This window comes from Eretmochelys imbricata, chromosome 7 (genome assembly GCF_965152235.1).
Source record: "Eretmochelys imbricata isolate rEreImb1 chromosome 7, rEreImb1.hap1, whole genome shotgun sequence".
NCBI classification, from domain to species: domain Eukaryota; kingdom Metazoa; phylum Chordata; order Testudines; family Cheloniidae; genus Eretmochelys; species Eretmochelys imbricata.
In genome coordinates this window covers 107534647-107678825 of record NC_135578.1, presented here as the reverse complement: position 1 = coordinate 107678825, position 144179 = coordinate 107534647, and the positions used below count along the sequence as shown (strand labels likewise).

At 39.1% G+C, this 144179-nt stretch overlaps 1 protein-coding gene across 4 annotated transcripts; it reads left to right on the top strand.

Annotated features, from left to right (window-relative positions):
• Positions 1 to 38340: 38340 nt before the first annotated feature.
• WDR11 (WD repeat domain 11) lies at positions 38341 to 115320 on the top strand. Of its 4 annotated transcripts, none has more exons than XM_077823013.1 (29): positions 38341 to 38511; positions 42774 to 42885; positions 51341 to 51494; positions 58154 to 58327; positions 59873 to 60059; positions 63853 to 64018; positions 66967 to 67081; positions 68293 to 68488; positions 69744 to 69847; positions 70977 to 71153; positions 73917 to 74001; positions 79718 to 79824; positions 86162 to 86237; positions 88265 to 88373; positions 88693 to 88817; positions 89341 to 89488; positions 94715 to 94821; positions 96075 to 96189; positions 99444 to 99615; positions 101460 to 101568; positions 104083 to 104145; positions 105431 to 105496; positions 106471 to 106642; positions 107105 to 107200; positions 108224 to 108389; positions 109347 to 109444; positions 111050 to 111195; positions 111648 to 111730; positions 112912 to 115320. In XM_077823013.1, the coding sequence occupies exons 1-29, from the start codon at positions 38426 to 38428 to the stop codon at positions 113064 to 113066; spliced, it is 3669 nt and encodes a 1222-aa protein (XP_077679139.1). In that variant the 5' UTR covers positions 38341 to 38425; the 3' UTR covers positions 113067 to 115320. The 4 variants fall into 4 exon arrangements, 2 of the variants coding, with proteins under 2 accessions (XP_077679139.1, XP_077679138.1); XM_077823012.1 differs by having other exon boundaries at positions 70974 to 71153; XR_013346725.1 differs by lacking the exons at positions 109347 to 109444; positions 112912 to 115320 and having other exon boundaries at positions 70974 to 71153.
• Positions 115321 to 144179: the final 28859 nt, after the last annotated feature.

Here is a 144179-nt window from a genome sequence, read left to right as displayed (position 1 = left end):
CTGTCTGCCTGGGCAGGAGAGGCTTACCCTGTGTGTCTCTGACCTGGCCTGCAGCAAACTTAAAACTCAGCATGTTCACACCTGCTCTTTGTCCCAAGTTGCAGTCCTGCTGTGTCCTCATGTTCTCCACTCTGGGGTGCCAATCGCTGAGGCTTCCATTGACTCTCCAGAGCCCTCCATTCATCTGTGCTAATTCCAATCAGTTCTAGATAGGCCTATATGGCATACAGCCATGCTTTGCATCTCTGCCCTCAGGGAGCAATTAACACCTTCTCACGCAGTAGGTAGCAATACAAATTGAATGGGTAAATTGAGTCTCACATGCATTAAAAATATTGCAGAAATTACCACAATGGGCAGTGGAGAGCTATTTATTTTCCATTGCAATGTTTTTGATGGAAAATAGCCTTTTCAATTAAAGGCAATTTTTTCAAAATTTTGCATTTTCATAAATACTTCAAGTTTAGGAAATCCATGTGTGGTGTGGGTATTTTGTTTAAAGACAAACTTTTAAAAAAAAATTTTAAAGCATAATAACTTGGCTTTTGGGTACTGAAACCAACAGCTTTTTGGTTTTCGTGTTTTTTGACTAAAACCTGAAATTCTGACCATTTTAATAAATATGAAATTAATTTCGTGGGAGGTCGGAAAAAATATAAATGTCCAAACGGTTTGGACAAGACCTTGAACCAAACCATTCAGTGAGCATCTGTCATTATTTGTTAATTTATATTTTATTTCTATGCTGACTGTGATCCGAAGGATTGCCCCCCACTTTTTTTCAGTCCTACAAATAACAAGCTTATGTTGCTGGTTTAATTTAAAGATTTATGTCCACTGGCATCATAGTATCTAAATGTGTCTCAAACATAAATGGATTTATCCTCACAACCCTTCTGGGAAGTATTATGCTAGTATTATACATTGGTAACTGAGACACAGACTAAATGATTTGCCAAAGGTTCACAGGAAGCCAAGAACTGACCCTATATCTTCTGTGCTCCAGGCCAGTACCTTGAGTAGAATACCAACCTTCCTCCATAAGACCAGCCTTTAAGTCTCTGTGGCCATATCTATTCCAGGGTATATTCCCAGATCCATTTTCCCAGTTAGGGGGTGGGGAGATGTACTTCTTAACTCAGTTCCTTTCATTAGTTATCAATTTTCAAGTCTTTGAGAGAACCTCAGATGCTGCTATGAAACTTCAAAAGTAGTACTGTGATTACTCCATACGTTTTCTGTACTGCTTTGAAAATGTACCCCACAATGACCAAATGTTTAAAGATACATAAAACCAGCCAACATCACTAAGTCATTAAATTACTGAGAAAAACAGGAACTGAAAGTCCCTATGGACCACACCTGAGCCTTCGGGGAATATTTGCATTAGCATGGTAGGCTACCTCTTGCAAAGACACTCGACTTCCTTTTAATTGAGTTGGAGACAGGTCATCTTTGGTGTAATCCATTCTATTTTTAATGGGTGACTGATCTTTAGAGTCTCTTCTTAAATCTACATTTTAAATCTTACCTTTAAATCTAACTACTCTTTAGTTGTAGTCTCCATCTGTGCCAATCACTGCAACTGTGGTCTTTGTTCATTACCAACAGCCATGTCAAGAGGAAATAAAAAAGGTAAATGCTTCAAATTTAATACTAATTGTTGTAGAAATGTGGAAGGTTTGACATGTATGGCAAAATTTTCGCTGCACAGCTGTGTTAGTGCACAAATGAATTAAAGCATAGCTTACAGGCTGCATCCCTCTTGCTAACAGTGATTGGCCAGATGTTCACAACTGGATTGCTCATGTTACATTAAATGCAAAGCATTGGCTTCATTTCCATGACAGCAGCAAAGCACAGGCAGGAAATATACCTGCATTTTGCTTTCGGGTGTCCCGTGCAACTGTTTGTGCTTCATGTGATAAGTCAACCGCTTTTTCTTCAAGGACATGTTGAAAGATGAAATCATGGACCCAATATATAGCTGATGTAATAGCATTGAATTCAGAGGCATTATACCAAGGATACTTGCTCCAGTTTGTTTTGAAAGAGGCAAAGTTGTCACAAAGTGACAAGTGTTTTGTACATTAGATTTTAAGATACCCTGTAGTAGAGCCAAAGTTCTCAATCTGTGGTCATGAGGACTTTCTCTCACAAATGAGCTTTGTATCCCAGTGGCTGCATGATTTTTACAATGTGGTGTGTTTATGGAAAACATTCAGGGTTTTTTTATAACTCAACATTAACTTTCACAGAAAAAATCATATAAAATCCACATAAATGACCGACATTAGCTAAGGCAAAGCTTTCCTGCGGTTTCCTCCATGGACTTTATTTCTTTTATTTGGGAGGCAGAGTGGATGGACACTAGGCTGACCTGAGTTCTATTTCCAGTTCTGCCACTGACCTGCTGTAGGGTTTCAGACAAATCTTTGTATGACTATTCTGTAAAATAATGAGACTTTCCTCCTTTGTGTTTATATAAAGAAGTTGAGATCTATGAATGAAAAGTACCAAAAACCTAGATATTTATTTCAAACTTTAGAATATAGGGTTTTTTGGTAAAGGCACATGTATTTTGCTGCTTCTCCTCCCCCACTTTGTGTGAAACATCTGGAGTGCTTAAACACAGATTTTACTCAAAGAAATTCTGCCCCATCTGCTGAAGAGTTCTGAGAACTCCTGCACAAAGCCTATAAATACTTATGGAAACTGGGCTCTCCCATTTTCCTTTTGCCATTCAGTAAGCCAGATGGCTTTTACTTGTGTAAGGTTATGGTGTTCCAGTTTGTTTCTGGAGTGTGGTGAAGTAACAAGCCTAGACCTTGGATTGCCTGTAGGATTTCTGTTTCTAACAGTTAAATGTGACAATTGTGCCAAAAAACAATGGACTGCAATAGTTCTTGCAGTCTGCTCCATACTTGCATGTGCTGATGAACAAACTACAAAAATCAAGCTAACAAAATCAGCTTACCAACAGTTACCATAGCAGACTATCTAAAGGAGCAATGGTTACCTCCTACTCTCAAAATGGGGAAATACTTCAGTATTTGGAAACCAGTGTCTGGTAAATGTGTACTCAGGTAATCACTGTAGGCTAGTCTTCGGTAACTGAAATATACCATCTGCAGCTAACCCTCTTTTTCCATTTCTGCAACAAATGTTAAGAGTGGTGGCTTGCATTTCATGACCAGCTCCTTTAAAAACCTTCAAAGAAACCCATCAGATATTTCACCCCTTCGTCTTTCCACCATCCACCTCCACAATGGTTTTTAAATCTTTACAATCATAAGCATTGTTTGTTACTAGATATTGTTATACCAAAGCTGTTAGATGGGTAGAAGAGACCTTGACTCCATGATGCAAGTACAGACCATGTTTAAAAATTATGAATGAGATTTTTTGCAACACAATCAAAGATCCAGAAACAGAGGTATTCCCTGATACAACAATGTTAATTTCAACCAGAATTCATAGCTTGTACACACAGATTCCCCAAATAGTCACTGTCTTAAACATACAGCTAATGGTAGCATAAAATCCCTCCTTTACCTGTAAAGGGTTAAGAAGCTAGGATAACCTGGTTGGCACCTGACCAAAAGGACCAATAAGGGGAGAAGATACTTTCAAATCTGTGCGGTGGAAGGTTTTTGTGTGTGTGTTCTCTGAGACAGAGACCAAGCAAGCAATCTAGCTCCTACTGAATGATACATCTAATTTACAGAAATAGTTAGTAGTAGCAAGGAAATGCATTAGAGGATCTTTTGTTTTAGCTTGTGACTTTTCCCTGTGCTAAGAGGGAGGTTTATCCCTGTTTTTGTAGCTTTAAAGTTTTGCCTAGAGGGGAATCCTCTGTTTTGAATCTTATTACCCTGTAAAATTACTTTCCATCCTGATTTACAGAGGGGTTTCTTTTTTCTTTCTTATAAAGTTCTGTTTTTTAAGAATCTGATTGGTTTTTTAGTGTCCTAAAAACCAAGGGTCTGGTCTGTGTTCACCTGGTTTACCTATTTGGTTGGTAGGCTATTCTCAAGCCTCCCCAGGAAAGGGGTTGAAGGGCTTGGGGGGGGATAGTTTAGGGAAACAGGAACTCCAAGTGGGCCTCTTCCCAAATCTCTGTCTAACTCACTTGGTGGTGGCAGCAGTACCCATCCAAGAACAAGGAAGGATTTGTACTTGGGGAAGTTTAACCTAAGCTGGTAGAAATAAGCTTAGGGAGTCTTTCAGGTGGGTCCCCACATCTGTACCCTAGAGTTAAGAGTGGGGAGGGAACTTTGACAGTCACAAGCAGTTTAAATATTAGCTGCAGCCCATGTCACTTGCAATGTGTTTGGGCCACAACTGACCCACAGGTTGAGAACCACTGATCTAGTCTGGTGTAAAAGTGACTACCAGAGAGGAGGGCAGCTATCATTCCAGAGATTTAAAAGCACAAGAACAGAGGGAAATAGAACAAACTACTGAAGAGAAGGGAAAAAGACTAGGTACATTGCTTTTCTTTCTTGTTTAATCAGCAAATCTCCTTTAGAGCCTAAAGCAATGGACTAGTGTTGCTTGTTGAGTTCACATGAAAATCAAGTTCCACAATTAAATGCAGTATGTTTTTTGTTTTGCAATCATTTTTAAAGTTAATTAAAATGTTCAAAAATGGTCTACTGCCACAACTGTTCATGCAATCCCTGTATCTGGGCTTACATGTCATACTGTGCATCTGTGTACCTAATTTGCACTCACAGGTGTAGGTTTTCCAATTGCAAATAAGTTTACAAATATAAGCAGAGTCAGGATGAGCTCTACTCTGACATCTGGTGGCAAATCATGGTGGGTTGTGGAAAAACTTCAGTGGCTGATCTCATTTGCATAGGCACACCCACCCTCCCTAGATGGTCACTTTGGCTGCTGTAGGAGCCCCAGTTTCTGTTACTGGGGCAGGAATAAACTGTTGTTATCCTGATTGTGTGAATCAAGGACAGTGGAACTGTACTTGGCCTTTTGTTATGATGGAGGGACTCACCATCAACTAAGCAGCACTTGCTAGGCAAGGGTCATGGATTCCGAAACCCAGTGAATGGAGAGGGGCTAGGGACAGGTATTAATACTTGGTGGTATGGTATTAATACTTGGTGGTACTCCTGGTGCTATTTGCACTTCCTCCTCTCTCTACTGCAGAATATCAGAGCTCATTTTGATTCCTTTAGGAGTCTAGTTATAGGCTGCTGAGCTGAATTTACTTTGGGCTAATGGTGCACCAGCACTGAGGCTCCCCTACTACAAGCTGAAATCACAAGAGCTAAACTTACTAAAAGCTGAAATCACTGAGTTTTAAGTAGTGGGGGAGCCTGAAAATATATTGTGGAGCAGTTTGCGGGATGGTGGGCAGGGCAGAGTGGCTTGTGGAGCAGAGCAGTTTGTCGGATGCCTGGAGCAGCTCATGGGGTGGCGAGCAGAGCCCCATGGAGAGGTGGGGCAATCAGCTTTGGACCATGTAAGGTGCCCCTTAACCCCCCCCCCCCATCTCCACCCAGGTTGGGAGGTAAAACTCTGCAGATAAACTTTCAAACTCTGGGGCTGCCCTGACCCGGGACAGACACTTGGGTTGTTTGACTTTTGGGACTTTGGGTGATTTTGGGTTGCTGGACTCAAGAACCAAAGGGAAAGGACACGCCCCAATTTGCTTGGGGTAGGTTTTTTGCTCATGGGTTGTTTTATGAATCCTGTTGGTGGTGGTTCCCCAACATAATGCCACATTGTTTCTTTGTTATTAAAAGGCTTTTTGCTACACTCAGACTCTGTGCTTGCGAGAGGGGAAGTACTGCCTCTTGGAGGCACCCAGCGGGGGTGGTATATATTTGTCCCAGGTCACTGGGTGGGGGCTCGAGCCGGTTTTGCATTGTGTTATTGGAATGGAACCCCTAGATACTGAACCCGGCCCTTGGTGCTGCCAACTCTGACGGGCAGAAGGGCTACACAAACAATTCTGAAAGGTTTTTTGGGATGGGGATAGGTGGAGTTGCAGGCTTTGGAGGTCATTTGACTGAAGTCGTTTAATACTGTGAATATTCAGACTTAATTTTGTAAAATTATCCATGCACTATCACAACTATCCATGCATAACGTGCATGAGAATTAGGTTCAGAGTTATTGGTTCCCTTCAAAAAATCTGACCATATACAGTGCAGAGTCTGCGTTTTAACTGAAATGCCATTTAGGATGGCCAATGGTGGACATTATCTTTGTAAATATAGGAGTAAAATGATTCATCCAATCTGCACAGAGGATCTCAGTGTTGATCTTCTCTTAAATGCATAGCTCTTAGTGGAAGTTTTTCCATGTGTCCACTGGGGCCAGAAGATCAGAATCAATATCCACCATGTGTATGAGAGGATAAGTTTGCCTAACGGCAGTACATTTAATATAATACAAGCCAATTAACTATGCATGTATCCACCCCATAAGCAAAGTTTAGCAATTTGTCTAAAATAAAATGGATATATAAATGCTTTTAATCAACCAGATTATCTTTTTAGAAAGACAGAATATCATTAACTTCCAGCAGAGTATTAACAGTTGACTCTCAGTGTAAATCTACATGGTGAGAAATAGGATAATTCATAATTAATATTCTTTCACATAATGAGCAAATACACATCAGAGACCTGTATCATTAAATTAGAATTTTTTACTTCTGCTGTTCAGTAACTTAACCTATGTTTCTGTAGGATGGAACTTGATATGATAGGAATAGACTGAGTAGCCATATTAAATATACAAGATCAGATCCCATAAGGGCTAGTTAAATCAATGTATTTAGTTTACACTCAAATTTAAGCCTGTTCCTCCTGTTTAAAGGAATGCAACACTTTTTGTAAGCCCTTTTTCGGGTCCAAGAAAGAAAACCTGACAAGAACACTGTTTTTAGATAGTCTTGTGTTCACATAACAGTGGTGACAAGAAGCCCTTCAAAACTGTCAAAGCTTACCAGAGAGGCAAAAACGTATGCGCTAGTCCTGACCAAACTAGCCAGATCCTTTTACTCCTCTACCCACCCTGGTGCTTGCCCCATAGCAGGGTTACCTGGATGGTTTCAACTTCATTTATGGCTGAGTATTGTAGAAAGCCTCAAGACAGTTAAAGTCCCTTGATATGAACTGTAGGATGAATACATGTGTTATAAAACTCTTTTACCTGTCCTAATGTAACAACTGGAGTTTTTAAAGCTCCTGTAACTAAAATCTCAGAGGAATATTAAGACAGTCATGACACAAATTGATATTACATTCAAGCAGGGATCTTTGGCAATAATAATTTAGCCAATTCACAAATAAACAAAGTCAAGAGTGCCTTGTAAATATTACTACTATGACCTAATGTGCTTTGGTTTTAATATTGTATGACATGCTAAATTTTCAATATTTTTCTTCTGATACATGCAAATCTATATTTCCAGAGTATTCAAAAACAGAATATTTTATTTAAATTGCTACAGAGAAAGTAGAGCCAGAAAGCTTTCATCATGGAAAACACAGCTACAGCTGTAAATTACATATTAAAGCCATCTCTGTTCCCCTATGCAAGTGCATCATGCTGCTTGAAGGAGAAGAAACATGTAGACACAAGGATAGTGAGGGAAAGATCTTAACTATGGTATGGATTCACTGTTGTAACTCAGTTGATCTTAGTTCCATTATGGTTGTTTAACGCAAACTGAAGCGGACTTTGGTGCATGCTTTCTCTCTAATCATAGGGTCTATAACTGTGTGAAATAGTCTACAGACAAGGGAAGCAGTTGGCTACACCCAAAAGCCTGTCAAAAATGTTCCAGCTGGAGGGGACCTTGGTGGGGGAAAAAAGGGAGGAAGCAGGCTTCCAGGAGCCACTAACCTGTTAGCCTTCAAAAAATGATGTCTTAGAAAAATTTGACACTGCTTAGATAGTGATCTCAGCACACCAGCTGCCTGTCATGCTGACCCATATTGTACCATTGTTTTCTTGTGCTTCCCCATTTCTCTGTATTCCCCTCTTGTCTTTTACTTAAATTGCAAGATTTCTGGGGCAGGGACTATTTTGTCCTGTATTTGAAAAGCACCTAGCACAATAGGGTCCTGATCCTTAACGGGGGTTACTAGGCACTATTGACATATAATCAATGATCAAGGAATGTTATACCTGAGGAAAGTGGCTCCCAAAGGCCTGGGAATTATCACCTTATTGGTAGAGCAAGAGAAGTAACTCTCCTGACTGGGGAAAGACATTCTTAGGTTGTATCTAGAATAGGCTTTTATTTATTTTGTCAAACTTACACTGTTCCGCTCCATTGCTTGAAGCAGTGACAAGACCACTAGTGTGGACAGGGCTTCAGGCTAAGAAGCTGAAGAACTTAATCCAGTGACTTCTGGGGAGTATATCTATACTGCAGCAGGGAGTGAGCCTCCCAGCCTGGATAGACAGACTTGAGCTAGCACAATAAAAACAGCAGTGTGGATGTTTGTGACTCAGGTGGCCACCAGGCTTTCAATGTCACAACCAGGGCATGGGTGGTCATGCATAATGGCTACAGTCATGAACCTGGAGTCATGAGCAAGTGGGTCTGGAGATGGAGAGGAATAAGACAGTCACAAGAGTAATCACAGCTACAGGCATAATCATTCAATAGCCAATGACCTGATTTCCTTCAGCCAATCAGGTGGTCCAGCCAACCAGGTGGCCTACTACAGCCCAACTCAGCCCATTAATCTGCCTGGAGGCTGGGCTGGCTAATCTTCAGATGAAGAAGCTTACTCCTGATATTACTTCCCCACCTGACCCACTGGGAAATATTTGCTCCTATGCTCTAGAGATTTGTGGAGTTTCACACCAAGTAAACTTTCAGTCCTCCACTCCAGTATATACACATCAAAGATCTGTGGTTGTTGGTTGCTTGTCTGGTGGGGACATTGTCCAAGCAGCCCTATTAAGGGGTTGCCTGTTTGCCCAATTTGGGGAAGGCCCTCAAAGGTGGGATAAAACAGCTCCCTTCCAACTTCTTTTTACCTGTTGGAATGTTCATGTTGTATTAACTGGACTTGAACTGAAAGACCATGAACTTCAAAAAACAGCCATAACTGACAGAACTCCATTAGAGTCGATGTTACGGCTCTCAGTGAGATGACTTTCAGAAACTGGATCACTACATGAAATAAACCATCACTTCTGCTAGTGTGGGAAACCTGAAAATGAACAAAGAGTATATGGTGTCAGATTTGCTGTCAGGAAGTTTGTCCTCAATGCATGTACCCCTCTGGTATTTATCAATGAGATCATCATGTGGCTGGATGTGAATACAAATTCAGGAACCCTGGTTCTTCTGTCCATTTACCAACCAACACTTGACTACTCCAAACAGCACCAAAAAAAAAGGGTTCTATTCTCAACTGGAACAAATCAAGAATGCCCCCATAAGGAACATTCTTGTGGTTCTTGGTGATTTCAGTGTAACTGTGGGAAAGGACTGGGAGCATTTTGAACACATCATTGGCCAACATAGCATAGGTAGCCTTTATGAAAATGGCCAGCATGTCCTTGAGCTTTGCACCTCTTGTGACCTGATAGTCTTGAATACCTATTTTGCTGGTAGCAGCAGTAGCAAGGTCACATGGGGGCTCCCCTACCCAGAACACTGGCATCAGCTTGACCTCATCCTGATCTGTCACAGAAACATTTGTGATGTACTGCATGCTTGATCAATGCATAGTTTAGATTGCAATACTGACCATGCCCTTGTCAGGGCCAAGCTCTGATTACATCTTAAAGATCCATCATGTGAAGCCAAAAGGCAACCCTCACCTCAACATCACTAACATGAAGGACTCTGACACTTGTGAAAAGTTTTAATGTGCGCTTGAGCATGTCTCTGAAAATGATCAACTTGATTCCCCTGATTCTGACACCTTATGGGAAAATTTCAAGAATAATATACTCACTACTGCCAAGGATGTCTTTGGAACAACAAAGGAAAAACAACCTGACTGGTTTGCAGCATCTGAACATCTGCTGTTCCCACTCATAGAAAAGAAAAAGCAACTTTACTACTCACCTAACTTTACTTCAACAACCAACTAAGTCCAGAACTCTTAATTTCAAAGAGGCTAAAGAAGGTCCAGAAAGCCATCACAAAATGTACCCAGAAGTATTGGCAAAACCTGTGCAAAATGATTCAGACTTGCTTTGAAAGAGGGGACCTCTGTGGTACCACAATGATGGAAACAAAGAGGCACTTGGTCCAATTTGTAGGAAGACTGAAAGCAAAAGATACTACCATCCTGACTGACAGACAAGCTGGTGGACTGAGTATTGCAAAAACCTCTATTAGATGCCATTGTTTGATATTGTCTTAGCTGCCATTTCCCAGCTTCCAACAATACAAGCGCTGGACCACAAACTCGTGAAGATGTAGAGAAAGCTATTGAAGAGATTGTGCCTGGGAAAGCAGCCAGCAAATCAGATACCCTAAAGGCATGGTGGGGGGAGAGCTGGCAAGTGACATCCACATGCTTCTCTGCACCCATTGGGAAGAAAGCCAGGATCTGATAGACTTAAACATAATTACTTTATACAAGAATAAAGGGGACAGAGCAGACTGCAACAACTACTGAGGAATATCTCTAGTCAGCAAGGTGCTTGCAAGGTTCTGCTGAAAGGACTCAGTCCTTGCTGAGAGAATTTTATCCTGAGAGCCAGTGCAGGTTCAGAGCTGCACGATCTATGATTGACATCCTTCACAATGTGCTTGTTGCAAGAAAAAAGCCATGAACAACAGGCACCTCTCTATGTAGCATTCATTAACCTACAAAAGGTTTTTGATGATTAGCAGGAATAGCATAGACAAGATCCTGTCAAAAATTGGCTGTCCACAAAAAGTGCTCTCCCTATTTAAGGAGTTCCATGAGGGAATGAAGGCAACTATCCAGTATGAAAATGAAACATCAGAGTTTAGCATCGATACTGGTATGAAGCAAGACTACATCTTAGCACCTACCGGCTTTGGCATCTTCTTAAGTATGCTTTTGGAAACAATCTGGCATACTAACTGAATCGAGGACAGATGGCAGCTTGTTCAACATCAGACAATTTCAAGCAAAAGGCATGTCACCAGCTCGCTATTCAGGATCTGATCTTTAGCACATGATGCTGCATATGTCTCTAACCTGATAAATTGCAGATCCAGGATGAATAAGTTTCCCTGATGCATTGTATTAAGTCTGACATGCTAATCAGTATCAAGAAAATAGGTGTCAGGTCACAGGGCACCAACATCCGACCTGAAATCTACTTCAATGAAGCGCTGGACAATATGGATTGCTTTTGCTATCTTGACTCAATTGTAACCAGTCCACCTAGCCTTGTTAGAGAACTTGATGTGAGAATCGCCAAAGCCTCTGTCACCTTTGATAAACTTTTTATGTCACATTTCTGGAACAAGATGCTAACCCTGAACACAGAGGTGTCCATTTTTCAGGCTTGTGTCTTAAGTACCCTCTTTTATGGCTGTGAAAGATGAGTCGTACTCCACGCAGAAGCAGAAATTGAACAACTTCCACTTTGGCTGTCTCAGAAAAATCCTTGCCACTTGGCACCAACAGCTCATTAACAACAAGATCCTTGAGAGAACCAGCCTTACAGTCTATGCAGACTATGCTGGATGCTCACAAGCTTCGCTAGCTAGGGCACATGGAGTGTATGTGTAATGCCAACAGACCCCGGTCGTCAGCAGGCAGGATTGAACTGGGGACTTCTGGAGCTTAGTGCATGAGTCTCTACCACATGAGTGAAAAGCCAATTGGCTGTTAGCTAAGTCTGTAGAGCAGGCTCATTTTATCTCTAAGTGGTCTCGGTGCCAGTAGATGGGACACAACACCACACCCAGAAGGTATGTGGGTTACATGTGCATAAAGATTGTCTGTCTGCCAAAGGCTGTGCTCTGTAACCAACTCAAGAATTGCCCACAACACAGAGGAAGGCCGAAGCTCCAACACAGCAACAAGCTCAAGCAAGGTCTCAAGAAATTGAGGGGAGGGATAGCTCAGTGGTTTGAGCACTGGCCTGCTAAACCCAGGGTTGTGAGATCAATCCTTGAGGGGGCCATTTAGGGATCCGGGGCAAAAATTGGGGATTGGTCCTGCTTCAAACAGGGGGTTGGACTAGATGACCTCCTGAGGTCCCTTCCAACCCTAACCTTCTATGATTCTATCAAATTCAGCATTCCCACTGACAACTGGGAGGACCCTGCCTGCAATTGCTCAGCCTGTAAAAGCCAGGTCAAGGTTGGTGCAGTCATTGCAAGTATGCTTCATCTGGCGAGTGGACCTGTGGCAAGGTCTGCCACTCGCACATCGGGGTCTTCTCCCACACTACTGTCAAGCACCATTGACAGGCTGACTGCTGTGTTTCCTGTCATCTGTCAAGATGCTGGATGGATGTATTAGCTAGTGATGGGCGCTGGGGATGGGGTGGGGGAGGAGCACTGCATTAGTCTGGTTCTACCTCCAAGCTGCAGGCAGGCTGAAATATCCATTGTAACAGATTGGTAGACCTTATTGCCAGAAGAAAGGAAACTTCCAGGTAAATACAGATGCTCTATGAATGGCTTTCCCAGGTTGATAAGCCTGAATAAAACATTTCAGGATGTTCTTTGGCAGACTGGAAAAGAGTTGGTAGTATAATACCACTTGGCCTCTGATTTAGCTGGTGGACTAGAAGAGCTTGAAGTGAAAACCTGTTGAGTGAGACTAGTTCTATGTGACTGTAGTAAGGGTGTACAGTAACTTGCTGTGATGCATTGTGGCTCATTGTAATGAGTGTAGATTTGATTAAAACATTGAAATTTCATTTTCCTATTTAGATTGCATTAAAGAAGCAACTGTTGCTATCAAAGGTATACTCTGAGTTGCTATTGTAATTACATCTGTACAACAGCTACAGTGTGCTCAGGTCTTGCCAAGATGCTGGATGGATGTATTAGCTAGTGATGGGCGCTGGGGATGGGGTGGGTAATTTCTATCTAAAATTAGAACAAAAATAGCCTTCTTATGCCTTCTATGGAAATATATTGAGGTTGTGGAATCACAATGGGAAAACATGAAGTTAGTCTCACAGGCTGGCTTGTAGTGTGAACGCATCATGCCATGTATAGCGCTCTAAATGCAGTCAACATGGAAAACCTCTTCCAGTCTAATCCCCTTCTGATAAATACCCATGTCTTTCCCAATCCGGTAAATCAAAGGTGAGGGGCGCTGGAAAATGTGTGTGCACAGAGTGGCATTTTCCAGAAGCCCCTGTCAAGAGTAGGTCCTCATTGCTACAGGTGTTGACCAAAAACATAAGATCTCAGAATTTAAGATGACAAGTAACAGTGAGCGAAGAGAGGAAAATAACAAAATAAAGGCTTTTTTTAATTAACATCTGCATTTTTGTTACTCAACCTGTACTATATGTATAATATACTTGTATGTCCATTCACCTAGCTGGCACTAATTTACATGCGTATTAGCAGATTTCCAGGATAAATTCAATATATTGTACTTCTGTTCTTTTCACCCAGCTCTTAACTTTTTTCCCCCTACAGAATTTTGTTTGAAAGCACTTGTTCAAGGCAGAGTGGGTCATTGTGGGGAAACTTATTAAGAGTGAAAGGCCAGCATGTTTCTTTGTGGGAGTCCTCAATTTCTGAGAACACTTTACACATTATAATTCCCAAGCCAAGGAGACAACACTTTGATGGAGGAAAGGAGATGTCTCCAACTGCTGGAACTCTTAGGGCGCACCCCTGAAGGCCAGTCTTTGATACCTGCTTTCCCTTTTCCTCTATGCTGAAAAAGGGAATGATCAAAAATGGAAACATGGTAAATAAAACTAATAGGAATACTACCACTGTGTCTAGGTACTAGTCAATTTATCACACTGACATTAGAACCACTGCGCGTAGCTGTGAGTATACTGTAACTGTTGATAGGACATCCATTGTACCTTGGGAGAGTTCTATTGCCCTTCCAAGAACTTCCTTTAAACAAGATGTGATTATTTTAGGGAAAAACTCTAAAACAGCCAATTCTCTCTCCAGTACTTTCATTGAAGAGGGAGAAAAATTGAACAGCGCTGATGACATAGAATGGAGAGATGAAATACACAACTCCAACAAGACTCCCTGAAGAAATCCATAACCAATGGTGCAGGTGCCTGAGCTCTAACTTTTTTCAGCTGCCTTCTTGATGAAGGATAATATTTTCTTTATCTATTGGTAGATACTGAATTTCAGCAAAGTTCTTGTAAAAGGGTGGCTTGAATGTAGTCTGGAGCTCCTGGGGCTAAGACAGCCCTGATTACAGCAGCATTGAATCACATAGTCCCAGGATTAAAAAGGAAGCCCAGGAGACTGCAGCTATGGCTGTAGATACAGCAGGGAGCAAGAAGGCTCCTGCAGGACCTGAAAAGCCAGCAGGAGACAGAGAGCTCTCCAGGCAAGGGGACTTGGAGAGACCCTGCCCAAACAAGGGAGAGACCGGAAAGGACCGTGGAGAAAGTCAAACACCCAGCAGAAGGTACAGGGAAGCGCAGACCCTCAGGATGGAGGAGCTGTACCCAGCTAAAACTGGGATAATGGTTGAGAACTTGTTTTATTTTCAAAGACCTGTTTTTTGACTACTGTGCAAGTGGCACTGAACCAGGGTTGGGGCCTCGAGGGTTTGGGTGTACCTAGTGGATTAAATAAATGGAACCCTTGTGGGGATTGTTTCAACTGAGTTCTTAAAGGGCCTTGAAGATTTTGGGGGAGGGTGCAAAGCTCAGCATTGCAACTTGATGAACCAGCAGGTTCTCTCCAAAGCATACTCTGAAACAGCTTTTTAAAGCCAAGCTCATTTGGCCCTGCTGACTGGAAACCAATATTGGTGACACAACTTTGAACTTCTATAATGCCTAGAAGCCAAGAATCTCTCATGCTTCACAAATGTTTAATGGATTAAACCTAATACCTCTTTGACGTGGAGAACTCTTATCCTCTTAAAGATGAAGAAACCTTATCTGCACTAGAACCATGGCCATGAAGCTTACATCACCAGGGTAAGGAGAAACAGTGGAGGATATGGGTAAGAAAAAGGAAATGTAATTTATTTACGGCAGTGGCTCAATCAGGCAGCCTCTGTAGTTGCTGAGGTCTGCAACAGATGTCCTCAGTCATTCCTGGATCCAAGTAGCAGGGGCAAAGGTTGTAAATAGAAACTGAGATAAAGGATCTAATATAATGGTGGTTCATCACTCACCCAGATGTAAGTGCAGCACACAGGTCAGGCAGCAACAAGCAGAGTGAAGAAAGAAAAGGGAGGAACTTCTGGCCAGAAGAGATGGGGAGCTTATACATACACATGTCACGGTCACCACAAAAGTATGAAAAAGTAAAGAGCAAAACTTTCTCCTAGGGCATAGCTAACTCTTTTGCTCTGTACTTTGCTCTGGGGAAGGGCTTTGTTGTAGAAGCACCAGAAATGGACCCAACCAGTGAAGTTCAGCTCCAGGCTTTCCAAAAGTTCAGTGGGATTTGGATTCTTATTTCCTGTATAGGCCCCTCTCTAACAGTGCGGCTTCCAATTACCACTTCTGTTTCTTTATCTACCTCTTCTCTTTCTCTGACAGGCAATATGAGAGAACTTGGCCTGCTCTAGTGATACCACAATGGTGAGACAAATTCACCATTATGAGGTGGAGAATAGTTACTAGGGCAACAAGATTTGCTTTAATTCTACTATAAATGGCAGCTGTCTATTACTAGATAAATTACCTCAAATTTCTAAGGCTCTCTTGACAATTGGTTGGAGTACTTTGTCAAGAAGTCCTGTAACATGGTGTTGCTAGGTGCTCAATTAAGAATACTGAAGGTCAACCACCATTCTCCAACATTTAAAGACTACTTTTTATGAGTTTTATATTGAACTGGCACCATTGTACCACTCATCTATTGGCTATAACTATGCAATGGTACATAAATAAAAATCCCTGAAATGTAAGTTAAGCAATAACACATGGTGGTGGGTCACATGGACTTGAAATTTGGGCATTGACTCTCATTCAGAAAAATGAAGAAAATCAAAATAAGTATATTTGCATTTCATTTCTACTTGAAATTTGCCTGTTTATGTATCCAATGATCAGGTCAGCTCTCTTGGCTGCATCCTTTGTTCCTAGATGTATGACTTAGCATTTGGCCATATGGAAACATCTATTGCTTGTACCTAGTTTACTGAGCAATCCAGATCACTCTGTATTTACCATCAGCCTCAATTTTTGTGTCATCTGTAAACTTGATCAGTGACTTTATATTTTCTTCCAAGTTAATGTTAAATAGTGTTGGACCAATAACTGATCTGTGGGCAATGCCACAAAAAACACAGCTGCTTGGTGAAGCTTTCCTACTTAATATTTTTGAGACAAATCTGTTAACCAACTTTTAATCCATTTGTGTGTGTAATGTTGATTTTTGTATCCTTCTAGTTCCTTAATCAAAATGTGATTCCATACTAAAGCAAATGTCTTACACAAGTCTAAGTATATTACATCAACACTATTACCTTTATGAACCGAACTTGTAATCTCATCAAACAATGTTTAACTTGATAGGATCTATTTTCCATAAATATATGTTGAGTGGCACTAATTACACTACCCTCTAATTCTTTATTCATGAAAGTCCCATATCAGCTGTTCAGTTTTGCCTGGCATCAATTTTAAGCTGACAGGCCTAGAATTATCTGGGTCAAGCTATTTATCCTCTTAAAATATTTTCACATTAGCTTTCTTCCAGTCCTCTGGAACCTCTTCAGTGTTCCAACACTTATTCAAAATCAACACTAATGGTCCTGAGAGCTCCTTGGCCATCTCATTTAAACTCCTGGGTGCAAGTTATCGAAACCTCCTGACTTAAGAATATCTAACTTCAGAAGTTACTGTTTAACGTCTTCCTAAATTACTGTTGGAATGAGGGAAAAAAAACACAAGGAGTGCTTGTGGCACCTTAGACTAACAAATTTATTTGGGCTTAAGTTTTAAGTGGGATTTAGCCCACAAAAGCTTATGCCCAGATAAACTTTAGTCTCTAAGGTGCCACAAATACTCGTCAGTGTTTTGGTGTGTGTACGTGTTGGGTTTTTTTTGCTGATACAGACTAACAGCTACCACTCTGAAACCTGTTGGAATGGAAAGTATTTTATCTCATGATGTCCTCTCCCTTTTTCCCCAAATAAAGAACAGATATATTTACTGAACACTTCTACCTCTTCTGCATTACTGACAGTTCTACCATTTCTTTCTAGTAATGGACCAATATTAGGACTCATTTTGTTCCATATATACTATTTTTTTAAATCTCCTTATTGGCCTTAATTCTGCTGTCCATAGATTTCTCCTTGTGTGCTTTTGCTATCTTTATCAATTTTTGTACAGTTGCTAGTTTTGAATTTATGTTGTAAGTATCAACTTCCCCTTTTCCCTCTTTCCTTTTGCTATGCTTGATTTATTATTTTTATAGCTGCTTTCACTTCCCCTCTCTGCAAGGCTTTTTTTTTTTTTCCAACCAGTATAGCTGTCTTTCTCAATTGTGGGATTGTTACTTTTGAGCATATGGTAAAAGGTTCTTAAGCATTTCCAAAGTGTTCACTTTTTCATGTTAAAATTCCCCCCCGCCCCCAGATGCTTTGGCTCAAAGCTCAACTTTGTGAAACTGACCCTTTTTTAAAGCCCTATATATATTACTAGTTTGGACTTGATTAAACTTTTTGTATGCATACAAAATAATAATCATGGCCACTTGTACAAAAGCAACAACAAAATTTTAGTTCTGGATACAATTTCTTTTCAGATCCAACATCAAATTCTCCCACATTAATGCTTTCTGAGTTAGAAAATTGTCATCTTTAGAAATTCCAAGGACATTTTAGTATTGCAGCATAACACCTCGATGTATTACTCAGACTGATAACGTAGCCTTTTTTCCCCTACATGTTACAGATAGGATGAGCAGCTCTTTAGGCAACTGTCTGCTTGTGTAATTTAGTGATCTGTAGCAGACACCAGCTTTTACCCCATCTTTTGTTTTATCTGTTAGAATATTAACCTAGAGGAATTCAAGATCCTATTTCAGCAGCACAGAAACAGGTTGTCATATTTGATATACAGTGCTAGTCTCCCTTCCTTTTTGCCCACCCAATCCTTAAATAGGTTGTAACCATTTTATTCAATTTTTTTTAAACATTCCAGTCACACAAACCTTTTCTCCAGGTTTCAGTAAAACCAATTTGTTTGAATTTTTGCTCATATATAGAACAGGAAAAATATTTGACATCTTGAAAGTTTTGTGAGATGTGAAAACTGTTTCTGTCCAGCTCTACTCCTAAGTAGTTTAGCCAGTCTGACCCAGAGAAGCTTCTTTCTACTGAGATGGAGCATTCCAAACTGTACCACTCCCTCTCCAGAGACAGACACAAAACCACCTACCTTACACGAGCAGTTCACATCCAGAATCTGTCCTTCCTTGTAGGACAGGAACAATATCTGAAAAGATCACTTGAACATATTTCTCAATCATCCTGCTGAGTTTCCTGAAGTTGTCTGTAAGCTGTCCCATGATGTAGTGTCATTAGTATGTACCCCACCAGTGTATCCTTGGCCAGAAGCCTGTCCAATCCTACAGTTACATCTTCTACCTTAGTTTCAGAAAGACAAAACACAGATCTTTTGTCCAGCTGTCCCTTGCAGAAAGTTCTTTCTGTTCTTAGTATAGAATCTGTAGCAGTGATTGTCCACCTTAGATTTCTGGAGATCCCTCTGTGGACACACTTGATTGTCTTGTAGGCTGGGCTGAGCAGCCATCCACAGGTATGTCCCATACAGTTCTCCATTCCATTTGAGCTGGCCTTTTAGAGATTTGTCTGCAGTTTCCATGCTGAGGACCTGGTATCTATTGGAAACTTCTAGCTTTGTGAATTATTCCTGATCCTCTACTCTGAGTCATAACCAGCCCATGCTCATCTGCTTCTCTTCATGTAGAATGCCACCTCAGCCTCTTGCTTCAGTTTGTGAACTGACAATCCTTGTCTAGTTTCCACTCACTCTGTTTCCTTTGTTACTAGTTCCTTTCTTTCTTGAATTGGGGTTGGAGATGCTTCCTAAATCTGGTTGTCCAAAAACTCTTCATCCTCTCTGTTCTGTAGTGTAAGTACTTGTCCTTCCAAATCACAAGTCTTTCTTCCAGCACAATTACTGATTTGAACTTCAGACAGAAGTCTCAGGCAGGAAAGAAAACATGGCACATGGGCTGCAGGTCATAATTGCTGTTCTATTGCTGGCCATCAGGGTATTGACTGTAGAACTGAGAACCTCAGACCCTCTCTTCTTTTACCTCCCTCTGAAACTCTCCTGGTGGTTGCTCTTGTTTGTGGTCCAAGGCCTTGGTCCTTCAGATAACAGAATCATGAGTGGCAGCTTCAGTCTGACTGTTCAGGTTGATTTCTACTAGGGGGGTCAAAAAGAGCAGCAGGATTCTACCGAGGGCACCTGAAAATCATTGAAGAACACAACAGCTGTAGCAGAGCAGTTAGTGGCATTCCACGGTGACCTTGTCATAAGATGTATATGAGGAACCTCCCAACAGCTGAGAAGGGTTATAGTGTAGCAGTAGTGCCACTTAAAACTGTGGTTTCGAGCCATCAATACCAGTCAGAGGAATTTGCCTTGGTACTTAACCCTGTTGATTTTAAATTTAGAACATTATGTCTAACTCACAGTGGAATTTGTCTCATTAATGTTTTTGTATTGCCACAGCACCCAGAAGCCCAGCAAGGAGTGGGGGTCCCATTGTCCAAACACATTCAAATATCTCTTCACCAAAGCTATTTGTGCTTAAACAAGGGCTTTCTCCCTCACAGCCCACCTTAACCTACTATTTGAAGTGGCAGAGTACTCGGAGCATTGTCCTGTGAGCTGTTTATAAACCTCATTTCCCGTTGGCTTAAGGGAAGTTCAATAATACAGATCCCCCTCATTTCAGGTCAGGAAAGGAAAAATTGTGTATTGTTATAAGATATGCAAGGATATGTCTTGCCTTATTATTCACAGGAAAGACTGTCCCTTTCTGAATTATCATCATTACTATTTTCTGCACCACCCTGGAGTATTCCCTCGAAGTCTCCTCTCCAGCTACTGGTTAAGTAGGACCCTACTTAGCTTGTAAGATCTCACAAATGGTATGCATAACATTGAAATAAACACAAAGGGACCTGATTCACCACTATCTTAATCTAGTTTTACACTTGTGTAATTCCATTGAGTCAGTTTGCCAAATCCAATAAACCATGGTAATCAAAATCTTCATTCATTTTTTCCTTAAAAATGAAGACACTAAGTGGAAACAACCCATTAACACAACACTTATGGTTAAAGTTTTGAAGGCACAAATAGTTCAGGTAGTTCAAGGTTAATGCTTTTTTTGGCTACATTCTACCTATATATTAAGGCATAAAAGTTATCACCTACAGCAACAGAAAGTACTTTACTAGGTATGTGCAGAGGAGTAGAAATATTGTTACCATGGCTTCCATAATTCTGAATTTCCTGATTTTTAGCATATATAAAAATCTTTACAATGTAGATTAAATAAAGGAAAAAACTTTTAATATACAGTATGTATGAAAGCATTTTATTTTAGTTTTTAATCTGCACTTTATCAAACTCAGTAAGTTAATATGTGCTTGCACTTTCCTTAGCTATAACCATGAAATTGAATATGGTTCTTTAAATCAGTCTTGGCTCAGATTTGTTTTACATTATTATTTCACGAAACAGCTTTTTTTTAGTGATTGCTTTTCCCTTAAACATCTATGCCAAGGAAAAACTGGCTTGTCAAAAACACTAACTAATTTAACATTTTCTTAGTATCCTACGTTACTTCACATAGATCTCAAATCCCCAATGTTAAAAAAATAGATGTTTTGAAGCAGCCTCTTTGAATCACTCAAGTAAGTACTTCTCGAGATAAATGACTCTAAAGGAAAATGCTCCAATGCTAATAAAATATCTGCTGGTAGCTTATTAGCCACAGAAATTTTTGCTTTCTGTACATGTCAAAGTAGAAAATAAATGCTTTCTTGAATTACAGCTAAAGGTCCATTTCATAGCTCTGATACACTGATAGAAGCTCACTTAGGAAAAGATCTCTTTTCCTCTTGACCCTATGGGTCATTTAACACCATGAATGTGCATTTTATGTTTTTTAAGAGACCCAGGCACAAAACTACCATGGACATCAATAGGAGTTCTGTATGCGTTACTGGTGATATTAACCAGTGGTGTGGAGGGCCAGTGCATGAGCCTCTTCCCTGCTCACCCTCCTTGATCAAGCTGTGGGGTAGGGAAGCCAGAGGCCAAATGACTTTAACAATTACTTGTATGCTGCTGAGGGAGTGATCAACCCCAAACAGGTAGTGTTTGTCTGTATAACTTGAGTGTGTTAGAATTTCCTGAAGAGTCACATGAATGAGACCACTCACAAGAGTTAGGACTACTTTGCAGGAACAGGGATGAGTCAAGATTGGGCTCAAGTGAGTTAAAGTTCCTAAAATTGCCATCAAATGACATTTCTACAGCTCTGATCCTTCAGTGAATGCTGCACAAATGCAGGGGTCCACCAATCCAGAGCTCATTTTAGGATCAGGGCCTAAGTGAAGTAGCTCGCTGTCTCAGTTGATGGGCCAACTGTAACTCTGACCCATCCTTATCTCTCTGAAAGTACCCCCTCTAGGTCTCAGGCCTCTAGCTGTCACCTGGCTCCAGGCAGTATCATGTAATTCACGCACTCTGGGTTGCAGTCCCTTGGTACTAACTGAATACCTCAGCAGGTCTGATTTAAGCTCAGACCTTGCAGTTCTGCTCCTCCAGGAGCAATGACAGTGGTTAATGCTGTAACCAATCATGCTTTGTTTTTAGGAGGCTCATTTATTATTTAGAACAAAAGCATTTCAGAGAAAGCAGATCTTTAAAAAAATCAACATATCACACTACACATGACTAGCTTATGAGGTATCTAACCAATGCTCCCTCTAATTTTTTATGTCCATGTGTGGAATCAATTTTATGTGCACCAATATGAAGGTGATGTGTGACACATCACCTTCATATTGGTACGCACAAAATTCATGTGGTAGGGGTGGGGCTGAGGGGTTTGGAGTGTGGGAGGGGCCTTGGGCCAGAGGCAGAGGGTTGAGGTGTGGGCAGATGAGGGGTCTGGCTGGGGTACAGGCTCTGGGGTGGGGTTGGGGATGAGGGATTTGGGGTGTGGGATGGGGTTCAGGGTTGGGGCAGGGGATTGGAGTGCAGGGGGGGGTCAGGCTCTGGGGTGGGGATGGAGATGAGGGGCTTGGGGTGCAGGCTGCCGTGGGAGGACTCCCCCCAGTCCTCTCTCACTGAAGCAGCTCAGGGCCAGAGGAGAGGCGCCTTTCCCCGGCTGTGGCAGCTACGGCAGGGCCTGGTGGGGCTAGGCTGGGCCAAGGGAGGGGCAAGTCCCTCCCGGCCGTGGCAAGTCCAGGGCAGGTCCGTGCTGGGGCCAGCAGGGAGGGATGCCTCTCCCCACCCCTTCAGGTCTGTGCTGGGGCAGAGGCATTTCTCCCTACCGCACTCCTGAGCTGGGCTGTTGTATGGCCACGCGCTTTAGGTGTCTAACCATCTTCCACCTGGTGGCCCTAGTAGGACCAGCTCCTGCTAGACTCTTCTGCAGATCCCCTCTCTGTCAGCTTGTCTCCCTGTCAGAGTTCACTGACAGCACAGCATCTCCTGCTTACTCACACCCTCCCTCCCACTTTGTAGGGAACAAGACACTTTTTTAACTGTTTATGTCCCTTTTGATCTCTAGCCTCTCAGCCTGGAAAAACAATTGTCACTTTAGCCTAGAGCCTGGAAGGATACCATTGTCTTTCAACTGTGTCCTTGAGTGTTTTTTATCTGGGAAGCCATTGTGTCACCTTCCCAGTGCAGACCCTATTGAATTTGAGCATTAAAGGCTTATAATAAACATTTTACTACCCTCAACATAAATTAGATCAATATAGGAAATTCTAATAACCCATTCTAGTTATACAGTAACTTTACCTCACTTCCCATGTCACATACAATGTTCACAAAATGGTTAATCTCAATATTCACATTGTTACATAATCAGAGGGCGTCTCAGTGTTGAAGGAGAGGTAGCCTCCCTTTTTTATAGGGGTGTGAAACATGGATAGTTTACTGCAGACATATTAAACAACTTGAAAAAAATCACGTGGCCAACAGCCATACATAACAATTCATGTCTGTCATACCCACACCGCCTGAAATCCATCTCACCACTGACTTATGTTTCCTTGGCCAAGTCACTTAAATTACCTGTATTCTCATCTGTAAAATGGGACTGATTATCCTGATGTCATAGGAGTAGTATTAGGACTGTCAATTTAAAAATTCCTGAATTAAAAAAAAAAACAACCTCAAAGTAATTTCAAGTACTTCCTTTGCCCTTGATTCCCCTGGGTGATTTCTATTTAAAATCATATTTCCACATATTAAAAATTGTTTTAAAGACCTACTCAAGCACCAGGGGAAACTAAGAAACCGATAATACTAGGTAAATTATGCAGTAAAAAGTTTTTTTTTCTCTAATCTTAACAGTTATCTGTAGCAATAGTAGATAAAAGAACTTCTGACAGAAGTCCATTGTGGGTTTTTTGTTTGGTTGTTTTTTTACAGTGATGGTGTCCCTCAAAGCAGTTCACTAGCTGTAGTATGCCTAGATGTAAAACACTACATACAGGTCAAGTATTACAGATGTGTGGAGGGGCAGATTCTCTTCTAAGTTATGACAGGGTGACTACACTGTACTAAATAAGGAGAAATTGTCCCCAACAGATAAGAGTAGAAATCCATCTATCTAGATAGGTATTTATATGGCCCTCATCACCATAGTATCAGAGCACTGCACAAAAGGATTAAGTATTATCCCCATTTTACAGATCGGGAACTGAGGTACAATGTCGGTGAAAGGATTTGTCCAAAGTCACATGAGAAGCTTGTGGCTACGGGAGGAACTGAATGCAGGTTCCCCATATCCCAGTCCAGTGACTTAGCCACCAGATTACTTTTCCTTCTAGAAGCAGTCTTTATAGTGGAACATTTTGAGATAATCATTTATTGGAATTAATGAAATATCATTAAAAACAATTTAAAATGAAAACCTCAGTGAGACTGGGAGAAATTTCTTGCCCATTTGATTGTTGGTCTAGTTTAGTATCTAGTGAAAAATTATAACCAGCATTTTTTCCCGGGTAGGAATTGTTTTGACTGATGGCAGAGTTACAGTAGGCACGACTAGAATACCACAGATTTTGTTTTTATACACCTCCTTTCATACTTAAGATAGTCCCAAACTGATGAGTCTGAGCAATTACTGGGAATGGTGACTGTAAAGGCCAATCTGGCAGTCATTATCTATGACATTAATCTATGATTCAAGAAAGCACTGGCTTCCTACTTTACGGGACACATAAATAAAATCTTCTCGGGTAAGAGTTCATGTCAGATATTTTATTAGCAATATAGAATCTGCACTAAGATTAATCTATCCACAACAGAAGTCATTGTGTACATTAAAAAGATCAGTGACTCTAAGCTGCAGTAAGAGAACATCATTTGGTTTTTTTTTAAACTGTGGATATTACTTAACGTTACCTTATGAACAGAAGAATTAGAGATGGACCTATACCACCTCCATAGTGCACTTTTGATATTATATACGTCAGAGCCATTGGACATGATTAGATGAATGGAGCCAATAAGTAAACAATGTGCAAATCATACAACAGAACATCACTGAATAAATGGGAAAAGTTCAGGACAAGTGCAAACCATTTTAAATCGCAACATGAAACTTTGTCATACAAAGAGAGAAACAGTCTCAGTTTATTTCCAGATTAGTCAGGGGTGACAAAAACATGATTTTCCTCTTTTAGACAATTATAAACACACTTAAAAAAACCCCAAATAAACTTGCACTGCATCTAGTGCTAGGAGTCTGGGTAACAAACAAGAAGAATTGGAATTGCTCATTTGCAATTGTTCATGCATAAATTCAATCTAGTTAGTATTACTGAAACCTCATGGGATGATTTGCATGATTGGAATGTTAAATAAGTTATAACCATTGATTTTTAGGGAGGATTGAGTGGGCAAAAAGGGAGGGAGTGGCCCTGTATGTCAAAAATTGCATTACTTGTTCCTGAGTCACTGATAATTCAGAAGAAAATGATCTTGAATGCTTATGGATCAATGTTCTAACAGATAAACCACAATATGGGCTATTAGTTGATGTCTGCTACAGATCACCAAATTACACCGGGGAACAGGATAACCACCTCCTTATGCACATATCTATAATGTGTAAGGAGAAAAAAGCTGCATGATCATGGGGGACTTCAAGTTGAATGACACATGCTGGAGGTCCCATGTTGCCGGTACAAAAACATCCTTGGAACTCCTAAGCATTACAGTTGACAACTTCCTAACTCAAAAAGTATTGCAGCCAACATGGGGGAATTTTTTCTTATAACTGGTCTTAACAGAAAAAGAGGGACTGATAACAGAACTAAAAATTAATGGTAGCTTAGGTACACATGATCATGACTTGATCACATGTATAATGTGCAAGCAGAATAAAGTCCATATCAGTAATGTATATACTTGGTGCTTTAATAGGGCCAGTTTCACGAAGCTGAAAACAATTATGGGCCAAATCAGTTGGGAGGAAGAACTTAATAGGAAATGGTGAAAGATAATTAGGAATAATTTAAGAACACCTTACTAGATTCCCCAAAGCCTACAATCCCACAACTGAGGAAGAAGGCTGTGCTGATTAAAAAAAACAACATAGTTTACAAGAGAAGTAAAGGTAGCTGTCAACATATAAAACAACAGAAGAAAGGGGAATTTGGTTGAAATTAATATAAATCAGATGGTAGGGATTACAGAAAATTGATAAGGGAAGCAAAGGGACACAAGGCAAAATCTATGGACAGCAGACTTAAGGACAAAAAAAAGGAGGTTTTTAAAATACATTAGAAACAAAAAAATCCTGACAATGATATTGGTCCACTACTAGATGGAAATGGTAGAATTATTAATAATAATGCAGAAAAGACAGAAGAATTACATAATTTTATGCTGTATTTGGGGAAAAACCAATGATATATCCATATATCATATCATGTGGGGATAACACTTTTTTCATTCTACTAGCATCTCTGAAGGATGTTAAACAGAAGCTACAAAAGTTAGACATTTCTAAATCAATAGGTCCAGATGGGGGTTCAGAGAAGAGCCATGAGAATGATTAAGAGATTAGAAAATGTGCCTTCTAGTGATAGACTCAAAGAGCTGAATCTATATAATTTAAGAAAGAGAAGGTTAAGGGGTGACTTGATTACAATCTACAAGTATCTACATGGGGAACAAATATTTAATAATGGGCTGTCATAAATATAAAGGGAAGGGAACCTACCCTTCTGTATACAGTGCTATAAAATCCCTCCTGGTCAGAGGCAAAACCCTTTCACCTGTAAAGGGTTAAGAAGCTAAGATAACCTCGCTGGCACCTGACCCAAATGACCAATGAGGAGACAAGATACTTTCAAGCTGGAGGGGGGGCAAACAAAGGGTCTGTCTGTGTGATGCTTTTGCCGGGAACAGATCAGGAATGTAGCTCAGAACTCCTGTAAAAAGTCAGTAAGTAATCTAGCTAGAAATGTGTTAATTTCTTTTGTTTAATGGCTGGTAAAATAGCTGTGCTGAATGGAATGTATATTCCTGTTTTTGTGTCTTTTTGTAACTTAAGGTTTTGCCTAGAGGGATTCTCTATGTTTTGAATCTGATTACCCTGTAAGGTATTTACCATCCTGATTTTACAGAGGTGATTCTTTACCTTTTCTTTAATTAAAATTCTTCATTTAAGAACCAGATTGTTTTTTCATTGTTCTTAAGATCCAAGAGTTTGGGTCTGTGTTCACCTGTGCAAATTGGTGACGATTTTTATCAAGCCTTCCCCAGAAAAGGGGGTGTAGGGCTTGGGGGGATATTTTGGGGGGAAGACATCTCCAAGTGGGCTCTTTCCCTGTTCTTTGTTTAACATGCTTGGTGGTGGCCACATAGGGTTCAAGGACAAGGCAAAGTTTGTACCTTGAGGAAGTTTTTAACCTAAGCTGGTAAGAATAAGATTAGGGGGTCTACAAACAGCTCAGGTGAGGTCCTCAATCCCCACTCTGGCCTCTTTATGCTAGGTAGAAGGATGGAAGTGTTATAAAAGGTACTGAAACGCCTGCTTTCAAGCTAGGGGATGATCTCCCTGGTGCAGGCTCTGGGAAAGACAGATGTCAGGCTGCCTTCCGAGAACCCATCACAAGCCCTGGCATAGAGAGGAGGGCTGGGTGTGTGTGGGAGGGTGTGTGTGTGTGCAAAATGGGTTGTTTAGGGCTGGGAGCCACTATTCAGTATGAGTAAGGATTGTAGAATTTGACCTAAAGGGATTAAGTAATTTGCCCAAAGTCACACAGGAAGTTTGTAGCAGAGCCAGTAATTGAATCCAATTATCCAGAGTCCCAGCCCCGTAACTTTATTCACAAGACCCCCCCTTCATCTCATTTTTGACTTTTCTGCCACTGTATTTGAATTGTGTTTAACAAACTAATACATCCTATTTAGTACCTACAGAGTAGATGCGGCAGTAATTTACCTCTGCAAATATATCTATATTGTTAATTATTTCATCACAGTATTAGCTGAAATAGAATATGTTGCCTGGGAAACAGGATTATTCTCTTTTCAAAAGCTTTTAATCTTTTTTATGGTTAGTTTTATCCCTCATCCGCAAGATTAAACTGACCCATTATTGCAGTCTGTCCAACATCATTATAGCATATGACTCCAAATCCTCAGTAGTAAGTTGACTTTTCCTCCACAGAAGTCTGTCCAAGCCAGATAGAACAGCAAATATGTCCATCTTTTTTTAAAGGGGTTATAGGCACAATGCACTGTTCATAACTGCAAACCTCCAGTTATTATAGACAGCACAGGTCAGACACAGCCAAGAGCAATAAAGCAGGAGAAAACTCATTCTCTGCTCTGTTACACTGTGCTGCTCTCATATTGACCAGGGCCCAGTCTTGTTCCAGTTTTCTTCAGACACACATTAATCTGATCTCTCTGCGCAGTAGAATAATTAGGCACATGCACAGTGAGGAACTGCAAGATTACAGTTTTCCTCTGAGCTTTCTCTGACAGGGTAACAAGCCTTGTGGAAAGGAGCAAGTGGTAGATGTGGTATTTCTTGACTTTAGTAAGGCTTTTGATACTGTCTTGCATGACCTTCTCATAAACAAACTAGGGAAATATAGCCTGGATGGAGCTACAAGTAGTTGGGTGCATAACTGGTTGAAAAACTGTATGCAGCGAGTAATCATCAGTGGTTCACAATCAAGCTGGATGGGCATATCGAATGGGATCCTGCAGAGACTGGTCCTGAGCCCGATTCTGTTCAATACCTTCATAAATGATTTAGATAATGGCATAGAGAGTACACTTATAAATTTTATGAATGATACCAAGCTGAGGGGTGGGGTTTTGCAAGTGCTTTGGAGGAAGGATTATAATTTAAAATGATCTGGAAAAACTGGAGAAACGGTCTGAAGTAAATAAGATGAAATTCAGTAAGGACAAATGCAAAGTACACCACTTAGGAAGGAACTACTACTGCACACATACAAAAAGGAGGAGTACTGTGGAAAGGGATATGGGGGTTATTGTGTATCACAAGCCAAATATGAGTCAACAGAGTAATAGCGCTGCAAAAAAGGTAAACATCATTCTGGGATGTATCAGCAGGAATGTTGTAAGCAAAACATGAGAAGTCATTCTTTCAGTCTACTCCACACTGATAAGGCCTCATCTGGTGTATTGTGTCCAGTTCTGGGTGCTACATTTCAGGAAAGATGTGGACAAATTGGAGAAAGTCCAGAAGAGAGCAACAAAAATGATTAAAGGTGTAGAAAACATGACATAGGAGGAAAGATTGGAAAGAAATGGGTTTGTTTAGTCTGGACAAGAGACGACTGAGAAAAAACATAATAGTTTTCAGGTACATGAAAGGTTGATACAAGGAGGAGGGTGAAAGTTTGTTCTCTTTAATCTCTGAGGATAGGACAAGAAGCAAGAGGCTTAAATTGGAGCAACGGAGGTTTAGGTTGGACATTAGGAAAAACTTCCTAGCTGTCAGGATAGTCAACCAGTGGAACAAACTGTATAAGGAGGTTGTGGAATCTCAGTCATTGGAGGTTTTTAAGAACAGGTTAGACAAACACCTGTCAGGAATGGTCTAGTTATTACTTAGTCCTGCCTTGAGTGCAGGGCACTGGACTAGATGAACTACTGAGCTCTCTTCCAGTCCTACACTTCTAGGATACCCTTCTGTGAAAAAAAGCTGCCTGAAGGCTGAGGGTAAGTAAAAAACTCTGTAACCTTGAGGGTATGCACTTTCAACCAAAGGTTACTTTTAGGAAGTAGAAGTGGCTTTACCACCCTGCCTACTTGACAGGGTGCCTGACCCCTCCATTCCTGCAGTTATTCCAAGGTCAATGGGAAAATCCTATGGAAATTGGGCTATCTGGGGAAAGCTAGGACATTTGCACTGAGGCTCATTGTTTCTGTTACTCTTCATGGCAGACATGGGACTGGGCCAATCTCCAGCATTGTGCAGACTGAATGGCAAGCAACACCATATCACAATACCCTGAATATTCTATTTCTGTATTTATTTGTAAAAGAGGGTAGAGAGTTTGTTGCAAAGAAATAGGCTCAGAAAAAGTCACAGAATAAAGGTAATGGTAGAGATAAAGATCATATAGACTGTGAACATTGTAATAATTTTCCTAAATAGAAGCCTCCATATGCAAGAAGTATAGAATGGAAATTGATAATCATCTGTGTTTTATAAAACAAATGTGATCCTGTCCTTGCTGTTACTCAAAAATCCTATATAACTACTCCCAGCAGTTTGTTAATGGAGGTTAAGTCCATTAATGGCTATTAGCCAGAATGGGTAAGGAATGGTGTCCCTAGCCTCTGTTTGTCAGAGGGTGGAGATGGATGGCAGGAGCGAGATCACTTGATCATTACCTGTTAGAGTCACTCCCTCTGCAGCACCTGACATTGCCCAGTGTTGGTAGACAGGATACTGGGCTGGATGGGCCTTTGGTCTGACCCAGTATGGCCATTCTTATGTTCTGTTTGCAAAAGGATGGGAACTATCTTGTGGTTCATCATGAAAGCGGCTATAGAGAAAACGACATTGTATTAGTCATTTTGAACTGGTTTTCATGCACTTTAAAAGGAGAGCAAGGACTTCTCATTTCCTGTTTTAATAGAATCTAACTAAGTTACTTTTATGTTTGCAGTGTTGTTGTAGATGTCTTGGTCCCAGGATATCAGAAAGACAAGTTGGGTCAGGTAATATCTTTTATTGGACACCTTCTGTTGGCGAAAGAGACCAGCTTTCGAAATACCCAGAGCTCTTCTTCAGATCTGGGAAAGGTATTGATGCTTTTCACTTCCAACTTTCTATTTGGAATTTGCTTGTAGGCCTTTGCCCTTAGTTTGAATATGACAAGGCATTAACATTTATAAATCTGGCTTTGCCTAGGCTGCAGCAAGATGAACATCTGTTCAACAAAGAAAGCTCTCAATAACAGACACTGCTATCAGTTAACAAAGCTGGATAGGTTCTTTTAAATCTGACGCAGGTGGGATTTTCAGTGCCATCCTAACCCAAGGCTAGTGAGCTATTCAGAATGTTATTTTACTGGCAGTGACTCACCATCCACAAGAACCTTCGGGTGAGCCATGATTCACACTCAGCTAGAGTGATGTTAAGGGAGAGGGTGATTATTTCTTCCACTTTTTTTTTTCATTTTCCTTCCCTTTGCCTTTCTCAGCAAGATTCTTTTAGGTGTGCAAGGCAAGGTGACAGCAGATCTCAAGAGTTTCAGTTTTAGGAAGAGAAAGAACTGATATTTCGCAGACCCAATCTTCCTTCCTTTGGTTCAATTTTAATATAAGGCTTGTGAGAGGCTACAAGCCTTCAGAATGTGCTAAGAGACCTCAACTTCCCTGGAGTTCAGGGTGAGTTCAGGGAGCTCAGCATCTCACAAAATCTGGACACGAACTACCAAGATAAACTGTTAACATGATGGTATGATAGTCTATTGTATTATGTGAGAAACAGTATGAGATTATGTATACAACTATCGTAATGCATATGTACAAGTGGGTGGAGTTATATCTGCATTTCCAACCTGATCATTTTGGCATTTCCTGACTTTTTTGAATCCCCAGTTCAGCAACATGAATAATCACATTCTTATTCAGCAAAGCCATACGCCCCAGGTTAGCAAAGCACACCTATTCAGTAAAGCATTTAAGCACATGTTTAAATTCTATTGAAGTTAATGGAATTCAAGCACATAGGACGGGGTGGGCAAACTTTTTGGTCTGAGGGCCACATCTGGGAATAGAAATTGTATGGCGGGCCATGAATGCTCACAAAATTGGGGTTGGGATGAGGGAGAGGGTGAGGGCTCTGGCTGGGGATGCGGGCTCCGAACTGGGAGCCAGAAATGAGGAGTTCAGGTTGCGGGAGGGGGCTCTGGTCTGGGACGGGGGAGTGAGGTGCAGGGGAGGTAGGGGGGTGGGTGAGGGCTCTGGCTGGGGGTGCGGGCTCTGGGGAGGGGCTAAGGATGAGAGGTTTGGAGAGCAGGAGGGGGATCAGGGATGGGGCAGGGGGTTGGGGCATGGGGAGAGGCTCAGGGGTGCAGGCTCCAGGCAGCGCTTACCTCAAGCGGCTCCCGGAAGCAGCAGCATGTCCCTTCTCCAGCTCCTAGGCAGAGGTGCATCCAGGTGGCTCTGCATGCTGCCCCGTCCGCAGGCACCGTCTCTGCAGCTCCCATTGGCTGCAGTTCCTGGCCAATGGGAGCTGCGGGGGCAGCACTTGGGACAGGGGCAGCATGCAGAGTGGAGCCCCCTGGCTGCCCTTATGCGTAGGTGCCGGAGGGGGGCTTTCCGCTGCTTCAGGGAGCCATGTGGAGCAGTCCCCGATCCTGCTCCCCGGCTGGAGCGCCAGAGCAGGGCAAGCCCCAGACCCCGCTCCCCAGTGGGAGTTCGAGGGCCGGATTAAAACAGCTGGTGGGTCGTAGTTTGCACTCCCCTGACATAGGACATAGGGCTGGATGGGACTGACAAGGTCATTGAGTCCAGTCTCCTCCTATCACAGGCAATCTTATCATGTAATACTGTTCACAAATGTATCAAGCTCCATCTTAAAACTAGTAAGGCTATTTAGCCCCCACTGCTCCTATTGGAAGGCTGTTCCAGAACATCACTCTTCTGATGGTTAGAAACCTAATTCTCATTTCTAGCCTAAATGTATTCATGGCCAATTTATACCGCTTTTTTCTTGTATCAATATTGTCCTTTATTTTAAATAGCTCTTCTACCTCCCTAGTGTTTACCCCCCGCCCCCGCACCATGTATTTACAGAGAGCAGTCATATCTCTTCTCTGAACCTGTTCCAGTATGTATTCATCTTTCTTGAACATGGGTGACCAGAACTGTACATAGTATTCCAGATCAGGTCTCACCAGTACCATATGCAATGGCATTGATACTTCACTATTTCTACCAGAAATACCTCACCTGATATATGAGGATTGCATTTGTCTTTTTCATGGCCACATCAGATTGGTGGCTCATAGTTAATCACTGGTTGATTAATACACCCAACTCTTTCTTCTCCTCTCTCATTTCCAAGAGATGAGCCCCTAGTTTAGAGCAGAAATTCTTTTAGTCCTACATGCAACACCTTTCACTTTGTACTATTAAATTTCATTCCATTTCTATTACTCCAGTCATCAAGGTCATCCAATTCTTCCTGTAAATATCCCGTCCTTCTCTGTATTCACAGTGCCTCCCACCTTCGTGTCATCAGCAAATTCCATTAGTACACCCCCACTTTTTGTAGGACTTTGTGCCTAGGTCATTAATTAAAATATTCAATAAGATCAGTCCCAAGCCCGAACCTTGAAGAACTCCACTAGCAACCCCCCTTCAGTCCGATAGTTGTTCTTTCAACACCAACTGTTATAATTTCACTTTTAGCCAGTTCCTTACCCACCTTACAATTCTTGTACTGATCCCCATTTTCTCCTGTTTAATTAATATTTTCCCATATGGCACTATGTCAAATGCTTCACTAAAGTCCAGATAGATTAGATCAATCACATTTTCCTTGTCTAAAAAAAATCCATTATCTCACCAAAGAAAGATAACAGATACTGCCATATTCTAACTTTGCTAAATCCATGTTGCATCTTATCCCATTACATCCATTACCTTCATGTCTTTTATTATTCTTTTCTTCAGAATTTATTCTAAAGCCTTGTATACTATTGAGGCCAGATTAACAGATCTGTATATGCCTGGGTCATCCCCCCCCCCGCCCTTTTCTTAAATCATAGACTCACAGGGTTAGAAGGGACTGCAAGGGTCTTCTAGTCTAACCTCCTGCCAAGATGCAGGATTTGTTGAGTCTAAACCATCCTACACAGATGGCTATCCAGCCTCTTTTTGAAAACCTTCAATGAAGGAGCTTCCCTAGGCAGCTTTTTACATTGTCCAACTGTTCCTACAGTTGGGAAGGTTTCCCTGTAGGTACAATATTAGCTATTCTCTAGTCATACAATATCACCCCTGATTTGATAGATTTATTAAGAATCCTTGTTACCAGACTTGCAATTTCATTTGCCCGTTCTTTAAGTATCCTGTGATGGTCCCCCTGGTTAGAGCACATTCATCTCTTTGCATGTGGCTTCCAACTTAGTTGTGGTAATTTTCATTTCTATATAGACTTTCCCATTAGCTATCCTGCCTTTTCCATCCATGTTATAAATTATCATCCTTATTGAAACCCTGAGGCAAAGTTTGCATTTAGTTTTTGGGCCATATCTACATAATTTTTAATTTCTCCCCCACCCTGACTGCATAGCAGCTCCACTTCTTTTCTTGTTCTCTTTTTATTTACGTAACTAAAGAACCTTTCACTATTGGTTTTAATTGGCTTCGCAATTCTAACTCAGCTTGACTTTTGGCAGTTCTCACTTTATCCCAGCATTTTCTGATCTACATAATGTAGCTTAATTTGCTGACCAATCCCTAAGTGTTTTACTGAATATGGATGGAATTCATCATGTGCTTACACATTTTGCTGAACTGGGGTGTAAAGTCCAATTGACTGCAATGCTTAAAGTGAAGCAGGTGCTCTGCTGAACGTGAATGCGATTACTCATGTGTTTAAAGTCAAGCATGTGCTTAACTGCTTTTCTGAATTAGGGCCTAGCTGTGCAACCTTAATGTAGATTTTTGCATTTTATTTTCTGTGGTTTTAGAAGGAAAAAGTTTAAATGAAGAAGCTTCCATCTCTTGGGCTTCAAAGTTCCTTCTGAAAAGCTTATGAACACAGCACGTAAATATCATATGCTGCAAAATTTTGCTAAATATTACCTGAAAGCTGCCAGCCTGGACCTAAGCCACCTAGAACCTATCACTCCTGAATACGGCCACTAAAGGCCAGCTGCCCTTGACCAAAGCTTCCTGTGTACTGCCCTTCCTTATTCTGCCCAAATGGAGCTTGCTTAAAAATTCACTACATTTACAGATAAAGAAATGGGGGATGAGCTGCAACATGCTAGAGACTGGATAGTCACTGAGCTTACCCCATATTTTCCAGAGGGTCATTTTTAACTCATTTTCTCAAGACAGGCTGCTGTTTTTCTCTCTGAGGTTTCACAGCTATATTATTAGCGTCGGAACTAAGACCCAGATCTGCAAAGGTATTTAGGGGCCTAACACCACTGACTTCAATGGGAACTAGCTGCCTAAATATTCTTTAGGGTCTGGGCCTGACTGTACTGCTATATATTTGATAATACTATTATAGTCTAATTATTGGCATTGCATCCATAGAACAGAGTCGCACAAGAATATGACAGGTTCTGTTCCAACATCAGAAGTACTTCTCATTAGAAGAAGATAACCAACTGCAGAAACAGAGTTAGTTTTACATTTGCAGCAGTGAAAGACATTTCTCAAGAGTAATTATTATGAAGAGGCCATCTCGCTGATCACATTATCTCCTTTAATACTGTTCACTGACCCAGGACTTCCCACCATGTGCATTAACATCATCGCCGTCTTGCTGCCCCTCCTTCCCTCACTAACCTCCAAGAGGTCGATGTCCTCCTTCAGCTCCCCCCTCTCTCTTTAGCAAACTATTTGTTTCCCCAACATTGGCTGGCAACTTACATCCTTTTCCTCTTTTTTTTTTTTCTTTCCTGCTGCTAAACACCTTTAGATAAAACCCAAGGTTCTTTCACTGCAGCTTTTCCTTTTCGTTCAGCACTGCATCTCTGACTTCTTCAATCTGTTTGAGTCAGGGAGGAGTGGCCAGTACCACTTCTCCTCTTTAGCATATCCCCTCAAAATCTTTCACATGCTTCCTCTTTCTCTCTGTTGAGGATCTTGTCAATTTCTTCAGTGAGACAAATGATGCAACCTGGAAAGAGCTTTCACTTTCCTCTACTTCCCTCCTGCTGTGTGATGTTCTTTTTCAGCCCAGTATCTGATCAGATGACTCTTTCACTCCTTCAACTCCAGTTGAAGAAACTGGATAGAAACGTCACTAGGGAATTCCTTTCCACCCTGTGAGGATAGGGAGAGAAGCAACAGCAGCACACTCAAGAACACAAAGTCTAATGTACCATATTAGCAAAGGTGTTGGGGACACTGGGGCATGGCCACTAGGTAACTCGAGGGGATGGAAGCCCCCAAGTGTCGATGAAGCCCCCTCGCACTAGGCCCAAGTCCTTGACCCCCTCCCGCCTGGAGGCACTCGCAGCAGCTATGCGTACTAGGCCCAAGTGTCCTTGGCCCCCCCGCCTGGAGGCACTCGCAGCAGTTATGCTGAGGATCTGCAACAATATGTTGCAGAGTCAGACTGCCTGAAATGAAACAAGGCCAAACAGGGCAAATATGGAAGAACAATGCTGAATAAAGCAGCTTTATGTATAGTTTAACAAATGATACCAGCTAGTTCCCTTGTTTTTTGTAACTGGATTGGCTGGCTATATGGATACTTAGGGCAGCTTGCTATTGGATAAGTATGCTGAAGAAAGGATGTATAAAAGTCTGTGTAACTTCCTGCTCTGTGTGTAGGATTTGAGATTCTATTCTCCCTGTACCTTTTTGCAGCTGCAAATAAACTTTTCTGCTTCTCCACCCCGTTGTGATTATTGGGTGAAGCAGACCGGGTAGCGAACCAACCCCTGCTGTTGTTTTGCCTCTCGGCACTGGGTGCCGGCAACAAAGGGACAATTACAATTAGTAAGAATTCAGTGTGTTCAGCACTTTGGCAGATTGAACTCTAGGTGTGTACGATTATGTTGCCCCTAGTGGTGGATTATAAAAAGAAAAAAGTCCTGTTAGTACTACTAGTAAACAGAAACTTCATCTCAAAGAATAAATACCAGTGTTTTGGGATCTGAAGATCTTGAGTTCTATTCTCCATTGTAGTGTTTTAGCTGACAATTTTATACAGCCATGTATTTGTTCCAAGAGCAGGGTCCTAAGGAGCAGATAGAAGAAACCATAAGCCGCAGATGGCTATTTGAATGGAAGCCCAACAACTGTTTATTACATAAATAAGAAAAAGTGTAGTAGCACCTAATATACTCCAAAATGTAGGCCCTGTTGCAAACTGGCATAACAATACTCCAGTACCTGGAGATTGCCAATTTTTGGCCCCCAGTTCCCAAATTCCTTTGCAACCAGAGGCAATATTTAGTCAATCCCACTGCACCAAAAAAAAAAAAAAAAATGGAACGCCCATACAACCACATACAACTTCACCACAAAAAACTGACATCTGGATCTATCTGATCCTTGCCTCTGCCTCACAAATTCCATGGCATGAATAGAGAATAGCAGCTGCCCCTACTCCACCAAAATAATCTGGATCCCTGTGCGCCCCAGCACTGAAAAACCTGACTATAGCAAATGGAGCCTATTTTTAGTAGCGATCACTCAAATAGAAATCTAAATAAAACAACCAAACAAGTGTAGCTTCTTCTATGTAAGTAGGAAAACCTGGACCCTCCCTTTTGCTTCCCTGTATTATTTTGCAAACTGGTGCAGTACCACTGCAAAAACACACAATGTGTGCTTTTGAGTTGCTCTTGCACTAGGATGTCTCAGTACTCAGAACCTGGGTTGTAATGGCTAAGTAGGAATGGCAATAGGTTTTTACGTAAGTACAAACAGGGTGGCAAAGGGAGCCACGGTTGGGGCTAATAACAGTAGACAAGTGCAGGATACCTGCTTTTGCGCTCCTTGTGAGGAGGGATGTGTGGGGATCTGGATTATTGTAGTGTAATTGGAATAGCTGCCATGTAGCTGGTAAAATTTTGGGGATGAGGATTAAAAAAACCCAAAAATGGTTCGATTCAGCTGCTGGCTAACTATTTTTTACAGTGCTGCTCTATCAGTTTGCAACAGAGGCTGGGTGTTGTGGCGTAGTAGGTGCTGAAACAATAGAGTTGGGGCATTGGGCTTTAAAAAATAAGTCTTTTTCCAGAGCTACTAGGCCAGGATGGATCAAGATCCAGATATTCCCACTGAAATAGGAGTGGCCACATTTGTTTCCTATTTAGATTGTACACTCTGAGGTTGGGCCACCCCCCCGAATTTGTCAATAATCGGACGGCTCCTGGTGCTGGATCCGTGTTTTTTGGTGTTGTCCAGCCAGGAGAACGGGTTCATTGCGTGGCCTCTGGGTGACTGCTGCCAACAATGTAGGAAAACCTGACCGGATGCAGCGGCTGGATGCGGAGAGGGGAGGTTGGGTGTCTGGGGCTCCCCGGTGCGGTGCTGCTTGGAGGCGCTGGCTCCGGGGCAGCGCTGTGGGTGAGCTGGGGAGGCAGAAGCGGCACGAGGTGGGGGCTCGGGCTCCGCCGCTCAGCGACTCCCTGCCGCGGCGGAACCAAAGAGCCCCAGGCGCTGGGGCGGCCCGGACAGCTGGGGACCGGGATCGGCGGCGGACTACCCCGCGACGCTTCCTGCTGAGGGTTCCCAGCTGCCGCGCAGAGCCCGGCTACCCCCGCCCCGCGCAGAGCCAGGGCGGGCCGCCGCCGCCCGAGGTCCAGCGCGCCGCTGCGGGCTCTCCCTGCACAGTATGTTGCCCTACACGGTGAACATCCGGCTGTCGGCCCGGACCCTCACCGGAGCCCTGAGCGCGCAGAACAAGGGGGCGGTGGACTGGTGAGTGCGCGGCCGGGCAAGGGAGCCCTCGCTTGGGGGGGCGTGAGGGGCCCGGGCTCGGTGGGTGGGGGTGTGAGAGAGTGAGTGAGAGTGAAGGGCCCTGGCTGGGGATGGAGGGCGGGAGGGGGGCGGCTTCTGCTTTAGAGTCGGTTGATGAACCAATAGGAAAGGAGGCCTTGGAGCCCCGGAGGAGGAAGGAGGGCTGGTGGGGGAGAGAGGCTAGGAAGCCCTGGCCTAGGGGTGCAGGGGGAGAGGCCTTTCGGGGAGAGGCTGGGCGCTAGAGAGATAGAGGACCAGAGTCTTTGGAGTGGGGGAGCGAACTATGCCCTCCCTCCTGCTCCGGCCTTTCAGAGACAATTGTCAACGAGGGACTGTGCCTGACCCACTTTCTCTGTGACTGGGAAGGTTGTTACTCACTTTTCTAAGAGTACAGCATGGGCAGCCTCAAACACTGAAAACATGAGCTTTAAACATGTTTAAAAAAAAACAGGTGTTCTTTTATTTGACTTCTTAGGTTTCTGAGCCTTTGCTTGGTATAGGGTACACTATAGTCATGTTTTCCGTTTCTTTCCACAAACGGAAGGACTAGGAAAATATAAAGTTGAGATTCCCACATAATCACTTGTCTGCAGGAGGTGAAACATTAAATCAGACACCAAATATCGTGGGATTTGCTCATAGGTGCTGACTTTTGGTTTTGCTGGTGGGTGCCCCATCCCTGCTCTGCCCCCTTCTCCAAGGCCCTGCCCTCACTCTTCCCCATTCCAGCTCTTCCTGCCCCCGCTCTGTCCCCTCCCCTAGGTCCTATCCCCTGAGCATCTCCTGCCCACTGTTCACTCCTTTCTGCCCCTTCCTGCCTTGAAGGTGAGAGATGTGTGCTTTTGGGGGGGGGGGGGGGGGTTAGCCTCCTTCCAAAACTGGCAATTTTCAGCATATTTATACACTTTTCATAGTCTGTTATTGAATGTGTGTCTATCATTTGGCATCTGAACAATGTAATCATTATTAAAATAGTAATGAAAAATATCATTACATTATCATGAATTACAGTACAGACGCTCCCCGGGTTATGCAAAACCTGACTTATGCAAATTCGCACTTAAGGAAAAAGTTCCATAAGCTAGAAATAGGATTTTCGAGTTGCGGAAATTTTTGTGTAATGTACAGGTATATGTTTCCAACTTATGCAAAATTCTAGTTAGGCAAGACTTTCTGGGACGGAACGATTGTGTAAGTCGGGGGACATCTGTATATTAAATTCATTACATTCAGCTATAAGCTGACTTCACTAACATCCCAGTGTAAAGACATTACGTTTGCTCTGGGCTTCACACCGGCTTAGCGCCTGTTTGGGAGCTGAGGCCACTGATGGCTGTGGGAAGAAGGTGGATGGGAGGGACAAGCATTGGGGAGTTTTTCCCCTCTCCCTGCCCCTTTCTCCTCTCCCTTCCTTTCGCTCTCCCTGCCCCTTTCCCTTTCTCTTGTTTCTTCTCTAAGTCCTTGCTCCCCTTCCTGATGTTTCTCCCTTCTTGCCTCCCACCCATGTCCCTTTTCCCATCTCTCTAAGCTCCCCACCTCCTGGTGGCTCTGTCTAGTGCCTGTTCCCACCCACACACTCAAAGTGGCAGAGGAGGTTCCCTCTCCTTGGGTGGGAGGGTTGCCTAGTGGCTAAGGCACAGGTCTCGGGCTTAGAAGTTCTGGGTTTGATTTTCTGCTCTGCCACAGACTCCCTGCTTAGCCTTGGGAAAGTCACTTCTCCTTTGTGTGCCCTAGATCCCACCTGCCAAATGGGGCTAATGCTGACCCTGCCTGCTAGGCTAAATCCATTCATGGCTGTGTAATGATGGTGGAAATGGAGATTTGGGCTGAATTTGTCCACAGCCGGAGAGTATGGGGAGACGGGAGAGAGGGGCACTCAGGCCAGCTCTGCACAGAGTGGGGTTGGGGCTTCAGCCCTGTAACTTCTGCCACTAGGGTGGCTGGGGCTCCCGTGCCAGGGACTTCAGCCCCAAATGTTCTGCCAGGGTCCGGGGCTTCTCCTCCCTCTCCCCGCGTGGCTTCTGCTGGGGTCGGAGCTTCTCCCCCCGCAGCGTGGCTCCTGCCGGAGTCAAAGCTTTACCTCCCTCCTCCTCCCCCCCAGTGCAGCTCCTGACAGGGTCCAGGGCTTCTCCTCCCCCTAATCCACCACTGCACCAGCCCTAGCCTAGCTGGGCTCCTTTGGGTCACCTGATGCCTGCTGTGGCCGGAGTCGAGCCTGGCTGCCAGGGAGTAACCAAACACATGGACGCCATGGTCAACAGCCCAAGAGGTGTGGGGCGGCCCTAGGTGAGCAGGGGCTGCCTGTGCTGCTGCTGATAGTCCTGCACTCCTGCCCATGCCTAACCCTAATGCTTTTTTGTGTGTGTGTGTGTGACTCAATTAGCCCTTGCCAGAGCAGGGAGGTGGGAAACAGCTGATCTGAGTTTGCCCGCCAAACAGTTGATCGCAGCTGCGCTACCCGCAGGAAACAGCTCATCTTCCGAGGCACCCGCAAAACTGTTGATCCCTGGCTGCCAACAGCTGGTCATCCCAGTGTGTGATGAGCACCCCCTATTTTTTTTTCCATGGGTGCTCCAGCCCCGGAGCACCCACGGAGTCGGCGCCTATGGACTTGCTATATAATTGTGAAAATTGTCAGCACCTGAGTTTGGAGGATCTGATCAGTTTCACTTCCTGCAAATGAAAACTTATCATAAACATGCTCTTGACAAATTCAGTTTTGTTAAATTTCTGTGCATCGATGACTGTTTCTGGTTTTGTCTGTTAAATATTTATATTGGTGTAGGGTCAAAAGAAGTTGTTCTCAACCTTTTTTGGCTCAGGACCCATTTGTCAATGTTTATGGCCTGTTGTGACCCAGTAAATTGTCTGGGGGTGGAGGCCCTGGGGTAGTTTTGGTCGGGTCCTACCCAGCACTCATCCATCACCTGTGCTGTGGGACTGGCTGGGCTTCGCTCTCTGCAGCCTCCTTTATTGGTGTGACAAGCCACATATGGTGTAAGTGTTGACAAACATAAATGGTAGAAACCTTCTGCTATGTGTTGTAGAGATGATACACCTATCTACCTATGAAATGGCAGATAAAAAGCAATATTATATATTCAATGCCCTGTATGTCCTCCAACTAATCCAAACAACTGCTCTGTCAGGGACGTTAAAATTATACCCATTTTGCAGCTTGTGAAACTGAACAGGCTGCCTGATTTTTCAGTCCCATGCTTAAATAACTGAACCAATCCTCTGTCTGAGGACTTCTGCTTCCATATCTGTCAAGTCAAGACAACACCTTCCCCTCCACTGATTCCCTCGATATTTACTCAGAGTAGTGGACATTATCTGGGGTTCTGTGCTTGGTTCCCTTTTGGATTCTTTGCTTCAACCCCTTGACTCCAATCCTATTCTTGTTTGTCCTCAACCATTTAGCTGAACCTCATATTTTTGTGGTCCTCATATGTGGCAGTCAGCCTCTTCTCTGAGGTCAAATAGGCCGAAACTTTTGACTACTACTAAACTCACTTAAAATATGCCCCTTTTCTCTGTCACTTCTCCCCTTCCCTGCAAAAACCAACCAACCAATATCCCAACAATTATGAATTATCTCATATCTTATAAAGGAGCATGCCATACTATGTAAGTTTTAGCCTACCCTTTTAGCATTTAAACAGCCTCTGACATACATTAGCCTTGCGTTGAAAAATTGCTCCCTGTAGAGTGCTGGTATTAAGTTTTGTATGTTTTCAAGTTTTATTTTGTTGGGTAGGTTTTACTATTTTTATTTGTTTCCAGTAGCATGCACACAACATGCTTGATGTTGTACAAACAAGTGGCACACTTCTTGCCCCCAAATGATTTTAATTTTAAAAATGATCAAACAGAGGCAGAGTGTAGGGGAGAGGGAGATTACAGTTAACACAAGCCCCCTCTTCATAATAAACACAATGTTTTAGTGATACAATGATTTTTTAAAAACATATGATATAGAAGCAATCACAAATAAATCAACCATGCTGCTGTAGTTGCAGTTCAGCTTTATTTTATTACTTATTATACACAATATCAGTTGTGTTGAAAATCCAGCTACAGAAATTCTAATGAAGTATAGATCATTGCTACTACAGTTTGACTTTACAGCTAAAAAAATCTCATGAAATCCAAATACACCTACTGATGGTCTGCACATTTATTTCTTTCCTTGTTTGATAGTAACATTGCTATTTTTCCAGGGGCTGGCAAGGTTTGATTGCATATGGGTGTCAGTCCCTGGTGCTAGTTATTGATTCCAACACTGCCCAGACTGTACAGGTTTTGGAAAGACACAAAACTACTGTTGTCAAGGTGAGTTTATTTGTTTCATGTTTTCTTTTGTGTGTGTTGTTTTTTCTAAATTTCAGTGTAAATAACTACCATTTTATCTAATTTGACTTTCACATCAAATCTGGTATATAACTAATCTTTAAGGAATAAAATGACCTCTTTGATGGCTAAGATCCAATCATTTGTTGAAATTGAACAGGCATCTATGTACCATTATATTTTCGGATGTATGGAGAAACATCTGTATGTGTGTTAATGATACAGATGTGGCCAAAACAGAAACACTCCTTAAAAAAAAACAATTATTATACACATAATACACATTGAAATTCTCCTTTGCTTTTGACTTAACTGATCTTTCCTTATTAGAAAAAGGCCAACATTGTAAACAAGAGATATGCATGGCAACATACAGTTCTACTAACTTCACAATCCATAAAAATATTTTTGCAGTTTTCCTGTTATTTTTGAATCTTACAACTATTTTTATGGCTTAATGTAATAGCAGTAATGAGTCACCAGGAAGGCTTTTCCTGATAGTTAGGTAGCTGAGTTCATTATCATGGCACCTGCCAAAGAGACACAGTCTCCTTGCAGATCAAGCACCACGATTGTTTTTGAGCTAAGTCTGGCTCAGTGTTCAGTCTGCGTCTGTCATTGGTGTTCTTATAGTGCTACTTTTGGCAACCATGTGATAGCTGGTTGTGCAGCAGCATTCCTTAGTTAACGCACTAACTGGCTGAGTTAAGTGCCCTCAATTTCATTTTGCAACATTTATCTCCTAGGAAATACTGCTTTTGCGTATTTGTGTGTGTTTAATTCCTTAGTATTTTCTTGTTGGATTCCTATTTTTCTGAGAAAATGAAACTGTGCTGACATTCTTAAGTCATCAGTTCATCATGATTATCAATAATTATGACAACCCTAAAAAGATGACAAATTCTGAGCTCTTTTTAGCAATAATCTGCTTATCTATGGATTGTCTAGTCTTGGGGAAGGGGTGACGCATGTTTTCTGTGGAGATTCCTCAGCTCAGAACTCCATCAAATAGTTTGTCAGGGCTTGACCTTGCCAACTTCAGAGCATGGTACAAGGCACATCAATTTGATCTTTTCTTAGACCATTGGGTATTGGTGGATTATTAGTGAATGATTGGTGCATTGCATGGCTGAGGGCTGTTTGGTGGACAGTTAGATTTCATGTCTGGTAATATTGAATCTGTTCTATCCAGATGCTACAACAATAGATACATAACAAATTAATAAATTCCAAGTCCAAAAAGGATCATTGTGATTAGTCTGACGTCCAATACAACACATAGCATAGAAGATCCCCAAAATAATTCATAGAGTAGATCTTCCAGATATAAATCAGGACTGGAGATTAAATTAATATTCCTCCCCTGAAAAACATTAATAAGGATTTGTGTGGGGCACTTCTTGAGGGCAATGCAGTTCAATTCCCCAGTCTCTGCCCTATCAACCAAGCAGAGGGCAGGTTTGGGAGCTGCAGTGCAGATCCTCCTTGGCTTATAGTCCAGTCTATCGACTGGAATGGTGGTCACCCCTCCTCTGCAGTTCTTGTATAGTGGAGAGTGGGCTGTATAAGAAAAAGTGGTCTGTTTTGACGCTGTAGACTGCCATATTTTTGAGTGAGGTGCAGAATACCATCTTGCAGTGTTCAAGAGGTTCATTTATAGTTGATCCTCTGCACTTGGATACATATCAACCCAAATAAATTAAAATAGCATCACCAAATCCTGAAAGCAGCTGTCTTCAGAGGTAAAATCTAGCAAGATATTGCAGGTGGCTGAAACTTTGTGTATTTAAAAGTTGATAACTGCATGAGAGTACTTTTTATTTTGGTGGGGTGACAGCAATCTACCATGTTTATGTTTCTTCAAATACAGTGCTTTATTTCACAGTAGCAGCCGTGTTAGTCTGTATCCGTAAAAAGAAAAGGAGGACTTGTGGCACCTTAGAGGCTAACAAATTTATTAGAGCATAAGCTTTCGTGAGCTACAATAAAGTGAGCTGTAGCTCACGAAAGCTTATGCTCTAATAAATTTGTTAGTCTCTAAGATGCCACAAGTACTCCTTTTCTTTTTAATGCTTTGTTTGGGTTTTTTGGGGTGTTTTATATTATAAAATTAAACCTGTTTACATTGCTATGGAAACATTGGTACCTACTGAATAGTTAAGATTAGCATCTAAATAAGGACAAGAATTCCTCTAGTCACATTTTAATGATTGAATTTAGTCTCCGGATTTGGAGCAATAACATACCAGAGAGCAACTGAATTTTCTACATAAGTTTAGATCCACCATTTTTCTGATACAGCCAGGCTGTGTCTCTGACTTGCCTATTGATTAATATATATATAGATATAGATTTTTGTTTCTGTTGATAGGAGTATTTTTCAAATGTAAACATCTGGAACTGCTATATAAGTTGTGTGCCATGTCGTATCTCCATATATGACAACACATTTCTATGCCACAAACACTTTGATTAAAGCCTTTCTGTTTTATTACGTGTATGGAGATTATCAAAGAAATATGTGGCCAAAATTTGAACAATAAATTATATTATCCTCTATAGTGGATGGAGCAATAAGTGATATGGACATGTGCAAGAGGTTGGCAAATAACCATACAAAGAGTTAGTCAGCATCATAACTGTTCTAAATTGAACATAATATTTAGGTATTACTTCTGTTGGTTAGAGATCGTCCTGCAGTTGGTCACAAAATGGAGACTGATGAGAGCGGTAATAAAAACATACCTATTGGCCAATCCACATGGATATTTTGGGGACCTGTATATTATGAAGTATATTAAAACACTTTTTAATGACTTTACTCTCTTAAGGCAAGATACTGTATAAGAAAATATATCAAATCATTCTTTACAACATGTTTTAAAATTATATACTCTGACATTACAATGAATGACACTCACTCTGGATGAGCAGTAGATTGTCGTCTTAGTCTCCTACACCCCTGACATGTGCTGGACTGTCCTCAGAACTGGTCATGAGATATAGGTAAATACCAAAACCTAAAATAGTGTCCAAACAGCAAATTAAACACACAGTGGAACAGGACAGTGGCAATATTAATAGCTTAGTTTAAAAGTTAAACATAGGTTAGTTAATAAATTATAACCGATATAATTATATATTATATCGACTCTTCTGCCTTATAATGATAGCATTATAACTGCATCAGGATAGCCATATTTTCCAGCAAATTTTTTTGATGTTATACTATTTCAACAGTAAGCTAAATGTTAAAGTCCCTGCAGTCTTTATATAATTTATTAGATCATTTTTCAAAACTACCATCTCTTTTATTAACTGGAGCAGACCCAGGAAAATGACTAATTTATGAGGAAAAAGAGAGGAGTGGAATTCTGTTCTTTTCTGCTTTAAAGATCAGTGGACATCATATAAGAAATTATTATACTGGCCAAGATATTTCCACACTTCTCTAGATGTATTCATAAATAATTTTCTTCCATTCCTGTACTTAATATTTAAGAAGTCTACTTACCACATTCCTTTTTAAAAAAACTATTACAGTTGCAAGTGACATAAGAAACATATTCTGAGTCCATTGTTACAAAGAAAATAACATAGACAGGCTCCATTTACAAGGAATTTTCACGTAAAAAACTTGTTGGATGTTATGTTACTGGACTGCATACCCCAGCAGTTAACACTGTTAAAAGCCAAGAAATAAGCAATTAAGTATTTCAACACACTATCTGCAATCTATTAAACATATCCTCTTTTTAACCTTATGAACCTTCTATCTTTTGCACACATCTCTCTACCTTCATGTTGAACTATTAATGGGTATCCTTAAAGTCCAGCCATGTTTACTTTATATATTTACCCCCTTTGTCCTAATGAATAATATAGATTTTGTGTGGCTTTAATAATATTATCTGTAGTGTATCTATATTTAGGGGTTTTTTTATTGGTGTGTAATGTCAGATTGCAAATAGTGATTGCCCGATGTTTGTCTGTAATGTTTAAACAGTTATGCATGGGTGATCAGTGTAGCTGATGATCAGTGTAGCTAGTGATAGTTCTAAAGTTCATGTGGCTTTTTTATATAGTAATTACAGGTTTGAAATCTACATTTGAGTATGCATTCACATATTATATAATTGTTCACAGTCAAGCTTGCCCTATTAGTTGTTAAGGTGAGGGTGATATGTGTAGGCGGTGGATGGTGGAAAGAAGTAACTGATGTTTCAAAGATCTTTCACCTCCCTTCCCCAATTCAGCTCAACGTTCTGGCAGAACTGAGAAAAGGTGAGCAGGGATGTAGCGGCAGAGGTACAGGGAACGACTGAGGAAGTGCTAAGAGGGTTTTGGTTGGAGGGACACAGGGATGTGGCTAGGAACTTGCGGTGGTGGAGCCTAAGGTCTACTGTTTTGCTGCACCCCGGGATTTGAAATCAGAATGCCAAGGAGCCCTTGATGTGCCAATACCTTTGTGCAAAAGCACTGGACTCGCTCACGCATACGCTACCTTCTTGGCCATCCAGACACATCGTGCGACTGCTTAAACATCACTGTTCCCCACTCTTTCCCCCCCCCCCCCCCAAAAAAAAACAAAACAAAAGATTTGTTCAGCCTCTCATCTTCCCCAGACCTGCTCTGCTCCCACTCCAGAGCCTGCCTCCATAAACCTTGCTGCTGAGTCTGCCAGGTAGTGAGTTAGACATGCTGCACATGCCTAGTGAAAATAAATGACTTAGGCTTAGACAGTCTGTAGCTTAGAATTGTGTCATCCAATACATAGATACCGGACACCACACAACTTACATTTTGTTGGATGAGAATATTAATCTTTGAACCCCACAGCAAAAATGAAACTCTAACTTTTCATTAATAGTTGCTTGTAAAGTGTTTTGAAGAGAAATGTCCTGTATAATAAGTGCTAAGTGTAACAGTGATATTTGAAGGACCTTTGAACAGATGCAGCTATCGGAACAACCAGAGTTTGGAATCTGATTATGGTGATCTGGTCTGGAAACTTATCATATTGATCTCTTTGGTCATACTGGTCAAACTACCCACCTGATTCGTGAAATCAACCCAACTAGAGTGCTAAAGTTTCAAAAACAATGGTCAGAGACAGCTAAAAGGGGCTAGGGTTTGTGTGTAGAGGGTGGTGATTCTTTGGGTGGAAAGAGAGATTCTAGACGACGCTAGCATAGGTGAAGAAGCAGCACCTGATACATTTTTTTGACAAAAGTATATGTAGGAACTGAAGAGAAACAGTCAAACAAAAAAAGTCCTGTTCAGTTACGTCACATGAAGGCAGACAGCTAAATATTGAGAAATTTTAAAAGTGCTTGTATACAAATGCAAGAAGTCTAAATACAAACATGGGTGAACCTGAGTTCCTGGTATTAAATGAGGATATTATGTAGTAGGCATCCCAGAAACTTGCTGGAATGATCATAATCAATGGGACATGGTAATACCAGGATACAAAGTATATAGGGATGATAGAATAGGTCACACTGGTGGGGAAGTGGCACTATATGTGAAAGCAAACATAATCCCATGTAGTAAAAGTCTTAATTGACTCAAACAGTATAATAAAATCTTAATGGATAGAAATTCCATGCTTGAATGATAAGAGTATACCAGTAGGTAATACACCATCAAGCCCCTGACCAGGATGGTGACAGTGATTGTGAAATGTTCAGGGAGGTTAGAGAGGCTACATAAACAGAAAATACAGTAATAAGGGGAGATTATAACTGTCCCCATAAGCAGTCGTGGAATGAGGGAAGATCCTCTCATGGATCAGTAACTGGTTAAAAGATAGGAAGCAAAGATAGGAATAAATGGTCAGTTTTCACAGTGGAGAGAGGTGATAAGTGGGGTCCCTAAAGGATTTGTACTGGCACCAGTGCTGTTCAACATATTCCTTTTTCCAGATAATTTATGAATAAACAGTGAGGTGGCAAAGTTGGCAGATGATACAAAATTACTCAAGATAGTTAAATTCAAAGCTAACTGTGAAGAGTTACAAAGGGATCTCACTAGACTAGGCACCAAAATGCAGATGAATTTCAATGTTCATAAGTGCAAAGTAATGCACGTTGGAAAACATAATCCTAAAATGAGTGGTAACATACAAAATGAGTGGTAACAGCTAATTTAAACCACATCAAGAAAGAGATCTTGGAGTCGCCATGGATAGTTCTCAGAAAACATCAGCTCATCGTGCAGCAGCAGTCAAAAAAACGAACAAAATGTTAGGAACCATTAAGAAGGGAATAGATAATATAACAGGAAACATAATACAACTACATAAATCCATGGTGTGCCCAAACTTTGAATACTGTGCAGTTCTGTTCACCACTTCTCAAATATATTGGAATTGGAAAAAGTACAGAGAAGGGCTACACGAATTAGTAAGTGTATGGAATGGTTTCCTTAGGAGGAGAGATTAAAAAGACTGAGACTGTTTAACTGAGAAAAGACAGGACTAAGTGGGGAGTATGATAGTGGTCTGTAAAATAATGAATGGTATGAAGAAAGTGAATAGGGAAGTGTTATTTGCCTGTTTTACATAACAGAAGATCCAGGGGGTCACCCAATTAATTAGTAGGCAGCAGGTTTAAAACAAACAAAAGGAAATGCTTCACACAACACATAGTCAACCTGTGGAACTCAGTGTTGTGGGATGTTATGAAGGCCAAAAGTATAACTGGGTTCAAAAAAGAATGAAAAGGAGTACTTGTGGCACCTTAGAGACTAACCAATTTATTTGAGCATAAGCTTTCGTGAGCTACGGCTCACTTCATCGGATGCATGCAGTGGAAAATATAGTGGGGAGATCCAGTGAAGTGAGCTGTAGCTCACGAAAGCTTATGTTTAAATAAATTGGTTAGTCTCTAAGGTGCCACAAGTACTCCTTTTCTTTTCACAATATTGTGACCTTTTTGAACAGCTGTCCAGATGAAATTACAAAACTGAAATTTGGCCTGGCATGGCCCTTCTTCAAAAAGTGCCTTTTGGTTGTTCTGATGAAATTTGATTTTGATTTGACAAACTTTGAACCCCTTGAAAATTGCACCCCGCATATGCATAGTACATTCATTTTTTTTTAACCTTGGCTCTTCGAGCAAGATCCTGGAAACTGGCCATACTGTTCTGAGGAGTAGAGAATACATGAAGGTGTCTGCATTGTCCTAATATAAGGGGTGTTGATCCAGTACAGGTAGCTGCTTCATGGCAGCTCTATTTTATCACCTGCCACCTATGGCCCCCATGGACCATTGTGGCATGGCAATCATCTGGAGGTTGTAACCCCTGGCCCTTTCCTCAAAACGCCCCGTAAGCTGGAGACTCTAAAGAGAGAGGAGACATAGAGTTATGCCAGCCACCTATGACACTCTCACTGGGGGAATCCCCAAGAAGCCAGTTATGCTGGCTTTAAGGCTTTTTTCTTGTGTGCCAGAGCAATGCATAGAACCTTGCTAGGGGCCAGATTCTGGACCATAAAGCTCCTTCCTCGACGGTTCACTGCTCCTCCACGTCAGCTTTGCTCCTCCCTCTGCTGAGGGGACCTGGGGCCCGGCTCTGTAGCTCAGAGGGTTACAGTAAGATAGTACAGTTTAGAAAGGTTGTATTTAAGAGGGCACCTGCTAAGTCTTGCAGGGAAGGAGCAGTCTCCATTAAGTCTCTGAAGGTGCATGTGTGTTCCAGTGTAGTACAGTCCATTTGTTACAGATGATTAATTTATGCACACAGATTGCCGTCTTCTTACAAACCAGCAGGGCTTTGAAGTCTTGAGAGAAAGAGAGGTTTGGAGGGAGGGTTATGCCTGGGTGCTGACCATTTTTAAAATGTATACTTTTTATCATATAAAAAGTTTAAATCGTATATTGGCCATTATGGCAATTAGTATAAGAATTAAAAAATGCTATATTCTGTCTCACACATTTAAGGTTTTAGGAAAATGTGTATTACTTTGTATACAATGTTTGATGGCAATAAAAACTGCACTTGTATGTCTTCTAATGTGTACATGTAAAAAGACAGGTGCACATGCCATCTTAATTTTGGCATTTTTTGACTTTCCTTAACTGTGGAACCTTAAAGTTATCAATATTTGTATATAGAATTATTATAAACCATGAATGCAGGGAAAATTATTGATTTATTGTGTAATTTTAGTATTGTGCATGTACCTATGCACAGTGGTAATATATTTAGGATAAACTAAAATAATTAAACTTGCACAACAGTTGGCAGTTTAAGTCTCTATTTCTTAAACTGTAGTCATTTCACATGTATGTCACTAACTGTTGCATAATCTTCTGGTGTCTGTGTTCAGATAGTTTATATCCCATTTAGTGGGGTCAAACTAAAAAGTATTAAATACTTGTCTTTATTATACATAACTATCTATTTTAACCTGTTTCATTCATACCTTCAGGTTAAATGGGCTAAAGAAAACTACCATCACAATATTGGTTCTCCGTATTCTTTGCGCTTAGCTTCTGCTGATGCCTCTGGAAAGATAATTGTTTGGGATGTGGCAACGGGAACAGTTCGCTGTGAAATACAGGAGCATACAAAACCAATCCAAGGTAAGGAAGGTGTATGCTATTTGTATAATGAGTTGTATTGTAAGAGGCAGTATTATCTACAAGTTATAGTGGTGACTGGAGGCTAGGACTCATGAATTCTATTCACAGGCCTGCCGTTGACTTACTGTCTGACCTTGGGTACATCAATCTGTATGCCTGTTTACCCACCTTTAACATAGGTATAATGCTGATCTCCCAGCAGCACTGCTATGGGGTTTGTTTAATGCCTATAAAATGTTCTGAGATCTTCCGATGGAAAGTGCTATAAGTTAAGAAGTATTTTATTATTGATAAATGTTCATACAATACACTAAATAAACCTCCTTGTTTTTGAGTTTGGGATTTAATGCAGTTTGCAGTCCACATTGTAATAATACTTGTACAGCATTACAGTGCTGTTAATCATGGATTTGACTGTATTCTTATTTAAAGTGCATTTTATATAGCCATTACAGTCCAAGCATACTAATATGACAAATTAAAATTGGATTGTATATTCATAAGGAATATGGTATTTTAAACCGGTATGCCCTAGATTCCTTTGAACATCTATATCTGTTTTCCTTGGCACACAGGAACAGGAAGACTATTTCATGCATAGGAACTGGTATAGAAAAGGCAATAAGATGGATTGGAAAAGGGAGCATTAAGGAGCAGGCAAATGGCAGCAAATGAGTGAGATGTAAGATGAAACTAGAGCTGATATGTGCTTGGTTTTAACTGTGCAGAGTCTTTCCTGGGTATCTGGCTGGTGAATCTTGCCCGTATGCTCAGGGTTGAGCTGATTGCGATATTTGGAGTCGGGAAGGAATTTTCCTCCAGGACAGATTGGCAGAGGCCCTGAAGGTTTTTCGCCTTCCTCTGTAGCATGGGGCACGGGTCACTTGCTGGGGATTCTCTGCTCCTTGAAGTCTTTAAACCACAATTTGAGGACTTCAATAGCTCAGACATAGGTGAGAGGTTTTTCGCAGGAGTGGGTGGGTAAGATTCTATGGCCTGCGTTGTGCAGGAGGTCAGACTAGGTGATGATAATGGTCCCTTCTGACCTTAATATCTATGAATCCACGAATCTAAGTTGAGGCTGCAGTGTTTGAATGTAGAAGGAGTCAGATGTAGAAGGAGTCAGTGAAGAGACATATGGGAGAGAGCTTGACTTGATAGAACAGAGGTGGGCAAACTAAAGCCCATGGAACCCTCCTGCCCGGCCCCTGAGCTTCTGGCCTGGGAGGCTAGCCCCCAGCCCTACCCCTGCTGTCCCCCCTCCCCCGCAGCCTCAGCTCACTGTGCTCCCAGCTCAATGCTCTGGGTGGCGGGGCTGTGAGCTCCTGCCAGGCAGCACAGCTGCAGAGCCCTGGCCTGACCCAGTGCTCTGTGCTGCACAGTAGCATGGCTGGCTCCAGCCGGGCAGCACGGCTGCTTGTCCTGGTGCTCTGGGGGGCGTGGCTGTAACACTGCCAATCACCAGTGCTCCTGGCAGCGTGGTAAGGGGGCAGGGCGGGGGGTTGGATAGAGGGCAGGGGAGTTCAGGGTGGTGGTTGGGGGCTGGGATTTGGAGAGGGGTCGGGGCAGTCAGAGAGTGAGGAACAGGGGGGTTGAATGGGGGTAGGGGTTCCGGGGGGGGGCAGTCAGGAAGGAGGAGGGGGGTTTGATGGGGTGGCCTGGGGCAGTCAGGGTCTGGGGCAGTCAGGGGACAGGGAGAAGGGGTGGTTGGATGGGGCAGGGGTTCCTGGGGAGCAGTCAGGAATGAGAGGAGGGGTTGGATGGGGTGGCGGCGGGGCAGTAAGGGGCACGGGGTCTGTGGGGGGACAGGGAGTGGCAAGGGGGTGGATGATGCAGGGGTCTTGGGGGGGCCGTCAGGGGACAGGGAACAGGGGGGTTGGATGAGGCAGGAGTCCGGGGGGGGGGGGGGCGTCAGGGGGTGAGAAGCAGGGGGGTTCAGATGGGGGCGGGGGCAGGCCATGTCTGGCTGTTTGGGGAGGCACAGCCTCCCCTATCTGGCCCTCCATACAATTTTGGAAACTCGATGTGGCCCTCAGGCCAAACAGTTTGCCCGCCCCGTGATAGAACATGCAGGAAAGGAAGGAACTTCTGGATGATCATTGATTTTTGGTTACAGTTGACAAGATATGTCAAGAAGGCATTTGCTTTTTACATTGTCGTATCTGTATACATCTGCATGTTGCAACTCTTCAACGGGAAGCTATAGAAAATACCCACAAAGCCATGTGTAAATAGTCCTCCTTGCTTAGGAGTTGGAATGTTCTTTATTGTGCCCCTATTAAAAAAAAAAAAAAAAAAGGAGCATAGATTAAGACGGTGGTTTTCAATCTTTTTCCACCCACAACCTAGAAACCACCCAGTTTCTTAATGTAAAATACCTAAATTTCACAGGCCTTTCCGGCCACAAAAATTTGTGGGCTGTAATCAGTATGAAACTGTAGGTGTGTTTGGTGCTGGGAGTTGTGGAGAGTCTGTGCTTGATTGTGCTGGATAGCAGGCTCCTAATGCTAGTTGGCCTGGGTGTAGTGGCAATTACTGGTGATGTCTGGTGGGATGCTTTACCTCATCCCATCTTCCTTCAGCAAACTACTTAGCTCTGAAAGTTGTGGAAGCCAGCCCGATAGTCTCTAGAAGTGCTGCTTGCCGCAGACCTCATTGTCATACTAGTAGGTATGGTGAATTGGTGGGAGGACTGAAGAGCTGCTCTAGGACTTAGTAGTGGAGTGGAACAAAGAGCAGCAGGAGAGGGGGAGTAGTAAACAACCTTCCTTTTACCTGGCTTCAGTCAACGGGTTACCATCCAGCAAATGCCTCCAGTGGAGAAGTCTTAGTCTGATGGTTAGAACAGGGGCTTAAACATTAAACCATTCTGCTTCAACCAGATTCGCTGAATGACCTTAGATACATCTCTCTCTCTCTCTGACACACATTCACTCACACATCCTCTCTGACACACACTCACTCACACACACACAATGCATGACATTGAGGATCTTGGGTAAAAACTACTTTATTATTATTGGTAGTAGGGACTTACAAGATCTCCTCTTGTGTATGAGATTCTGGTTGCTAAAAGAAACATGCGGTTTTATTTTCTTGGGAATTTTTCAGTAAACAAGTTTCTGTGCAAACACATTTTGTCATCTTTTAAGCTCTCCTGTAATTTTAAAATCAAACCAAACTCCGAGTAAATCTCTTTATTTTACAGCTACCCACGTCCTTATTAGCATCACACTTTATAGGTTGTTTTATTTCTGAAGTAAAACTCAGAAATAAAGTTTTGTTGTGCAATGAAATTTTCATGGTACATTTCTGAGAATAGTTGATAGTTCATTTGGGCTCCAAGCCTTTTTTTTTTTTTTTTTTTTTTTCTTTTTTTTCCCCTCTTCCAAACTCTCTGACATCAGCCTGAATCCTGTGTTTATCTTTAACTGTATTATCTGAAAAGCCACTTAACAAATTAGACTTTTGTTTCTTTAGCAAGGTTTATAAAACAGAAGCATAAAATAAAGTGGATAAAATACAGCAAAGCTTAAACATGCTTTTGTTGGCTTCAGTTAATTCAATTAGCTTTGTTTTTTTCTCTAGAGTTACGGGTTTTTTTCTAAGATGATGAGACTGAGTTACTGAACGAATAGTGTGGCTTTTTACGTGTTGCTTAAAGCCATTTTCTGATTGTTTAGCACCAATCTGCCATCTACTCCCAGTAGTGTGTAACTTGTACCTTCTCACTCAAGGAAATCATTATCTCTGTTGTTTTGATGAATGGAAGAAAAGTTAGTGGGGGACAAAATAACAAAATTGTCATTCCTTTCCTCACCTTAAATTCATTTTTAAATGTATTTTTAGAACATCATCCTGCTTTACATTGCTGTTTGTAAGCAAGGTTATCCATTCTTTTTCTGTTTAAGGTGTGAAACTGGTGAAGTTATTTTTAAGATTTGATTAACTTTTTATCCATATTTTAAAATGTTTTGCGCTACAAGCACCTCCCACCAGCACTTCTGAATATAGTCTCCATTGTAGTAAAACACATCTCCAAGCCACCATCTAGAACAGGGTACTCACAAAGTTTTCATAGTGTGAACCACATCTTATTAAAGAGATTATCCCACAGATCATCTCCCTCCTACCATCACATAACATTCCTTTGGCAGTTACATCAATTACTTACATAGAAAAATAATATTGAGAAAGTTTATTGTAATTTTCAGTCTTTTAGTGTAACAAGAGTATTATCCTTTTTTTTAAAATCAGTCTTCTGATTTAAATTTAAATCAGCTCATTGAAGTAACTGAAAAACAGTATCTTCAAACCAAGTGGCATTTGTTAGCCAAAAGAAACATAGTGTCTATAAAATGGATTAATAAAACAGCTGAGTTCTGTATGCGTATTTCTTTAAAGCTTCACCTCTCTATCCAGAGGTCAGTTAGACCCAGCGTATTCCCATCTCTTGTTGGGAAAGCCAGCCTACTTATTGCAGTTCATATGTCTGTCTGCCAGAGACCCATCACTTGCCACTGTTGCTGACAGCCCATTCAGCCTATCTTCTTTAAGGTTTAGGATTTTCTTTGATCCTGGGCTTTTGGCCTGGGGAAGAGTAAACCATGTCAGCCTGATGGGAGCTGGGCATGGCATTCTCCAATTAACCCTTCTTCCCTGAAGAACTTGAATAGGCAAAACACAAAGGAAGGGGAGTAGGAAGTATTAGCCCCATTTTATGAACAGGGAACTGAGGTAGAGAGAAATTGTTACTTGCCAGGGTCACACCCATCTGTGGCAAAGCAAGGTATTAAGTCCAGATCTCCTGAGTCTCAGTCCAGTCACATGACATCCCTCCCTGTGTTAACCTTAATTTTCTTCCCGTGTGTGTGTATATATACACAATATCTTTCATTTCATGATCTCTCTGTGTACTTCCACTGCAGTTGTTTAAAAAAGCACTCTGAGTTGGCTTTAACTACATTATTACTAGTTTCAGAGTAGCAGCTGTGTTAGTCTGTATTCGCAAAAAGAAAAGGAGTACTTGTGGCACCTTAGAGACTAACACATTTATTTGAGAAGAAGTGAGCTGTAGCTCACGAAAGCTTATGCTCAAATAAATTTGTTAGTCTCTAAGGTGCCACAAGTCCTCCTTTTCTTTTTACATTATTACTGAGGTCAGTGAAATCTTACCATTGACTTCAGTGGGAGCAGAGTTAGGTCAGTGCTGAGTGTTTGAAAATTCAAGCACATTATACACATACGTTACATTATTTTAGCTGAGTCTGTATATTGGTACCTGGCTTTTTTAAAATGTCCTTCTCGCTCAGCTGAGTAGGTAATGACACACTGCATTCTTCAGCAGGATAGATTCAAAGTATATTCTCAATGTCATTGGAAGACATTCATCTTTTTTAATTATTTATTTATTTATTTATTTATTTAAAGAATAAAGGGAAATTATATATTGAAAACCATCCTTTGAAAAGATTTGGGTAATGAGTTCTTCTTGCCAGCTTAGAAACACATCAAAGTAATTTAGTATTTCACACGAATGATTTGTGCACATTCTTACAGCATTTTTGAATTAACTTTTATGTTGGATCTGGCACATAAAAAAGTGTCATTTGTTAAAGTGAGCTATCAAGTTAAAAATTAATGGAAAGAAAAATTGAGAGCTCAGAACTTTTTGTTATTTTCATCCTACTTTTGATAGTAGAAACATTGCATTTGTGTTCTGAGGGATTTAGGTACTATTTTACAGAACTTCAGAGTAGTCTGTGGATTCCATTTTGGTTTGGCAGTGCAGATTTTCCCCCTTACTTTTAGTTGTCTGGATTAGGATGTTTGTTTTTTTGTTTTTTTTTTTCCAAGGGTGGTTGAGCAATAGGATTTTATTTAGATCTGAAAAGAACATTTGAATGGAAATGGGTGAAAGAGAGTGGGGTGAAAACAAACAATGCAGCTTCTACTGAAGGGAGATTCGCATTTTACAGTCATGTATAAACATTTGCCCACTCCATTGTTCTGTGGCCCATCCCCTTCTCCCATCCCTGCTAGCTAACTTCACCTACTGTTACAGGACCATGTACCTTGAATAATTTGGTACATTATGTCAAAGAATAATATGGTTGGCATCCTCTCTTGTGACTAATCATATCACTTTAGCAGTATAGTTAGTTATTCTTTTGGATACATAGTATAAGAATGATAATTTGAAGTTATTCCTAAACTCAGGACTCTATTCCAAAAGGAGAATTTGAAACACAGAAGTCCTTTGTTTTATTTTAATATATGGTACTTCCACTATTTTAGGTTTTCTAATAGCAGTGCATGCATTAGTAAATTGTTTTATACATTTCTTGGTTGTTTGAACTCATTCATTGTCAAACCAATGTCTAGGGTATGTTATAAACTAAAATAAATAGTTTCAAATATGTATACTTCAGTTGATCAGGACTAAGAGAACATGTCATCAACGTATACTGTAAATAAAAACTTGAAGTAATAAAAGGAATTTTTTTGAAATCATGAAATATTTAGTGTGGTGTTCCTAATAAGTCACTTTTTCAGCCTAATAAGGCCAAGTAGTTGGAAGCGAAGTAGGTTTAAAACAAAATGAATATTTTTAACACTAATTTCAAGTTTGGCTAGTTGTTGCTTCTTTCTTTTGACAGACATGCAGTGGCTGTGGAATCAAGATGCTTCTCGAGACTTATTACTTGCAGTTCATCCACCAAACTACATTGTACTGTGGAATGCAGATACAGGCACTAAACTTTGGAAGAAGAGTTATGCAGAAAACATCCTTTCTTTTTCATTTGATCCCTTTGATCCTTCACATTTAACTTGTAAGCTTGTTATACAAAAGGAATTTCTTATTTTTATGATGTTTGTTTCGTGCTGACAGTATACTTGGTATAGTAGAAAATACAGGTAGTTTAGAAGAAGAAGTTTAGAATCTCTGGTTTCAGAGTAGCAGCTGTGTTAGTCTGTATCCGCAAAAAGAAAAGGAGTACTTGTGGCACCTTAGAGATTAACAAATTTATTTGAGTATAAGCTTTCGTGAGCTACAGCCCACGCCACTTCCGCAGCTCCCATTGGCCCGGAGCAGCGAACTGTGGCCACTGGGAGCTGCGATCGGCCGAACCTGCGGACGTGGCAGGTAAACAAACCGCCCGGCCTGCCTGCCAGGGGCTTTCCCCGCACAAGTGGCGGAACAAGTTTGGGAACCACTACCATAGACGTTTGTCTAGTATCATTTCTTACTAACTCACGAGCATTGTGGAAGTGAATCTGAAGAGGATTTGATTGTGTGGGTGGTGACTTGGCATATTAGGAGGTCATTCCATATGTACGCTACTTAACTGTGTATGAGAAAGGGAACAAGTGTCCAGGTTGTGAGATGAAGGATCCAGCATTGTTCCTGAATTTGCAAACAATAGCCTTAAGCAGTAATTGAATTACTTCAAGAAAGGCTGAAGAGCAAGAGTGATCTAACGTCAGAGCCTTGTGGGATCCCTTCTGAAAGTGAGGTGGGGTGATGGGGAAGAAGGCCCACTAGAAGAGCTGCTGAGGGACTGACTAGAGAAGTAGAAGGAAACCAGGAATGAATGGGGCCTTGGAAAGGCGGGTTTTCAAGAAGGGGAACATCTGATCAGCAGTGTCAAAAGCAGCCAAGATGTCAAAGGAGATCTGTGCACAATTTAGTTGAAATAGCAAAAAAAAAAAAAAAAAAAAAAAAAATTACCATTTCCATTTCTGAATTTAGCTCCATCACTACTCTTTTCTCCATAATGAGATTGGGTATAGTTTCTGCATATTTCTTGCTTCCCTCCATGCAAATCAAACTGAAGGAAGGCGCTTTTGGGTGTATCTGTGTATACATACATAATATAAAATTATGGAGATGTCCATCATGGCTTCATAGTTAAGGCTGAGTTGGGTTATGCAATCATGTAAATGTTATAATTAGAGGTTCTGAGAGAACAATTCTGCGTGAGACTGGCAATGGGGACTTATTCTTGTGGGTAACCATGCTTTCCTTTTGCATTGTAAAACTTAATGAGGAATAGTTGATGACTGAAAATCAGCGTACGGAACTAATGTAAAAGGACAAATAAGAACTTTCTGCCAATAATCTGTACAGTATTTTGTAATATACGGACTTAATTTTGAAAAACTGAGTTTTGTGGCCTCTAATGAATTGTAATAGACCATTTGCTGCTCTTTCACTAGAAGATTCCTGTTAGCTAGAATTATGAATTTCCCAGCCAGTTCAATATCATTAAAACTATTATAATTTTTCCACCCAAAAGCTATATTAAAAATAAAACACCATAAGAAAATTGCACATCATAGTTTGCTATAATAAAAAAATGTTTTTCTTGATACAGTGCTCACCAGTGAGGGCATTGTGTTCATCTCAGACTTCTCTCCTTCCAAGGCTCCTGCCAGCTCAGGGAAAAAAGTTTACATCTCCAGTCCACATTCTAGTCCTTCTCATAACAAGCTGGTTGCTGCTACAGGGGCCAAAAAGGCCCTTGATAAAGTCAAAATTTTAATCACTAATGAAAAACCAAGGTAAGTTGCAAGTGTTTCTTCTGTCCACACAGAACTTTTTCTCTGGAACTATATATATATATATCTGTGTCATATTATAAATCCTGTAAATACTACTTGGATTAATTTATGATACAATATTTGATAAAAAATCTTTGAGGGACAGGGAAATTGCAGAATTATTTTTTTGTCCATGTCCTAGCATCTCTAATCTTCTCCACTGTAGTAGTGAAACTAAAGGGCATCTGGCCCTGTGATTATGAAATGTGAAGAACCTGATGTCAGGCATCTACTTTTATTAAATCCTGCAGGCGTCTGTTTCCTTTTAATTTTGATTCCCTGAATAAGGTTTAATTGAACCTGTTTTTAGTAATTACTTCTGATTGTTGAAGGGAAGAGAGGGAATTCTTACAGTAGATACATTCTAAAAAGTTTGCGAACAAAGAGCACTTTCCCATTCAACAAATCTGCTTTCTGTCTCATGACTTTTGGAGTCATGTGCTTACATTATGGACGAATAAGTTTTGCTAACTCCCACCCTATTCTTACAGATCCAATAATCCTGAAAGATGGAGTTGGATTTTATTCCTTCTCCTGCATCATCAGCTGAGTTGTTAAATATATCCCAATTGAAGGGCCCAATTTTGTCCTAATTTACAACTGTAGAAATCTATGGTCTTCAGTGGCATCAAAATGGCATAGTAAAGGTCTGCGTTCTGATGAATAGTGATGTTGAAGAAACAGAAAAGAACACAGCTTAACTTTCAGATCTCAGCTGAGTTTGTAAGCCTGGTAGATAGGAACAAATCTTTTTATTTCTAAGGTGAGCCAATGAGCAAAATGATATAGAAAACATTCAAACAATGAATACTGAACCGCAATGCCATTTTTAGAGTAACTTTTCCTTAATAAATTGCACTTTGTTTCAGCATTTGAGCAAAAATTACTTCAATCATTATCAGAATTTACCACATAGTAAATAGATTGCACTTTATTAGTGATCTGCTAACCCTAATAAGTACAACTGCTTGCCTTTATCTGCATTCCTTCAAGGAACTTGCTCAAAGGGTGCATATAATGTATGATTATTTTTCAAATATCTAATAATTTTTAGTATTTTTAATAATTGTCAGTATCTTCTGAAATGAGGCAATCTCAGTTTTTAAATGTATTTCTTCAAACTTCGGAAGATGATGTGTACCTAGTTATATGCATTTCTTAATTTTGGGTTGTAAAATCTGATTAGGATTGCATTGTACTCATTCTAAAACTGAAGTATAATGCATTTAAGAAAATACCAATTATTCATACCTTTTCCTGTCTCCAGTTTGCCAGGAGACTGTACCTCTTTAAAGATTTAACTGTGAACAATGCTGCTGTTACCTCCAACTTAATGTGAGGTGCAACTGTCCAAGTAAAAGCCACATTGACTCATCTGCTTTCTGAGTAAGAAAAACAGTGGCAAGCATATCATACCCATTTTCCCTGTTTGGTTTGAGGTTCTAGTCCCAGTCTGTAAAACCTTAAAGATTATTCTTGAATTCTGTAAAGACTATCTGAGATTACCTCTCCAATCCCACTCAGAGAATTGTCTGCACGGGCATATAGAGTACATGTAGCTACATGCCACAGTGAAAAACTGGCTGCATCCAAACTGCAGTTGTAGTTACATGTGGCAGGGAAAAGCTTTCCCCCATCTGGAGCCTTTCCCTGCTTCTGGAGTCTTTCGCTGGGGCTGGGAAAGGCTCCAGCAGCAGGATACTACATTGCTAGGAATAGCAGTGTAGATGAGGCAGGCACTGCTTGGGTGTGTCTTGGGTGCACAGCACATACCCTAAGGTTCTGGTGTGTCTTTACTCACCTGAGCAATGCCTCACCATCCACACTGCTCTTTTTACTCAGTCTTGGGGGGCATGTAGTGTCTGTACTCTACAGGCCACCATAGTGTGGACAGAGCCTTAGAATCTCTGTGTCAAGCATATTATGGCAGGGGTAGATGGCATAGTGTGCTAAGTGGGCGATCTATGACAGTTGAACAACTTATTAAAGGAGATTAGCATAAGTCCAAGTCTGACTATTTTCAAACCAAGCCCCACTTTTTTGGAAAAGCCGTCCTTTAATAATGAAAGCTGAGAAGGGCCTGATATCGTTTCCCATGGAATATGGGATTGGGGGGGCGAGTATTAGAGGAAAATCAGAAAACCCTAAATAATAGCAGCAGTAAAGAGAGACATTATTTTTATGTTTAAGAGTGACTCTTTATTTCTTTTTATCCTGCACCTAGCAATTAACGATAGATGATTTATAAATAAATAAATAACATAAATAAAATCAGAATTTAAACCTGTATGTTAAATTTCAGTATTTTAAAAGCTAAAATTACTTCATTTTAAGTTATTCTAGAAATCAGCTAACTTCCATTTTTATATGTTGTGATTTTTTTCTTTTTGTACTTTTTTACTTGTTAAAAATACCTTCCAATCTGCCAGTGATTGTGTGAACAAACTAATCAGACTGTATTGTCAATCAGCGCTTAACGCCAAATTTTAGTGCAGATTAAAAATTTGGACTTCATTTTAATAAGCTGTTTAAATTGCAAATAGAACAGAAGACTTAATGGCATCTCATTTTGTAATCGTTTAAGTAATTGTGATCTTTATACTTTTAAGTTAAAGTGTGTGACATTCTTTTTATATTATTCTATCATGATCTGCTTGTGCTACATCAGATAGAATATTTGATTTAAAAAAAAATATCAAGGAGATCGAATGTGCTGCTGCAACGTGGGGGGTGTGTGTGTATATCTGTCTATAGATATACGCACACAGGTATAGTAACGATACATTAACAAAGGTGGAATTTGTTTCTGTGTTGTTCTGAATGCATTCTTAAACTTCATGTTTGCGAGTTACCTTCACACCCAAAACAATATAAATAGTCAAAGGGAATGAGAGAACAAAAAGTAAGTGGTACAGCGGTGATTGGTTTGGATTTGTTTTAGTTGCCCTTTAGTTATGAAGGGGGAGTTAGTTGTATGGGTTGTGCAAAACAAGAGAGAAAGGGAGATCAAAAAGAAGTGAGCTGCGAGATAGATGATAAATTGCTCAGGACTTTCAATAGTATGAAGAGTTTACGTAAGATACAGATGCCCTTTATGACTCTATCACAGATTTACAGACTAATTATTAGATGTATAGTCTCAAGAATGTCCTCTGTTTCACAGCCCCTCTCTTGTTTAGATACATTGCATTTGATTATTAATAGTGTTGTAGTCAGCAACATGCTGAAATACTGTTTGTGCATTCTCAACTTCTTTATTTCAACTTTAACATACTTTCTGGCTGTGAGGCTAGTTTTAGTTAATTACAAAATAAAAAATTATGCACAGTGATATGCAAATTGCAATGAGCCCCATGAGTGAGGCTGATTTCTCATGAATACCAATAGATGCTTCAACTGCTAACACTATTCACAGTTGGACAGCCTTTCTCTTGAAATGTGAAACCATTACATTACATTTATTTCCCTAGCATCATAAACTTATTCATTTTTCAAGGCTTTTCAGTTTGACTTTAATTTCCAGAGGTGTATTTTGAATTGTGATGGATCAAATGGGGTAACTACAACTGTCTTATCTGTTGAAGTGGGCAGTCCTTGGAAATTGGCTTTTGTGGCTGCATGCAAAATATTACCATGCTGCTATTAATTGTATTCTGAGTTTGAAATATGCTAATATCAAAACCTCTTTAAAGCTGCTCCTGCTTTATGAACTATGTAAAAACTGCTTAATAGATGTGCATTTGGTATATTTCAGTGCTGAATCTGTAACACTGAATGAGTGTCTTCAGTTGTCATATCTACCTTCCAAAAGAAACTACATGTTGTTACTCTATCCCAGAGAAATTTTGATTCTTGACCTTGAAGTGAACCAGACAGTAGGTGTAATAGCTATTGAAAGAACAGGCATACCTTTTGTACAGGTAACAAATCTAGTTTGTTTCTGCCTACGCTTATTTCATTTAACATTCTTTGCAATTAATACCAGCCGTTACTGAATTCTAGGGAATATAACTAGATAAATTTGATTTTTATAAATATCAAATATATGATTCTTTCTTTCTAAAGTTATGTTTCCTGTGTGGCTGTCAAAGAGATGTTTAGGCTGGGGTTTTTAGTCTGTAAAACCCAAGGAAAACTTTAATTTAGTGTGAAGAGCAAAGGTTCTTATTGTGCGCTAATATCTGAGAAATACTACTGAGCAACCATATATTCTGTACTGCATAACACTGTATCACGTAAATTATTTTACCATGTGCTATGAGGAAAAGCTGCTTTTACATCTATTGAAAGAAAATGTTTTAACGTGACAATTCTGATTTCTCAGTTATAACCTATAAAGGAATCTTGAATTTAGAGCTAGGGTGCCATGACACTTAGAATGGTTTGTTCAAACTGTGATATGATCACAAAATTGCCCCCTTCATCTCAGCAAGAACAGTAGTTGATCAGCCTGGCAGGGAATAGACTGGGTGGAATAGGCTTGAGTGCTCCACAGCCTTTCTCTTCCACCCCAACCCCGTTGCAAGTGAAGATTTGTCCTGGGCAGGGGTAGAGAAGAGGTGCCTCTGCCACCCATTGGCCCTTGGAAGACAGAGAGAGAGATGATTAGCTCTCCCATCTCCTTGCTGTATATAAAGCTTCACTGGCATGCATGCATAAGCCATTCTGGCGTGATTACTGTTGTGCTATCCCTATTGGAAAAATGGAGGTATAATTTGAACTGCATTTCCAAGATTCTGTGCATCTGACCAGATCACTAGTTTTGGAATCCAGAAAGAATTTTTCCCTCAGGGGAAGATTCATGTAGTTCCTAGGGGAGTTTACTTTCCCATAGCATCCTGGGGACCTGATTAGAGGCTAATAAGGAAAGGTATTTAAAAGCTGTAAGTTTAATAAGTGAAGTTGGTAACTTCATCACAACCTGTGCCCAGTGCAGATGGGAAGCTCAAAGAAATCAACTCCCAAATGTAAACATGAATAAGCAAGCTGGGAGATGGATGTAGCTTTAGGAAGGAGGGGAGACCATATCTTCACAGACTGAGGTACCTCTCCCCATTAAAATTAATAAAGTTGCAGGCTGCCAATTTAAAATCCATCTCTGCATCTGTTTCATTCTTCTGCATGCCCTGCTCAATTTTTTTTTAAATATGATGTAGCTTGGTTTCTGGAGATAAGTATGGAAACTGATTTTATTTGTTATTTCTAAAACATGATTGTGAAAAATCATGAAGTTATGGTATCTCAGTTGCAATGGTTAAGTTTTGTTCTCGCTTACACCAGTGTAACTTGGAGCAGGGCCTAGGTCAGTAGCTTTAGGCAAGGTAAACTGGCTTTTTCATAAGCTATATCCACATTAATCTTTCCTATTTTTTGTGAATCCTTAGTCATTTAGTTTGTCTGATCAAGATTCCATTTGGAATATTGACATGCTGTTGAGATATTCATACAGCAGGATCTAATCATTCAACATAATAGTTGCATTTTCCAAATAGTTTACATTTGTGTGGGCAGGGAGAAAATGAAAAGATTGAAAACTGTGAATTATGTTCACTCTAAACTGATGTCAGTGTGAAAATATTTGCAAGTTCCATTTTAAAATGAATTTTTAAGTGCTTCCTCGTGAAGGATGGGCAGGCTAGTTGGGCAAGAGTGGGAGAAGTGCATGGCCTTTAGAAGCAATGTGGCAGCCATAAGTTCTTCACCCACTTGACAGTTTCTTTTGATGAGTAACAGACAGTGAAAAGAAATAAACTAGATAGGGAAAAAGCTGGCCCCGATGCAGCAGGCATTGTTTAATTAAGCTCACAGAGGTCTACTGCAAATCCAATCTTTTTGTGGTGGTATAAAAACTACCAGTGTGGAAACAATCCTGTGGAGAAAGGAAATTTCATTTTCTGTGTGTTTAGCTTTTTATACACAAGGTGACGTGCACTTTTCTGAGCATCTGGCTTTGCTTGATTAGGTAGCTAAATCAAGTCTATGGTCTTATTGAAGCCTGTTTGCTCTTATGGAATCATGAATTCCTGGGACTAGAAAAAAAGTAGAGCAAAATATCACAGCTAAAACAAATGTGAGTGCAATTGTGTATGTACATGTGGAAAGAATGCCCTCCCTCCAAACCCCCAAAAAGAAAAGCATAGAATTCCTCATAAGCCGACTGATTTCACCTGTACCAGTATCATTTGAACCATCAATTGATTTTCCCAGTTTAGTTCCAAAGATATTGATGATGCTATAAAAGAGAAGTTCTCAAAATGTGGTCTACACAGAGCTGATTGGTCACATGATGACTCCTTATTTTAAATTGCTAAGTTTATATTAAAAGGCATTCCAATTACTCCATTTGGATGATAGTTCCTGGTGCTTAAACTCTTGGAATTCTTAGGATTTGCAGACATTTCTGTGAATACCCAGCAGTTGTCTGGCTACTCATGAATAATATGTAATCCCAAATTACAAGGAACTGAGGCTTTATTCACAAATATTTATAATATAATTATTCAAATAGCTCTAAAAATAAAGTTCCTATGCTGAATAATTTTATAACACGGTTTAAAAGAAAACCTATGCTGAAAATCTCATTGTTGAAGTGCGGATTTTTTATATATTTTTTTTAAACTAAAGACTGCCACTGAGTTTGCTTAAATGAGGTCCTGGACTTTTTGCACAGGGGACTGAAATCTCCATTACAGTGCTTTTTTACAGGTAATATAACTAGATAAATTGATTTAAATAGTTCCTTAGTGATATGTTCTTCAGTAACTCCTTCAATATAAATGAGTGAGCACCTTCTGATGCATATTAACATAAATTGCACACTAAGTGATCTTGTGTTTAATTCAATGCTTTTTGACATCTGTTCATATAGGTAATTCCATGCTTTCAGCGTGATGGTTTGTTTTGTCTACACGAGAATGGTTGTATAACTTTAAGAGTTCGCAGATCTAACATTAGTATAACTGGTACATCAAATGAGGATCCAGGTGAGTTTGGTGCCAATAAATGATCAAAACTGAGTATGATGTCAAAATCAGCTCCTCTGGCTTAAATTTCAATTTATTTTTTTCAAATACAAGCACTTTTTCTGAAAAACATTAAAACCTGGGTCTTACAATAAATTGTATTTGCCTTTTTTTTTTTGTGATGGTTGGTCATGAGTTTTCTTGTCTTTTTTTTTTCAAATTAATTGAATTTCCACTGTTTTCTCCAACTTAATTCTAAATTCCCTTGGCTTTTAATGCAAGATAAGAGCCTGAATATCCTGAAAATCCTTTAATTGCTGAATAAATAATCTTTTTAAATTATGAATCATCTTAATAATCAAATCTGTAGGGAAAGTCCCAATAAATGGTATTTAATTTGCTTTACCGTGTCTGTGGACAAAGCAAAAGATGCTTATGTTTCTAAATGCATTATTATGTGTATACACAAGTTTTTGGAAGCAATTTGCTCTGAAGAGTTTATTACAGTTTAATGTAAATTGGGATCAACTAATATAATACCGTAATTCCAGTTCTAAGTTACTAAACTTCTATCATTGGTTGTGTAACAGAATATTACTCAGTTAAATGTTTTAATTAAATTAAACAGGGAATAAAGGGCATAAGCTAACTCTATATACATGCTTAATGCTGTAAATTTTAAAATCCGTGGATAGTAAGTGGTGTTTCTGATAAGGTCTTTCGATAGGCTTTTGTAGTTTGTGTCTTTTTAGTGAGCTGCTATTGGCATCACGTTCTCTTGTTCCAATTTTACAAGCATGTCAGAAATGTATTTTAGATTAGGGAGAGAGGAGGATGTCCCAAGGCAAATTGGCTTTTGAGTTAGCGTATTTTAGAGATCTTATTTCACTATCTGCTTACTAATCTAGAGGACACCTTTCTTTTACTTATTTTGAAGAGAAGTTTTGGAAATAGAGAAGTCATGTTTATAACGTTTGAAAAATTTTGATGGAATTACCCATTTTCAAAGTAAAAGGATAGAATTTAAGACCACCCGTTGTATATGTTAGAAGTGAAAATGTGTTTAATTTCTAATTTTCTTTCATAAAAACTTGTTTTCATATGAACATTCTGTAAATCTTAACAATAAAGTAAATTGTTCTTCCCTCTTAACCATATTACCCTCCAAGAATAGTATCCTGTTTTTGGGTCTGAATGTTATGCAGCTTATACTTGGTACATTGATATTACAGATCCAGATCCAGTTCAGGAGCTGATTTATGACTTACGAAGTCAGTCTGATGCAATCAGGGTGACAAAGACAGTTCGCCCATTCAGTATGGTGTGCTGCCCAGTGAATGAGAACTCTACTGCTCTCATAGTCAGTGATGGCAGGGTGATGATATGGGAACTGAAGTCTACCATTTCTGGCAGAAATTTACGTAACAGGTAATTGTATTATGTTTCCGTTACATTGTTGTTTAATTGTATTTACACGAAGCACTTAATCACATTATGTGATGTGATATAACGGTAACACTGAGTCATGCTTCTTGAAAATGTATGTGCAGTAGGAGGATTAAAATAGTTATAATTAACTAAAGGGCTTTAGATTTCATTTGTGTTTTGAGGGATTTTTTTCCCTCCTCCCTCCCCCCTTTCTTTTTTTTTAAAAAAAAAATTGTCTTGCAAATGGGAAGATATCCAAAAATACTGTAGAGACCAACATTAACATTTTTTTCAAGGAAAATTTTCCTTCAGCTTTATCCCTCCTTCCTACCCTGAACACTGTCATTTAGCTTTCTTTAGACAAAACTGTTTTCCTGAAGAAAAGACCTATGTGTTTTGATTGGATGAAGAAAGGACTGCCAAAATAGTCTGGAAATTAGAACACTTTTTAATAGGTGTCAGGGAACGTCCTCTTCCCAGGAGCCCCCTCATGGCCTTGGGGCAGTCCTATAAGCACCCCTCCCCATAGTTCCCCTCTTGGCTCCTCATTAAACTCAAAAAAGAGGCTTTCATAAGTCTGGTAACAAGAGCCCTCCTTAGGTGTGGTTTATTAATCCACTCAGGCTAGTGGTAGTTTCATGCTCCAGCTTGTTGCAAACTAAATGTTTGCATAGACAAGTCCTTAGATGGCTTAAGGAGGGTGGTTTTTACACCACTGTTCAGCTACTTTCCTGAATTTGATCCATTGCTATAAGGCATTTGAGTACTGAGTCAGTTAAAAAGGGGTTGGGACAGGGAATATTCTGATGTAACCACGTTCTAAAATTATGTTGCTACAATGTTCTAAACTGTGTATTAATACTTTTTCTAGATCTGAGGTCTGTGGCTACTGCACTGATTAACTTAGTGTTAAAATAGGAATAGTACAGGAAAAATGCATGTATAAAATTTTGGATGTCAGTTCAGAACAAGAACTACATTGGGGTAACTAGTCACAAATACGAAGCAAAGAGGATTGGTTAGAAAATGTGTATATGGAAGATGAGACATGCTAACTCAAAGCAATTATCTCTGGATAATTGCCATATATTGGTGAGATTGTATATGGAAAATCACCAAAATAATGTTGCAGATAATAAGTAGCAGGGTGTTTAAGTGACATTTGAAAGAATAGTTCAGGGAAAAAACAGAACCAAGTGCATCAAGCAAACAGCCATGCCATTTTGCGTTCACAACCTTTTTTCTTCCTTTAAAGCAATTCAAGTGCATCACCTTTGTATTCACCAGTTGCTTTCTGTGGAATTCCTGTAGGAGCATTCCAAAATAAACTTCCAGATCTTTCATTGGATAACATGATAGGTAAGCGTTACAAACAATTTTAGAGGTAGTCTTTTAAAACTAAAGAGAGAATCTTATGGTTTATGGATTATATGTAAATACTGAAACTATTCAGAGTTTGAGTTGTTGTGATGTTGAAAAACTGAACAGCATTTCTGTTTTTTAAAGAAAATATTCAATTAATCTTTCTATGACATGAAGACAACATACCTTGTATGTGCTCCTCTTAAAAATGTAATGTTGGGAAAATAAACAACATTTCAGTAGCAGGAGAACCTTTGTATATCTGGAAATAATGGTTACAGCTCCTATGAATCACGTGTGTGAGAATTTGGATTCACTGGAATAGCCCTATTCAAATCCAGTCCAGAGATACCCTGACTGTGAGATGTGACCTGTGCACCCATTCCCGACGTGGTATAAAGATATACTGCACTTGAATGAATTTTCACCCTCAGCAGACCACTTTTCAAAAAACCCTTCTTTTCGATAACTTGATATGATTTGGAGCATTAAGGATGGACACTTAGGACCTGATTCTCCATTATCTGCATATTGTGTAGTCATTTACGTCAGTGCCATTCTGATTTGGTACCTTTCTTACAACTGCTTTGCATTGGCGTAAATGGCTGTGCAAAGCATAGGGCAACAGAATCAAGCTCTATTTTTCTTCTGTCTTTAAAATAACTACTGTGCAAGTGCACTTAATGTCTAGAAGTGGAGTATATACGGTAGTAACTTTCCAGAATTGGCGCTTCTTTTTCTCTCCAAATGGACTAATCATGTGCAAAACACCTTTGAACTCTAAAAGACAAAAATGAAGCCATTTCTGAATTTATGGAAATAGATCAGAATCTACAAAGTTTACATATTTGAGTTCCTAAAGATAAAAGTGGGGGCAGGTGGAGGTAAGAGGTTTGAGACTTAAGAAATTACCAGCTGAAATGTAAGTCTCCTGAAGATAGTTCTGCCTGTGTCTATTGCAACAATATTGAATGCCTCTTTAAATAAAAGTTACTACTGCATACATTTATTGATAATTAATTGCCTTATTTTGTAAGCAGCTGGTAAGTATGTATCTACTGTCAGATTAAAATGCAATGCTTACAGAAGCTTCATTTTTTATTTATTTTTTTAAAATATAAAGCAGGACAAGGTGCAGTTACTGGTGAAGAACAGTTAAAAAATTATTTCTTTCAAGAAGTGCACCTCAAATTCCTGCTGACGGGGCTTCTCTCAGGACTTCCTTTGCCTCCATTTGCTATCCGTATGTGTCCACCTCTAACCACAAAAAACATAAAACAGTATCAGCCTCTCTTAGCTGTTGGTAAGTACTCTGAATGGTGTGCTTGATGTTTTGTACTTACGTGTGAAGGATGTACAAAACCAAGGATAATTTCAGTCTATTTTTAATACTGTGTATCCAGTCCAAAGCAGTGGCCGTTTTAGTAACTTTCATTAGAAATATTTTTTGCATAGTTTTGCTGCCAGCAACTTTGGGCATATGTGGTGCAGCTTGTAAATTTAAGTGGTTTGGCTGTCTTATGCTTAGAAACAGGTATTTTGGTGGTATTTTTGTCTTCCATGTTGCCCTCTGTTCATGGATACTTTACCAAAATCTGTTCTGTAAGGCAGTGATTGCTCCTCATTCCAAACCCTCCTAAAAATTCATTTCTGTATGCCATTTGTCCAAAATGAATTAATGAGCTTAATACATGCCTTAAGGCCCCGATTCAAGTGAGTAACTAAGCATATACTTAATTTTAACCATGCCATTATTTTTCCTTGCCATATCTGGTTCTGACCTAAAGCATCTTGATACTGCTGTGATTGGCATCTAAGGCCTGATCTTGCAAACCCTTGCTGTTTAGACTCTGATCCTTCAACAGGCTCCATGTTGGCAAGACACCTGTGCTAGTGCATAGAACCAGTGACTTCACTGGGGTTCCAGGCATGCTCAGGCATCTGCCTGAGTGGAGCCAGTTGCAGGACTGGGGCCTGAAACACACTGTAATGTTTGCAAGACTGGACCCTGATTCTTGACTTCTTCTGTGGCTGAAGTAACTCCCAGCATAATTTAGAAAACCCTTGGGGCCTGGCTAAATTACAGCAACCTCCCTGGGCTGCCCTATGGGCTTCAGCACTGCCTGGAGTCTCTGCAACATGGTATGCTGGAGTCCAGCCCCCAACATTCCCATTCTACTTCCTTTCCCAGGGATTGCAAAGGGACCTTCAGAAGGCAGCTTATGGTTGTCTGTCACAACGTCTGTGCTGGGGAATCCTCCTGTGGCCACAACTGGGCATTTTGGGGGCTATTTATACCATTCCAGTTCTCTGACACGGGATTTCACTCTGGAAATTTGTAAATCCTCCTCCTAATAAATCCTGTTTTAGTCCCTTAGCACAATTGCAAATAATGTCATCCAATAATTATGTAATGACAGTAGACTTTTTGAGATTAAGAAAGCTTTATTACCATTAAAACACCAAATTATCAACATCACATGTCAAAAATATGTATTGTAAATATCTTTAAATCAAACTGAGTTCTCAAGCAGCATTTTTTCTTTTCCTACCTGTAAATTTCTATTATTGATGGAAATATTTTTTCGTTGATTTATGTGTATATAGCAAATCAGTGTTTACTGACAAATATCTAATCCTTCCACTATAGCTTTGCATTAGTATTTGTTCCAAGAGTGAAATATAAAGATTAAGAAACCAATATGTAGCTATAAAATGCATTCAGCAGTATAGGATAATATTTGCTGTACACCAAGTGTGTGTTCTTTAAGCACCAGTCTTTCATCCTATTCTTTAGACCAGTGGTTCTTAACCTTTCCAGACTACTGTACCCCTTTCAGGAGTCTGATGTATCTTGCGTACCTCAAGTTTCACCTCAGTTAAAAACTACTTGCTTACAAAATCAGACATCAAAAAATAAAAAAGTGCTTACTTTCTCATTTTTACCATATGATTATAAATCAATTGGAATATAAATATTGTACTTATATTTCAGTGTGATACTTGAGCCTGTTTTTCACTTTTGAGCCTTCTCTGAAGCCTGAGCCCAAGCAACGGGTCTGAAGCAAGTAACTTAGCTTCGTGGGAACCCCTGTGGCGTGGGGTCTTAGACAATTACCCTGCACTTGCAATCCCCATAAACCCTAATCAGCGGGTAATCCACATGCGGCCCCGTCAATGCAAACAAACTGTCTCATGGCCCGCCAGCAGATTACCCTGACAGGCTGCGTGCGGCCCGCAGGTTGCCCACCATTTCCCTAAACCCATCTTGTGAGACTGATGGGGCCTGCAGCTTCCAGGTTGAGAAATTCTGATCTAAATAAGAAGACATACCCACTGGAAGACCTCTGCATATTCCCTGGGGTACATGTTGAGAACCACGGCTTTAGACTGTCTTTTCCGTATCTATACCCATAGCAACCCTGTTAGAGGGGAAAAAGGCAATATTTCTACTGGGTTTACTATTAAGAAAAAAACCCAGAGAGTCTGTCAACTACACGAAGTAGAAAATTATAAACTTCATTATCCATGAAGTTTTTTGATCTAATTGGTTTAAGCTAGAAGCTCTTAATACATTTATTGGTTTGTAGTTTAAAACAGAAATGGTTTTTTTCAAAGAAGAGAAAGCAGAATTGTAAATATTGATTAATGAAAATTTGCCATGTTGCTCCTTCTGGGTTATTGAGGAAACCAATTTATCTTTGCATATGATTCAGCAACTCTCCTTTGTAATAAAAGTAAAAGTACCTGGTACTTTCGTATCTAGTGAACATGCTTTTATGTAATAAAAAAAACCCTCCATCTTTGTTCCCAAATCTTCAGCAAATTCTAAAAGTTGGAAGCCCTAATGTTTCCTGGCATAAACTGGAACCTTACAATTTTTGAAGTAGGATTTAAACTTTAGCCCCTTAAAAATCAAAGTGCCCACTTCTTGCTGGAAATGTGAATTATTTATAGATTAAATCATTTGAAGTAGCTGTGACTCTTGTGTTTTCATTTTTAAAAATTACTGCAAAACCTGCTCTACATATATATTTTTTTCTAAAATACAAATGACTTTTTATAGGTACAAGCAATGGCTCAGTTTTAGTGTATAATCTTACCAGTGGACTTCTACACAAGGAGTTAAGCATCCATTCCTGCGAAGTCAAGTGAGTTTGTTTTTAATTCTTGCTAATCCTTTGGGGGGGATAAGAATTATAGTATTTAGTATTCCATAAGCAATGCAGTCATTTTGACACACAAGAAAATTACCCCATTGAATTTTTTGCTCTGCAAAACCAATACCTCTTTGTGAAAATTAGATTGGACACTGCATTGAACTATAAATATTTGAATTAATAAGTAATGTGCTTTTTGATCTAGGATGAACATTGGCTGTTTGCATTTTCTCTAGAACATTGTAGGACAGAGAATTCTTTCTAACATGATAAACTTTATTACAATGTCTGATTTATATGGCTTTTACTATTCATGTTCCTTTTCTCATTGGAACTAATTCCACTCCATTTATTAAAGTTCATTTTGTTTGTTTTTTCATTCATATTAAGCTGAAACTGCTGATGATAGAATTTTAGTACAAACTGAATTAAAAGCAGTTGATCTTAAAAAATTGTAAGACACAATGCATGTAATATTTAGATATTTTTAATAAGGAGCATAAAGAGCTGACATCATTTATTTATAGATATATAATGCCATATAAATATATGGCACATGAAGAGTAATCATAGAATCATCATAGAAGATTAGAGTTGGAAGAGGCCTCAGGAGGTCATCTATTCCAATCCCCTGCTCAAAGTGGGACCCAACCCCAACTAAATCATTCCAGCCAGGGCTTTGTCAAGCCAGGCCTTAAAAACCTCTAAGGATGGAGATTCCACCACTTCCCTAGGTATCCCATTCCAGTGGTTAAGGACCCTCCTGCTGAAATAGTTTTTCCTAATATCCAACCAAGACCTCCCCCACTGCAATCTGAGACCATAATCAGGAAGATGTGTCTGAATACCAAATTCAGGATCCATACTAGTGGAGGGAATAAAATATTTATTATTACTATTGATTATTTAGATCACATTTGAGGACCCCTGAAAAATTTTAAAATGGATGTGCAGACCCCTTGGGAAAGCTTAGTCTGCAGACCCCAAGTTGAAAACCACTGATTTAGATTTCAGTAGTGCCCAGAGGTCCTGATTAGGATTGGCCCCTGCATTGTACAAACACATAAGAAATATATGAATAACAGAATGAATACTTTTCAGAGTAACAGCCGTGTTAGTCTGTATTCGCAAAAAGAAAAGGAGTACTTGTGACACCTTAGAGACTAACCAATTTATTTGAGCATGAGCTTTCGTGAGCTACAGCTCACTTCATCGGATGCATCCGATGAAGTGAGCTGTAGCTCACGAAAGCTCGTGCTCAAATAAATTGGTTAGTCTCTAAGGTGCCACAAGTACTCCTTTTCTTTTTGAGAATGAATACTAACTGCTATTCAATAACCCTGTTTTGGCTCTTCCACCAATGAACTTGTGGTGTGATTAATAGACATTATAGGGACTTGATATCTGTTTTAATCTTCATTTGATTTTTCTTCTTTTCCTACTAACAACTGGTTTTGAAATTATCATTTTGTATTCTGTTATGAAACCCAAGAGGTTACTAAATCCTGCTTTTTTAGTTTTCATTAACATGATTATAGCATTTAAAATTAAAAACCATTGCTAACATATTACATATATGGTTTTTAAAAACATTTTAAAAGGCTTCTTATTAAAGCTAAACTACTCTATTATACAGTTTCGTATGCATGTTGAAAGCATAACTTTCAGAAAAGTTATTTTCATCTTTTCTTCCATTAATAATGAATGGATACTAGTGCTGGGTTTTTTTTAATCCTTAGTGCTTTTGTATCATAAATAGAAAAAATCAATTTATCCATCTAATATGAAATTTTATATTCCCACTTAAACTTTAGTTGTATTTCTTTGAATGATGCATCAATAAAATGTGGGCCTACAAAAATATTCTTAAAAGGGTTAGTAGAAGCATTAGAAAATTGGAAGTGCTTCTGTTATAGTTATAAAAGATTCAGACATGGGTATGATTAATATTGCATCTTCTGAAAATATAGTTCATCATATTTATAAAGTAAACAACATAATAACAACAGCATAATTCCTAATTGGGAAAATTTAATGTAAAAGATAAAGAAACCATGAATCCACATTGGACTACTGAAGATATGGCGATGGATGGCAGGGGAATTAAACTTTTTTTTTTTTTTTTAGAATTATTTTTTATATATTACATCAATGTGTATTTTATTTTGATTTAAATTGTTTTAATTTTATGGAGACTTAAAAGATCACTGGCAAGGGCTTTTAACTCCTCAAACTTCTTATACTTATATATTTTAGAAGTTTGATAATGTAACATTTTTCTGTTAACTGCTTATTGCTCGGTATGTTTTTGAACTAAACTAAAACTATCATAAATGTTACTTAATGGTGATAGGCATCATTTATTGTGTAGGCAGAGCTCTAAGAGACTAGCTTCGATCTCTTGATTTAATTTTTAATAATGTAGGAGATGTTTCCTATCCAATTCTAACAACTTCAAGGGAATGATTAAGCAATGTAAGATATTGCACATTAATCTTTGCAGTGAATTAAAATGCCTGGAATACAGGAAATTTTCCTTTAGTATGAACTCTTACTTAATCTCTAAAATAGGTAAAGGTTTCTGATTTTTTTTTTAACTGAAAATGTACAATTTAGAGAAAGACATCCCATGCACTCCACTTATAATAGATAGCATATTAGCATGCAGCGAAGCGCCAACCTAGCTTACAGTGCCCTCTAGAAAATAGCTGAATTAAAGTTTGGAGCACTTTGGCATGGGAACGGTCTTTCTTTTACGTCTGTACTGTGCTAATGTGATGGGGGCCTGATGCCAACTCTGGTCTCTAGGTGCTACTGCAATACAAATAATAATGGTTAAATTTGCTGGAGAATGGAAGTGTTCTTGTAGAAGATATGCATGTAAATACCCTTTGGGTTTTAATTTTGCAAATATGTATGTTTTTGTGGAAAGACTGCTAGCTAAAATCTCTGAATGTATTTTATTCAAGGCATGTAATTAAACTTATCTGTGTTGAACAGTTATTTATTATTCATATTACTAAACCTTCCACAGTCAGATGAAGCAAAAAGATGATACTGCTTCCTCAAACATGGCACTATTGTATACTGGGTTTTTAATGTTGGATTAGAGAATAAAATGGAGGGCAACTTATACTGGTGTGGGCAAACAACTTGTATAGTGATAGTCTGCTTGTCATTTGAGATACAGTGGCTCTTTGAGAATGGTATTTTACTCCTCTCTCTACTCCCAGCTTACATCGCATGAAAATGTACTACGTAGAAACATACTGTGTTCTTTGCTGGTTCCTGATGGCATTGAAGCCTAACTAGTATTCTCTTCAGGTGTTTGACACATTTCAGAAGAGAGAATTCTGTCACAATTATGAAAATTAATTTCCAATAGCTTGTCCACGGATTTCTAGAAATATTTTGCTGAGCTGCTGTTGGACAATGTCAAACTGCTAGTTTTGTGTTGGACAGTTATGCTCCGAATGACCAGAATTGGCATAATATGTATTGGATTCAAGTATCAATGTGAAGCTTTCACTTCGCCATATTTCAGTTTAGAAAAGCAAGAGCTGTCCTTTCCAATGATTCATTTATATGTAATATATGATATACTATAAATCAATTTTGAGTTAATGCATTAGCATTCTATTACTCTAGGTAAAAATACTAATTCGGAACTCATAAATGTTGAATTTTAGTGAAGAATTTATTTTTAAATGATATAAAGATTAAATTGATGCTTTAATTATGTTCTGATGCGAAATTGATAATAACTTAATTTTAGATACCCATTAATAAAAAAAATTCCACACATTGGGTCCATTCTCTCTCATAATGGTCAAATACCTATGAAAAAAAGCAGGAAGACGCCTTGCCTATATACAAGGCAATGGACACAGTTCTGCTGAAAGTGTTGTTGGGGCATATTAAATTCAGCACCTTTTCAGCTTCTCTTTATTAACCTTCCTCAAAGGAAATATTTTGTTACCATTACTGAGATTCTTACATGTTGGCACCTTAAATGCACAAACTGATTTTGTCAGCAAAGTGTGTGGAAAAATCAAAAAATCAAAAGTGTGTGGAAAAAATAAAAAATCAAAAAATCAAAGTGTGTGGAAAAAATAAAAATTTGGGGTTGAAAATCACATTAATTTTGGCTTTTTTTCTTTGTGATAATAAGTCTACTGTAAAGTGACAGTATTCCTTCCCTGGCTAGATTCAGCTTGTTATCCACCTAAGGATTTAAAAACTGTAAGAACTTATAACTCCAGTGATCAAAATCTTCATTTCCCTTGAAAGTGCGCATTGATCAGAGCTATAGACTTTAATGGTAAAATAGCTTCTAAAAAGTGCTATTTATACAAAATCCATGAACCTTACATTTTAACAAATAGATGTAGTCTACAAAACCAGCTTAGTGTAACTCTTAATTGTATCAGATAAATGGATAGTAGTTTTATGACAAAGTTTTGTAGAAAGGAAATATTCCAGCAAATGAGACGTCATTACTGATTTGCTGTATTAAAACTAGAACAGTTGTCTTAATTAGTGCAATGAATTATTAGTTTCTTCAAAATTGGTTAATATATGCATATGACAATAACAAAAAATTATATTGCTTCGGCAGTGCAAGCATTTATAAAGGGAGGGAAATTCTTAGTTAATCTGGGTGTCATGGGATGCAGTAGAACATTATTAACATGGACAGCTGGCCAAATGGCATAAAAGGGAACAGCAGTAAAACTAATACTTATTTGATAAATCTGAGCTGATGACTAAAAATCTAGAACATGCTTCTGTTCTTTTAAAGATGACTGAAAATGGCCACTGGGAATAATAATGAATTATAATTACTCTGTGGTGTTTCTATAATGTACAACAACTTTTGAAGAAATAATACAATTAAATTAAATCATAGAATAGAATTTGGCAACAACAAAGATTTGTTGGGCCTCCTAATCCACCTCCCAACCATTTCAGAATATTCCCTATAATATACTAACTGCTGATATGCAAACACAAAATGTTACATGTTTACATGAGACTGGAGTTTGTCAGGTCATCATACTTGTTGTATGGGGCATTTTTCAAATCTGTTTGGTTATTCACTCTCTCCTCTCTCTTCCTGTGTCCTTGATGTTGATAGGAAGGGAATGTTACCACCTCTACTAATTCCTGGCTGCTTAGAAGCATGCAAATCCATCCTGGCTGTCCTGGACTGATCTGTTTACCCACACAACTTTGTGTGCCAGATAGAACAGGATGTTCTCATATCAAACGTCTGGGTTTCATATGGCCTACATTTATGGCCCACTTCTACACTGTGGTGAACATGTTCTGCTCCCTGTAGTTACAGCCATAGCTTGAGATTTTGGGCAAAACTTTCCTACTGTTCCTCGATCAAAACGTCTTCTTGACCCAACAAGAGATTGTGTCAAGAAAATTGTGTCTAACGCTGTTTGAAAATAAAGATCTTGCATTAATATCACTTGATAACTGCATTTTTTTTATTTTTATCATACATGTAAATGCACATGTATCCTGCTTTTCACATTTTGTTTAAATAAAAAAGTTTCTGTAAAATATAGAAAATTAGCTATGTATTTGTTTCAAAGTGTAGAATAAGCTATAGAGTAATTCTGCACTAATCTAGAACATTTTCTGGGCTCTCAAAAATTTCTGCTAATATGCTCCATGTACTCTATTCTGGTGACAGGGGCATTGAGTGGACAAGCTTGACTGGTTTTCTTTCCTTTGCCACATCAACGCCCAACAATTTGGGATTGGTAAGGAATGAACTGCAGCTGGTTGATCTTCCAACAGGTTAGTCTCTCGTGAGACATCTGTATAGATTATGCTTGGGAAAGTGGCTGTGACAGAATTGCTTGTTGGGGCATACCCAGATTTGTATCTGACTTCAGTGACAAATAAATTATGCTTTATCCTGTTGTCATGGCAGAGATAACATAACTAAAAGTAATTGAGCTGATTCTGTTCTTCCTTGTCCAACCACAGGGGTAAGTGCCTGTCAGATCTGTGCAAACTTACTGAAGGTAGGAGGTTTGCACAAATATCTCTGGTTTGGTCCAACCTAGAAGAATTACCACTTATCAGCAACAGAGTCAGCACTGCGTCAGCCAAGACAAAACATGTTGAGCACCAGTTGTTATGTAGCTATGGATAAGACTGTCTCCAGATGTATTTTATCCATGGATTTCTGAAATGGTGCTGAAAGTGGTTTGTCTTGATCTAAACTTGCATTTATGCCATGTGCAGCTGAAATGGTGCCGAACCCTTTAATGATACACATCAGTGAATGCATAATTATTGTACTACACGCCAGGTCACTGAGAGCAGAATTTGGCCTAAAGAGCCTGTGACCTTATTTGAAAGAGCAGAACTCAACTTTCAGATCCCAATCTGAGTTTATAGAGCTATTGGTTTATAAACAAGAAAAGGTTCTTTGATCAGGACACACAGGCACATGAACGACAGACACGCAGAATAGATTTTAAACAGCAAGCCACAACTTTGTTATTTTAACAGTGGGAAGAGGTGTTATGTATCCCCAACCCCTGCTGTCACATATCAGACATTTAACTGAGTCTGGTGGAGGGTTACAGGGCTCCTACCATACATAAGAACTGCCGTACTGGGTCAGACCAAAGGTCCATCTAGCTCAGTATTCTGTCTTCCAACAGTGACCAATGCCAGGTGCCCCAGAAAGAATGAACAAAACAGGCAATCATCAAGTGATCTGCCCTCTGTCACCCATTCTCAGCTTCTGGCAAACAGAGGCTAGGGACACCACCTTGCTCATCATGGCTAATAGCCATTGATGGACCTATCCTTCATGAATTTATCTAGTTCTTTTTTGAACCCTGTTATATAGTCTTGGCATTCACAACATCCTCTGGCAAGGAGTTCCACAGGTTGACTGTGCGCTGTGTGAAAAAAAAATACTTTTCTGCTGCCAATTAATTTCATTTGGTGGCCCCTAGTTCTTGTGTTATGAGAGGAGTAAATAACACTTCCTTATTTACTTTCTCCACACCAGTCATGATTTTATGGGCATCTATCGTATCCTCCCTTTGTCATCTCTTTTTCAAGCTGAAAAGTCCCCGTCTTATTAATCTCTCTTCAGATGGTAGCCGTTCCATACCCCTAATAATTTTTGTTGCCCTTTTCTGAACCTTTTCCAATTCCAATATGTCTTTTTTGAGATGGGGCGACCACATCTGCATTCAGTATTCAAGATGTGGGCATACCATGGATTTATGTAGAGGCAACGTGATATTTTCTGTCTTATTATTAATCCCTTTCTTAATGATTCCCATACCATATAACTAGGGCTGTCAAGCAATTAAATTTTTTTTCACAATTAAAAAAATTAATCGTGGTTAATCGCATTGTTAAACAATAATAGAATACAATTTATTTAAATATTTTTGGATGTTTTCTATATTTTCAAATATATTTATTTCAATTACAACACAGAATACAAAGTGTACAGTGCTCACTTTATATTTGTTTCTGATTACAAATATTTGCACTGTAAAAAACAAAAGAAATAGTATATTTCAATTCACCTAATACAAGTACTGTAGTACAATGTCTTTATAATGAAAGCTGAACTTGCAAATGTAGAATTATGGAGAAAAATAACTGCATTCAAAAATAAAACAATGCAAAACTTTAGAACGTACAAGTCCACTCAGTCCTACTTCAGCCAATCGCTCAGACAAACAAGTTTGGTTACAATTTGCAGGAGATAATGCTGTCCACGTCTTGTTTACAATGTCACCTGAAAGTGAGAAAAAGCATTCACATGGCACTGTTGTAGCTGGCACCACAAGATATTTACGTGCCAGATGCACTAGAGATTCATATGTCCCTTCATGCCTCAACCACCATTCCAGAAGATATCCGTCCATGCTGATGATGGGTTCCGCTCGATAACAATCCAAAGCAGAGCGGACTGACACATGTTCATTTTCATCATCGGAGTCGGATGCCACCAGCAGAAGGTTGATTTTCTTTTTTGGTGGTTCGGGTTCTGTAGTTTCTGCATTGGAGTGTTGCTCTTTTAAGAATCTGAAAGCATTTTCCACCCCTCATCCCCCTCAGATTTTGGAAGGCACTTCAGATTCTTAAATCTTAGGTAGAGTGCTATAGCTTTCCTTAGAAATCTCACACTGGTACCTTCTTTGCATTTTGTCAAATCTGCTGTGAAAGTGTTCTTACCACAAACATGTGCTGGGTCATCATCCGAGACTGCTATAACATGAAATATATGGCAGAATGTGTGTAAAACAGAACAGGAGACATACAATTCTCCCCCTAAGGAGTTCGGTCACAAATTTAATTAACGCATTATTTTTTTTAATGAGCTTCATTAGCATGGAAGCATGTCCTCTGAAATGGTGGCCGAAGCGTGAAGGGACATATGAATGTTTAGCACATCTGGCTCGTAAATACCTTGAAACACCGACTACAAAAGTGTCGTGAGAACACCTGTTCTTGCTTTCAGGTGAAATTGTAAATAAGAAGCAGCCAGGTTTGTAAATGTAAACAAACTTGTTTGTCTTAGCAATTGGCTGAACAAGAAGTAGGACTGAGTTGACTTGTAGGCTCTAAAGTTTTACGTTGTTTTGTTTTTGAGTGAAGTTATGTACCCAAAAAAAATCTACATTTGTAAGTTACACTTTCACGATAAAGAGATTGCACTACCGTACTTGTGTGAGGTGAATTGAAAAATATTATTTCTTTTATTTATCATTTTTACTGTGCAAATATTTGTAATAAAAATAATATAAAGTGAGCACTGTACACTTCGTATTCTGTATTGTAATAGAAATCAATATATTTGAAAATGTAGAAAAACATCCAAAATATTTAATACATTTCAATTGGTATTCTATTGTTTAACAGTGCGAATAATCATGATTAATTTTTTTAATCACAGTTAATTTTTTGTAGTTAATCGCGTGAGTTAACTGCGATTAATTAACAGCCCTACATATAACCAGTAACTCAGAGTAGACCCACTTAGGCTCACCCTTAGGACTGAGCTCACTTCTGAATCTCTACCTCCTGCCACTTGTGGGGCAGTAGAGGTTACCAAGAGAGGGCCTCAGTCTGCAAAGACTTCAGGTCTCTCCTTTTTCCCCACAGGCAAAAGGACAACCAGAAAAATCCTAGATCTCCTTTAACTCTGAAAGTTGGTCCCTTTTACCTTATCCATTCAGGCCAGCAATGAACATGGTTGCTGGCAGGCACAAGAGGCTTAAAATAGGCAGGTGGTGGCCCACAAGAGCCAACTGGCTAGTTGGTTTGTCAGCCAGTGGGAAGACAGTGGAGCTGGGAGTGGAGAGGGCAGCCATTCCACCATGCATGGGCTTTTGTATCCGCCCCTCCCCTGGGCACTGTGAACGTCCCCTACAGTCCATTGAAGATCCCTCTGCCATTAACTCCCTACTTACAAAATAAGCATGTTTGATATCAAAGTCACTGGGGAAACAAATGATACCCCAAAATGTGATGGTTTATGGTATAGTTTTACTTTAAAGTAAAAATCTAGTTTGTGACACATGTATGATGCTACATTATAAGCTGATATTCTACTGAAATTAATGTTCATTCTTGGTTTTTATATAAGGTTATTATTTAAAAATACTTTTTGAAAATAAACTTGCTGTATATATGTAATAGATATTTTAACACTAAGTTGTGGAGAGTTGAGACAGTTTAAAACAATGCATTGCAAGTTCTTTCTAATCAGCTTGTTAGTAAATTGTCTGTTGAAAGCTCTTTGGCCTAGTTGTCAAACTATCAAACACCGAGGGCTCAGGTGGGTGAAAAATGCATCTGTGATCTTTGAGTTTAACGGTTGCACAATACAGAGAAATTTAATTTGGAAGATTAGAGAGTTTCTAGGAATGGGAAGCACTTTCACTAATTTTAAATTGTTTTAAAATGTATAAACCTATAACCATTTAATTTCTGATTGAAGACCCTGAGTTTTGTAACACACCAATAATTCTGAATTACTTTATGTAGCATGCAACAACTTTTAAAATGATATAAAAGTACTTTTCTAATTTTATAAGCATTTCTAAGGCATTGCACAAAATAGCTGTTTATCTAACTTTGCTATTGCATTTTTTTTTTATCTTTTATAAAACCAAATGAGCAGTAAGGAGAAAAGAAGTGGAAAATATATTTGTGACATTATAGCTAAAAGAAATTTGGTTTCCACTAAACTTTTTATTCTACAGAAATTCCTAAATAGTAACATCAACTTCAAAAAAAAAAAAAAAAAAAAGTAATGAAAAGACTCAAGCTTTCCATAAGCAGTTGTGTTCTCAAGTAAACTGAATTAGCTGTGATTTTATCAGATGCTGACAATGACTAACCTTCCCCTTTTGTCCCTTTAGTAGCTTCCTAGAGTAGCAGTCATGGACTTCCCAATTTACTATTTTATCAGTAGACCTGTAAGCACTAGGAAAAGAGTCTGCATGGAGGGTTGAAAAAATGTAGCCCAGTTGTGCCTTTTGCTAAAGTTGCCGTTATATCTTTAGTATATTAATAATGAATGTTTAGAGAACCTGAAGGTATTTTTTCAGTTATGAAGAAAACAAACTTTAATATTCCACACAGCAGACTTTTTGCTCTACTGCTTATGATTCACTGCTGACTTCATATACCCCATACATGCTTGGCTATTTTAACTAAGGAGGAAGTCTGCAACCATAGGAAAAGTACTTCTGAGGGAATTGTGCACCAAAAAATTAAAAATTCTGCACACAAAATTCTGCATATTTTATTTGTCAAAATAACAGAATATAACCATGCCGGTTTCAATTATTTTGGAAATTTATTTCAAAATACTTGTCAGCAAGTATGTCTGTAACAATACAGACAACAAAAAAGATTCAGGAAATGTTTTTTTTTTTTTTGACAGATTCCTTACTAAGCATATTTAATATGGAAGTTTGAGTAATAATTCATTTAAACTACAATACAGAAACATATTTTCTGCACCTCTCAATGCAAAGGCTTGGCGGAGTCAGGGATGAGAGAGGAGCCAACAGAGAGGGAAGTAATTGCTGGACAGGAGCCCCGGAGTGAACCTGGAGGGTTGTTGGGTGTGGGAGTAGGAGAAGTATGGAACAGGTGTTTTTTTCAGGGTGAGGGATTGTTAGGAAGTTGGGGAGCCTCCCCCATGCAGACCCTGGCTGACCCCAGCCTCTCCCATTCAGTCGGGTACATCTGCCCCTGTGTGTCCCTGCACCCCCACTCCCTCCTGTCTCCATGTGACCCTGCACCCCCACTCCCATTTAGCCCCTGGCTCAATGTTGTCACCTCACAAGCTCCTGTGCCTCTGCTCCAATCTGTCCCCCACACTAGCCCTTCTGAACCTCAGTCTGTGTGATTCCCCAGCAGCCCTGTGTGCCCCACTCTGTCCATCTGATGCGCCCCCTCCTCCGCCAATATCCCATGCCTCCTCATCTGACCCTATGGGTAGGGCACTGTGAGTTGGCTGGGCCACTTTTGTTTAAAACACCTTTAAGTCTATGACACTAAACAGTTGTATAGGTAATATAAAGTTTTGCTGAGAAAGGACAGCAAGTTTCATTATTGGTATTCAGCAGTGATCACTTCGTTTTGAAAGTTACACATACAAGCCATCAGGAATGCAGTGATTCACTGAGTGCAAATAAGTTAATACTTCATTTGAGAAATACTTATACATTTCTTATATTCAAAAGGAGTTAAAAAAATACAAGGGGAGAATATGTTTTTGGTATGAAAATTGAAATCCATTCAAGGTTTCCTCGTGGAGCAGTCATTAAATAGATATGAAATATTGTCTATGAGCCACAACTCAACTAACTCGCTGAGATGTCAGTATTTGCATAATGCCAATCATGCATTAATTCCAGTTGTTCCACTCTGGAAGTGAGATTGTTGTGGGGTATTTTCTCAGGCAATAGGGAGTATATTATGTTTTAGTGTCTTGAAGGCAAATAAAAGATGAATAACAATGTGAATAGAGAAGCAGGGGATGTGACAGGTCAATTACAGGGGTTTTACTTCTTTGGGGTTACTATTTTTTATTCCCCTCTCTTTTTTTCCCCATATAACTTCTGTATTCTAGGCAGGAGCATTGCATTTCGTGGGGAAAGAGGCAATGATGAACCAGCCATTGAAATGATAAAGGTGTCTCATTTGAAGTAAGTAGATTAGCCTTGTAAAGCTCGTGTTATCTAGTATTGAATTTTCAGGAGATGCTTGTAACAGACAGAAGTAAACTGGGATGAGGAAAGACTCTGCACAAGGAAAAGGTGGAAAAGAATATGCAAATTAATCAAAGGAAATAATCTATTTTTAACATATGTTTGTTACTGTAGGCTTTTATTAAAATGTGAATGTTTGTGTAATGGATGTTTTCACAAACTTCAAAATCCCATTGGGTGGCTAGAATAATTAAGGAGGATTTTCGTCTAATAGTTGTATTTTGATGTCCAAGGCCACTAGAGAATGGTTGTTATGAAATATTTTTTCAGAGTTTGGGTTTCTCCATGAGTTTCAAGGTCTTTTTAGAATCTAAACCTTAAATAAAATCAGAAGGTCAGGGTTGCACATCGATCTTCCTGTGTTTTGCACAGCATTTAACACAGTTAGGCCCTGAAATTGCCACCACAATTACAAATTAGCAGGTTCAGTCTGAAGATGTAGACGATTATTAGGTGAGACCAAAAAGGAACAGTTAGACTGGCAAGAGATTAAGATGGGTTAGGAAAGAGGCTATAATACCTTCGGTTTGAGGGAGAAGGTAGAGTTGATAGCTTACAGAATATTAAAGTGTGAATTTTACTTTTAAAATGTACAATGTGAAAAAACAAGGAAACAGCGTGTATCCAAGTCATAAAAAGTTACTTTGCAAAAGTCAATTGCAAACTGTGGTGTGACAGAAAACTGCCCAGAAAACAGGGAGTTAACTCTAGAAGGGGTTCTCTGCACCTGCACATGCCCTTATGGGAAGGCAAAGATCCTGGACTAGAGACTTGTAATTCTCCACAGGATGAAGGCAGGAAATTCCTTAAGAATAACGTTTTGGAAGGCAAAAGTGGCAAATGAATTAGTCGTTAGAAGATTCCATGTCCATGTACTGCAGGACTATGGTGTGAAGTCTTCTGATTTTTTTTCTTTCTTTGTAAATATAATTTAAACAATATTGGATTCAATATAATTCTATAAAATGTTTTATTATAGATTTTTTGTTTAATATAGCAGACAGCTTTCATTATATAATAAGCATTCAAATATGAAGACCTTACAATCTAGCCTTGTTCTCAGCAGAATATTATCTTCAGTAGGGGGAGAGCATAAATTCTATAGCTAGGTAGTCTTGAGATCAGATTATCCTCATTTTATTATGCTAGAACAAAATCAGAATAGCAGAATAAGTATTTTTAAAAGCCCATTTAGGTAGCTAATCTGTAAACACAGGTATGTTTTCTTGTATTAATATTTGTACAATGAGAGTCTGATAAACATTTATCTCAGGTAAATGAGTTTTTGTCAGATCAGTATATACTACTACCAGCTCTTCTTTGCTTTAGCAGACGGATTTAGAAATGAAAAGTTCTTTCATTTAAATCTAAAAAAATCAATATTTACTGTGTAGTATAGATCCTGGATTGGCTGGGTAAGAGATTGTTGCAACAGCATCAAGTTTAACAAATTCACATTTTAATTCAAATTTTCTTCTTCTCATTAGTCTCCATATATGTCAGGAACCTTATGATAACAATGTTTTAAAATTAATTGTGGTTTATGGATGTATATATATCAGGAAATGGTAATATGAGTTTATGTATCAGTTTTTGCAACAGTTTTCAAAAGTAATTCACACATACCATGCACTACTAAACTATGATAGTGACCAGAAGTTTTGGATCATTTAGTTTCTAATTCTGTAATGAAATCTAGACATTTGTTCCCATGAGAAAAGTCAGAGGGGTTCTGAATGGGTGCAGCAGTCCAGTTCCACAGAACTTGTTGCGAGATCGGGGCAAGTCTAAATTTGTTCAGTGTGTTTTCGCCCTCTACTTAAAAAATAAAATTAAAAAAAATAATAATAATAAAAAACCCCACACAGATGCACACATCAGCAACATGATGCCAGTAAGAAAAGGTAGAAAATAAAATACTTAAAAAATAAACTGGAATTTAATAAAGGTTTCATTTATTTCAGGCAGTACTTAGCTGTAGTGTTTAAAGACAAGCCTCTGGAACTCTGGGATGTCAGGACGTGTACTCTTCTTAGAGAAATGTCAAAAAACTTCCCTACCGTGACTGCTTTGGTAAGGAATTCAATCTGTTGCTTCTCATTTGAAATGTAAATGGTTATTAAATTTGTATATCTTGAAATAATATGATTGGTTTTTGTATTTCTCTAGTCTACAAACACAGTCTGACCTATCTCCCCACCCCTACTCTTCTCTCACAAACTAGGCTATTAAGGAGGGAACCCTATTTTGAAAAGATGCCCTTCTAAAACATAGGTTTGGGGTTTTTTTTTTCATAAAAATAAATCTGTAATTGGCATCATAATTATTAATCAATAAAACTAGGAAGTAAAAGGGACATATTTTCCATTTTCCTAATTAAAAATTCTCACAGGAATGGTCACCTACTCATAACTTGAAGAGCTTGAAAAAGAAACAGCTTGCAGCTCGTGAAGCCATGGCCCGACAGACGGTTGTGTCTGATACAGAACTTAGCAGTGTAGAATCTTCTGTGATCAGGTATTGCCCATCACTGTCTCGTATGATATGGTAATACATCAGTTATTCTTCAGATAAGTTCTCTTACTCTACAGATTGTCACTCGTTAATAGTGCTGTTTGGTACATGCCATCCAGATGCTCTCCCATGATGGAGGTACCTTGAGCTGTCCCGTTAAAGCAACTTTGCAGGCTCTTTTGTGCCATTTGAACAGCACAAAGGAGCCAAAGAATGGGCCAGAGTCTAGCACTTGAACATGGTCCCTTGATTTCACTGCTGAGCAAGAAAAGTTATCTCAACAGACTTTAACAACATCCTTTAGTGGCCTACTTCTTGAAGTCAAATTTTAATTTGCCACTTGTTAACTGTAATAAGTGTATAAACCAATTTGTTATTTCAGGACTTATGTAGACAATTCTCAGGGAAAATACTCCCTACCAATCTACTGTCTATTTTTATGTATTTGTTGATTGGGGTCACAACCTCTTATATCCATTTCAAGAAAAAGAAAGGTCACCTTTATCTTATTATCTTTCTCTTAAAGCTTATTACAGGAGGCCGAAAGTAAATCTGAGCTGAGTCAGAACATTTCTGCCAGAGAGCACTTCGTGTTTACAGATACTGATGGGCAGGTTTATCATCTCACGGTGGAGGGAAACTCGGTAAAAGACGGTGCAAGAATTCCACCTGATGTGAGTTCGAAATTTTTGTCTCATCAGTGCTGTCGTTTGTTTTCATATTTACTGTTGCAGAAAATAGCATGACATTAATATTAATAGGGATATGCATTTTAATGGCAAATATTTACCAGAAATCAATAATTGGAAACATGAAACCAAAAATATAAGATGTAAAACATAAACTAAAATTACTGGCTTTAAAAAAAGGACACTTACAATTTTGTAGGACTATATGATTTTATGTAAATATTCAAACAGTGCTCTTATTGACAAGAGCGCATTAATTTGTTATATATGTGATCACTATATTTACTTGGAAAGAACAATGGAGGATTTTTGTTCATTGTGTCCCTGTTTTGCATAATAGTACGTAAACGAGGGAAGCTGTATGCAGATGTTGAAGGTGTCTGAATTCTTATGGAAATAGTAAATACAGCATTTGGAAAAAGGAAAACACTCCATTTATGCTAGCTATAGAATGTGTTTTGTGTCTGTCTTAGACTTCTGTACAGGTATACACTATCATATTCGGTTTAAGAAAACAGTAGTTTCACCTATGTATGATGAGACCAGGCATTAACCAATTTGATCATATAGTAGGCATCTGATAGCAACTGCTATAGATAACAAAACTATTTCCATTGTTTGCCCAATTAACATAACCCAAAAAAGCAGCACATGTTTTGAAAATTCTATGCATGTTTTTCACATGAGAGATTTTTTTCTTTAATTTTTGAGCAAAATACTTTTAGCTAATTTTGATTTTGCAGATACTTTGTTCCACTGCTTTGTGGGGAAATGGGGGCATATTCTTTCAGACAAGACAACAAAAACAGCTGAAATTAAATTTCAAATGTGGTGTAACCATGGTCCTCAGTGAGCACTGGCGCCTTTGCTTCGTTTGAGGGTGGAAACACTTTTTAAATAGTTTGTATTTATAAAGCATTTCTGAGACCTTTTTTTTTTTTTTTTTGGATAGAGTGGGATGTATGGAGCGGGTGTTGGGCATCTTTGGTCATTTGGATTTTTTTAAACTGAGCCTAATGAAGCCCTGCCCATTTTGTGATATAATTGCACACTTTCCCCATAAGACCTGACCAGGGTGATGATGTGTCAACTTTGAAAAGTTGACTCTTAAGCATGAGATCTCTTTCTATTACTTTTAAAAATCACGAGGAAAATAAAGGTTAAAAAAAATATTTATGCAACATTAAAGGCTGCACAGTTAATTTTTACACTTCCTGACTATGATTCTGATATTCCAACAGCAAAGTTAACTTGGACATGTAGTATTCCCGTTTTTCTGTTTAAATGTGTACATTATATATTTGTCATAAGATGCATGCCAGTAAACATACAAGATGTTCAAAATGAACAGGTTGATATTTCTGTTGGAGCCTTAGTTTGTGCATTGTGTGACTTGTGATTTAACCATTCATCCTTAACGTTTCACTAAATGTTTAATTGCATTTAATATGAACATATTTAGCCTTGATTCTGTAAACACATATGAATAACTTTAAATGTATTAACAGCCCTATTTAGCTCAGGGGAATTATTCACATATGTAAAAATTTAAGCACCTGTGTAAGTGTTTGTGGGATTGGGGTCTAAGTCTGTTTTCTCATTTTCAGTGGGGACCGGTACATCAGTCATAGCCCTGGAATACAAGATTTGCAACACTAGATCAGATTACTCGTCGATCAGTTCTGGTAGCGTTCCTCTGGTAGTGGCCAGTAACTATTCCTTCACAAGAAAGTGAAGCCTACCTTTTGCCCAAAACACTATCACATGCTGCTAAACAATTGTGCAGTGCTGCATGTTAAATGCATGTGATGGGGTTTAGGATAGGGAAAATGTTTGAGCTTTAACTTGAACCAAGACTTGATTGAATTTAGCTTATAGTGGCATGCCTAAGTACAAAATGTTGTTACTGGTCATAGTTATATATTTGAATCGGAGATATGTAGTGGCAATGAATTTCCATTTATTTTTATTTTCATTCTTAAGATATTTTAGGCTGCAGATGTTCTGTTGGATTGTTCTTTTTGCTAATAGCATGTGCATTACTACTTACTTAAGGGCCTATTGCTGAAGTGAATGCAAATTTGCCTTAGTAAGGAGCACAGAATAATATCCTATGGTTCAATAGCCACGTCTTAATTTTTTTTCTTCATGGGACAGAAAAAATAAAGTTCATGTACAACCTTTATGCAGTGATTTAGTGGCTAAACCAATGATCTCTACAACCCCTCATAACTATAAGTGACATGTGACATTCTCAGGTTAGCCCCCAGTGGCTAGTAGTCAGTCTTACTAGGCAAAAGTTTCATGGTATAGTTGGCAATATAGACTCTGAAAAGGATTGAAATCCAAGATCACACTCTCCTGTGACTCCTAAGTAATTGGTTTGCTCTAGGAAAGATGAAGTCTTCCTTGTTGAACAGTTAATGGAGCTTGCCCTGCAGGTACTTACACCCTATCTATTTAAAAAACCTTTTTGTCTTCAGACTGCTTCTTAAAAATACATGTTGCAACCTTAGGAACCCGAATATTTCTCCATTTGACACCTCTTATCCTATACATTTCAAAACATTTAAGTAACATTGTTAAATGTTACTCATTTTATTATCCCATTCTCCTTGTTTAGGTCAGCAGTCAAAATATTACAAAAATCATTCTGTTCCATGTGACAGGTTGTCTGTTTTCAGAGATAGTGGCAGCTTTCACAAAGAGAGACCAGGTATTAAGGATCCAGTCTTTGATGGCTTTAGTAAATAATTTAGAGCAGACTTGGGCACAGGGGATAGAAAAAAAACAATGGAAAAATTGCTGTTTTATTGTGTGATTTCTTTTCCTTGGGATTTAATGAAAAATTATGTATTTGCAGAGTACATTTGCAGAATTTAGGAAATAGGTGGTGAGTTTTTACCTGCCATTACATAAACAAAGCATTTTTAAAGACAGAGGTCTCCTGAAATATTTTTTTTTAATTTATGTATATTTTGTGCATGTATATATAGCTATAACAATACAAACAAAAGTTACCCATATAATCATACAGATAGTGTGTGATATTTATGTCTGGTAACTTAGACAGCAATTTTAAAATATATCTGAGCATTACAAGTTGACTAGGACAGAATAATTTTATAGATGTTCTTCATATACTTTGAGTTTTAGCTCAAGACAAAAGTAGTTCACTAGAAAGTCTAATGTTACTGGATTATGCTGAACAAACTTTTTAAAGTATTCCAGACCAGATGTCTCTTAAGAATTATTTTTCTCTTAATTAATACCTCTCAACAGATTAAATGTTTAGGAGTAAAGCAAATACAAAATATTGGGATAAAGATACTTAAATACACATAAATCCCTGACCTATTTCTAGAGGTGTGCTAAAGCCACAAAATCTGGGTTTCAGACAGTCCAAAGTTCAGATGCGTGGCCTTGGTTTTGGCCAGCTCTTCATCATTTTTGAATAGTGACCCTAAGCTATGGTTCATGACAGACAGTGGTAAATAGAACCCTTGCTGATGGTCCATGCAGAGTTGACTGGATGTATGGTGCTGAATCTCCTCATTTTCAGCTTCTACATTTTATTAGAAGAAGCTATAACTATTTCAAATATTTTTCTAAAATTACTTTTCCATATCATTGTCAGAGGAAAGAATGTGGGCCCATAACACAGTTTAAGATGCAGTCCAAATTATGAAAAAGCTTGACAACCCCTATTTTAGAAGATTAAATGACTGTTAGTTCTCACTTTCACTTTACAGAGGTTATAACAATCAAATTAGAATATAGGTTCCCTGACTCTGTTATGGTTGCAGTGAAAAAGGCTCATTGGAGACTATAACACACTACGCATAGCTCTGTGTGTCTCTCGCTTATGGCTGCTACCCACAGTGAGGCAGGAGTCTTTAAGCATTGGCACTGTCTGTGCCAGACAATGGATTTAGTGACCCCAGATCTCGGATATTTTTTTTTGTAAGCTCCTATCTTCAGAGACAGTTTTACAGGTAAATAATACATTATAACCTGTCAAACAAGGAGAAAAATGTTTGCAGACACTTTTTAGTCATAAGTTTGGAGGATGTCACTTTTCATGTTATATGATGGGTTGTTTTTATATCAGTAAATTTGTGGAAAACCTAACTATTTATCCAGATACTTACATGGACCTCGTCACCATAGAATCTGAGCACCTCACAGTCACTAATGAATTTTGTCTTCATATCACCCCTGCGATTCCCATCTGAGACATAGGCAGATTAAGTGATTTGCTCAAGATCACACAGGAAGCCTTTACTGAGCTAGGAATTGAACTGAGGTCTCCTGAGTTCAAGTCTGGTAGCCTGTCCACTAGATCATCGTTTTCCCTACTTCTGGGGCACAACAGAATTATTGGTCGGAAAATGCATTATCCGAGCTACACGTAACACTTTTTCAATCATGGTTTTTACATTGTGACCTGAAAAAAAAAAAAAAAAAACTTGAGACCAATTTGTAGAACAAGAAATATTAATATCTAGGTGCAGACTAATTACAGCTTTTGTCATTTTAGATTAAAATTTCATGTTATATTTCAGTGTTCAAAAACTGAATGTTGCCATCTAATAATTAACCTTGGTATGAGTTTCTCTTAAGTTAATCATTTGTTCAGCTGTAATTTCTTTTGTAGTGACATTCAAATCGTGAATTGAACAGAAAGGGCTCGGGTTCACTTCAGATTTGTAATGGGTCAGAGCTCTCTTTTGGGGACCTTTTAACAATTTTTTTGCTTCTCTGAAGTGCAGCCACTTTCCGGCATCAAACATGAAGGCTCAGATAAATTTATCTATCAAATTGGAATCCTCTTATTTCTATTTCCTAGTATAGTTTGTTGGTCCTGTGAGTGTTTGATAGTTCAGTCCTGTCGCTTGGGGTTTACATGCAGCTAGGGACACAAAAGCTTTTCATTGCTTTAAAACTCCAAATCTTTCATTGCTTTAAAATGAAAATACAAAACACTTCATTCAGGACAAAAGGTCTTCAAAAATATGATGTGGCAGATTCTGTTCTCTGACCCAGAACAACTCCATTAAATTCCGCTGAATTTCTTTGTTGTAACAGAGAAGAATTTGGCCCATTAGATTTATCTATTGTGGAAAAAGAGGAAATATCCATACTGATACATTTATGCCGATGTATGCTACTATTAATTACAGTTTTATTCTTCTTCTGAAATACTTGCAGGGAAGCATGGGTAGCGTTACTTGTATTGCATGGAAAGGAGATACGTTGGTTCTCGGAGATGTTGATGGAAACTTAAACTTCTGGGATTTGAAAGCAAGAGTATCCAGGTATGAGTGTGGATAAAATCTTACTTATTCATATGAAATGAAGGAAAGGTAAAACTTTTTTATTTCTTTTTTTTTCCTCTGCAATAGACGATTGTGTGTTGTCTGAGATAACTATTCAAGATTGTATTTTTAAAATGAAAATTCTCAGTCACGTCCTAGCAGAGAGTGATTAACCAGAGAGATATTGGGCCATGTTAATAGATTTACAGCTCCCATGCCAGAAGGTATCTTTGTGATCATTTAGTCTGACCTCTAACACGGGCCATAAAACTTCCCCCAAAATAATTCCGAGAGCATATCTTTTAGAAAAACATTCAATCTTGATTTTTAAATGGCCAGTGATGGAGAATCCACCATGACCCTTGGTAAATTGCTCCTTTGTTTATTTACTCTCACTCTTTAAAATTTGCTCCTTATTTCTAGTCTGTATTTGTGTCGCTTCAATATCTAGCTTTTGGATCTTCTTGTGCCTTTCTCTGCTAGAGTGAAGAGCCCATTATCAAATATTTGTTCCCCATATAGGTACTTCTAGATTGTAATCAACTCACTCCTTTCTTCTATCTGTTATATGGTTTTTTTTTTTTATAGCTGCCTTCACTTACCCCTAAACCAGGTCTTTGTTTTTTAACCAATATGACTGTCTTCCTCAGTGTGGGATTGTGGCTTTTTGGGCATCTAGTAAAGTTTCCTTAGACCATTCCTAATTATCATTCACATTTTTCTGATTAAATTCTTCTTCCCAGCTGATCTGGCTCATAATTGGTTTCAGCTTTGTGAAATTGGCCATTTTAAAGCATCAAGTATATACATCACTGGTTCAGAAATTATAAATGTGATCAAGTCATGATCACTTATACCAAATTCACCATTAATTTCTGGTTCTGTGATATAGAATGTTCTCACTAGTGTAAACTGGTATTGTTCCACTGACTTAAATGAAATTGATGATGATTCACACCAAGCAGAGAGCTTGCCTGTTATGTTTAATCCAAGAAATCTTATTTCATTATAAATTTTGATAACTAATAGTATTAAATGTTCTCCCCTCCCATGACCACTTTTTTTTTAATAGCGCTGTCAATTTTTGATATTTTGTGGGGCTTTTGCTAATCTATTTAGGTAGCCTTGGAAGTTTAGTTCTACAAATTTATACAGGATTAAAGTGTAAATGCTTAAGGGAGAATTTATATTAACAACTTGTGGCATATCTGTTCCTGAGAATGAAATTGAACCTGTTGTCCTTTTGTCCCCAGGGGGATCCCCACACACCGAAGCTGGGTGAGAAAAATACGCTTTGCCCCTGGGAAAGGAAATCAAAAAGTGATAACAATGTACACTGATGGAGCTGAAGTTTGGGACACAAAAGAGGTGCACATCTGTTTCTTATCAGTATTCCCGTGTGTGCAAAATATGCTGCTTTGAATTAGAGACTGTCAGGTGCCCAAGCAATCTGATTAAAATAATACTTAATCTGTTGCTGACATTGGTATAATGTGGCACCTTAGAGACTAACCAATTTATCTGAGCATGAGCTTTCGTGAGCTACAGCTCACTTCATCGGATGCATACCGTGGAAACTGCAGCAGACTTTATATATACACAGAGAATATGAAACAATACCTCCTCCTACCCCACTGTCCTGCTGGTAATAGCTTATCTAAAGTGATCATCAGGTTGGGCCATTTCCTGCACAAATCCAGGTTCTCTCACCCCCCTCCCAAAAACCACACACACAGACTCACCATCCTGCTGGTAATAGCTCATCCAAAGTGACCATTCTCCCTACAATGTGCATGATAATCAAGGTGGGCCATTTCCAGCACAAATCCAGGTTTTCTCACATTCCCCCCACCCCCATACACACACAAACTCACTCTCCTGCTGGTAATAGCTCATCCAAACTGACCACTCTCCAAGTTTAAATCCAAGTTAAACCAGAACATCTGGGGGGGGGTAGGAAAAAACAAGAGGAAATAGGCTACCTTGCATAATGACTTAGCCACTCCCAGTAGAGTAGGGGCTTTAGGGGACGAGAGCTGAGGAAGCGTTGTTCTAAATCAGCCATAAAAATGTTGGCATACTGTGGGACCATGCGGGTACCCATAGCAGTGCCGCTGATCTGAAGGTATACATTGTCCCCAAATGTGAAATAGTTGTGGGTAAGGACAAAGTCACAAAGTTCAGCCACCAGGTTAGCCGTGACATTATCGGGGCTCTCGTCCCTTAAAGCCCCTACTCTACTTGCGCTATATTGATAACATCTTCATCATCTGGACCCATGGAAAAGAAGCCCTTGAGGAATTCCACCATGATTTCAACAATTTCCATCCCACCACCAACCTCAGCCTGGTCCAGTCCACACAAGAGATCCACTTCCTGGACACTACAGTGCTAATAAACAGTGGTCACATAAACACCACCCTATACCGGAAACCTACTGACCGCTATTCCTACCTGTATGCCTCCAGCTTTCACCCTGACCACACCACACGATCGTCTACAGCCAAGCTCTGCGATACAACCGCATTTGCTCCAACCCCTCAGACAGAGATGAACACCTACAAGATCTCTGTCAAGCTTTCTTACAACTACAATACCCACCTGCAGAAGTAAAGAAACAGATTGATAGAGCCAGAAGAGTTCCCAGAAGTTACCTACTACAGGACAGGCCTAACAAAGAAAATAACAGAACGCCACTAGCCGTCACCTTCAGCCCCCAATTAAAACCCCTCCAACGCATTATTAAGGATCTACAACCTATCCTAAAGGATGACCCAACACTCTCACAAATCTTGGGAGACAGGCCAGTCCTTGCCTACAGACAGCCCCGCAACCTGAAGCAAATACTCACCAACAACCACATACCACACAACAGAACCACTAACCCAGGAACTTATCCTTGCAACAAAGCCCGTTGCCAATTGTGCCCACATATCTATTCAGGGGACACCATCACAGGGCCTAATAACATCAGCCACACTATCAGAGGCTCGTTCACCTGCACATCCACCAATGTGATTTATGCCATCATGTGCCAGCAATGCCCCTCTGCCATGTACATTGGTCAAACTGGACAGTCTCTACGTAAAAGAATAAATGGACACAAATCAGATGTCAAGAATTATAACATTCATAAACCAGTCGGAGAACACTTCAATCTCTCTGGTCACGCAATCACAGACATGAAGGTCGCTATCTTAAAACAAAAAAACTTCAAATCCAGACTCCAGCGAGAAACTGCTGAATTGGAATTCATTTGCAAATTGGATACTATTAATTTAGGCTTAAATAGAGACTGGGAGTGGCTAAGTCATTATGCAAGGTAGCCTATTTCCTCTTGTTTTTTCCTACCCCCCCCCCCCCGATGTTCTGGTTTAACTTGGATTTAAACTTGGAGAGTGGTCAGTTTGGATGAGCTATTACCAGCAGGAGAGTGAGTTTGTGTGTGTATGGGGGTGGGGGGGGGGATGTGAGAAAACCTGGATTTATGCTGGAAATGGCCCACCTTGATTATCATGCACATTGTAGGGAGAGTGGTCACTTTGGATGAGCTATTACCAGCAGGATAGTGAGTTTGTGTGTGTGGTTTTTGGGAGGGGGGTGAGGGGGTGAGAGAACCTGGATTTGTGCAGGAAATGGCCCAACTTGATTATCATGCACATTGTATAAAGGGTTGTCACTTTGGATGGGCTATCACCAGCAGGAGAGTGAATTTGTGTGGGGGGGTGGAGGGTGAGAAAACCTGGATTTGTGCTGGAAATGGCCCAACCTGATGATCACTTTAGATAAGCTATTACCAGCAGAACAGTGGGGTGGGAGGAGGTATTGTTTCATATTCTCTGTGTATATATAAAGTCTGCTGCAGTTTCCACGGTATGCATCCGATGAAGTGAGCTGTAGCTCACGAAAGCTCATGCTCAAATAAATTGGTTAGTCTCTAAGGTGCTACAAGTACTCCTTTTCTTTTTGCGAATACAGACTAACACGGCTGTTACTCTGAAACCTGTCATTGGTATAATAGTTACCCAGCCTTTCACAAAGGACTTTTCGTTTTTAATTTTTTCAATCTGTTTTCACTTGAGAAGTGCCTTTCATTATGAAAGCTGACACTCTATTGAAATGTACAATTTTACTACTCTTCAAGTGAGTTTGAGTTGTATATGTTGTTTTGAACTCTCACTTATAAGTAGAAAAATCTCCCTTCCAAAAACTTTATCAAAGTTTAATGAACATCTACATTTATGGAATTGTAAAGTTGTCTTATCTTCAGAGCTTGGTTTTAACTCACTTGAGGATATGAGAAGGCCAGACACTTATATTAACATTGGCCATGCTTCTCCTCCTGCAAGAAAAATCTGTATTAGGGAAAATGCTCTTAAAAATTCTGGGATTCATCTTACGTAGTTGGAATTGCATTCCTCCCTCCAGAGGTCCATAGACACTTGAACTCCATGGATTTCACAGGCAGAGTAGGCTATGACCCTGTAATCCTTTCCCCGAGGAATGATGTCTGAGGAATGTTCTTGCGAGTTCTGTGAAATGCCTCTGGGAGGCACAACACAGAATCTTGACCAGTGTGATTAACAGCATTACTAAAAGCGAAAATGTCTTAATGTTTCAAGGTGCAGATGGTAAGCAGTTTAAGAAGTGGAAGAAATGTCAACTTCCGAATACTGGATGTGGATTGGTGTACCTCAGACAAAGTGATCCTGGCATCAGATGATGGGTGCATCAGAGTTCTAGAGACAACTATGAAGTCAACATGTTTTAGAATGGATGAACAAGAATTAACAGGTCTGAGAGATCTCAAGAGTACCTAATGCTCATGTGTTTTGAATTTTCTCTTTTGCTGCAGACCACAGTATATTTCATTTGGAAGGGTGTGCAAAATAGTCTTTACTATTTAAAACTGTCAGTCTAAGACAGAAGATGAGGTAGCTTACAAACACCAGAAACTTTGGGAATATGGATCAGTTTTATAATAATAGGATATACAGCTTTTGATATTTCTAAATAACTCATATTTTGCTTTTTTAGTTTTATCTGCATAAATATGCAGCAAATGAATTTATAAATTCATTGCATTAGAACAGTCATTCACATACACAGCATGAGTTTTAGTCATGTTTGTCATACATGAAAAATTGCTTTTTTTATACTGCTGTATATTTCCAGAGTTTGAATCCTGCTCATTGACTGGTTCAGTGACTGGCCAACGTGGATGTTTCCATGAAATTGTAGAAGTGCATCAGTTTCTGATAGCCTTGTTATCTGACTTTTTACATGTTTTTAGCTAGCATTAAGTTCTTACAAAAAATTGCTTTTACATTCTTTTGTCTATGGGATGAACTGTGCAGCTAAAATAGTTAATACGTAAAATCGTGACTTGAAGATGATCCAGTTTTTTCAAATTGTGGGCCAATCCCATTAAAATCTTTGAGACTACTTGTGGAGTAAGGTATTATTTAATGAGAGTAAGAGTATCATTATTTGATGCTGTGTTTGATAGATATTCTGATTTAATATACTTCGCTAACTTTGTCTAAAATAAAAATGGATTGTTTTCTCCTGACACTATGAAGGCTATAGTTTTGACGAAAGACAAGTAACAGTGGGATCAGCATCATTGAAGGATAATTTAGTTATCATAAATTATCTTTTGAGACCTGAAAATTAAACTGTGTCAATGCATATTTATTTCATTAACCTGTTGTGCTTAAAGAACAGGGTATCACAGAGTCCAAGAATTTAGTGTGATTCAAAAAAGGATTAGACATTTATAGCAATAATGAAAACAGTCTTAGGTTACATGAGATAAGATAGAAAATACAAGAAATAAAAGCCATCATAGTTTTGTGTTTAAGCAAACCACTAACAGTTGGAGGTTAGAAAGAAACTTCCCATAGGAGCAGATTATTCAATAATTTTCTAGGACAGGGAATCTAACCCCTTCTTCTGGAGCATCTTACTGGTGTCAGAGACTAGATACCAGACTAGATGGACCACCAATCTGATTCATTATGGCAATAGTTAAGCACAAGTATCCCTACTGACCAGACTTTTTGAGGCATTCAGTATTGATATACGTTTAGTTTAATTCCCTCCCTATAAAACCATATTGATGCTTCCTGTTTTCAATACAGATATTCCTGAATACTGTGATAATAACTGTGATACAGTTTCACTGGAGTCCATAGTAATTGTGATGTGTAAGGATGAGGCATTCTGGCATATCTTGTATGAATTTCTTTCACATCTGCTTTATAGAAGCATCCCGCCATATACATCTCTGCTTTACTCAAATTTCACTTTTACTTTGCAAGTTCATCTGCAACCAGATTTTAACTAAACTAAAAGCCAAAGACCGAGGAGACCAGGTTCTGATTGTAAATGTCTAGTGACTAACTGTATCTCCTAGAAAATCTTTTTGCTCATGTGTAGCAGCAGACTTCCATGTGCAATGATCCATGCTGTACATCTGGGATTACAATCTGGCCTAACATCTAATATTTTATCTTCTGTTACAGGCAGCTACCTATATATTTTATAGTTGTTAAATGCTATGTCATTAGAGGTTAGCTACTCATAGATCTTGAATATGACTCATTTCCCTCCTCACTTTCTTTCTTCTATTTCAGAGCCTGTGTGGTGCCCTTATCTCCTTGTTCCAAGGGCCTCATTAGCTTTAAAAGCCTTCTTGCTGCATCAGCCATGGAATGATAAATGTACTCTAGATATTTTACACATGTAAGGCTTTGTTTTAATTTTCTGTTCAAACTTTTAACTGTTATCACATGCAGGTCCCCTACGTATTCTTTGGGAGGAGGTTGTTAAATGGGTGAACTTCAGCACTTAACGAGTAGTCGGAATGGAGGGGCAATACTTCCCTCTCATCAGACCAGAGCGATGTGAGGTCAAAGGTTTGGTTTATTTCAAGTGGCACCAACCTACCTTCATCTTTGAAAACAGCCCCTACGTTTTTAAGACAATAGCAATTGTCTGTACTCCGAATTAGAAACTCATGCAACATATTGCATCAAAAAACAAAAATGTTTTCATTCTAAAAGCAGGTGATTTCAAAGTTAGAGGTGGCCACTAGAGAGTAATTCCAGCCCTTTCCCCTACACTAATGATCATGTTTCCTCTTTAGTGGTGCAGATTCCTATCAGAATGGGGCACCTTATAAGGATGTAACATTTATTATTTATAGGGCAGTAGCTTAGACCCCATGAGGATTGTTCAGGGCAACATACAGACCATAGGAAGATGCACACCTTGCCCTAAAGAGTTTGCAATCTAAGAAGATAATCAATGTACAAAATGATATGGTCAATATATGCAAACTTATTTGCATGATATATATTATTAATATGGCCGTAATGCAAATGAAATATAAAGTACATAAGTCTAAGGAGGTGGAAGCTAAAGGGGCTAGGCAGGACGCCATCATGAAGCTTGAACTCCTCAAAGAGAAGCATGATGGTTTGTGATGAGATGGAGAGCAGTGAGTCCATTGGAGAGCAGATGATTTCAGCTTTGAAAGGAAGGGAATAGGGAGTTGAATGGGGTATTGATCAAAAATGGAAATGGAGTGAGAAGAAGGAAGGGGATGCAAACAGCAAGAGAAGAGAAGATAGACACTTCCACTGCAGCCTTTGGGAGCCATCTCAGGGCTTGTCTATATGGACACTTAGTTCATGGCTAGCTGGAGTGTGACTATACCTTTCATTAGCCTGCCGTGCTCTAAGTGTCCAGGTGGACTGTGCTGCCATGCTCTAAAAATTCCCTTGTATGCTTTGATCTATGCTGCCTTGAAACAGAATACATTAAAGCTCAGTTGGGAATTTTTAGTGCACAGCAGCAGGGTCAACACGGACACTTATTGTACAGCAGGCCAGTGTGGGGTAGATTCACACACAAGCTTGCTGACAACTAAGTTTTTGTGTGGGCAAGCCCTCAGTTTGGAGGATGTGAGAGAAGTAAATACTGCCATAAGAAAGAACAGCTGCAAACATGCTGGCCTACATTTTCCAAAGTGAGTAGCGATTTTGAGGGCCTCTATTTTTGGGTGCCTAACCAGAGACTCCTTAAAGGGAGTGGTTTTCAGAAGTACTGAGCACCCACCCTCTGAAAACTAGGCCCCTTTCGGGTTTCTCAAGTTGGGCACCTAAAAAGTAAGGCACCCAAATTCATGAACCACTTTTGAAAATTAAGGCTACAGTGTTGTACGGGGAAATCTAGGTTTCTATGAGTTCAAGATGGAAGGGAGTGAGAGGTGAATAGATTGGGGATGGTCTTTTTATGAAAGCGGGCATTCTAGAATACAGTAGAACCTCAGAGTTCTGAACATCTCGGGAATGGAAGTTGTTCATAACTCCGAACAAAACATGGTTGTTCTTTCAGAAGTTTACAACTGAACATTGACTTAATGCAGCTTTGAAACTTTACTATGCAGAAGAAAAATGCTGCTTTTAACCATCTTAATTTAAATTAAACAAGCACAGAAACAGTTTCTTTACCTTGTCAAATGTTTTAACTTTCCCTTTATATTTTTGTAGTTTACATTTAACACCGTACTGTACAGTATTTGCTTTTTGTCCTTGTGTCTGCTGCCTGATTGCATACTTCCAATTCCAAATGAGGTGTGTGGTTGACTGGTCAGTTCGTCTCTCTGATGTTTGTAACTCTGAGGTTCTACTGTAGATGAAAAAGAGGTGGAAATGGGGGTGAGATTGATGAGTGAGGGACCAGTGTGGGAAAGCCATGGTAACAGTGGGTACGTTGGGCATAAAAGATAAGAATAAGAGGATGATCAAGATTGGATTTATTATTGCTGAAAATAAGCAGGAGTAAGCAATAGAGAAAGAAGAGGAGATAGGAAAAGAACTTGTGAGACAAGTGGGATTGAGGATTAGGAATGGGCAGGCAACATAAAAAGGGGGAGACGTAAAGGTGAGTGGGTAAGAAGGAAATGCGAAGAGAAAGGAGACAATAACAGAGATGTGGGAGTAATGAGGGTGAGTAGGAATGAAGAACAGGCCATGAATAGTACTTGGAAACTAGTAACTGATGTCCAAGATTTTCTGTCTAAACTGTTTTTTTATTAAGGACATGAGAACATTAAGTTGGCTTCCACCATGTTTCGTGTTGTACATAGCCAACACTTTTCCACCACTTCAGATAATATTGCCAATATAGTTATGAGGAAATATAAAATTCTTAGAATATATATTCCTGTTAAATCAAATGTTTTCTTTGCAGTGATTATCCAGAGAATGAAAATATTAAAAATCTGCTTCAAAAACAGTTGAATTCATTGTCCAAGTAAGCACCATTTTATTAATGTTTTAACAAAATACTGCTTTGAATGAGATTGCAGCAGCAAAAGTTGTAATGATTGGTTTTTCATTTAGCAGCCACTCTGGAATAACTTTATTTTTGTATTAAAACATTTGATTGTGCTTAAAGATAAGTACTTGTTACAATAAATGAAATTTAGCTTACTTCATGACCTGCTTTGTCTAATGAAAAGTTAACGGTAGCATTCTTACCAAATCGGAGATCTTTCTTAAAACAAATTGTTTAATATTGGCTTGAAAGAATAATTTACTGTATTAAACATTAAAGTGGGATGAAACTCATGTCTAATTTGAGACATTTAGGTTGTCACATTGTTGATGCCACAGACAACGGTGGCTGCCAGCCAGAGGCCCAGGAATACTCAGCATTTAAATTCAAATGGCATTCACAGTTTATTGGCAACTGTTTCTCAACATGTCTGCTCCTCAGAGTGCTGCCTGGGCCAAATGGGTGCAGCCTATTTAAAAAAAAAAATGTATTATTCGAAACATTATGCAGAATTTTAAACCCTAACCAGAAAAATATCACATTGGTCCTTTTGAAAATCCTACCCTTTCAAGATAAGTTACTCTTCATGGGTGAAGTTCATACTTCTGACGATATTACATCAGTCTCCCTGGTTGCATAGCCAACAGATGGCAGTACATTCATTTAAACTATTAAGGCAGTCTTTGCAGCCAAGAAACTGGAAGCTCTTCCCCTTTCCTCCCCTCAGCCCAAAAAAAAGGCTAATTTTCTTTTGTATGCAGAAAAATTTATGCAAAACCTGAATTCATAGATTTATAATAGATGTATTTGTTGTCCAGTGACACCATACAGATTATATTTACATAATTATGACATTGTTATTAATTTAATTTTATAATATTTAGAATTGCTGCAAACCAATATTACAGCTTCAGGTATACTCTTCTGGTAGTTCACATTTATTGCAATACATGTAAGTCAGAAGGCATTCTTGACAGACTGATTTTAACTATTAAAACTGATAAACAGTGAATTGCTCCTGTAAAGATTTTGACATACTTAAACTTGGTATAGTTCCTATTGCCGTGATGAAATATTATTTGATAGAGGCCTTTGTTCAGGTCAGCATGAGATAAGCTTCTACTTTCCTTGTCTGACAAGAAGAAATAAAAGTCTTGTTTTCGTTTGTAAACTTTAATTCCTAGATGTAATATATAGTACTTGTTTTTTAAAAATCCAGCACAGCATATTACAGATCAGATATGGCTTTCTGCTTTTGCAGTGACGTCAAGAAACTTGTGCTTGATCCTGAATTTACTCTATTGCAGAGATGTTCACTGGTTGCAAGGTAACAGAGATTCAGATGAAGTCGAAAGGTTTTTCTAAATAATCCTGACCCTGTCAGCACTTACAAATGTGCTTAACTTTAAGCATGTATATAGTATTATTAAAATGAATGACACTAATGATGTGCATAAAGTTAGGAATGTGTATGTATTTCAAGGATGGGGTCTAAGTTATTATCTTAGTGAATTATTTGTATTTCCACTGAGTTTTATATTACAGTGAAAAGACTCCTTTAACATGATTGAACAGAATTGCATTTTAGAAAGGTATAAGAAACGACCGTACCCACAGTGAAATAGTAGTTGTTACTTGTACAATGCCCAAAAGTGTATTCGGTACTTTACTGGAATATAGAGTCCAATCTCTCTCCCAAAGAGTTTACAACCTAAAACCTAGGCCCATATGCAAGCAAAGGAAAAGAGAAAGTGGGGCTCTTTTTTAATTCCATGACCATTGTCACGTTGTTGCTCTGCTCAAATGATAATTTTTAACCTGTTCTGCATTTTTTAGTTGCTTCTAAGCTTTTATGATTGATTTTTTTCCTGGTGAAGCGTAAAGTAACCCAGAAAATTAAGTTGAGGATAGATTAAGTTCTGAATGCCTTCGCTAAACTAGTTTGTGGAGAGATTTACTGAGCTTTAACTAATCTTGTAAAAGTCTTTCCTCCAACTGGCTACTTCCTAGTTTGTCGAACATATTTCAAAAGAGATCGTTGTTTGTGATGTCATATATAAGTCTTATTGGTAACCCACAATATTTGTGATGCCAAAAAGAATGTACCTTATTCTCTGAATAAAGAAATTATTTTAAAATACAGAACAATTACTAGTAGTATGTGGAAAAAAATCTACAATGAATAAGTATTATGGTTACAAGTGATTGTATTGGGGGGTGCTGGGAATTTAAATTAGTCTGATGTTGTAGCTACAATGTATAATGGTAGGGTTTGCTTCATTTTGGTTTTTGACTTCTCAGACTCTATGGGGATGAATCAGAACTGCATTTCTGGAGTGTTGCTTCCCATTATTTGTACAGTTTCTCTCAGGAAAAAGCACAAACTACAAAAACTACAGATAGTCTGCAAGAAAAATTAATCAACCCGTTGGATATATGCTATGACATACTGTGTGAAAATTCCTACTTCCAGGTATTGAAAACAGTTTATAAATAATATTTAGTAGGTGTGTGACTAAATCAACAAAATGACGAGCATTTCTTCCCTTTTGAATTTAAAGCTCCTACATATAAGTGCCTCACTTTTATTTCAAAGAAAAAGGTGCATGACTGTGTGTTAATAATGGAGTTTTACGCTTATCTCAGTGTACTTGTTATTTGAACTTAAAGCACTCAGTACTATTTAAAGGCTGGGCTTTCTTTGTGGTTTAATAAATAAATAGTATCATAGGCTTATAAGATCATTTGTATGTACTTAAAATTTATATATATATTTTAAGATCACATATTTTTGCAGGTGTTTCTAATTCATATTATGGAAAAGTATATTTATATATATATATATATATATATATATATATATATATAAAATATATATTTCATATATTAGCTAGTTTATTCTCAGATTTGTAATCATTTTAATTTTTCTCTGCAGAAATTTCAGCTTGAAAGGGTACATCTACAGGAAGTTAAAAGATCAACCTATGACCACACCAGGAAATGTGCTGACCAGCTTCTTCTCCTGGGGCAGGTTTGTGGGTGGCTTGTTTGTTTGGAATGTCCCTTACCTGTTTCTGTGGGTTTTGTGTGTTCTTTTCAATACTTCCTCTATCCAGACAACATTATGTCTGTCTTATCTAGGCTGAGTTTCTTCAAGCTAGCCTACAGGCAAGACCCAGTCTTGGCTAGACAGCTGGGTATGTTGTTCCACTGCACCGTCTGGGTCCAATGAAGTGGAAACAGAGTTAAGTGTCATCCAAATACGAAAATCACCTCAACACCCATCCTTCTTTTGGAACTCCACGTGGATCTTTCTTCAGTCAGATGACCAAACAGATACTACCCTTTGAGTTCTCTGAAAGAAAATAATCAAGCTGCTCAGATAGCTTAGTATTTGCACGGAAAAACTGCTAGTATTGGTATGCAAGTTTACAAGAAGACATAGTGGTGTCAATGACTCCTGTCAAATCTAAAAGATTTGACATGAATAAAGAGATAATATACCAACACAACCAGTGCAGCCTAAAATCAGATTTTACTAAGTATACATAATGCCTTTCATATTTCTCCATAATTTGTTAACCTATCAACTTTAAATACAGTGAATTTCAAAAAAAATGTGCTAGGTTATTGCAGGTGCCACCCTTTGGGTATCTGACCAGTTTCTTTGCTTATACAGTCTTATTTCACCCCTACTTTTTAAGTTGTTTTTCTTTCCTCCGTTGCTCTGTGAAAGACCACACAAACAGGGAAAACTGCATACGCAATTTATTGTTTCTCCTATGTAGGCCCTCTTTCTGGAAAGCACTTAAGCGTGTGCTTTAACCCTATCCCTATTCAGAGCATGTGTGCTTAAGTGGTGTCCTAAATAAGGTGCAATCTTGAATTGGGACTATAGTCAAGTTAGTATACAAACTTGAAAAAATAGATTTTTTCCTTTTATCTCTGTTACTATAACTGTTTTTTTTTTGTTTTTGTTTTTGTTTTTTTTTAAAACATCCAAACAAAAGTGGGGGGGGTTTTAAGATGATGTAATTTTATTTTTTCTCACCAGACTGACAGAGCAGTACAACTATTATTAGAGACAAATGCAGAAAACCCACATTACTACTGTGATTCACTCAAGGCATGTTTGGTCACTACGGTCACTTCATCAGGTCCTTCTCAAAGCACCATTAAACTGGTAGCAACCAACATGATAGCAAATGGAAAGCTAGCAGGTAAAATATGTGTTTTCCTTTTGTTTGTAAGCAATCAATACTGATAATTATTATGGAAATTAATACGGTTAGACAAAAAGCCTCTTTTTACAGTAAACCATATAGGGTGCTTATTTTATAGGGTTTGCAGATGTACAAAAAGCATTAGACATAATTTTAAGTACTTCAAAAGAAGGCTGAACAAGTCAGTCTATTTTTTTATTGCAAACCATATTCCAGAAATGAACCTGTTTGCAATTTATTGCTAATCCCAAAGAAGGTTGCTGTCACATTCCTAATGAAAACAAAAGCATATTTATTGGATAAAATTAAAACACACAGGTTGGAAATGAAAGGCCTTCTATATTTCAGTTTGTTTCAAACCCATTAATATATAAATAGGCTCTTAGAACTGTATCTTTGTGTTTTTCTACCTCATGTAATAGATGCTTGTTGTAAGGTGACTGGAATTTCTGAAGTCATGTGGTGGAACTACTTATGTTTATAGGTGATTAGACATTTCTTAAGCATATTACTCTGTTTTGTTAATATTTTTTTTTAGGGCCTAGGCTACTTTTTGAAAAAAAAAAGTTAAAGGATGATTTGCAGAAATCGAGCTTGTTGTTTGGTATAATTCTGTGACACCGATTAAGTCTACATGGTCCAATGATCTCCTTAGCATGTCTGTTTGAGGCAAAGAGAAGCCGAGGAGAGGTTAGAACTTTGTGGAGCATTTCTAAGCTCTGCAGATGTCATGTAAGGCAAAGGGAGAAGGTGTCGTGGATAACCTTCAGAGCTCCAAAGCTCTACAATGCATGAAGAGGTGGGTGTTAAGAACTGGAGACTTTGTGGAGCTCCTGTATCCCAAGAGGCAGCAAGTGGCCCTTTCTGAGGGGATCTCTTGCATTTAAATAGCAACTTCTTTTTTTTCCCATTAGTTAAGAGTCAAGTTTTAGGTAATCTACTTCTATTTTCCAGAGGGAGTGCAGTTGCTCAGTCTAATAGATAAAGCTGCTGATGCGTGTCGTTATTTGCAAACCTATGGAGAATGGAACCGTGCAGCCTGGCTTGCAAAAGTATGTAATTGCTCAATCCAGATTATTACCCAGATAGTACAAAGAAGCCCTGCATCAATTTTTGGCTTATTTTAAACTGCAGTGGCATTTGGTTTTGTTTATATACTGTCAATGATTCAGTTAGCTCGCAACTAAAGTACACTGATGACTTTGTTATTATATTCATTGGTTACGGTCTACATTTTTTCCCATGACCTAGTCAACAATGCCACCTGTAACTATCTCTATATCTTTTACTTAGTAGTAAAAGAAATTTTCTTTACTTCAACAGCTTGCAGAACATTGGAAATAAAATAAGTATAAATTAAACTGTGAACATAAAAGGCCTGCCTCAAGACGTATATTTATAGAGATTAGTGTGGATTTCAAGGTCCTTCAGACTTGAAGAACATTCAGTATCAATTCAGAAACATATCAATGAGAAAAGTTCTTTCCAATGCATTAAGCTATAATGTCCCAACCCTGCAACTGGATCATTGCCGGCAGACACCTTCTCCCATAGGGAGCCCCAGAAGGTCTCCCCATGGGCACAGAGGCCCACCTGCATGGATCGGATTGTAGGATTGGGGACTAACAATGGTCAAAATTCCCAGTTTTCGAGTTTGTCACCAAAGATTTGTCAAAGACATTTTAATAACCTGTTCTGATTGTTGTCTACATTTTTCTTTTGTAAAATTGTATATCCCTTATGTGATTTATTTTAATGTCTGGAAAAAATAAAATAATAAAAAGATAATAATATTTCACTTTCATGGGTGTCTATCCTAAAGTAATAAAAATTTCAATCTGTTTAGCTATTTCACTGGTAAGAGGTAAGGGAGTGGGGCAATATAGATTTTTCCCGTTTTGGTTTTTTAGATCTTCAGGAGAAGTTGACATTTCTCCCATTGTATTTAATTCCTTGACACTTTTGATTGCAGTGAATCCCGTTAGTGCAGTGGCTCTGTCTTTCCAGACTAGTGTACCCCTTTCAGGAGGCTGATTTATCTTGCGTATCTCCAAGATTCAGCTCACTTAAAAACTACTTGCTTACAAAATCAGACATAAAAATACAAAGGTGTCACAGCACACTATTACTGAAAAATTGCTTACTTTCTTAGTTTTACCATGTAATTATAAAATACATAAATTGGAATATAAATATTGTACTTACATTTCAGTGTACAGTATACAGAGCAGTATAAACAAGTCATTGTATGAAATTTTAGTTGGTACTGACTTCACAAGTGCTCTTTATGTAGCCGGTTGTAAAACTAGGCAAATATCTAGATGAGTTGATGTACCCCCTGGAAGACTTCTGCATACCGTCAGGGGTACGTGTAATGGAATGCATAGCAAGCAAGCCTGATTTCCTATGTCAAGGTTTAAGTAATCTGAGAACTTTTTTGTGTTTCTCATTTTCCTCATTATTACCATTCTAGGGACCAGTGAATTTGGGAAGTGGTAACTTGAGAGAAACTCTGAGTAAGAATCTGCTGAGTTGTAATGAAGTTACAATCAGATAAAATCATGTAGTAAACTTGTACATGGCTTGTCATGGAAATGTTTTCTTTAGTTATATAGCAGTTGTTGCATTCAGACTTGGGTCTTCTTTATCTCCCAAAGGTTCGTTTGAATTCAGAGGAGTGTGCTGATGTCTTGAAACGTTGGGTTGATCACCTTTGCTCTCCCCAAGTTAACCAGAAATCCAAGGCCATCCTTGTCCTCTTATCGCTAGGATGTTTTACAAGAGTTGCAGAGATGCTGCACAGGTAGAACTGAATGAGCACATTCTCTACACTGCTTTGTCCAAAATTGTCAGCTGAACGTATAATCAGGAAATGTGTGTTTTTCTGTGAACTTCTTACATTTAATTCATTTTTTGAACAATTCATTCTGTTTTATTTAGTTGACAGTTACTTCAACAGCATGTCATCCTTGTCTATGTGCTTGTACTGATGCTTTTTCTGTAATTTCAAGGGAACATGTTGGCATTTTAAATTTTCAGCAGCTTTTAAAGGTGCCAGCATCTAAACAAGTGCTAACATTTTATAACAGCTGTTACTCAGAGCTAGTAAATTGAACCTTGTCCTTTCAAAACTTTAGCATCAAAGATCAACTCATTGAATACTCTTGAATTATAGAGTTAGGTAAGCCAGATCAAAATGGTTTGAACTTTTAAATCTTCCTGTCCTAACAGTTTGTTTGTTTTTCTTTTCAACAGCATGAGGTATTTTGATAGAGCTGCCTTATTTGTTGAGGTGTGTCTGAAGTATGGCACAATTGAAGTTAATGAAGATACAAATATCCTTTTCCAAAAGACATACGGTGAATGTATATGTGTGTGTGTGTATATCTATAGATATAAAAAAATCAGCTAGTCTGTACAGGAAAAGAAACTCCTAATAATTATGTCCCCCAGGGTGTGTACTGCACTTCTTGAAGGAACAACAGAATAAGAAAATGCGTGGAGAGAAAATATACACCCAAATCATAATACCAGGCTCTTCCTGTATTCTGTTAAATCAGTGGCACTGGGAAACAAACAAGGGAGCAAGAATAAGAGCAAACCTATGGATGCTACTACCTAAATTCACACCTTTAAATTTGGGAATGGAGAAGGGAGCAGATGGCAGAGTGTTGATGCTGATGGAACTTGGGCTAAATTGCTGGTTACTGCTGGGCACATAGCGAGGTTGAGCTAGCTAGGCTAATAAGGCAGTTATCTTTTTAAAAATTGTACGCCACAGTGTACATTGAATTTCAGGTCTTTTGGCACACTCCCCTGCACTGTGTGCTGGTAAGAATATTTTTTTTTCCTTTACTAAAAGGATCATCAGTTTTGAGCTTGTAAGAATTATGTAAGTTATAAATCGAAGTGTAGTGTGAGATGAAAGCTTAACAATAAAAAATCCACCTGAGAACTTGTTTCTTCCAGTGTATACTTCTGCTAACGTGTTGAATCTTGAAAATTGTAGCCATTATAAAGATTTTTATTTACATGAATTTTGGGATGACCTGGGTGCTCCCAGCTGACAAAGCCACAAGTGAGTCCTATAGATCATCCCAAATTATTTTATTGCCAATATCTTGCAGTCTGTTTGCTAAAAATGGGATCTGTGTACCATAAGAAAACTCAAATATGTCCAGACAAGATATTAAATTTTGTATTGTTGTATCTGGGTGTTCAAATTAATTTCCATAGATCCTCATCAAAATTTTGCTGTTTTTAATTTGCTGCCATTAGACGATCTGGAAAAATGGTGCTGAGCAGCTATTTGTAAATCATTTGCATTAGGACTTTTGCCTTAATTTGTGCTTAGAGGTTATATTTAGATGATATTTGGTATCTTGTTCCAGAAGTGAACAAGTGATTAACAGCAGTGTTCAGCATTTCCTGCTTAGACAGGGGTTGGTATAAGAGAAGCCTGGTTCTGAGCCTTCTCCATTATCTCTCACTTCTGTTTTCCTTAACCGTCATTTACATAAACTAATCCATGTAGTGTTTGCGGATTATGCCAGAAGTTTGAAGACCTTGGGTTTTAAACAGGGTGCTATTCTGTTTGCTTCAAAAGCAGGAGCATCTGGTAAAGATTTATTGAATGAGCTTAAACAACCTGAAGACGAAGTGACTGAAGAGTGACAACTTCGTCTGTCATAAAAATATAAGATTTCCATCCGATGGGGTATTTGTTAGTTACATTTCCAAGGTTAATGAGATTCCATTGTATGAAAATATCCTTTCTCTTGGACCATTACATTAGGGATCATATATATAGGATGTTTCATTTGGACGAGACTTTTTTTAAAAGATGTATGTGGAGACAATGATAAGAACTAGTTAAGACAGAATTTATTTTTTAAGTTATCTCAGATTTTTTTTTAATTATCCTCACTTCTGAGAAGAGGCATAGAAACATCTGAAAAATCATAGAACTGGAAATGCTTTTAACTTTTTGATCCTAGGCACAGAGATCAAGGTTCCAGAATTTGCTAAAAGATTTGTTAAATTTGAGGGAGGGCTACTTTTACTTTTTTAAGAGATCTTTATAGACATTTGGAATTGATCATAGGTGAGTTTATGTGCATATATTATGGATTTTGTACATTAATAAGAAAAATTAGTCAAGGAATAAATGTAAATCACAAAAACATGCAGTGGTTTTCTTGCTATGAAAACCATAATTTTTGCCCAAGCCCCATAATTATTTTGGCTAAGTGCAGCGTGTTTTGACATTCTCGAAGTGAGCTGTGCATATTACCTTTGAAAACTTTAAGGACAAGAAATCTTTAAAAAGTACTTACAAAATTCTCCTTTTTAACTTTTCAAAACCCATCAAAAAGTGTTTTCTTCAGCGCATTAGTGTGGTTATAATTTTTAAGGCATTCCATTCCATATTATTTTAAATGTGAACCTCCTCCATGCCTTAAGGACTAAATGCTGCCATGCACTGTACTGTTCAGTTCTTAAGATTAAAAGGAGAGGAAAAGATCCTACCACACAAGCTGCAGGGCAGGATCTCTCCACAGCATTCAAGATCACTAGGAGAAAGGGCTGCTAACACGCATGCTCTTGCGCCTCTTCTGTGGTTCAGGAGCTATTGTGGCGTAGTTCGCTGTTGAATGTGCTGCCATCATCAGTTGGTAGAGAAAGCATTTTACGGAATAACGAAGTATAGACTTCAGTATGTCATTCCCTACCTTACTGTGAGGAGGGATCCCCTGGTTGACAGGACTTAGCGTAACAGATAATGCCTCTGGCAGCATCTCTGCTCCTGATTGCTGTGCCAGCCATACAGTATTTGAGCCTCAGCATAGGGTAGTTTCCAGAACATCCTAGCTGCTTGTTTGACCGTGTTCTTTGCATTACTGTTGCTTGTGGCAAACATATCTATTTTACGATTGCATGGATTAAGAAGCATTTTACAAGAAGTCTGCTGAAATATGATTTGCCTGGATTGTGACACTGGACTCACAAAATGAAGGTAAAGGATACTGAAACTATGTCAGTTAAGGAACCGTTAATCACTTAAAATTAAGTTACTGTCACTAACTAATTTAATAGGTGATGCTGTAAAGAAGCAAAGCACTTAAATCTTCAGAGTGGTAGCTCAGCAGTTGTTTTGACTTCATGCATTACACCTTAAAAGTAACAGAACATAAAATTTCCCCAGGTCTCCATATTTGTTTACATCTCTAACTCCAGAAACGTTTTTAACTGTAAGCCAAAGTGGCATGTATGATAAAATTTCAATACATGGTGGGTTTTATATAAATAGAAAAACATTTCTATAAACAGGAAACTGAATGTTTTAACTATAACGTATCTGACTTCTTCCTGCCACATGTTCCACATACCATAATGTACATTCCTTTAGTGTATTATAAACCAAGTACATATAATTATGTTAGCTTTGAAAAATATATACAATAAAATTTGCCTTAAGCATTTATTTTGCCTGACTCATAGTTGAAAAAAAGTTAATGTAACTACTAAGGATTAAATTCTGGCACCTTTACTTACACTGAGTATATCCAGAATTACTCATGTTCTTTTCAGTGTGAGTAAGCATATCAGAATCTGTCCTTAGGCAAATCCTTATAGGCATTTCTCAGTAAGTCTCTGAAAAAATTCTGCATATGCTTTAGTGTACAGTTTGAATTTTAAATCTGTGATTTCATGTTATGAAAAAAAACTTATTGAAAAGGCCTTCCTCCTACTGGATGTGTTTCTGTGTGCTTCGTTTTTAAGTATGAAGGTTGTACATCTTGCACAGGGTTACCTGATTTTTGTTATCTTTATGCACAAATTATGGACAGTGTAAAAGTCATTCCTAAAATCCATTTGGATATGAACACAGTCACAGAATGTAATTAAAAAATATTCTGACAACCACTGTGGTGTGTTTGATTTAATTCAAAAATATTGCAATCACTATACTTAGCCGAACGCTGCCTGTATCTCCTTTTTCTTTTTCGGTTAAAATTACAGTAGGACACACCCCATCCACTCAAAACCTTAAAGGCATGGAAAGAAGTTAGGGGAAAGACATGTGTATCCCTTTACACCTTTCTGTTGTCTACACTGCAGTAACACACTCAAACACTCCATAAGGCTTTCACTTCCATCTCCCACCAATATCAGAAAGCATTATGTACCTCAGCTTCCTCAAAATTTGCACTCTAACGTGAAAGCTTAATGATGACTATGTGCCTTGATATCGATTATATCAACAGATCAGCACATCTGGCTGTCACACATTTTATGCATTTGCTGTAACACTCTGAGGTCTCTGTCACTAAGCTCCTAGTCTCTTCTTTCCGAGCTCAGAGAACTTTTGTCTAGGTTTCAGGGGTATTGAGGGAAGGACTCTCACTCTGGTGTGCTGTGTGTCGCCCTTACAAGTGAGTGACAGCATTCCGAACACAGCAGATTCTTTGTCAAATTAAAAATCGTTGAGTTAATTTTGGTGAACAAACTTGCCATTATGGCTTAAATACTGTAAAATACGTTGTGGACTGATATTCCTGATGTGTAACTGAGATTCTAGAATCAGTACAGCAAAATGTGGCCAAAGGACAGGTCCTAGAGCATGTGAGATTTCTTGCAAAATGGTACAAATAAAAGTGAGATTGTCCAATCAAATAACTGCCAAAATGGGTGATTTTTAAACTCTTGTTTTTTGTATCTTGTTTCTTGTATTTCTTTTATTATCAAACCTCCATGAAGAATTTCAAATGGTGTTTGCTATCTATATTCTGTGTGTTTGGTTTTTGTCATTTCATTGAAACTTTTACAAAATAAAGATTTAAAGCACCCATCAAAACAGAACTCTCTAACACAGCCTTAAGTATGATGCTGCTGCACCATAGTAACAGTGAAGAAACATATAGGAATTAAGTTTGCAAACAAATATGCTCCATAATTCTTTGAATATCTATATAACTAGCAGCTTTTTTATATCAAATCAAGCTTGCTGTTGGTTTTCTGAACGCGTGCCCTTTGCCAGTTTTGAAATTTACTTCAGAAGGACCAAAACCCCTGCCTCTAATTAAGGAGTCTGACCAAGCTGTTTGAGTGTCTTGATGGGGAGCCTGCAATATTCACTTTTTAGAACACAAGTAGACTTACAGTAGTGATCCCTTCTTTCTCACCCATTGAAGACAGCCTTTAGTCTCATTGGATGAAAAGTTGTCTGTTTTTTTAGCTCTTTGAATTACTTGTATATGACTCTACATAACCAAATAAGCTTTTTTAAATTTGTGCAGCTGTTGTCTGAAGCTCATTCAGTCCCAGCTACCGTTCTCGGAATCAGAGAAGAGTTTGCATAAATGTTGGGGGACAGCTGTAGTAAGATTTTAATTTGAAACTATGTTCTTTGATCGCCTGATCCTGTGATAAAACAAATGAAGTTCAAACTATTTAAAAAATGGCTCCTACATCAATGATAACATTCTTGTTTTAAGATTAAATGAAATGTCCAGAGTGTACTCTTTAACAACTGTGTTTTAATATAAGCAAGCCTTTAGAGTTGCATTATAAAATATTATGTTGCAATAGAGGTAGTCTGTGTAAATTGACAATTAATTACATGAATTAAGTGTCTAAAATTGGGTAGGCATCTGAAATACTTTGATGTGTATACTACATATATATTTGATGGGCATATATCTATGGAAAATGACAAACTGTTAGCATGTATAGCAGAACAAAAATGATTAGTACTATATTGCAAATGAATCATTAAATTTATTGAAATTTAAAACATCTTTGAGAGTGTGCCAATTTAGAGACTTTGCAACCAGATAAAGACATATTATTGTACATCAAGAAAATCCAATCCAGGATGATGATGTGATCAATGCCTGAGTAACTAGTCTAGGATCTTAGTTGTTTTTGCAGGAGCTGACCCTGGGGACAGGGAGAAGGGAACATTCATGACCCTTGAACAATGAATTTGTTTAGTTTGGATGATCACTAGCTGAAGCTAAATGCAATTCAGTAAGGATTCAGCTAGCAATTGATTTGGAGCGTAAAAGAATAATTACAATCTGGCAAAGACTTAATGTTTTGGGTTTGTTTGTTTTTTTAACAAATGCTTATCTTTAAACTAGAATTCAGGAGAATACTGTTACTAGAATGAGTCCTGCTTGAGAATGGAATCCTTTAAGGAGTCTGGAATGGAAGGTAATCAATCTTATGGCACCCATGTATCATGGAGCACCTATGAACTCATATCAAGGCACTAAATGCTTTTTAGTCTGATATGAGCAACAGTTATTCCATTTTTAGCTCAGCCAGAAGGCAAAGTGCCACCTATTTAAGCACCTATTTAAGCAGAAAAGAACTAAGGCACAGAAGAAAACTGTTTGCATGCCAGCACTTTTAAATGTGGTCTAGTTTGCTGTTCGGTTTCTTGATACTGCTGTATGCACAAATTATATTTTTTATCCAAAGAATTTTCCATATTTTTATGATGTAATAATGTGTGAGGAAGACATGTCTGTATCTGATGAAAGCATCAAAACCTCGGTTATCACATACAAACCAGAAACTACTAAATCTATTAAATTTAGCTTCATTGGAGCTCATCTGTAGCTGTCATATATCAACAATTTAATTTCTGAAGTGGATAATTTCAGTTAATATATCTAATAAAATAAAAAAGATATTTCCATTTTCTTTTAAAGACATAGGGCAATCTTAAACTTTGGGATACTCCACCAAGTTATAACTGATGAGAGTCCTGTTTACTGGAACACTTCATAAGAGACTGGACAAAATTCTGACAAACATTACTCTTGGGAGCAATCCAGCACTGGTAGAAGGATGACAAATGAGCTAACAGCTCTTTTTCTATCGCTATGATTGTTCACCCATACAGCACATCCAATTCACAGTGTAAACGTTGTGTGTTGAGCAAGTGCAAAAATTGCAGTATGCAGATCCGGAAGAATTTTGCCTTTATTTGTCTACTGGATCAGAGTAACAAAGCAAGAAGCCTTCTTAATGAAAACATTGCTTATTTGCATGCATGATCAAGTTGACCAAAAACAACGATATGGAGAGAATTAAAGTCCAAGACTAAGGTGGTTGTTTTTTTTTTTTAAAATGTCTGTCTTTTATGGGTATGCATACTGAGTTTTGAATAGATGCTTGTATCAGTTATCAAAATGAAAGAGCTCTTCCAATTTATTTATACATGATCTCCAAAAACAAGTGTATCTTAGTCTAACTATTTAAGAAAGTTCATTTACTTTTAGAGTGGGTTCTATGAGCTGCTATAGCAGTGAGTTCTAACTGGCTCTAGGTGTGAGATGTGAGAAAGTGAGGTTCTTCAAGTGATTGCTCATGTCTGCTCCAAGAGGTGATTCGAATTAGGTGTGTACGCGCCTAACTGGAATGGACATGAGCAACACATCTTGAAGAACAACAGTTACAAGAAGGTTAGTAACCGTTTTTTCTTCGAGTGATTGCTCATGTCCATTCCAATTAGGCACGCACACATCTAATTGGGAATCACCTATTGGAATGAACATGAGCAACACATCTCAAAGAACAACAGTTACGAGAAGGTTAGTAACCGTTTTGTTGATTGAGTGATTGTCTTTAAGTTTTCATGGATGTTTCTCCTTTGCTCCTCCTCTAGCCCCTCCTGAGTTTGATTTTTGTTTATATAGGTCACAAGTGACACTATACTATGAGAAGATAGAAAGCACTCATGTACTTGACTGATGTTTGATATCTTCTGCCCTTAATGTTTCATGTCTTTTCAACTGTAGTTTACTCTAGGCAATGTAACTTAATTCACATATGCAGGGCCGTCCTTAGCGGGGTGCGGAGCCTGGGACAAATCACCCCACACCGGCTTGGGGGCCCCACTCTGCATCAGCGACTGGGCTGGTGGGATGGATCTGGCCTGGTTCTGGGTTGCAGTTGCAGCAGCCAGGACCCCAGGCACGCGGGGAGCAGCACCCCCCAAGCTCCTACTTCCGATGCCTATGTCTTCTGGGACCAACTGCACCGGCTAATTGCACAGGCCCTGAGCAGTCACCCTGATTCGGCCTACCCAAGGGACTGCTCTGCACATATGGGTAGAGATGACACCCAAAGTCTGCACCCAGAAACAAATTTCCCCAAATTTAAGGAGGTGATTGGATCCAGGGTTTTTGTTCAGGCCCTCACCCTTCACGAGGAGTCACTTCTTATTCCAGTGGTATTAGCGTTGCATCTCCAAATGCAATGGATGGAAAACTATTTTTGCTTTGCTTTGCATCAGATGGCTTCTACAGTTCAGTGAAATCCACTTAAAATGAACTTGGATATAGCAAAACTCCAGTTATTAGTGAAGTAGGATGATTCTCTTCAATGCATTTAATAGGACTTTCTACTTAAATTGAAATTTCCCTGCATTGCACTATAAATGGCTTCCACCGGGCTAATCCCTTTGGAATATATTTACATTTTGTCTTTATGGAAAAAAATAACAAATGTCCAATAACTAGGACTCATTTATGCTTTTGAGGATCAATTTAATTACATCAGGGAAAGCCTCTTAGCAATCTACTGTTCTTCAAGCTTTGGGACAGATTGTGAAACTTTTGCTCACACTAAGTAGCACCTTTCTCCACAGTAGTTTCTTTTACATCAGCATAAGTTATTCAGTAGGAGTAACCTGGTCATATGTTCCCTGTCAATACAGGTGAATAAGGAACTGTGAAATATAAGCAGAGGTAAGGAAAGTTAATTTACAGGACTAATAATCAAGTTGGGTTTGTTAAGGTCCCAGTCCTTCAAAGACTTTCATATATTTAACTTTATTCACTGGGACTACTAATGCTTTTAATTAAATGTGTCTTTGCATAATCCTGGCCTAAATGAGATCATTGGTAACGTAAAAGCGTGACCCTCGTGAAGACATTATGGAAAGGGGAAACAATTACACAGTTAAGGAGACCAAAAGGCTGTAAAAGATGCCACAGGTAATTTGTTGGCAAAAGAGAGAAATGATGCTACAAATAAAAATGGACTTTTCCCTGTCTGTTCAGAAAGGACAGTTGGGAGCAGATGCCAAATATTAGAATGAATTTCCCAGTAGAAGTAGTACTGAAGCAAATCAGTTAAAGGATCAGAAGGTACAGTGGTTAATTAAACTGGGGCAAAAAACAGAAAATCCTTTTGATGCTCTTAGGTACTGTCAGGAGAAAAAAAAAGGCAAAATATTTTAAAATACTAAACCAAAAACCAAAAGAACATTGTAAATGAACACTAATGAATAGACTCTGAAGGGATACTTGCATGTACTTAAGGGCGAAAGCTTAGCTTTTTTTTTTTTTTTTAAATCATAAATTTAAGATACAATTCCATGGAACTGGGTCCTATTAAACAGTCCTCTTTGAAATGTGCTAAAGCATGGGAACCAAAAAGACAACTGACTAAAAGCAGTCAAACTTAATCAATCTATTTTCATTGTCCAAAAAGAAACAGCAAAAATAGTGAAAAGTAAAATAAATTCTTTAAAACTTTATTTCAGATTTAGTCCCCAGTGCTGCAATTGTCTGCATGTGGGTACATGGCAGTGCCAGAGAGCCCAGCCCTATTGAAGTCAACGGGGCACCCTGCTGGCAAAACATCCCCACACAGTGAATTAGAGTCCGTTAATTACTGTATCTACGATGGCAAGAGAACCACAGGAAAGGCCTTAAAAATGTGAAGTTGGAAGGAAACTCCTGTTTGGGGAAACTTAAAAATGCACATTTGAAAAAATGTTCTTTTGTTTGGAAAGCACCTAGGGTATTTCACAACAGAAATAGTACCAGTAGAAATAAACAGGCTCATTTATGGTGTTTCCCTTCATGATCCTGGGTCCTTCCTTTTTCATTTTCCAGTATGTGCCGTATGTATGAACACAAAAGTTTGTTCTTTATCTGAACGATGCCAGTATCTTCATCTTGGGCTTGTCCTACGTTGTTAACATGCCAAAATTTTGAAAGGGTTTAAATACCTACCTTTTAAGGTGTCTATTTGATACTAGAAAAGGGTATTCTAGATTCTAAAGCCTAAGCAAGGGCTTCAACGCTTTTAATATCCTAGGGTGAGATTTTCTAAAGCGATTTAGGGGATTTAGATATACATCTTCCCTTAATTTTAAGGGAAGATGTACGTCTAAATTCCCTAAATTGATCTGAAATCTCATCCCTAAATTCTCTAACGGACAACCCAGCTACTGCAAATACAGGGTATTTTTGACTTGTTTGTCTTGCTATACCTCTGCAAAATATTTTCCTGCTATGCTGTTTTCCTCTAAAGCATTAAACAGTGCCAGATTCAAGATGCAGAACTTGATAGGTTTAACCAGACTGGATACAGTCCATCTTCCTATTTCGGAAGGGTGATCCAAAGACAGATTCTGCCTGTTTTATTCTACCTGGCTTTTGACAAGAACTTAGTATGTCTGCTTCATTTCAAGAGACTCTACAAAAGTACATTCTGACAATTGAGAGGAAAATTATTAATTTCTATATTGTAAATCTTGACAAAAGCAAAAAATACGAAGGGAGGTTGGTGCAGGATGGACACAACCTGTTTTTTAAGAAATAAGTATCAAAATGTGAATGGTCCCTGTATTCTATAATAGAGAACCCTGATTCTTCCAGTGTGATATAGTACAATGCTGTTCCTTCAATCCATAGCAGTGAATTAAGCTGTAATGAAATAAAATGAGCGGATAATTTAAATGTAAATACTGAAAAGGGCCAAATATAGCATATTACTGTAGGTTATAGGACAGTGTGTATTAATGATACATTATAATTGATACCACATTCTTCTGAAAAAAGATAAGGAGTACTTGTGGCACCTTAGAGACTAACAAATTTATTTGAGCATAAGCTTTCCTGAGCTACAGCTCACTTTTGGTTATCATCCGATACAGAACAGAAAAGGGTACAATCTTTTATCCCGTCACTTGTCTGGCATTGTATTCAGAATGTCATAAGCTTATCCTAATTGAAGCCTTCAGAATGTGTCTTCATTGAATTTAATTCTGATTTTTATAATGGATTTTTTTTAAACACTTCTAATGGCTTTCTGGCTTAGGCAATACCAATTGGAGAAAAGGAAAAAAATAAATATTGAAGGGGCGAAACAACTGTCATATCCAATAGGCAATAACCAACATAAACTTTTAGGGGGTAAATAGTCGCTGTCCTAAATATAGGGAATATAAAGGTCAATTCCAATAGCTACGTCCAAGATCTTGGGTCAACTGGAGTCATGATGTCAGTGAGTGAATTTTCATTATTTTCAAAGGATATTTGGTCCTAATTTTTTTATTTACTGGAACAAAGGATCAATACCTGGCCTTGGAGCAAAAGTTGGAGGGACAGGAGGGATTGTAAAGTGTCCATAATTGGCAGGTAGGTGGGAATGACTTGAGATTACAGGGTCTAATGCTAGAAATATAGTGTGTGTTGGCTGTAAAAGTTTCAAAACTAATGTTACCCAGAGTTTTTAGAACTCACAGCAGAGGTAATTTAACTGTTTCTTGTTAAGCATTGTTAGGAATAAATTAATGGGGGCACAGCTTGTTTGATAAATTATTGACACAAGCAAGAGGCTTTTATTTAAAACTTTTTTATTAGGTTTTAAGCATTGTGTGTATACACATGCTGTAGCAGTAGGTTTAGAGCATTTTAAATATTTGTAGTTATTTGAAAAGTTTGAAATGGTTTTGAGGAATTAGAAGCCAGGCTTTTGGGGGCCCTCCCTTTTGTTTAGCTACTGGGGAATTTAGGTGTTAAATTTTTGATCAGAGGAAAGGTTTTTTTTGGACTGCTCTAAAGCAAATTGCTTTGCCTAATTTTTATAGCTAATTTTAAACAAAGCACATAACATATAGTGACTCCCTAATGTGTTATCAATTTTTTTACTTTCAGCAAATAATAATCTCTCTTATTATTAAAGCATTTCTAGTCATAATAATAATGAAACTTACATGTCAAAGGTGACAGAGGTGCTCAAGACCAAGGTCAGCCGTCCAAACATTCCTTTCATTCTTACAATACATTCACTTTTTTGTTTTATTCTCCCATTCTGATAGCAGAACTCCAAACATGTAGTTATTTGGCCTTTCCTCTCAGGGCCTAAGATTTTCCTAGCTATGTGATGTTTGGTTTTCAGCTGGAAGTGGCTGAATACACAAGATGGCTGACTGCAGCACTATCAAATTCCGGGGTACACGCAGAAATGTCAAATTCTGGGGTAACACGGGCACAGTGACAACAGCAATGATATTTCGAATAGTTTAATTTTTCAAATGGTTTAATCAACCTCAGTTAAAGGTTTTGGTTTTTATGAGTCAAGTACCATAAGATGAAGGTGTGTTTATTCTATTTCATAGGTGCCTTTTTCTTCATTTGGCAAATAACATTTTCTTATTTCAATGTAATTTCCCTATAAGTTTGATACCCTCCATTTCCACAGCTGTTTTACAGAGAGTTATTCAGAGTGCTAGCATCCTGCATGGTTGAAACCAGGTGCCAAAAAGGGGCTTTTAAAGAAAAAAGTGATCTTGTTGACATTTTATTTTCTCTGTACCGCAACAGGAGATGGTGTCATGCTATATTAGACTAGTCTAGCTTCTGGTTCCCTTACAAGTGCTAATAAAAAGCCACAAACAACATATTTTAGTTGACAGTAATTCTGATGATGGTTTGTTTTTCCAGAGCAATCATTGTCTCAGATGCCTTTTTCATAGTCTAGAGGTAGAATGCAAAGAACATACATTATTATTCATTTTTATTATACACTGGACTTGAGGGGAATGTTTCATATTCATAATTATCACATCATTAAGCTCCTTATCTGAATCTGAAATAGAAGGCAACCCACTTTCTGCATATCTGTCTCCCATGAGTAAACTTTTCCATTGCCCAGACCATGCCATACCAATGGGTAATTGTTGAGAGATCATTTTGTTTCCAGCATGGCAAGACCAATCTTGTTGCTATTCATAGAATCATAGACTATCAGGGTTGGAAGGGACCTCAGGAGGTCATCTAGTCCAACCCCCTGCTCAAAGCAGGACCAATCCCCAACTAAACCCTCCCATTATTAATACTACAGGTGTAAGATCACTTGACTGCAGTCTAGAGGTAGGATCATTTCCTGGGTACTCTGATAATATAGCTATTGGGGCATCTGGGAGATTAGAGGAAGTTATCAAACACGCTTGCTCTCTTCACAGCAGCCAATACTTACAAATGTTTGGCTATGCCCATTAAATACACACAGAATCTCCACACGCTCTAGCACTTCCCCAAACCAGTTTTATAGACGCATCAGAATCTAGTGGAGTGTGCCACCAGAACAGGATTTTCTAAGAGTTTTCCCTAGTTGCTCTCCATATTGAGGATGATGATCCTGTATTTGTGCCTGTGCTTTCTCTGAAATTTCCTTCCTCACATCTGTCTGCCATCTAGTTTTTTACCTTTTAGTTTGTCACTCGCAGTGTTGTATACAAGCAGGAAATTAATCCTGTGTTGTGTGACTTAGCCTCCACTGTTGTGTGCAGTGTTGTAGCTGTGTTGGTCCCAGGATATTAGCGAGACATGGTGGATGAGGTAATACCTTTTACAGGACCAACTTCGTTTCCCCAGCTGCCAGCAGAAATCTGCTTCTGGGTGGGGAGGGGGAGCGGATTCCTGTCTGTAGCTGGGGAAACAAAGTTTGTCCAATAAATGGTATTACTCACCCACCTTGTCTCTAGCTTCCACTAGCATTTCAGATGGCTCTGTTAATACATTCCTGATTATGCAGTTGTGTCTCATAATATCTTACTTGTGGGTATTGATAAAAATGTAGTGCTCAATGTCTAAATTAAAATTGAATCTCATGGAAGAGTATAAAATGGTTCTCTTTAAACAATTGTTTTATTCAAATTCTTGCCTCCCTCCCTCCCCATACTCCAAAATATGTTGGATTTTGCTTCAGTTATATGTTTGTGTTAAGTGGGGTCACAACTGAAGAAAAATGACATTTGCTTTATACTTTACATTTTAACATGGAACTAATGTGCCAATTATATAGAAAAACTGGTCTGAATTCTTTTGAAGTGAACAAGACCACTAATGAATTTACCACTGGGCACGTGCCTGTTTTAATAGAAGCCAATGTGTATCAGAGTTTTGATTTAACCTATTTATTACACTTTTTAATAGCAATACAGACTTTTAATGAAGAGATTGCTGGTAACATTTCCTGAACTCCCACAATTCACCAGAGTGAAACTGAAATCCCAAGGCTTAACTGTGAAGAGCCAGTCTGCTTCATATGGTCTTCACTCTTGAGGATATATTTATATTAATAAGTATTTCACAGAGACACATTTTGCAGAGAATACACTCTGCAACTGAATAGTTCTGTCACTATGGGGTTTGCAACAAGGTACTCTAGATCCAGAGGTGAAAGTAAGCTGGTCCGATCCGGTACGGCATACTGGGAAGAGCCAGTACGCTGTGCCGGACCAGACCGGCTTCCCCAGGGCACGGGGGCCCTTTAAAGGGCAGGGGGCTCCCTGCAGCAACGGAGCCCAGGGTAGTGGCAGCAGGGCTCTGGTGATGATTTAAATGGCCAGGGGCTCTGGCCGCTGCGGGAAGCCCCAGGCCCTTTAAAGTGCCGCTGGAGCCAAGCTGCCGGAGCCCTGGGGTAGCAGTGGCAGGGCTCCAGTGTACCCCAGGGCTCCGGTGGTGATTTAAAGGGCCTGGAGCTTCACTGCGGTAGCAGCGGCCAGAGTCCCAGGCCCTTTAAATTGTCCCTGAGCCTCGGGTCTCCCAGCCGCCTCCGCAGCTGGTACCTCCGGACTGATTTAAAGGCCCTGGGGCTCACAGCCAGAGCCCCATGCCCTTTAAATCGGGATTTAAAGGGCCTGGGTATTTAAAGGCCCTGCTTCTTCCGGTTGAGGCCACACCCCCTATTCAGGACTCCGAGTACCGGTATGTTACTTTCCTTTAAGTTACTTTGACCCCTGTCTAGATCTCAATTATGAATAATGTTGTCATGGTGATAATGTAGTCATTCGTCTTAGAGATGAGAAGCCAGATTTTCTTTGCTGAAGTAAGTGGACCATATTATATAACTTCCTTGGTTTTTCATCTTTGGCAGCAAATCCACTTGACTGAATTTTGGTGCTTATTGACCTGAGCCCTGTTGTTCTTTCCAAAGGGAAAGTAATTTCTTTCTTTCTTTTCTAATTTCTTTCCAAAGGGTCAAGTTTGTAGGTCAGTCATCCAATTAAACACACCACTTCAGCAATTTTATGTCAACAGGAATGCCAGGTACATATATTTAGCCAATTTAATAATGTGATATCTCAACTGAATATAAATTAGGGTGTTATTGCCTTGGCCATTTTTGACTCACTGGCTAATTTCATTTGCTAAGTGGGTCCAGTTACCATTTTATTTTGAAGTTAGAATTCCCTTACCTATTCCATTTATTAAAATGGTCACCAATTAAAAAGTTAATACTGGTACTTAAAGTGTGATTGTTTACCCTAAAGTCCACACCCTAATTATCTTAACATCCTTTATACATAAGCCAGGAAATAGAAGAGCTTGGTCCAAAATATTTCAGAGCTGCCTTATGTTATTGATTACAGTGTTAAAAATGTACAGTTTTTTTTAAGGCTCGATCAGCCCAAACTATGTTTATCTTCCACAAAGCAGAAGCCCTAGAACCTTTGTTTTTTAATGGGGGAAGGGCAGGTGTGTATTTCAGGGAGGACAGGAAGTTCCATGGGGAGGTATACACACCCCAGTAAGAATTGTTTTATAATCTGGCACTTCATGTTCTAAAATTACTCCTGGTCAAATCTGTGCTTTATGTACAAAACACACCCCAACTATATTTATGGAAGTGCAAATCCTAGAGACCCTAGAGACAGGCAAATGACTGAGTTACTGAAAGATGCTGTTGCAGTAGAAGAGTTTTTGATTTATGTTTTTGCCAAGGAATTGGCAGCCTCCATAAGGTCAAGGCTGAATAAATTCTTGGACGGCTCATTTGTGCATTCCTAACACTTAAGCAAATTATTGCAATCTCTGATGCCAGTTTTTCAGAATACCCTTTTTTAAAAATTCTGAATATTGTGTGAATTAAAAACAACTTCTCAGTTACAAAATGTCATGTACCTAGGTATTCAAAGCCTCCACAAGAACCAATAAAAATGTCTACTAATGGTATTTTTTCCAGTTAATTCTGATTTTCGTTTTCTTTTGTGCTCTTTGGTTGTGTATTTACTTTGCTCCTTAAAGGAAAAAAGCATAAAATAGAAAATGTCTCATTTAGATGGTGACTTAAACTTTTATCCCAGACTCTCCATGTGTGAGTTAAAGATTCCAAGACACTTTTCAGAATCAGTGGGTGACCCTGGTCTTTTGACTAGTACTCCAGCTCTCAGTCAGTTCCAATGTGCACAGTTATGAACTGCTGCTGAATTCATAATAGCTGCCATATTTATCTACATAACCATTGCTCAAATTTGATCCAATGTATTGGATACTATTAATCCTCAGTGTAAATCTGTCAGTCTAATGACCAGGGATGAATTTGGACATTCTTTTTAAAGCACCTGTGGAACAGTTTGAGCATGAATGCAGGTGATGGCTTGTATTCTAAACTTCAGTTATCAAATACATAGACTTCCAAGAAACACAGGTGGATTTATTCCTACATCTTTCCAAGGCAGAGGCGTGCCATACAATTTACATCATCTAGGTTTTTCAAATGAGACTTTTCAGTCTTAGTCTCTTATTTGCTCTGTGCTACTTTACAATTCCCTTTGGGGCTTTTGTTAAAAATAGAGATTAGCTCAATATCCTTGCCTCCACAGCCCCAGAAATATTCTTGTTCTATATTCTAGGTAGTTGGGTACTTTCTGTCTCAGAAGGAGGTATGGCCGGAGTGCCAAATGGGAACTTCATGGAGATACCAGGAAAGACATATGCCCATGGTTTGTAAAGCTATTTCGGAGCTTTGGAGATAGAAAGAACAGTTTAAATGTAAAATATTAAAAGTTTTTATAAAACCCAGTTGCATTAGATAAAACTTTGCAAACAGGTCATCATAACAAACCTTGAACCTTTCCTCCAGAGTTCGGACACCAGGTAGCTGTGACTTAGAAAGGGATTCTGGGTAATGTTATGCAAATATGAATTCAGCAACTCTATTCCCCTTTCTACGTTCAGTACTGCCAAAAGTAGCTTTGTAACTGGAGAAGGGTTCTGAATATTTGTAAGTCAACATAAATTCAAGTTGACTTTTCAAGGATGAGACAATCTTTTCTATTAATCATAAACATATTTTATGGCTTCTGGATTTTTTTTTTAAATCAGTCCTTCTAACACTATAAATCAGTGTTTTCTGATTAGTGTTCATCAGTTCCTAGCACCTCTCCCTACTACTGCATCCAGAATACTTGGCTCCCCAGTGTGAAATTGATGGGAATCAGCACAAATCTTCTAGCCATTTTTTTCAGGCCACTCCCAATTTCTGCATGCTCCCTGGCCTGAAGGGGAATTTGTCTTGACAGGACCTTGTGTCTAGCCATCAAGACTGTGGAATTGTACTGATCGTAGTAGTGGTCTGATCCCCCAAAACAGAACTGTGTGCAGAAAAAGAGTTTCTACATACATTGTAAAAAGAAAAGGAGGACTTGTGGCACCTTAGAGACTAACCAATTTATTTGAGCATAAGCATAATGCATCCGATGAAGTGAGCTGTAGCTCACGAAAGCTTATGCTCAAATAAATTGGTTAGTCTCTAAGGTGCCACAAGTCCTCCTTTTCTTTTTGCAAATACAGACTAACATGGCTGCTACTCTGAAATCTACATACATTGTCTAATCCCAAACAGGCCAAGAGTTCTTGCTGTCATTAGAGTGTAGTTTCTGGATCAGTAACTGGTTAATGACAGGAAACAAAGGGTAGGAATAAATTGTCTGTTTTCAGCACTGGGACTGGTGCTGTTCAACATTTTCATACATGAGCTTGAAAAAAGGGGTCAACAGTGAGGTTGCAAAGTTTGCAGATGGTACAAAATTACTCAAGATATATTAAGTTCAAAGCTAACTACAAAGAGTTACAAAGGGATCTCATTAAACTGGGTCATTGGGTAACATATTGGCAGATGAATTTCAATGTTCATAAATGCAAAGTTGTGCACATTGGAAAACTTAACCCCATCTCTACACACAAAATACTGGGGGTCTAAATTAGCTGTTACCACTCAAGAAAGAGATCTTGGAGTCATTGGGAAAACATCTGCTCAATCTACAGTGGCAGTCAAAAAAAGCTAACTGTTAGGAACCATTAGGAAAAGGATAGATAAGACAGAAAATATTATAATGCCCCTATACAACCCCATAATATGCCTACATCTTGAATAGCCTGTGCAGTTCTGGTCACCCCATCTCAAGAAAGATATATTAGAATTAGAAAAAGTACAGAGAAGGGCAACAAAAATTATTAGGGGTTTAGAACAGCTTCCCTATGAGGAGAGATTAGAAAGACTGGGCCTGTTCATCTCGGAAAAGAGATAACTAAAGGCAGATATGGTAGAGGTCTATAAAATCATGAATGGTGTGAACAAAGTGAATAAGAAAGTATTATTTACTCTTTCATGTAACCCCTGAACCAGGGGTCACCCAATGAAATTAATAAGCATCATGTTTTAAAAACACAAAAGGTAGTACCTCACAGTCCATAGTCACCTGCGTACTGCATTGCCAGGGGATGCAGTGAAGGTCAAAAAGTATAACTGGGTTCAGAAAAGAATTAGATAAATTCATGGAGGATAGCCTATTAGCCAAGATGGTCAGGGATTCAACCCCATGCTCTGGGTATCCCTAAGCCTCTGACTGCCAGAAGCTAGGACTAGACAACAAGGGATGGATCATATGATGATTGCCCTGTTCTGTTCGGAAGCATCAGGCATTTGCCATTGTTGGAAGACAGGATCCTGAGCTAGATGGACCATTGGTCTGACCCAGTATGGCCATTCATATGTTCTCTTGTATGTGTTAGCTTTGCCTAGAAAGTCAGTCTGTACTCATTCAATGAAACTTACTAAGCCTGTTTTAAATAGACCAATGGTAATGATGATGATAAACCATCAGCCAATAGCAATTGATTCCTTTTGGCTAGTTCTCTCAACATTCTGAACACATTTTCACATCACTTATGGAAGTACCTGGTGGCTTATGGCCTCTGGTTTTTAAAATTAAAACCTACAGGCGCAGGATCAATGAAGAGACAGGGTATTATAGAATAAGCTCATCTATTTCAGCTGGTTTATTCAAGTATCTGAGGACAAAAGAGAACCAACTTATATAAGTGGTTAATCTGAAGTTTATTTCTTTAAAGATTCAAATAAATTGAATTTTCATAATGATTTGGATACACTAGCCAAACCATTTGGAATGCATATTATGTATACTACAATCAATATGGACTGCGTGCATGGTCAACAGTAGCTATACATCAGCATTATGCCATGTTCTACTGTGGTAATGAAGCTTACAACGTCCTTTATAAAACTAGTTCCCTTTCTCTGAGAGTTTCACTGCTAATTTTCTCAACAGGAAGTTCTATATGGCATCCTCCAGTTGGCTTACATAATATTGCTCCTGAATATCCAGAAAAATAACTTTTAGTACCAGTTTTACTCTTCACTTGAACAATATCTGTTAGTTATAATGGATTTTTTCCCCCAAATTTCAGTAACTAGCTATGTTGTTTGTATTACTAGAATAGAAGAGGCTGCAACATGCTTGGCACTGTACAAACACATAGTAGGTGACAGTTTCAAGCTCTCAGATTTTATTAGACAAGGTAAGAGAGTATTACCCATATTTCACAGATGGGGAACTGAGGCACAGAGCAACTTAGTGGCAAGGTCACAGAGTCTGTGGCAGCACTCGAAATTGACTGAAGATTTCCTGAGTCCCAGTCCAGGTCTTTAACCACAAGACCATCTTTCCTCCCTAAATGGGTGTGGCATAGAATATTTTTCTTTCCCCTCTATCTTTTCAGAAAAATAGTATTTAAGAATGGTTATTTAACAAATCAAAACTACTTTCTATTTTGACTCTTGCTCCTTGCTCTACTTTGCGGTTTACCACTGGTCTGGTTGCTTTTCCCATGCTGTAAAGTTAAGTCTGTTTTCAATTAAAAGCAAACTGAAAGAGACATGAGTTCACTGCAGGAAGAAAAACCCAGCACTTGTTATATGAAGAGAAAGCAGGAAGGTAATTTGTCATTGAAAGCTTTGTCCTGTGTGTGTTGTTTTCCGGGACCAGTTTTAATCCCAGTAGGGCCTTTCACTATTTTGTTACTGTCAGGCTGATAATAAGGCTTTTGCATGTTGTTGTTTTTACCACAAATATCCTGCTTAAAGTGGAATCTAAGCCATTCATCAAAAAGTCAACACATATTTTACCTAAACCTCATTGACTCATTTGTCCTGTCTAGCTATTTCTATGTCATCCCCCATGGACTCTAAGGCAATTACTTGTAAAGAATACTGTTTTCCCTTCTCGTACGTGTGCCTGATGCACACTGAGCGGCTTATGATGTTTCCCCATGTGATGCCACCTGCTGAACCTAGGGGAAAATTTAAATCTCCATTATACTTACAAATTCATAATCTCAGGATGGCCTGGTAACTGAAGTAAACTATGTAGCTCTTATTCTCCCTCTCCTCCATGTTAGAGAGTCAAGACATTGTGGACAGATGGGAAGAGAAACAGGAGGCTAGAAAACCATCATTCTGTAGGGAGCAGCCAGAATAGAGGAGAGCTAGTAGACCTCAAGGGAGGGTGGACAGATACTGAGAGAGAGTCACAGTGAAGAGAATTTTAGGAGGAGAAGAGACAACGAAAGGAACCTAAGAACCAGAGAGGCCCTGGGTCTTCACTTCCCCACCGAGAATCAGGAAGGAGCTGACTTTAAGGAGACCACAGGCGATGAGGGGCCTGTCAGGTACCTACTGAAGAAGCTGTGGAAACAGGGTGAAGGTCATGCCACTCCCCCCCAGAAGAGTCACAGGGAAAAAAGGGCCCATCACCCACTCTCTGGAGCAGTGGCACCACTTGGGGGGGTGAGCTTAGCAAATGTGCTCCCTCCCCCCCAAAAAAACTTTTTGTACTTGCTCAAACTTCCATAGGCCAAGTGCTGGAGGGACATGGCCCGACCATTTTTAAGCAGTGGTCTGGTACTAAATCAGTATGCCAGCTGCTGGTGTGGTCTGGAGTATCATGTCTGCTGCATGGTTGCAATGCCACTGAAATTTAACCCAGCTGCCTCTCCATACAGATGGAGGGGGGCCGTGGCCAATGACATCATGACCTGGCACATAGGGAGTCTGTTCCTGTACAGAGAAGTGCAGAGGAGTCCACTGAGAACTTGGTTCCTGACAGCACCAGCTCATGCATTGTGTGGGTTAGAGGGAGGGAAGACTCCACAGCTGAGGAAGGGGGAGAACTACTGGAATTTGCTCCTCCTCCCAAGAAATATCTGCATTAGTCCCACTGCTCTGAAGAGATGTAACTTTAAATGCTCTATTTTTCATCAAAAATGGTGAGTGTTGGAAATGTCACTTCTACAAATTTCTGCAAGTATTGATAGCCCCATGTCATGTCGGGTGAAGCCCCACCCTGCCACTAACTTGTCAAATCACTCCCACAAATGCTCCCTTTAGAGGTGTGGTGCATGCCACACCAGAGCTATCTTCATTAGTGGAGGCCAGCACTGAAAGGTAGCACAGCATATTTTACCTTACCTGCAGCCTTCCAGAGGCACAAAGCTGTGTGGCCCACATAATATGAATAAAGAACCCAACTCCAGAAACAAAATTATCTACTTTATTTCACCATGACTCAGTGTGGGTCTTTTGCCTTGTGGAGTTTCCAAATACATAACAATGTCTGCATTTTATCCATGCCCTGAATTGTGCCCATTCCCTTTATACATTCTTAACTACCCTTATAGTTGGAAAGTTTTTCCTAATATCTAACCTAAATCTCCCTTGCTGCAGATTAAGACAATTACTTCTTGTCCTGCCTTCAGTGGATATGGAAAACAATTGATCACTTTCCTCTTTATAACAGCCCTTACTTTATCTGATTTATATTATCAGGTCCCCCTCAGGACCTGATAATATTTATATTATCAGGTCCCCCCCTTCTTCTCTCGCAATTAAACATGGCTAGTTTTTTTTAGCCTTTCCTCATAGGCCAAGTTTTCTAAACCTATTATCATCTTTGTTGCTCTCCTCTGGACTCTCTTCCATTTGTCCACATCTTTCTTACAGTGTGGTACACAAAATTCTACACAGTACTCCAGCTGAGGCTTGATCAATGCTGAATAGAGCGGACAGTTACCTCTCACGTCTTACATACAACGATCCTGTTAATACACCCAAGAATTATATTAACCATTTCCAAAAAGAGATCCATTATTGGCTCATATTCAATTAATGATCCACTATAGATCCCCAGATTTTTCTGCAGTACTGCTTTCTAGGCAGTTATTCCCCGTTTGTAGTTGTGCATTTGATTTTTCATTCCTATGTGCAGTTCTTCACATTTATCTTCACTGAATTTGATCTTGATGATTTTTTATCAAGTCTCCAATTTATTAAGGTCATTTTGAAATTGACATTTGTCCTCCAAAGCACTAACAACCCTTCCACACTGGTGTCATCTGCACATTTTATAAGCATACTCTCCACATCACTAGCCAGATCACTAATGAAAATATTGAACAGTGCTGGATCTAGGACAGAGCCTTTTGGAACCCCACTAGATAGAACCATTGATAACTACTTTATTAGTCTGGTCTTTCAAAGAGTTGGGCACCCACTTTATAGTAATTCCACCTAGACCATGTTTCCCTAGTTTGCTTATGGGAATGTCATGTGGAACTGTGACAAAAGCCTTATTAAAATCAAGCTATATCACACCTACTGCATCCCCACCACCCCGTAGGCCAGTAACCCTGTCAAAAAAGAAATTAGCTTGGTTTGGCATGATTTGTTCTGGACAATCCATATCGACTACTACTTAGCACTCTCTTGTCTCCTGGGTGCTAAAAGCTGATTATTTAATAATTTGTTTCAGTATCTTTCCAGGTATTCAAGTTAGGATGACTCTTGTATAATTCCCTGAGTCCTCTTTGTTCCCCTTTTTAAAGATAGATACTATGTTTCCCCTTCTGTTCTCTTGGACCTCGCCCATCCTCCATAAGTTCTCCAAAATAATTGCTAATGGTTCCAAGATTGTGTCAGCTGGTTCTTTCAGTAACCTACGGTGAATGTCATCCCTGATGACTTGAATACATCTAGCTTGTCTAAATATACTTGAACCATTTCCCCTCTTCTCTTCCTCCACCCCCACCCCCCCCCCCCGCCCCATTCTGGTTTGTGTTCCTTCCCCCTTGTTGTCAGTTTTCTTACCCAACTAATATTAACTGTGTGTCATTTTTCATTAATAGCAACCAGAAGAGGGCAGCAAAGATCAGGGAATAGAGCAGACTGGGATGAGGAGACAAGCTAGCTACTGTACAGTGGAATATTATGAAATTAAGTTATTTTGACGATCCACCACGCACATGTATATACTCCCTAATCTACTTCAAATAATGTGGCAGCTCCAAGGCAACAACTAGCCAAGCAGTAGCTATTTCCTTAGTAAGTATGAAATTCAGTTTAATTTATAACTGTCTGGGCAGGAAAGGAGGATATCATGTTGGTGTCTTACACTAACCCTCCCCATAAAAAGGAATTAGAAAGAGGGAATGACTGGTTGTATGCAAAGACTAGGCCACACTTCACTTGGAATTTTTCTAGGCTGGGAAAATAAGGCAGGATTTTAAACACAACTTTGCCCCTTATGCAGACAGAACAAAGATGTGTTTTCAAATCTTTTAGTTTGTCATGGTCAACTCTGGCTCATTTTATCCCTCTGCTGAAAGATTCTCTTCAGTAGTCATTATTTATTATAAAAGTCAGATGTTTGTCTTCTATACCTAAAGTATAATTCATAAAGGAAGGATATCTCTGTTCATTATTGGTAGCATAGAAGGTTTTAGCTGTGCTTAATTCTAAACTACAGGAAGCATTTCAGACACATTATACTGATCTGGAAAACATGATTTTGTTTTTTGTTTTTGTTTTATTTACAAAGAATTACCAGCAGAATAGAAAATAGAGATGATATATCCCTCTAATCTAAGCATGAATTGCAGCAAATATGTCTTGAACTGAAGCAAATCTTTACGTCATTTATGTATTGGACTGGAGTACACTGAGATCAGATAATGCACCTTAAAATGTCAGGACAACATTCATATGTACAAGCATAGATTACAGTAGCTAATTTTATGTGTGTAGGAGGAAGAAAGGGGCATTGAAAACTTATGACAGGAAGAACTTTCTGTGTTAGAGTTTTCAAAAATACATACCTCAAAGCTTGCTTGTATGTACATGTTTTACTGATGAGTAATGAATTGTTGGTTGAGTGACGGATTACAGTTTAAGAACTTTAAGTAAATTGTGAAAAGTTGGGAGTGTAACTGACCTCAGGTGAGAGGCACCAATAAGTGCTGGGCAATCTATTGGCCCAATTCATCTTCATTTCAAGTTCATGTTTCTTAAACATGCTGACTCTTGCATCACAGGGTAAACATGCTATGTTGGCTTCACGGTTTATGGTTTCTTTTGAGGAGGAACCCAGACCAAAACCCACTCCTCCTTGAAATGTCTATACATGTTGTATTATTTAAAGCCCTGTGTGAAATTATTTGAAACCGCTAGAAAGATATAGAAAGAACAGCTTTAGCACATTATAGTAAAGGATCCCCTGAACTTTCAACTGTAAAAGTCAACAAGGAAATAGATTTGGTTAACAAGATGACAATTCATTTGAAGTTATTTCTTACAGTACTTCTCACCGTTCTACACAAGCACTTAATCTTTGCTAGCTGTGAACTAAAGCACTGGTGAAATTCTTCACCATTGCAGAGGCTCAGGCCCTGATCCAGCAAAGTACTTAAGTACATATTTCATTTTAAGCACATGAATAGTCCCAGTGTTTAACTGGATGGTAGATATTTGGCTGTCAATAGGATACTCGTGTGCTTAAAGTGAAGCATGCGTTTAAGTGCTTTCCTGGATTGGGGCCTTAGATATCCTGGTCAGCGGTACTATAGAAAAGCATTAGAGAGAACTAGTTCTGAACATTTGATATATAAATGATTCTCTTATTCATTTGTAGACACAGAATGGGGGAAGGGGAAATACCACGTAAAGTCATTTTACAACAAGGATTTGTTACAATTATCAAGATAAGTATAATTTAAGATTTTCTTTGATCACAAAGAATGAGAAGTACTTGTAGCACCTTAGAGACTAACAAATTTATTTGAGCATAAGCTTTCGTGGACTAAAGCCCACTTCATCAGATGCATCACAGTTATCCTTTGAACACAGTTACCCTTAATGTTATGAAACAAACAGTTATATTTTAAAACATAGACCAAATATTACTCTCACCCTGAAAAACTTAAGGACTTAAAAAATGATTATTTAGACAATGCCTCTGTTCCTTACTGAATACTGGTTGGCCGCAGCCCTGTTTTTAAGTTACTCTTGAATGTGCGACTGTTTTGTTTAGTTCTGTCTAAATTCCCACAAGGTGGCAGTGTCTCAGTATGTGCTTTTTTATGTTTGAGTCAGTATCAGTTTATATTGAATTACTGCATTTGCAAGGGTTACAGGACAGCATGCTGCTTTCCAGACAGAAGAGCTATAAGAAGGGGGTGGTAGCACCCTGCAGAATTGTTATGGAAGATCGGATGTGCTAATCTACCTCACTCCTCTCGAGTTGCCCTTGATTTGGACTTTCCAGCCATAACATTGATAACACATCTGAGGTTATATTAGAAACTGGGTGAGCCTCAAGAATTAATGTCTCAGATCCAGGTCTCTAGTTCAAATCTGGCTTTCTGAGGGGCCAACTAAAACTATAGCGTAAACTCCCCGAGGGACTAAAGAGCATCACAAACCTCCCTATCTTCCTAAGTGCAAAGTGCATTTCTTTGACCTTACCTTCTTTAACATAAACATACAGCAATGTGTGGATATAGTTAAACACATTCCAAAACAAAACACTCCACTGCACATATTTCTCCCCCTGGGAGAGGATGAGAGAATAAACATGTGACAGATGTTAAACATGTTGCTTAATGCACTGCTGAAAAGTGCTCAGGCACTGCGGCTATGAACGCAGCATAAGAAACTTGTGTTAGTGAAGGGGTGCTATGTGACACAGGATCCTTGACAAAAGGCCTCCCGGTTCTTTGCAAACCACTTTCACCTCAGATCTGCCAAACTCACTACACCAAAAACAGATCTTGCATGGTATTTATCCATAAAGACTAACACGTAAGGTATCTATAGAAAGCTCATAACTTGTCAAGATTCATAATCGTGAGATGTATGTACAGGTAATATTTAATGAATAATGCAATTATATTGAAAGTATGCTTTATGAACTTGGAGTAAGAGTTATTCTTCAGGGATAATATGTCTCGTTGATGGCCCATTCAAATAGGAGGGAGTTGTCACCCCACCAGGGCTAGCTGGTGATGTAATGCAAGGCTCAATTGTCAAGCCTTGCTCCATCTGAAGACTTTTAATGGAAAACCATCAGAGATAACTGCAAACAATTGAAACCACTTGGAGATAAAATAGGAACATTACAACAGACAGAGAATCACCCTGCCTATTAATAGAGACAAAAGACTGTTTCAGAAGTGTAATACAGGGTAGGGAAAGGCACTCTGTATACTTTCCCTGAGGAGACATCTTTGGGAGTGGCGATGTTCTCGTGCAAAATTGGATCCTGATTCCCATGAAGCCAGCCAGCTCTGTAATAGACTGAACTTTGGGGCGGCACGCAGGCTGATTTATTAGATAGGAAAGGTAACTATTAATAAGTGTAGATTGTTTTGTATCAAAGCCATTTGTTTTCATCCCTCACTCTTGCTTCTGGTTAGCATTTTAAGATAAAAGAAAAGGAGTACTTGTGGCACCTTAGAGACTAACCAATTTATTTGAGCATAAGCTTTCGTGAGCTGCATCCGATGAAGTGAGCTGTAGCTCATGAAAGCTTATGCTCAAATAAATTGGTTAGTCTCTAAGGGTGCCACGAGTACTCCTTTTCTTTTTGCAAATACAGACTAACACGGCTGTTACTCTGAAATCTGTCATTTTAAGATAGTTTGGTATCTTCCCATGTTATTTATTTAATACCTCTGTGTTGGTATTGAGGACATTATAGCACTTATAAAATCAAAGTGAATACTTGATTGTAAATAATTCAGTGAATTTCTTCTCTTTTGCTGTTCACAAACTGTCCATGAGCAAATCATAATTTTTGTTTCATATCTCTTCATTAGTAAAAATTATTTGCTAAATGCTTCCTATGAACCACTCTTGATCTATAGGTTCTTTGTAGGCAGTTCATTGCAAGTATCAACAATGAAAAGACATGAAGTGTCAATTAGTTTGATCACATGGTATTGTTTGCGTCCTGTGATTGGATGAGTTTAGCTCTTGGAATCAGATATCTGATGTGAATAGTCAGTCCCATTCACGTTAGGTGAATATTTACCGAACAGTTCCTTAAAATTTGCTGAGATAGTTCTTCAGCTGGTGTAAATTAGTGTAGCTCCATTAAAGACAATTAAACCAGCTGAAGATCTGTGCTATGGGTTTCCATGTAAATTTTTGTCAAAACTCATTGGCACTAGACTATTCACAGAAAGTGAATCAAAAAGAAATTTTGCGGGGAAGGAGGGAGGGGGTTAGAAAGACCAGCAAAGCAAATTCCTAATTTTTATTCAAGTGAATATTTGCTGAAAATGTTTAGAGGCTTTCATTCAACTTTGCAGGTGTTGATTTAATGGAGAGGTGTATATTGCATCTCAGGGCAGGCCTACGCTGCCACTTAAGTCAATCTAACTTTCATCGCTCAGGGCTGTGAAAAAGACACACATCCCCGAGTGAAACAAGTTACAGCAACCTGAGCACCGTCCACACCGGTGCCGTGTCAGAGGGAGAGGCTCTCCTGCCAAGAAGGCTTCAGCCTCTTGTCGAGGTGGAATACTTATGATGATAGGAGAGCAGTCTCCTGTTGGCACAGAGCATCTTCACCAGATGAGCTACAGCGGTGCAGCTGGATTGGTGCCATTGCGCCAATGTAGCGTTGCGAGCGTAGACGTGCCCTCAGAGAGAGCAACCTCAGCTTCCTTGAGAGTCTTGCCAGGCCTGTGTCAACCAAACAGAGCTCTGACCTCTTTGGTATCAGGAAAGTAGAAAACAAATAAAATGAAGTTTGCCTTTAATATTCATCGATTTTAAGGCTGGAAGGAGCCATTATGATCAACTATTCTCATCTCCTGGATAGCACAAACCACAGTCTTTTACTAAGTGGTACCTGCACCCTTGCTGTAACTTCTGGTAGCGTTCGACCAGATCTTTTATGAAGAAGTCAAATCTTGATTTAAAGACTTCAAGTGACAGAGAATCCACTACATCCCTAGGTGAAGTGTTAAAATATTCTGCCTTATTTCTGGTCTGAATTTATTTAGCTTCAGCTTCCAGCCATTTAGCATTTTGATCAAATAGAGTTTGTACCACTTTCCATTCACCACCCCACACATCATTTTTTAAAATTGGGTTTAAAAGCCTACTTAATATTGCTAGGAGAAGTATCACTTGTCCATACTAAGTATGAATTTCTTTGAGAAGAGTACAATTTAAAGGAACACACAGTCACACCTTTTCGCTCATCTTCTAATAACCGAATAAGTCACTGCTACAGAATTCTTCCTTTAAAGCTTTACCTGACTAAAAGTTAATGCTGGGACAAGGGGCCATTTTGTCAAAAGTGGAAATTTACTGAAACTTATCATTCCTGGGGCATTTTTATAATAGAATGAATGCTCTTTCCCTTGGAAAGCCTTATAGAAATATGCAAGAATTTTTTTTATTCTCTCTATATTTTTTGCCAAATATTTCCCTGTCCTCATTCCTTTAAGCATTTATGACTAGGCACCATATTGTGTCTTTGCTGTCTGAAAGCCACCTACCTGAGAGGTCAGCTTTGATTTTTATCAGGCTCATATTTTAGTAGAGTCAAGGTTCCCAATAATTATCAGTGCCGAACCTCCCAGCAATAGGAATTCCGGCTGCTACCAAGCCATCATTTGATATCTTGGGACAATTACATACTGATGACAGAAAAATCCAAGCATGGCTAAACTCAAAGTGCTCCCAATGCTGCTGCTCAGCACACGGTGATCATTTTAATTTATTCCTGAATTATGTTAAATTTTGTTTCTAGGCACAAAGTAGTTTGTCATCTGAATTTTTTTAATGCATATTCATGGTTATAGAAGAGCAGATTTTGTTCTTTTCTTCATACTTTCCTAAGATGAAAGTTATTAAAGCAAGGCGAAAACCAGTGAAGCAGCAGATTAGTTTCATATTAGGCACTGGTGGTTACATTCTGATCACAGAATAAAAACACACATTGCAATGCTAGTTGTGACTAGCATCTTTAAGCTGTAGGATTTGCTTTACAAATTTTTTACAGCACACATAACCGGGGGTCCCACGCATGTTCATCACAGTACAGGAAGATTTCAGAGTAACAGCCGTGTTAGTCTGTATTCGCAAAAAGAAAAAGGAGTACTTGTGGCACCTTAGAGACTAACCAATTTATTTGAGCATAAGCTTTCGTGAGCTACAGCTCACTTCATCGGATGCATACTGTGGAAAGCGTAGAAGATCTTTTTATATACAAACACACAGCATGAAAAAATACCTCCTCCCACCCCACTTCCCTGCTGGTAATAGCTTATCTAAAGTGATCACTCTCCTTACAATGTGTATGATAATCAAGTTGGGCCATTTCCAGCACAAATCCAGGTTTTCTCACCCCCCCCCCGCCCCACCACACACACAAACCCACTCTCCTGCTGGTAACAGCTTATCTAAAAGTGACCACTCTCTTTACAATGTGTGTGATAATCAAGGTGGGCCATTTCCAGCACAAATCCAGGGTTTAACAAGAACGTCTGAGGAAGGGAGGGGGTATGAAAAAACAAGGGGAAACAGGTTACCTTGCATAATGACTTAGCCACTCCCAGTCTCTATTCAAGCCTAAGTTAATTGTATCCAATTTGCAAATGAATTCCAATTCAACAGTTTCTCGCTGGAGTCTGGATTTGAAGTTTTTTTGTTGTAATATCGCAACTTTCATGTCTGTAATCGCGTGACCAGAGAGATTGAAGTGTTCTCCGACTGGTTTATGAATGTTATAATTCTTGACATCTGATTTGTGTCCATTTATTCTTTTACGTAGAGACTGTCCAGTTTGACCAATGTACATGGCAGAGGGGCATTGCTGGCACATGATGGCATATATCACATTGGTGGATGTGCAGGTGAACGAGCCTCTGATAGTGTGGCTGATGTTATTAGGCCCTCTGATGGTGTCCCCTGAATAGATATGTGGGCACAGTTGGCAACGGGCTTTGTTGCAAGGATAGGTTCCTGGGCTAGTGGTTCTGTTGTGTGGTATGTGGTTGCTGGTGAGTATTTGCTTCAGGTTGCGGGGCTGTCTGTAGGCAAGGACTGGCCTGTCTCCCAAGATTTGTGAGAGTGTTGGGTCATCCTTCAGGATAGGTTGTAGATCCTTAATAATGCGTTGGAGGGGTTTTAGTTTGGGGCTGAAGGTGACGGCTAGTGGCGTTCTGTTATTTTCTTTGTTAGGCCTGTCCTGTAGTAGGAGACTTCTGGGAACTCTTCTGGCTCTATCAATCTGTTTCTTCACTTCCGCAGGTGGGTATTGTAGTTGTAAGAATGCTTGATAGAGATCTTGTAGGTGTTTGTCTCTGTCTGAGGGGTTGGAGCAAATGCGGTTGTATCGCAGAGCTTGGCTGTAGACGATGGATCGTGTGGTGTGGTCAAGGTGAAAGCTGGAGGCATGTAGGTAGGAATAGCGGTCAGTAGGTTTCCGGTATAGGGTGGTGTTTATGTGACCATCATTTATTAGCACTGTAGTGTCCAGGAAGAGGATCTCTTGTGTGGACTGGACCAGGCTGAGGTTGATGGTGGGATGGAAATTGTTGAAATCATGGTGGAATTCCTCAAGGGCTTCTTTTCCATGGGTCCAGATGATGAAGATGTCATCAATATAGCGCAAGTAGAGTAGGGGCGTTGGGGGACGAGAGCTGAGGAAGCGTTGTTCTATGTCCGCCATAAAAATGTTGGCATACTGTGGGGCCATGCGGGTACCCATAGCAGTGCCGCTGATCTGAAGGTATACATTGTCCCCAGATGTAAAATAGTTATGGGTAAGGACAAAGTCACAAAGTTCAGCCACCGGGTTAGCCGTGACATTATCGGGGATAGTGTTCTTGACGGCTTGTAGTCCATCTTTGTGTGGAATGTTGCTGTAGAGGGCTTCTACATCCATAGTGGCCAGGATGGCGTTATCAGGAAGATCACCGATGGATTGTAGTTTCCTCAGGAAGTCAGTGGTGTCTCGAAGGTAGCTGGGAGTGCTAGTAGCGTAGGGCCTGAGGAGGGAGTCTACATAGCAGACAATCCTGCTGTCAGGGTGCCAATGCCTGAGATGATGGGGCGTCCAGGATTTCCAGGTTTATGGATCTTGGTTAGTAGATAGAATATCCCAGGTCGGGGTTCCAGGGGTGTGTCTGTGCAGATTTGATCTTGTGCTTTTTCAGGGAGTTTCTTGAGCAAATGCTGTAGTTTCTTTTGGTAACTCTCAGTGGGATCAGAGGGTAATGGCTTGTAGAAAGTGGTGTTGGAGAGCTGCCGAGCAGCCTCTTGTTCATATTCCGACCTATTCATGATGACAACAGCACCTCCTTTGTCAGCCTTTTTGATTATGATGTCAGAATTGTTTCTGAGGCTGTGGATGGCATTGTGTTCCGCACGGCTGAGGTTGTGGGGCAAGTGATGCTGCTTTTCCACAATTTCAGCCTGTGCACGTTGGCGGAAGCACTCTATGTAAAAGTCCAGTCTGCTGTTTCGACCTTCAGGAGGAGTCCATAAGCTTTCGTGAGCTACAGCTCACTTCATCGGATGCATACTGTGGAAAGTGTAGAAGATCTTTTTATATACACACAAAGCATGAAAAAATACCTCCTCCCACCCCACTCTCCTGCTGGTAATAGCTTATCTAAAGAAGAGGCATGTTTATTTTGCACCATACTATCAGGTGAAATCTAGAACCCAGATTTTAAGTGAATTTAAATATTGAGAAATCATCAGGTATTTTTTTAAAACACAAAGTTTGTCATCTTCCCTTGCTAGTAAATCAGGATCTCTCATAAGCTATCATATTCTTACACTATGTACTCAGTCGAATCCTTTCTCCATGACCGTGTTCCAAATTAAACTTTAAGATTCCAGGAAAATTCTAACACATGTTTAAATCAGTCAGAAGTTAACTAACAAAGTGGGTGGGGGTGGGGGGGGCGGACTTTCCTCCCTTGTGCAGCAGTTGCATTTCATCTGCTTACAGCATAGGGTCGCTTTCAGTTCCAAGGACTGAGATGACTTGTCAGAATGTATATGCGGGGAGGGACAGCTCAGTGGTTT

Excerpts from the sequence above, each read along its gene's own strand:
- WDR11 (XM_077823012.1), top strand. The coding sequence starts at position 38,426 with ATGTTGCCCTACACGGTGAACATCCGGCTGTCGGCCCGGACCCTCACC. Across the intron at positions 105,497-106,470 it reads AGATGTTCACTGGTTGCAAG|ACTCTATGGGGATGAATCAG; the intron begins GTAACAGAGATT and ends TTGACTTCTCAG. Across the intron at positions 106,643-107,104 it reads GTGAAAATTCCTACTTCCAG|AAATTTCAGCTTGAAAGGGT; the intron begins GTATTGAAAACA and ends TTTTCTCTGCAG.